Source organism: Acipenser ruthenus, chromosome 14 (genome assembly GCF_902713425.1).
Source record: "Acipenser ruthenus chromosome 14, fAciRut3.2 maternal haplotype, whole genome shotgun sequence".
Lineage (NCBI taxonomy): Eukaryota > Metazoa > Chordata > Actinopteri > Acipenseriformes > Acipenseridae > Acipenser > Acipenser ruthenus.
The window spans coordinates 31,399,552-31,517,723 of record NC_081202.1 but is presented as its reverse complement, the minus strand read 5'-3'; the positions used below and the strand labels follow the sequence as shown (position 1 = coordinate 31,517,723).

General features: G+C 41.7%; 6 protein-coding genes across 10 annotated transcripts; 3 read left to right on the top strand and 3 right to left on the bottom strand.

Annotated features, from left to right (window-relative positions):
* The first annotated feature begins 10,151 nt into the window (after positions 1 to 10,151).
* Positions 10,152 to 16,085, top strand: rergla (RERG/RAS-like a). The gene is made up of 5 exons (XM_034032600.3): positions 10,152 to 10,461; positions 11,389 to 11,445; positions 12,227 to 12,300; positions 13,032 to 13,180; positions 13,801 to 16,085. The coding sequence occupies exons 1-5, from the start codon at positions 10,410 to 10,412 to the stop codon at positions 14,081 to 14,083; spliced, it is 615 nt and encodes a 204-aa protein (XP_033888491.1). The 5' UTR covers positions 10,152 to 10,409; the 3' UTR covers positions 14,084 to 16,085.
* An 18,055-nt stretch (positions 16,086 to 34,140) lies between these two features.
* LOC117420047 (interleukin-17 receptor A-like) lies at positions 34,141 to 50,334 on the top strand. Its single transcript, XM_058985437.1, has 13 exons — positions 34,141 to 34,216; positions 34,348 to 34,418; positions 36,450 to 36,474; positions 37,525 to 37,674; positions 39,794 to 39,918; positions 41,372 to 41,498; positions 42,821 to 42,868; positions 43,016 to 43,170; positions 43,656 to 43,730; positions 44,545 to 44,614; positions 45,559 to 45,678; positions 46,801 to 46,833; positions 48,878 to 50,334. The coding sequence occupies exons 1-13, from the start codon at positions 34,141 to 34,143 to the stop codon at positions 50,332 to 50,334; spliced, it is 2,532 nt and encodes an 843-aa protein (XP_058841420.1).
* A 2,239-nt stretch (positions 50,335 to 52,573) lies between these two features.
* tmem121b (transmembrane protein 121B) lies at positions 52,574 to 56,792 on the bottom strand. Its single transcript, XM_034032054.3, has one exon. The coding sequence runs from the start codon at positions 56,685 to 56,687 to the stop codon at positions 55,461 to 55,463; it is 1,227 nt and encodes a 408-aa protein (XP_033887945.3). The 5' UTR covers positions 56,688 to 56,792; the 3' UTR covers positions 52,574 to 55,460.
* An 8,329-nt stretch (positions 56,793 to 65,121) lies between these two features.
* On the bottom strand, positions 65,122 to 83,386 carry mkrn1 (makorin, ring finger protein, 1). Of its 2 annotated transcripts, none has more exons than XM_034033257.3 (8): positions 83,245 to 83,386; positions 79,577 to 79,705; positions 75,800 to 75,993; positions 72,290 to 72,525; positions 71,363 to 71,577; positions 69,077 to 69,187; positions 67,379 to 67,523; positions 65,122 to 66,663 (listed from the first exon to the last, which is right to left on the bottom strand). In XM_034033257.3, the coding sequence occupies exons 1-8, from the start codon at positions 83,310 to 83,312 to the stop codon at positions 66,451 to 66,453; spliced, it is 1,311 nt and encodes a 436-aa protein (XP_033889148.3). In that variant the 5' UTR covers positions 83,313 to 83,386; the 3' UTR covers positions 65,122 to 66,450. The 2 variants fall into 2 exon arrangements, with proteins under 2 accessions (XP_033889148.3, XP_033889149.3); XM_034033258.3 differs by having other exon boundaries at positions 67,379 to 67,520.
* Positions 83,387 to 85,847: 2,461 nt separating this feature from the next.
* Positions 85,848 to 112,708, top strand: zgc:136858 (uncharacterized protein LOC678543 homolog). Of its 3 annotated transcripts, XM_034033307.3 has the most exons (19): positions 85,855 to 85,973; positions 86,757 to 86,854; positions 87,761 to 87,875; positions 89,736 to 89,910; positions 90,658 to 90,769; positions 92,906 to 93,012; positions 95,817 to 95,943; positions 96,997 to 97,117; positions 97,983 to 98,068; positions 98,217 to 98,341; positions 98,673 to 98,732; positions 101,211 to 101,274; positions 101,627 to 101,721; positions 102,576 to 102,704; positions 105,736 to 105,850; positions 106,294 to 106,431; positions 108,280 to 108,452; positions 109,495 to 109,577; positions 112,061 to 112,708. In XM_034033307.3, exons 2-19 carry the CDS (start codon positions 86,770 to 86,772, stop codon positions 112,254 to 112,256), a joined length of 2,106 nt encoding a protein of 701 aa, XP_033889198.3. In that variant the 5' UTR covers positions 85,855 to 85,973; positions 86,757 to 86,769; the 3' UTR covers positions 112,257 to 112,708. The 3 variants fall into 3 exon arrangements, with proteins under 3 accessions (XP_058842340.1, XP_058842341.1, XP_033889198.3); XM_058986357.1 differs by lacking the exon at positions 87,761 to 87,875 and having other exon boundaries at positions 85,848 to 85,973; XM_058986358.1 differs by lacking the exon at positions 106,294 to 106,431 and having other exon boundaries at positions 85,852 to 85,973.
* Positions 112,704 to 116,510, bottom strand: LOC117419919 (toll-like receptor 1). Of its 2 annotated transcripts, none has more exons than XM_034033304.2 (2): positions 116,255 to 116,510; positions 112,704 to 115,846 (listed from the first exon to the last, which is right to left on the bottom strand). In XM_034033304.2, exon 2 carries the CDS (start codon positions 115,840 to 115,842, stop codon positions 113,374 to 113,376), a length of 2,469 nt encoding a protein of 822 aa, XP_033889195.2. In that variant the 5' UTR covers positions 115,843 to 115,846; positions 116,255 to 116,510; the 3' UTR covers positions 112,704 to 113,373. The 2 variants fall into 2 exon arrangements, with proteins under 2 accessions (XP_033889195.2, XP_033889197.2); XM_034033306.2 differs by having other exon boundaries at positions 112,704 to 115,843.
* Positions 116,511 to 118,172: the final 1,662 nt, after the last annotated feature.

Here is a 118,172-nt window from a genome sequence, read left to right as displayed (position 1 = left end):
TTAAAAAACAACCACTTGGTGAAAAACTAGAGGTGACACTTTGCATGAAGCATCTCTAATCCTATGTATTTACATAGTAGTGACATAGTAAATGTATGTGACCTTACACATCATCTACAGATTGATTATTTTTTTTTATTTTTTTATTTTTTTGGAAACTTCATTTTTTCATTAACTGAAGTTCCTTGTGAAAGCGGTGCTGTAACAGACTCCTTGCCAGGAAATACCTTCGAACGTGGATTGCCATCACTTAGTAGGGCTGGCGTTTGTAACAGTTGTGTCTGGTTCTACAAAAACACCCACGTTTACTGAAAACACAGAACGTTGCATAAATGAGGCACATTGCTAAAACAAAACAAAAAAATATACATTTTTGTCATTGCAAAACTACCATTCTTAGATCAGTTTTATCAGATTTGTCATGATTTGGGAAGCAAAGGTGGTTGTTGAGGTCTGATTTCTCTCCCAGCACCTCAGTTCAGAGTGATTTGGCTCTTTTCACTGATATGATTGATTCAGGAGAGGAGAGCCATGCATTACTGCTACCACTGAAGAGAACAAAACAGCTCTATTCTACCCGATGTGCTGGGATTGTCCATGAAGATAAAGGTGCTCATTGAGCTGCTGGGACTGAACTCAGAGAACTCAGAGCACAGAACACATAGAACACAGAACTCAGAACACACAATACTCAGAACGGAGAACTCAGAATACATAGAACATAACTTAGAACATAGAACATACACCCAAGAGGAGAGAGAACACAGGACACGGGCACAGAGACTAGGAACACCTTGTGAGAGATCAGAGCAGAAAGCAGGGAAGGCTCTGGAGGGATCAATGACTGAGCAAGTAACTGTATATTGACTTTGTGTTTGGAAACCACAAGAAGTCTGGGTGCTGTGATCGCTAGTTATTTGGTGCATTAATTAATGCATGTCATAATTAGGTCCTTATTTTAATATTAGTCAGTAAGGGGTACAGTCCACATCTAAATCAAATTAAATAATGTAGTCTTTAATGTAAAAAGTTCCAGCTTCTCGAAATGTATATTTGCTGCCTGCCACTGCCCTCTCATTCCACTCACTGCTTGTCCATCCATTACTTTAATGACTCTAATACCAGCGCTGCTCGCCTCCTGTTAACATCTCTCTCTCTCTCTCTCTCTCTCTCTCTCTATCTCTCTCTCTCTCTCTCTCTCTCTCTCTCTCACGGCTGATATTTTTTATTGTCCCATGCAGTCGAATAATTCATTCCTCGGTCTTAACTCTCACAGTCCATCTTCCTCTAGTCAGAAGTTCAGCTTCTCTCCAGGACTACGTGACCACAGTAATTACATTTAAAACAAATTATTTTAATACAGGGCAATTTCTTGCCTGCTTTTGTGAAACTGCTCGCTCCTAACAGACCGTATCCCAGTTGTCCTTTTAATAAAAAAAAATAAAAAAAACAGTTTTGAAATAAGAATATTTCTTAATAAGAAAAGCGTTGTTGGCCGTGCAAATTGGTTGTATGCTTTAGTAATCCAAAGTGCTTTGTGCTGATATAAAAATTGCACTTGAAACTTTATTTTTCTGACCTCTCCTCCAGAACACTCCGAGCATCAGGTCACTTGGAAGGCTCTTAGGAATGGAAAGTTCTTGTGTGATTCACAGGTAGCATCGCTCCACGCTGTGCAGGGGCTGTGTTTTATAGCTCAGAAATTAGAAGACAGAGTGCGGACTGCAACATGTCCAGCCAAGCCTGTCTTAGAATCAGCACTCAGAGAAAAAACGAGAGACCGAAAGGAGCACATTTACCAAGCGTTTGAAGTGCAGTTTGTAAAAAGCTGTTAAAGCTTCAGTAATAACATCAGTAGCCTAATAAATAACGCTGGATTTCAGGGATGCCACGTAATCCCTGTAAAAACGAAGAGAAAGAGAACATTATGTTTACAGCGTATTGCAGTGCAAAGAACTGATTACAAAATGAGTTACAAAATTAAATGAAACCAGAAAACTGGGCTAACGTTGGTAACGTGGCCCCCTTCTCATTCATAACCCAACACCCAAGCTTGTATGAAAGCACTTTTATTAATAATAACAATTATTATTATTATTATTATTATTATTATTATTATTATTATTATTATGTGTTGTCAATTAATTTGCCTTATTAAATGTATTACATGATATATTTTTAAATACAAAAGATGGTAACTTTACAAATAAAGTTGTGGGGCTTGCTTTATTGGGAAAGTGGTCAAAGTAGCTGATTTGTGTCAAAAGTCACATTGTTTATTAATTGTCTCATGCTTAGAATGTGCTAGAATTTGATATTTCTCAAAGTTCTATGACAGTTAATTCAACAGTGGGAAGTAGCCTACTGAAAGAAGTTGATGCGGTTACTAAAACAGCTGTACCTCTTGATTGGTAAAAGTTATTTCTGTTTTGATTTCATATTTGAATAGCAGAAAAGTAGAAGAAGATTTCATATGCTCTAACTTTTTGTCTTACTTGTTGGGAAAGTGGTCAAAATAGCTGATTTGTGTCAAAAGTTACATCGTTTACAGTAAATAAAATGTTGGAAGTCTGGGAGTTTTTAAACAATGCGGAGCATTAGAATGTTGAAAAAAGTCCCATTAAAGTGAATGAAGATGGACAAAAAAAGGACACAAAGCTTAATAGTTTAAAATATATCAAAAAGTTGTATACAAGCACACTATTCCAGACCGGTCTACACGTTTTAAAGTTTGAGCGGCGTTTGTAGCTTTAACGGTGTAAGAGGAGTAGTGTGCCAAAGAAGAAGAAGAAGAAGAAGATTTAAAGTGGGGACTCTTGCTTCGCAAGCCCCACTAATTATTAACCACTCTCTAAACAGTAAATCCTCAGATAACATTCTGGGTTTATCTCCCCATAAATATACCGATCCCATCCAACACTACCAGTGAGAAACACTGAGATGACTATAAAGATTTCTATCTTCAGGTCTTCTCAATTCATCTCTGCTCCCGTTAGATATAGCTAACATAGCCTACAGTATATGTTTCACTTTTTGAAATGCATGTGGCTCTGATCTCTTCTTGAAGCACAGTTTCTTCTTCCACTCATGTGGTCCCTGTATTTACCCTCCTTGTATCTCACCACATGTAGCGTATTCCTGAGTCTCTCCCTTCAAACATCCCATTGCATTGTCTCATGATGGCTCATAAATATACAAGCGCTCTTGTGGTCTTGGCAGAGTTTAGTGTGTTTAAGCATGTAACCCATTCTATTGTATGAATAATGTAGATTCCATTCTGCATTCCCCATAGACCAATCGATGGTGGTTCAAAACTACCTTAGACAAACCCTCACACACACACACAAATCCAGTAACCCTTTGTATAGTGAACTAACTGAACTGTTCTTATGAATACAATCCAGTTGATATTCCTGATATGTCTAACCCAAGAGCTGTTTCATGAATCTCAAACTGTACGCAGGATTTTATTTCATAAGAAAAACACTTCCAATAAGCTTTGTGGTGGGTTTCTGTTATTGGAATACAAAGAGTTGGTCAAACAGCGTTCCTGCTCCTACACGTTTCTGTATTAATCACATGTTCAGTGCATGTGTGTCTGGTGGTTTTTGCATATTCTCAACTTCCCCCACAGACACCACCCTTACATAACCAGCACTGATATGATTCAAGGCCTGGGAGGGTCAGAAAAAAAAAATACAATTCTACCCTCCTACAGAGAACTTTTAAATCACAAATGAAATAACTACTGTCAGGGTTGGGGCAAATTCCTGTTTTTCAGTTCCAATTCCCATCTTTGATCAAAATTGCAATTAGCAGCATTCTGTTAAAATGAGCTTCTTACAGATGCAAAAAATGACTACAATTAAAGTCAGTTTGCTAGTCAATTAAAATGGCTTCAAACGAAAGCAGTTGAAAAATCACAATTATTATGTCTCTAAAACATTGATTCTAATTTCAAGTCCTTCGAAGGAATTGGACATGGAGTTTGGAATTGATTTTTAAAAGGTATTGGGATTGAAAAACAGGAATTTACCCATCTTGGTAAACACTGCAGCTGGAACCAGATCCTACTGCACAGCCACAATTACAGGATTTATTTTTCAGATTTCAGTGGCCAGTTTGTAGCTTTGTGATGTCACAACATCCAATCTCATTTAAAAGCACAGAATCTTTTTATCTTGCTCCTAAGTGTATTATTACTTGTACTGTGATTCTTGAAATGTATTTTTGTTTACGACTATAAGTCGCCCTGGATAAGGGTGTCTGCTAATAAATAAATAATAATAATAATAATAATCTAGTCTTTTTTAAATGTTCTCAGTGTTTTAGATCCTACTACTTCACCTGGTAGGCTATTCCATGCATTTATAATTCTCTGTGTAAAAAAGTGCTTCCTACCACATATTAAAACATGGAATGGGTGAAACTATACAGTAGGAGTCTTATTTCCATCTGTACTGTATAGCGTGTTAAACATAACTGGTCCCATGTATGGATTATAGCCAATTCCATATTGGATATGGTGTTATTAAAACCTGGAAGCACAATGACATTACAGAGTTATTTAATTTGTGCTGTTATTTGAGTAGAACACGAGAGCAGTAATCCAATAACCTGGCTTTTATCTTGGCAGATTTTGCTTTTATATATTGTTACAATAGCGTGTAAATTCGAAATGAAACAAAACCGTGGGGGGATCTATTTCTGCTGGCAGCACTAGAAAATGACACGAAAGACAAACAAAAGGAGAGATAAAAGCGGAGAGGTGACCTTCTGTGAAACGTTTTCAACTCCCCTGAGGAGCATCATCACAAGAAAGTTACAAGAACCTCCTGATCTCCAGGGTGCTTCAGTGCATTCTGATACTGCCCCACTGCTACAGCATGCAGAGCAGACTGTGCATCCCTATACCGCGCCACTGCAACAGCATGCAGAACAGACTGTGCATCCCTATACTGCTCCACTGCAACAGCATGCAGAGCAGACTGTGCATCCCCATACCGCCCCACTGCAACAGCATGCAGAGCAGACTGTGCATCCCCATACCGCCCCACTGCAACAGCATGCAGAGCAGACTGTGCATCCCCATACCGCCCCACTGCAACAGCATGCAGAGCAGACTGTGCATCCCCATACCTCTCCACTGCAACAGCATGCAGAGCAGACTGTGCATCCTTATACCGCGCCACTGCAACAGCATGCAGAACAGACTGTGCATCCCTATACTGCTCCACTGCAACAGCATGCAGAGCAGACTGTGCATCCTTATACCGCGCCACTGCAACAGCATGCAGAACAGACTGTGCATTCCTATACCTCTCCACTTCAACAGCATGCAGAGCAGACTGTGCATTCCTATACCTCTCCACTGCAACAGCATGCAGAGCACAGCAAAGGCAATAGAGAACACTGTGGGAAAGAAGAGCCGTTTATCAAGGGAAAATGTGTTTGAAAACAAACAGTGGAGGTACTTATAGGCTTTTGATGCCATGGTAACTACATTACCTTATTTCTATTTAAATCTATTAATGTGTTTGTGATGTCATTTACTACATAGTTAATAATGTAACAATCTACTATTCCTTTCTATTTAAACCTTCAGGCATCATGATATTGAGTCTATTTATCCATTTATTATCCTTTATTCTTCTGTATTGTACATTATCTAATTTTATGTATTTTAAAACTGCAAACATAATTATTGTAAATGTCATAACTATTATTATTATTTGTTTATTTAGCAGACGCCTTTATCCAAGGCGACTTACAGAGACTAGGGTGTGTGAACTATGCATCAGCTGCAGAGTCACTTACAATTACGTCTCACCCGAAAGACAGAGCACAAGGAGGTTAAGTGACTTGCTCAGGGTCACACAATGAGTCAGTGGCTGAGGTAGGATTTGAACCTCCTGGTTACAAGTCCTTTTCTTTAACCACTGGACCACACAGCCTAATTATGATTAGACATTCTTCATTTTAACCCAGATCAATTTCAGTATGTGAGCAAGCCGCTTGGACCCTTATATGTGAACAAGGACTCTTTGTACCGTTGCAATGCAATGGTGAGTTATGAATGTTAAATATTAATATTTCACAGGTTAAACAGCAGCAATGTACCAAAACAAACACTTTCTCTAGCTTTTTATTCCTGCTGCTCACATAACTATCCAATTAGTCACACATATGTCCATCTACCTTTGGAACAATTGTGTCTGTGTGTTGCAATTCAGTCTTGATATCGGCCTGTGTCAATGCCGAGCCAGAAGTAGGTCAAACGGCATGTTTATATGATGTTAACTAAGCGTGTTTTCCCAGTGCAAATGGACAGGGCAATACAAGATAAAGCCACGTGTTTGGGAATAGCCCTGAAGTACACACATTCAGTCTGACATAAGAAAGCAATAATCCCATTTGGGGAACATATCTCTTCCTTGGATGACCTATAGCACAGGAAGTAATGAGATGCTGGGGAAACAGCGGCTTGCACCTATTGTATACTATATATTGAGGTATAGTTTAAAAGTTCCACTTCACATTAAGTGTCTCTAATTACTGAGTAGTTACTTAGCAAATACATGTGTACTTGGTATTACTACTTACCCATAATTACAATGTTATTATGCATAGTTACAATGTACTCAATGTGCTATTGTTTTGCACGATATAACCCAAACCCTATCTGTTTCTGTGCATATGTGTCAGTGTCATATGACATCAGTTGGATGTCATATGACAGGAAAGGCAGACAGTTGTGCTGATCAAAGCAGCTGGTAGCAAGTGGAGAGTTTGAACAGGGAACACCCAACACACCCACACAGAGTGTCCATGCCACATGCCAGGCATTAGGAACAGAAACAGTGTGGCAGAGCTTCTTGATACCATTCTGACCAATTCTATTTGACTATACCACAAATGTACTCGTATTCCCATGGTTATACTGTGCATTACTGTATCATACATAGTTCACCCTGGTGTACAATGTTTATGACTATGCTTTACCATACCTCACTGTTCTTTACAATGCTTCCCGATGCTTTACCATGCTTTCACTGTGCTGTATTACACTTTGCCATGCTTTTAATATGGAATACTTATATATTACATGGATCTTGACAGGATACTGTACATGTACATCTCTACGTTTTCTGATTTACACATTTTATTTATTTTTATATTTGAATGCTTTATGACAAAAAAAGAAAAAATACAAAAATAAAAAATACAGATCAGCACTAAATTGTACCAAGCTGTACAGTTCTAACAACATACATGATCATTAGGCAATGCACAGAAAATGAGAGCATGTCCTGCTCTTTTCTGATTGGATATTAAGATTAGGTTTCTGCACTGCTCCGAAAGTTTCGTTTTTGATGAGTTCTGAATTCAGTGCTCATGCAGACTGCTCTACCATGAATCTGAATTCAGTGTTCATGCAGTCTGCTCTACCATGAATCTGAATTCAGTGTTCATGCAGTCTGCTCTACCATGAATCTGAATTCAGTGTTCATGCAGTCTGCTCTACCATGAATCTGAATTCAGTGTTCATGCAGTCTGCTCTACCATGAATCTGAATTCAGTGTTCATGCAGTCTGCTCTACCATGAATCTGAATTCAGTGTTCATGCAGTCTGTTCTACCATGAATCTATTCAGAATGAATCACAACTGCTGCATTGACAACGTTACTACATGTCTTTCTGACATCAACTAGCTGGCTTCCCAGGAATGCATTGAAAGTCACAGCAGTTTGTACTGAATTCACTGCAACCTGTCACACAATTCACAGGCTTCACGAAGCGTCAATGAAGTTACTCTGAAAGGTTGTATTACAGTTAACAACATGAGCGATAGATACTAGAGTTGTAAAATGTTAACACTACAGCAAACATTCAGCCATTGCACAGACTGAAGATGTCATTCATACTCTCCACTGGTGCAGCTAGTAGCAGGATCATGCCTCGTAGTTATACAGCGTTCCAGAGTGACACGCAGATTCTTGAGGAAATACAAGCAAGCAGACTTTGCCTGAGTGACTCATTTGGGTGATGCTACTCCATAACATCTGTAGTGGCCCCAGTGGTAACTAAAAAATCAGTTAAAATTCAGTTTGATCTGTGCAAGTCGGCCGAGTTTCATGAAGATCCCACCTCATTTACCATACAAGTTGTTTCTTTATAATGCATTCAAAGAACTGGAAATTCAAAGAGCAAACCCTAGCTCTCCAATGTTGTTCGGTAGCTGCTGACTGACTGACTAAAACTAGAATTATATTTACAAACTCTGGGTCCATGAATCCATTACCAGTGGCAGCCGTGCATCAGAGATGTGTGTGTGCGATACTTAAATGATGTCAGGGCAGCCCTTATTCATGCTCTAGTGTTCACTGCTTTTTCCTGTGTGGCACGGTGGACTTTGCTCGTGGTATCTAGTTATACAAATGACAGACATCAGGAAGTGAAGCAGGCAAACAGATAGCACTGTACTGTAAAACAGACTGCCATTGCAGAGCAGTTTGAGCCATTCCTGGTTTTACTACGAGTCTAATAAGACACACCTGAGATTGTTCCCCCTACACACTGTGGCTAATCAAGCTCATAGTAAAACCTGGATTGAGTGAAACTGCTATGCAATAGGAGTCTCCACTGTGGGCAAGAAAACACCAAGAAATGTAGACTTTTTAGGCTTCAGTGTCTTATTTTATATTGAGGCGTCATAAAAGCACCTGAAGGGCTATATTTCATAATTGACAGTTATGTTTAGATTTACCATTGCAGTAACAAAATTAGAGTAACAGGTAGATGCCAGTTAAAAATGCTCCAAAGAATGTAAGTAGCCTGGTCTAAGTTGGTATTTGAACAACAAAAGCAATCTTATTTTAATTAAAAACAGCAATAAACACAAATATTCATAGAAACAACTGAAATCCAGCCAAGAAAAATAAACTAAAAAGCTTTTTCTGATACTCATCCCTCTAGAAGTGTTCCAATCCCAGGGGACATGTCTCTTCCTGTGTTTTGATCACAACACCTCAGCTGGGGAATCAATATTCCCGCTATTTCTGATCCAGTTCATCTCCCAATCGATCGTCCCTTTTGACTGAGGCTTCAAGGCTTGAAATGCTTTTCATGGTTTACACAGAGCGTCCATACTCTTAACAGATTCTCTCTCAATCTGTCTCACTAACACACACACACACACACACACACACACACACACACACACATGTTTGCATTCCTATACTTGTGGGGACTTCTCATTGACTCTCACTATATTTGTATTTACTATTTCTAACTCCAGTCTGACAAAACACCACAGAGGGTGAAAGTTGACAACAAACTAAATATTTTGGCACTTTTTAATTTTTTTTGAAGGCATATTTAGTTCTTAAAACGGTGTTTTACAAAGTGGGGATGTTCCCACAATATCGTTTTTTCATTTTCTGAAATTCTGTCCTCACATTAATAGTAATACCTCATATTCAATTGAAAGGAGAAAAGCAACTATTAATATTACAGAACTAGAACTGAAACAACTAAACGATGCAGTGCAGGGTCTATGAAGCACTGGCTAGCTGTATTCTTCCAAGAAAATATTGATGTAAATTGGAAAAATAAACTATGATTGGTTTCTTAGGGTGAAGCAATAATGACCATGACAGGAAGATGAAGCTACAGAGCATTGGAAATATAGGATCATAAGACCATGTGAAAATATACATTCCTTAGCATATAAGATCCTCTATAGAACCTCCTATAGTGCTGTCTATAGCATATAGTCCTATTCTGGGGAGAAAGCTTATGTCACTAGCTTTGGGGAATGTAAAACAAACTGGACTATCAACAAAGCGTGTGCTTTTTATATAAAGTAGTGTGCACAGCTGCATTTTTTTCTTCATTTGTGTCTGGTAAGCACGACATTTGTTTTAAACTTGCCTGTGCAAAATACAACATATACTCATGTTTCATATTAAAACAAAAGGGACCGGAATAGAACATAGAACATAGAAATTACAGTATTCGACTTGAACTGGTTTCTCCCTCTCCCTCTCCTCTCATTCCACCAGTCTAGAATACAGCGCGTCACGAAGCAGCTGTTTGGAGGCTGCCGCAGACAGAAACATAAACCTGAGTGACTTGATATATTTTTTACAGACGAGCGGAGCGCAGTTGAGAGGCAACGGGAGCACGCGTGTGCGATTTGACTGAGCAGAACCGCAACAGGACAGGGACCGGCAGCAGGCAGGCTTCATTTGAACTCAAGTTGCAAGATAACAGTAAAAGCGCAGGTATTAGCGGGGTGTTAGGAGCCGAGGTTTCTTTAGCGGACTTTTGAGGTTAGTGTATTTAAGACTTGAGAAAGAAGACAGCCGCATAAAAAGAGTTGGATCGTGAGAAGAGGAGAGGGGAATATGAACGACGTCAAAATCGCAGTGCTAGGCAGTGATGGAGTTGGGAAGTCGGGTGCGTTTAACATTTATTATTAATTATTACCATTATTAATATTATTGTCATCATTACTATTATTATCATTATTATTGCTATTGCTATTATTATCATTATTAATATTATTATTATTATTATTATTATTATTATTATTATTATTATTATTATTATTATTATTATTATTCTACATGTATACTTTATATAACAAAGTAGGCTTAATGGAATACAAAAATAAACGCACAAAAAATAAATAAATTGCATGCAGTCTACACTCCAAGTATAAATACACACACACATACTATACAAATGCATATTAGTTATACTAACACATCGAACCTGAACACTCATGTCTCGATAATAGGGCACCGCTGCCGTCTGGTATTCCCTGTGAATTCCCTGTGCTGTTTGAATTGAATTGACACTTCCCATGTTTGAATTGAATTGACACCGCCCGTGTTTGAATTGAATTGAATTGACACGTCCCGTGTTTGAAATGATTTGACAGGTCCCGTGTTTGAATTGAATTGACACGACCCATGTTTGAATTGAATTGACACGGCCCGTGTTTGAATTGATGACACGGCCCATGCTTGAATTGAATTGACATGTCCCGTGTTTGAATTGAATTGAATTGACACGGCCCGTGTTTAAATTGAATTGAATTGACAGGTCCCGTGCTTGAATTGAATTGAGACAGCCCATGTTTAAACTGAACTGAATTGAATTGACACGGCCCGTGTTTGAATTGAATTGACACGGCCCGTGTTTAAATTGAATTGATACGTCCCATGTTTGAACTGAATTGACACGTCCCGTGTTTGAATTGAAATGACACGGCGCATGTTTGAACTGAATTGAATTGACACGTCCCGTGTTTGAATTGAATTGACACCGCCCGTGTTTAAATTGAGTTGAATTGACGTGGCCGTTTTTGTTTGTGTGCAGCCCTGATTGTGAGGTTCCTGACACGGCGGTTCATCGGTGAATACGCATCTGCTTCTGGTAAGTTTCTGTTCAGAGATTGCTCTTTTGGCACGAAAGTCTGTTCAATTCACAATTAGCACTTGTGGAATGCATGTAACATATGTTCTTAATGTAACATACAGCAAACTAGGTGAAGCAATAGTGAAGCCGATAGAACACACACACACACAGCATATAGTAAAGTGCATGTAAATACATAGCACATGTAGCACAGTGGATATATGTATAGAGCACACTACTGTAGATATATCATGCAGTGAAACTGATAGAACATGGAGCAAGATGGACAGAACATGTGTGTACTACAGAGTAAAATAGATAGTTCTTATAGCAGAATGAATGTAAAATATATTACCAAGAACAATTCACATTCTAAAGAATCAAATGGTTCAATCTAAAATGCACTGTATATTCAGTATACAGTAAATGGTTCTATATAGAGGGAACACAAAGCCGCTTGGAACTTGGTTTCAGGAGACTAGGTTTTTAGGCCACTGCGGCACACCATGGGAGACTGGGTTTGATACAGTAACCTCAAACTAGGTCTCCCGGTCTCCTGGAACCAGGTTTCAAGCCACTGCTCCTGAAAAACTGGCTTTGTGTTTCCTCAGCTTAACCGATGGCACCTGTTGACTTGAGATTAACAGAGAGAGAGAGAGAGTGTGCAAGAGTGCCTGGAATAGTGTGCAAGAGTGCCTGGAATAGTGTGCAAGAGTGCCTGGAATAGTGTGTAAGAGTGCCTGGAATAGTGTGTAATAGCGTGGTACAGTGCCCTCAATGTGCTTCTCTTTGGTTACAGAGTGTATCTACAGAAAGCGCTTGTCCATCGATGGGAAGCACATGAATCTTGAAATCTACGACCCCTGTTCACAAGTAGGTATACAGTCCACTCTTTCTCTGTTGCCACACATCAAACCACCAGAATACACAGCCCGCCAATAGCAGAGAAGGGATTGACCACCATGCAAAAGAGCCAGGCTTGTCTGCAGGAGTGGTTATAGAGGTGTTAACTTCATCTCGCTACCAGGGGTCAGAATCCGAAACGGCAGTGGAATCCTATGGGAAACAGTTTTAATAAAGCAGACTGGGTTCAGTACTGTACTGTAGTGTAATGTGTGCAGGGCAGCATTGCACTATCTATGCTATTGCTGTTATACGTCTTTATTTGGCAGACTATAAACTGGTCTTCTTACTGCGTTATTTTCTAAAATAGGTTGTTAAGGGGTGTGGGTGACTTTATACTGCAGAAGCAGAGAGATACCAAAGTACAAGGTTCCTGGTGCATTTGTAGCAGCTGTTCTCTGTGTTTCTGCAGTAAGCATTGGGAATGTTTTATTCATTCGTGTATACCAGGCACAGGATACTAAATATACTCCCCAGTGGCAGCGTGGGCTACAATTCTGCAGGCAGCAGGGATTATAAGCAGCTACAGTGTGAGCAATGTTGTTATGCTTTGCCAAAAACCATAGCGTGAACTTGACCAGTCTCAAAATACTTTATTGTGGCAGTATTGTTCTGGTCCTAGGTGCTTTCTCTCTTTCTGTATCTCTGTCTAGCTAACTCTTCTATCTTTATTATTATTATTATTATTATTATTATTATAGCCCTGTGATGGAAGATCATCGCTGAATGATCAAGTGCACTGGGCGGATGTCTTTGTGGTGGTATATGACATTAGTGACAGGTCCTCCTTCACAACTGCAAAGGCCATCGTACAGCTCATACGAGACCTGCATCTGGGAGCTGCAAAAAGGTATTACAGTTATTACAATTAATATGCTCTCCTGCTTTGGCTAAACAAATAATGCATGTAATATAGAACATACATATTTGAAGTTTTATGTTGAGAAAGAAACTTTTGGGGGGATCCTGAAGGTCTCCCCTGATAATGCCACGGCTGCGTGGTGTGCAGGGCGAGTCATACAGTGAGGGGAGTGCAGGGGTCCCCGAGAGTCTCCCCTGATAATGCCACGGCCGCGTGGTGTGCAGGGGGAGTCATACAGTGAGGGGAGTGCAGGGGTCCCCAAGAGTCTCCCCTGATAATGCCACGGCCGCATGGTGTGCAGGGGCGAGTCATACAGTGAGGGGAGTGCAGGGGTCCCCGAGAGTCTCCCCTGATAATGCCACGGCCACATGGTGTGCAGGGCGAGTCATACAGTGAGGGGAGTGCAGGGGTCCCCAAGAGTCTCCCCTGATAATGCCATGGCCGCATGGTGTGCAGGGGGAGTCATACAGTCAGGGGAGCGCAGGTTCGTGTCCTGGCTGTGCAAATTCAATATTTAGCGCGCTCTCCGTCACACTTAGTGCTTGACTTCAGATACAGCCCAGTGTGACTACTGCTGCTGAAGGGGGTGTCTGCCTGTGTTCTTTCAGAGATGGCGAGTCTGTGGTGTTCTTGGTTGGCAACAAGCAGGATCTGTGCCACGTGAGGGAAGTAGATCGAGAGGAGGGGCAGAGGCTGGCAGCCGAGGCCAAGTGCCAGTTCTACGAGCTGTCAGCGGCGGAGCACTACCAGGAGGTGGCGCTCATGTTCTCGAAGGTGGTGAGGAATGCCAGCCTCAGCGTCAAAGCCAAGGACAAGAGGAGGCCCAGCAGCACCAAATCCATGGCCAAGCTCATCAACAACGTCTTTGGGAAAAGGAGGAAATCTGTGTAGTATGGCCTGGACCACTGCAAAACACACACAAGGACTGCACTAGAACCGCATGCTGGCCAATATGGGCTGGGAGGAAGCACAAGGGTGTGCATCCACTGAATGTATGTTATTTTCTTGTAAGTTATTTTGTGCAGTTTGAGTATCGTATCGCATTGTCCTATGGAGGCCTGGTCTCAAGTGAAAGGATGTCTGGTCAGTGGGCTCAGTTCGGACATCAGAGTATCTCCCAACCCGTAGCCATGGAGATGAATGGGTCAGGAGGAAGGTGCACTCTCTTGCTTGCACCTTTTATTGTGATAGTGGTCAAATAGGTAACTGGGTATAGTGCATCATTACTATAGTGTAGGTTCTGTACTAGAAAAGGAAGCAAGCACCGAATTCATAGCATGTTACTTCAGGGATGGGAATAAGACTCCCATTTCATAGCTTTTGATCCATTCCTGGTTTAATAAGACACACATGAGCTTGTTGCCTATACGGTGTGGCTAATCAAGCTCATAGTAAAACATGGAATGGGCGAAACTGCTCTGCAATAGGAGTCTTCTTCCCAGCCCTGTATTTGCGGAGTGCTAGTAGGCTGGTGGTCTTGGGTCCCCCACACTGCCATCCATGACAAACACACAGCAAGTGGCTACTCATAAACTGGCCTGTTCTCTCCTTGAAAACACCACTTTTAATTCCACTAAGGCTGACCCAGAATAGCTCCTAAATATCCAAATAGAACCAAAACACAGCTCTATCTAGTGAATCTATAGTGTTCTACTGCCAAAATCCTTATCAAAACAACACCCGCCCACACCCTACTTCAGGCAAATGACCCCAATGCAAATGTTGAAAGGGTTTATTCTAGCTACTGTATTATAAATAAGCTTTTTAATAAAGCTTTGTCCAAATCCTTGTTCATCTATAGATGTGCCGATGTCATCCCTGTGCGCAGAACATATGACACAATTCCAAAGTTAAACTAAAAAAAACATTTTTTATGTTTGGATTACAAGACTTGCTATTGTGATTTATAATAATTATGTTGTGCATAAGAGAGATTATTTCATATCTTATATCATTTAAAAAAGTCTTAACTGGCCGTGCACTACTTCCACCTGCGAAGTTGATTTCCAGTTATATGCTTGCTTGCTAAATATCTTGGTGTCCCTGAATAGATAATCTTCTCTAAGATGGCACCACTGCTTTATTAAGAAAGCTTTCTGTTATGTTGCAGTGGTGACTGGTTAAGAACAAACACAGTCATTCTGCATTGTTAGGAGAAGGAGAACATTGTGGGGCTTGCTGCACTAACAACCATGCACTTGAAGAGAGGAAAATAATCGTATAATATAAAAAGTATGAGAAAGTGTACTCTGATGAAGGCAGTATGGAACACGTTTGTCTACCTGAGCTGGGATTTACTGAAGATTTTTCACAGCTGTGTTAGTTGATTCATGTATCCATGTAATTCTCCTGGCTGCAGTGACTTGTGTAAATGTACCAGGCAGGCATTGCAAGTTAAACACACTGTGGGTATCAATCCCTTTAGTTTAGTGTTTGTATACCCACCTGATGCAATAGTAGATTAAAGCATTAGTGTTATCTATCACCTTTAAGTGCACTCCAAACAAAACTGATTCATTCAAACTAGCAGTGATGTAAAGTTTCTGTTTTGATTGCAGATTGAATGTGGAATGATATATATCTCTGTTTGTGTGCAAGTAAATATTTAAACTCTGCCGTCACTAATGTAAATAGTTCAGTACAAATTACCGAAACTTAAAATGAATGCTTTCATTGGGAATGGTTGGTTTTTATATATTGCTTTAAATATGTACAGCTGCTGCTGCTGCACAGCTACATACAGAGGGGTGGGGCGCAGGGATCGTGCATTGATTGTATAGTATGCAGAATCTGGGGTCGCACATGGAATGAAAAAGAAAATGCTTGCCAACTGCTGCAATCAACCTGTGCTTTCATGTTACTGTAATGTAATAAATGAGAATGCATCCTGCTATTTAAAGATCATGGCTTCTGAATTTGTGTACGGCTGCGGCCGAACCTTGTGATTAAAAACACATTTGTTTCTTGATAAATGTGCCATCTCTTTACATCTCTGAAGCAGGGCTGTCAGATCCGGATCGATCGGAAATAAACGGGATGTAATAATGAATTCCATTGTACTGAGGAATATTTTAACAGATGTTTGACGGTAAGCATCACCATTTTAAATGCCTCCAGAAATAAAGCTCCCCAATCTAAAGCATTCAGCCAGTGGTGTCGTGGAGCCAGTGTTATGGTGGTTTCTGTATCCCTGTGATAATCTGCATCCACTGGATAGCACCTAGATTTCGCGCCTGTGCAGATTCGCCTCCAATGATTTCGTGCCTATGCACATTATTTTATCTACAAGACCGAGACCCACTGCACCATGCATGCACAGCCTGTCACCGCTACCGCTGTGCTCAACGAAAACAGATATTATTATTATTATTATTATCATTATTATTATTATTATATATTGTAGCGTTTTGCAGGTGGCAGAAAACAGAGACGCTGGTTCCTTGTTCAAATCCTTTGTCTTTATTTCTTTCCCTGGATGCTGTCTCAGCACCCAGACTAGAGACCACAGCTCTGACGGCAACACATGATTCACACACAGGAACACAGCAACCATGGCAACCAGCACAACAACAACACCCAGACTGGCGCTGAGCGCCTTCTTATAGGCTTAGCTCGCCCCCTTATGCAAATAGATTACCAGATTACCAGGCTCCAGACACAACCTGTTTCCTCTGATGTCCGGTTTCCTCCCTCCAGATCCTGGCGGGTATGTTGGCAGCTGGTGTTGTAATGTAGATGGTCTCCTCTCCTTCTGTCAGGGTGATCCTGGGTCTTCCAGGGGTGCCCATTTAACCGCTCAGATGACTCCTGGGCTTCTGTAAGGGGGTGCCCTTACAGAGCCAGCCCTTTCACCTCCCTTGTACAAGGGGGTGCCCTTACAGAGGGTGAAAATGCTTTCGGTGGCGTGGTGCACTCCAGCATTGGCGTTGCTGGCAGTAGCAAAGCAGGCAGTGGGCTGTCAAGCGGTGGTACTGGCAGCGGCAAGGCTGCCCTCAGCGTGGGGCACTCCTGTGCTTGAGGTGGGCCATCAGGTGGTGGCGCTCAGGCCGTGGAGGTGGTGGCGCTCTCTGGGGTTTGGAGGGTTGTACTGACGGCAGTTGCTGCTCCCGCTCTCCTTGAAAGGGCTGGCGCTTGTAGTGGCAGCTCCTCTCTCTCTGGCAGTCAGGCAGACAGCACCTTCTTCTCCAGGGGTTGTACTGCCGGCTGTCGCTGCTCCCGCTCTGCATCGATGCTCCGCTCACCGGCTCGCGCCCTTTGCAGGAGTCCTTGAAAGGGCTGGCGCTTGCATCTTGCGACTAGTGCTGATCACGGGTCGAGGATCTCCAGCAGCTGCTCCTCTGTCAGGCAGGGGCAGTGCACCACGAAGTGCCCATACTTCATGCAGGCACAGCACCCCTGTGGGGCGTCCCAAATATTTCACATCCAATTGTATTGGTCAGGGGCAAAACCTAAAATTGGGGTAAGTAAATTATTGCCATACCACAGGGATCGACATTAAGCTTGTTGCTCTTCCTAATTTACATTAATGATCTAAACTCTGGTATATTTAGTACACTTGTTACATTTGCAGATACCAAAATATCAAATACTGTAACAACAACACAGGAAATAAATAATTTAGACACCATTCAGAACTGGCCAGACATCTGAAAAATTCAGTCCTCCACAAGACGCACTGTCCTGCTGTTGAGGATGGGAGACAGTGGAAAATGACCATCTTGATATCAAGCAGCCTTTTTTTCTCAGAAAAGCCCTGCAAGTAAAAGTTACACCTGTTAGATTGTTATGCAAGTGCAATATGTCATACTGACAAGCAGAACAAATGACTCTGAATTACTAACAATTACTTCTTATTGTATTATTGTATACTGATGCTTACCTCCATACCATACAAACAAACACAAAGTAACGTTTGCTAACTTTAGCATTGCTGTCTGTAAATATTAGCTTAAATTCTAGTGCAGAGGTCCCTTTGTTTTTTGTGTGTAAGTTCACATTTAATACTATCAATGTAATAAGCTTGATTGAAATTTTGAAAGTACACTAAAATTACTTTGGCAATTAAATAAATTCTCCATTCTAATTTTTTCAATATAAAAAAGTAGAAAGAAGCCAGGACTCCTTATAGAATAACTAAATTAAAGAAAAACAAGTTTGTAAGGTATTTCTTTGATTACATTATTCATTTATATAAATATATATAATGCATGCAGTAAAAATGGTTGTTTATTTGGAAAATTTTAGGCTGAACACTTAAATTCTGGATACATTTTTTAACAGATGGACATTCCAGAATCACTGGATTCTTGTGGTATGTGATAATTAAATATAAAAAAAAATTCTTAAATGTATTATGTTCTATACTGCTAACAGTCATCATAGCTCATTATTATAGGTCTTTTCTGTCTGACAGAATGAGCTACCTAATATTTTTCAATCAGGGTAGCTCATTCTGAGGGGTAGCGCAGGGTAGCTCAGATTGTCAGAACACCGGCCAGAGACCCACGCTTACAATTGCATTGTCATATTTTCTAAATTTTCTTTAAATTCTCAAATGTCACATTTTAAAATTTTTGTCGGTTTCTCGTTAAGTATATGGAAAACTACAAATCGCTATGTAATTCAATATGTTAACTTCACGTTATTCAGCAGGTTTCATTTGACTTTATGAAGCAAAATGTGTTAATTCTATAGGGTGATAAAGACTCGTCGCCCCCTGTCCCTCTGCAGGAACAGCTCACCAGAACCCCTGCTCTGTTCAGCAGACTCACACCTTGGGGCCTCAGCCTCAACTCGACACACCAGCGATTTCAGTCCACTCTGCTGTGGGACAGGGGTAGGGGTCCTGTCAAGAGAGCACAGCACGACTAACCGCAAGCTGTTCCCAAGAACTGAGCGTACCTGATGAAAGCCAGGTACCGTGCCAGGAAGGGGCTCCTCCCTAAGGTGTTTACACGTCAGCTCTAACTACAGCAGGCACTCACAAGGGTCATGGTTTTCCTGGCTGGCAGATGTAGGGGAGTCAGTAGTGGGTGCCCTGCCATGTAATCAGTACCCAGGGCAGGTTCCCTTGGGTTGCTGTTCTTAGGCAGAGCTTGGAGGAAGAGTAGCACAGCACTTGCAGGACTGGGTTGGGTTTATAATTAAGTTATTAGGAGGTTGTGTATTGTACAAATGCTGTATGGGTTAGTAAAAGCGAGATAGGCTGCCCCCTCTTAAGTGGCACAGCCTAGCGAGTGAAAACCAGGATCGGAAGATAAGAGTGTAACATGTGCAGACAGCAGTCAGTGAGATACTGAGAATTATCACACTGATGAGCCAAAGGTTATTAACCCATTAAGTACCATTTTCTTCATTTGAGGACAGGCTACTTTGTAATTTTTGGAGCGTTTTTAACTGGCATCTACCTGTTATTTTATGTTCTCTTTGGCGATATTGTTCTGATAACGTACTCTAATTTTGTTAACTGCAAAAGTTAAGTCTAAATGGCATGCATTAAATTACATAAATGCAGCTTGTGTTGTGATTTTTCTGAAGAACGTTTTATTTAGTACTTAATGGGTTAATGAATTCCCTTTGCAACGGATCGATGTGCATTATGGTCGCCTCCTGGCTCCTGATACAGAAGGACAAAGCCAAGTGAGGCTGGTTCATGCATCTGTCTCGTGGTCCTGGACAGCTACAATCCTGCAGTTTTTCTGGGTATCTTTTAATCATAAATGGCTAAAAACCTGAAAAGAATGTTAGTGTTGACCAATTAAGAAATGAATTGGTTCAGTTAAATAATTGAAAACTCATGTGAACAAAAACCAGAAGACCCTGCGGCTCTCCAGGACCAGAGTTGGCAGCCCCTGTTATATACTGTATCAAACCATAATTGTAGTTCAGAGTAAGTCAAGCTAGAATATTGTTATTCTTGTATGCATTCTTGTATCAATAACAAAGTAAATAAAAGGATGCTGTACACGTTCGCTGAGATCACGATGTTTTATTTGTGAGGTCGGGTCCCTGGCTGAGTGGCTCCATTAAAAATCTTGAGCCGCATTAGATCCCTGCACAGCTGCACTGGATGGGGGCTGGATGGTCACAGCGCTGCTCGAAACCCACTCTGCTTATCAAAACACCGGCAGCTTTGTTGTTTCAGTCATTGTTCACAAGGAAAGCAAGCATTCCCAAACCTCTCCACAGCACTTTCATTAGCCAGAGTGCATGGATATCAGATCCACTGCTGTACTACCTTCTAAATATACACTCATGAGATGTACTTATTTTTGCAGTAAGTGCTCTCATTGCTGTAATGAAGTCTATTCTGAATCAATTACTCAGTCTGGTGGATGGCATTTACATTGCTAATAACACTGCAGAGTAGGACAGGTTTTTTTCAACTTGTTTAAAAAGGGGTTTGCTGTGAAGTTGGTCTGTGTTGAAAGCATGGTTATGAGAGAAAGAGCCGGGCTGTACTGCTGAAAGCAATGAAGGGACAGTCACAGATGTGTCCTGTACTGTATACTGAGCCTGTGTAAACGAACATGCAGCCACACATTCATTCACACTTTCTGAAACTGCTCACGCTATACTTTATACACGCTGAATTTCAATCAGACATTTATTAACTGTTTCCTATCCAGACCACCGAAGTGACCCACATTTCACAGGTCAGACCCACAAATTGACATTAAAATCTGCAGACCCGCGACAGTCATTGTACAACCTGCAAGATAAAACTTCTGTGTAAGATCGGTGTTTAGGTAATGTAAAAAAACTGAAGCTTCTCATTATCAGCATATGATTGTATGTACACTCCATTCATTGATGGGTTCTTAATTCAAGTTGCAAATGAAATAAATTTTAAATGAACCAATGTTGTTGTTTTCTTTTTCTTTTGTTGATTCGAATTGTCATTTTAATAATTTAAGTCAGCATGTCCAAAATGTTCTCGACGAAGGGGAAAGTGAAATTACACGTTGTGCAGGCTTGCTCAAAGCGCAAATATTCTGGAGACTTTATTATATATGCCAAATACCCATGAGTGCAGGAACAGTAATACCTGATCATAAACAGATACTTTAGATATGAGGCTAAATCAAGGGGTAGAAAGCATTCATTTAATGGTGTCACGTTAATGGCTGATTATTAAGTCTGTGCACTGAAGTCAGCATACGCCCATGAGTCTCAATATATGTGTGGCAGTCTGGGAGTCTGGGTTAAAAATTCAAACTCTGCTTTTGCCAAGTTTGCATCTGTACTTTTCCACTGTGATTGCCTGGGCCACGAAACTGGCTCAATACATGTCTGCATTCTGCAGACAGGGCTACAAATTATCTCCATTTTTAATCCCTTCTAAAAGCACTTCAGACGCATTGTAAATTGTACTTGATATAATCACTTTAAAATACACGTTCCAGGGACAGTTAAATAAAAAAAGGCACCCAGCTGTCCAGCAATTGAATAACAGTCTGAAGTTATGAGATATTCTGCAAAAAAGCGTTCGACTGAATTCAGTTTAATAAACTATAATCCCTGTGTGGGTCACAACAGCACAATAAATCTAGTTTACATTGTGTGAAAAACAAAAAGTCTTCCCAGCATAGCTTGCATTAAAGAGGAAGTAGTGGGGTTCCGAAAAATTGTGTTACACGTCCCCGCGTATAAGGATTATTGACCACATTGTCAAACAGGTTACACAGCAATACAGATCCATGATGTGGTACGGAACAGAAAAGCCAGAGCGCTTGTTATGTAATTTTTTTTTTTTTTAATCACTCTTCCTGCAGTGATTTAGAGGACAGATCTCAAATCCCAGTGCACTACAGTGGCCATTTTAAAAAGAGCTTTGAATCCCATTAATGCAAATGGAATAAGTAACTGGGGTATTTCAGGGGTTAAATCGCTTTGGGCCACTTATTTCAAAAGTAGATTCGCACAGAGGGGGAACCCCTCTACGTCGCTCATATGTATTTATCCCAGCCCAAAACAGATTTTCATACAAAAACAGGAAAAATAATATAAAAATCCAGGATGTCATAATTTGCAGACTAACTCAGTAAGAGTTTCTACGCTCATCCAGTCTGCAGTAACGAGGTATGAACTCAGTATAGTAAGAAAGCCAAACCAAACCGTTGAGGACAGTGACCAAGAATTAGTAATAACATATTCAGGAGCCTTTATCCATGGAGACTAACAGTGAAGTTCAGAAAAGTAATAGCTGCAATGCATAACTGTATGACATCCAGTATCTATATCAATGTTAGTAGTATACTTTGGATCTAAAACTTTAAAGTAGATATTTTTAATTATCGTACATCGTACACGTCTTTATTTAAATTAGTGTTTAAGCAATTATAATTTGCACAGAATTATTCACATTGCTTCAAGAGTAGGTTGCCTTCCAACTGTTTTGATTGTTTATCCACTGCTACTATGATAATATTGATACAAAAACAGATATGTTGCTGTTTGTCTCCTTAAAAAACATCACATATCTGCAATCTTAGCATCTCTTCATTGGTTGCCAGTAAAATTTAGAATCAATTACAAGATCTTGCTGCTGACTTTTAAAACCTTACACGGGCCTTGGTCCAATCTATCTTAAGGACATGCTCTGTCATTATGTGCAGCAGCAGAGTCTGCAGTCTGCTGGTAGTGCCCAGCTGCTTGTGCCTAGGACAAGGCTGCGTAATATGGGCGATCAAGTCTTTTGTTCTGTGGCCCTGCATCTCTGGAATAACCTTCCTGGACATTTGAAGGACTGTGAAACTATTGAGGCTTTTAAATCTGGACTAAAGACATATTTTTATCAACTGGTGTTTTTGTAATGTGTTTATTGTTTTTAGGTTTGTTTTAATCTTTCTGTAAAGTGCTTTGAGAGTTCTATAATGAAATGTGCTATATAGAATAAATCTATTATTATTATTATTATTATTATTATTATTATTATTATTATTATTATTATTATTATTATTATTCTTCATTTTAGTCTTCCAGTGATTTGGATGCAGATGAGCAGGTTGATGCAAGGTGGAAGAGAAGTTTAGTGAAGGAAGTTGAAAAGCTTAAAATTGAGAATAAAAGACTGAAGGAAGAAAGGGTAGCCCAAGATTTCAAGAACTACCAGGGAATTTTACATGCTCTTAAAGGTGAACTGTTTAGAAATTTGTGTTGCAGGGTGATTTATATTTATTTAAGCAACCAACTGTTTGAAACATAAATGCTGTGAAACTTACAGGCTGCAATACAAACTCAACGATCACAAGTTACGGTCCCGTAACTTAAAACATGTAAATTACTTCTTCTTTTTTAAGACCTCCCATTGATAGTACATTTCTTCAAAGACTTACTTGGACAACACCCGTCAGCAAGGTCCATGCCCAGTGATTTCTCACATTGCTGGTCTTCTCCTTCCCGTACATCAGATTCTGCTCAACAGCCTTTTTCATCTCACAAAGTCATGTGGTCTTCAACTGGTTCTACAGTGAACTTGAAGAGCAGATAAGAGCCCAGATTGCAAACCTCCCTGGCTTTCAAGGTTATAGCCTTATAGCCTAAAAGAAGGCTTTTCAGCATTGCTGAAAGTCTTATTTATAATGGTATAATATACATTGTATGTTACTCTTTGTTGGAGAATAAACAATTAAGGGACAGTCTGAGGAACAATGTGTAAATTCATAAAAACATGGTGCAATGGTGTATGTTGATGGACAATCTTTTTTTTTATTGCTGGTGTGTTTAAATTTGATTAGTTATTCCAGTATTAGGGACCAGTTACAGATTTTAAAATGTCCTACCAAAATATTTACATTGTTTTTTCGATTCACATTTCTACGAGTGACTCATTAATTCATTGAACGGAGGAAAGCAAATTTTCCATTTTACTTCTTAGGTGCCTTTGCAACAAGGCTCCAAAATATGTGTCCCAGCACATAAACTGAAGTGCTTGAAAAGCACAAGCCTCTCAATGTACACTGTGATGTGGCTGTCCTGGTGATTGAGAAGGAAATATTAGCCAAATCAAAATATTTTAGTTTTTTTGGGTCACAAAAATATAGTATCACAAAAAAAAACTCATCAATACCTGGAGGATGATCGGCAAAGAAAAAAAAAGTAGTACGGAGACTCCCCTGATACAATACTGTGTGTGCGTGCGTGTGCGTGTGTGCGTGTGTGCGTGTGTGTGTGTGTGTGTGTGTGTGTGTGACAGAAACTCTCCTGATACAATAAGAACATAAGAACATAAGAAAGTTTACAAACAAGAGGAGGCCATTCGGCCCACCTTGCTCGTTTGGTTGTTAGTAGCTTATTGGTCCCAGAATCTCGTCAAGCAGCTTCTTGAAGGATCCCAGGGTGTCAGCTTCAACAACATTACTGGGGAGTTGGTTCCAGACCCTCACAATTCTCTGTGTAAAAAAGTGCCTCCTATTTTCTGATCTGAACGCCCCTTTATCTAATCTCCATTTTTTTCAGGTCGAAAAAGTCCCTTGGGTCGACATTGTCAATACCTTTTAGAATTCTGAATGCTTGAATCAGATCACAGCGTACTCTTCTTTGTTCAAGACTGAACAGATTCAATTCTTTTAGCCTGTCTGCATACAACATGCCTTTTAAACCCAGGATAATTCTGGTCGCTCTTCTTTGCACTCTTTCTACAGCAGCAAGATCCAGACTTTGATTCAATTGTACTTTTAGTCTTTGAGAAGTATACTTTAAGTTTAATGATCGGCAAGGAAGGGATTTATATCTTACCTCAATCCATTATGTCCCTGCTGAGCACCAGAGTTCACCTCCTCCTCCCCAGCCTACCTGCTTTTTGGCTTTGTCTAATGGGATGGACAGCTACCCTGCCCCCCTGCCCATGGCTTCCCTATGGTCAGCCTCTCCACTTATCTGAGCTAATTTATGGGCAGCGGTACCATCAGAATGGTTTTTATATTCTTTTGATACAAAAGACAGGCGTTCAAGTTCAAACGGCAGCGCAAAGCTTTTACACAGCTGGAGAAAAACAAACCTTGCATGAATTATTGAGGCCATGCTGCTAAACTTCAAAACCTTGCCTGGAATCAATTTGAATGGAAGCTCATATACGGAACAGGGTGCTGGCAGTGCATGTGGGAATGATCAGGAGAGAGGCTTGATGCAATCACCCTGCTAATGTGACCATGTCATTACTGCTCTCCGTCATCAAGAGAAAGGCTTGATGCAATCACTGCTAATGTGACCATGTCATTACTCCTCTCCATTATCAAGAGAGAGGCTTGATGCAATCACTCTGCTAATATGACCATGTCATTACTGCTCTTCATTATCAAGAGAGAGGCTTGATGCAATCACTGCTAATGTAACCATGTTATTACTGCTCTCCGTCATCAAGAGAGAGTTTGAAGTTCTGCATGCCTTAGATCATATGTAAGATCTGGACAGAAAATGAGAAATACATGCAATATGTAGCACATACTTGTGTAAAGGCCTGTCATTGGCATTAGTATGTAGATTAAAACAGCATTTGAATATTTTTTTTCCTTCTCCTTGGCTTCTTATGATGTTTGCTTCTGGTTCTAGTGTCCATTGCTCCAATATAGAGTTCTTGTCATTTTTCTCTAAATCAGGGGTGGCCAAAGTTCCACTCCTAGTCTTTGTTCCAACCCTGTTCTAAAATGTTTAATTGAACCAATTAAAGCTCCACCTGAAGTAGTTCATCATCTCATTTTACCTGTCAAACCTGGAATAGAATGGCCCTCCAGGACCTGGATTTGACATCCCTGCTCTAAATCTTCCTTTACCTGGCTTTGAGCTGCTTTCAGCTTCCCTGGAGAATCCTAACTGCCAGGACTGATCAGGGTTCCTCTTCCCTTGTTCACTGTTTACGGCTATCCCTGTCAGTAAAATAACCTCAGCACTCTGGACATTCATGGAGTATTCTGTTTATATAACAAGGATAACTATGGAAAAGAACATATTTTAAGCCTGTATTAGACAGCTGATATAGGAGAATTCCATTCTGTTATCACCTGACCAGGTGAAGCCTTGTATATACAATCTGGGATGAGAGTCAGATTTATTTTCTTATTAAATTAATATAATATGTTCCCTACTGCTTTAGATTGAAATGTATGTATTATACTGGGTGCCGTATTATCACGAACAGTAAAGTGCCAATGCACACGGTGGATATGCAGCATTAACAACAACACCACAAAGCTAATGTAATATGACATTTAAAGGGTTAAATTCCTTTGCGAAGTTGAAAGCTCCTGTTTGGTTTCACATTCCAGATTGCCAGTCAGACAGACTGCAGGACTTTCTCCTTCTCTGATAAGGCAGGCTGTATCTTGTGTTTGTTTTTTTATAGCACACACATTTTCATATCTATAATGCTTGAAGACATTTCAAGAATTAATTGTGATGTTTAAAATTCAGATGGGTAAACTTTCAAAATACCTGAAGGCATAGCGTCATATTTCATCTCAGATAATCAAGCCATTTATTACGCTGTCCTGCACTGCATTAGTTCAAAAACAAACCCTTTAAAATGTCTTAACAAATATGTATATGTATATATATATATATATATATATATATATATATATATATATATATATATATATATATATATATATATATATATATTAGTTCTGAAGGAAGAAACTCCCATTGCAATTCTAAAATGACTAACTGTACAAGCGCCTTGATTAAATGTCTGTGTTGTTTTTATTTCTAGTTTGATAACTTTTTCCTTTCTGAAAAAAATGCAATAACGACAATTTGGATTAAAAAGATTTGAAAGTCTAGCCAGGTGTCCAGAGACTTTACTGAAACAGCCCCTTGTTAACTTGTCTGGTGGTGTGCTGCTCTTCTGTCTGGTTGTGTGCTGCTCTTCTGTCTTGTTGTGTGCTGCTCTTCTGTCTGGTTGTGTGCTGCTCTTCTGTCTGGTTGTGTGCTGCTCTTCTGTCTTGTTGTGTGCTGCTCTTCTGTCTGGTTGTGTGCTGCTCTTGTCTGGTTGTGTGCTGCTCTTCTGTCTTGTTGTGTGCTGCTCTTCTGTCTGGTTGTGTGCTGCTCTTCTGTCTGGTTGTGTGCTGCTCTTCTGTCTGGTGGTGTGCTGCTCTTCTGTCTGGTTGTGTGCTGCTCTTCTGTCTGGTTGTGTGCTGCTCTTCTGTCTGGTTGTGTGCTGCTCTTCTGTCTGGTTGTGTGCTGCTCTTCTGTCTTGTTGTGTGCTGCTCTTCTGTCTGGTTGTGTGCTGCTCTTCTGTCTGGTTGTGTGCTGTGCTGCTCTTGTGTCTTGCTGTGTACTGTGATCTAATTAGCCCTCAAACTGCTATTTACAGAACAGTGCAGTGCTGCATGTTTATATGTAAAGGGGTTGTTTCATATAATTTCTTAGGAGGTTTCTTGATTGGGTAAAGTCATATAAACAATGTCTCAGTTGTAATTTGATTATCTGAACAGTTTGATTATTGGAACACCCGCTGGTCCTAATTAGTTTGGAGGTTTTACTGTCATTTTTAATTTGGTGAAGCAATTCAGCCAAAATCGGCTGATCCAGTACACATGGTTTATTGTGGTGAATAAATTAAACACCTTTGACACGTAAAAACATTTGATATAAAGACTTTCGGTTGAAACATTTACCTGAGATTATGCACAGTTCATTTATAGCACAGGACTTCTATAGTATTAATCAACCACAGTGCCTACGAGCTGTCGCTGGCTATTGTGCCACAATGTATAGTTTGTTACAACTTACCTTAATAAAGCCAGTAGTTTATTTTTTAAATGTCTGTAGAGCACTGCTATGCAGGAGCCCAACAGATCAATGCACAGCCAGTCACAGTGCTTATTGAGGGGCTAGGACTGAATAAATAAATCAAAGCTCTCTTTGTTGTCAGAGGGTGGTGGGAAAACACCAAGGGGAAAGGCTGGAGATAACATTCAGGGTCACCTTTCTAAAAGTAACCAGCAAGTCTGCAAGCCTGATCTAACCTTAACATCAAACCCAGTCTTGCAGTCTTACTTGACTCTGCACCCCCATGCGGTAGGATTTCATTGAAAGCCCTTAACCCATTATGTGCCATTGTCCTCATTTGAGGACAGGCTACTTTTGTAATTTTTGGCATCTACCTGTTATTTAAATTTGCTATAATTTGTTAGCCACAAGTCTAAATGTAACTACAAATATAGCCCTTCAGATGCTTTTTTATGATGCCTCAAATAAGAAATTGAAGCCTAAAAATGATAACTTTGTGGTGTTGTGATGATAAAGCTCAATTTTCTATGTGTTGAGCTTCCTAGCGGGTGTGAAATCTCACTGCTCTGATTACGGGCACGTTTCACTGGACTGCCCTCAAAACAGGATGGAGCAGTTTGTAGCCAAAACTAAGGATTTAAAAAAACTAAATTCTCTTTAGAAATATTGATTTTTAATGTATCAAATCACATAAATAGAGCAAAATGTATTTGGTTCTTAATGGGTTAAGATTAAATCGGTTCTAAGTCATTTGTGGCAAAACTAGTCATTTCCTCTGTCTAAAAGGGCATTTATTGATGATTATTAATTGAGTATAAACTGATGACCAGCATGTAGAGATTCAACTTTGCTGATTCTATTAGTGCAAAATGTTTTACCATTTTCATATCACAGAACGCATTTGAAGTTTCTTATGAACAGAGCCTAGCAGCACAGTTGTGTAAATCACTTTGCTTAGTGTGCTGGGGAGGGTTATCACAGGTAATAAAACCACACAGGCTGTTAGGAGCTGAGTCCGATCTGGACAGACTCCAAGCAATACATTCCCAGAGACACTGGCCAGATCGATCTGTAAGCCCTCATTTCCACTCCTCGCCATGGCAACCAGCCCTTCACATTCTGTAGCTTTCCAGTATAACAGCAGGACAGTGTTTCCTCGTTGCAGGTTTGACAAGTGGTACAAATTGGTGCCGTTGGGCCAGGTGCCTCCAAACTCTTAATGAACAATTTTGCTAAGGACTGGTTTGCTAAAACCCCATTCAAATGAAATTCATTCTCTAACTGTTTTAGAGCAAGTTACAACTTCATTCCCAGTTTTCAAAATACTGATTAACCTACAAGAAGGTTTGTAAACACTCTTCAAATAATGTATAAAGAATAAAAGATAGAAAGACAGAGGATTTGAGCTGTGAGTTTCACAGAGCAGGGGGTGGTTCTGTAACCCTGGTTACGGATGAGCCCAGGAGACTAGAAATCTAGGCTTCAGCTCATTGCTTTGGGTTTATATCATCCAGGATACAAATATGGAAACCTTCACCATTACAAATGCAATAAGCAAGGCTCCCTACCTTCATTAGCATATCACCATTCCTCGCTAGCCCCTTATTGGCTTGCTGTTGATTTTGTTCTTTTCCAGATTCTTTATGTTCACTCTGACTTGAATGAAGCCTGTTTTTTCTCCTGCTACAACACTATAAGTTCACTTCCTTCTTCACCTGTGCCCTGGTGTTTACAGACCCACAGGAAGCTAGGTGAGGCCCTGTTACTTGTAATACAGGAAGATAATGGATAAAGAAGATCAAGTTCTGCACCAAACTTACAGGTGTTGTGGCACCATAAAGCAATGGTTGACCATGAGACACGAGAAGCAAATCAGGGCTTAGCATGTTTGTAGTTCATTGCTTTAACATGCATGAATAAGGCATAGTCAAACATGGGTCACCCGTGATCCAAAGAGTACTGGGGAAACTGTGGAAAAAGTCAGTGGTGAAGTGCTAAAAAATAAAAAGTGGGTAAACTAACCATGGCTTTAACCCTTCATAGAGCCAGGATAAGCTTATCACAGGAGAGTAGGAGTGGGTAAACTCCATATTCCTCAAATGAGAAGTGGGTAAGCTAAGTTTCCCCACGTTTCCCCTCAACAGCACTGCTGGTAAGAGCTGCAGCACGGATCTGTTCTGCGAGTGTTATTTCAACACATCTGGAATGCACCACCTCTTTGTAACAGGTATGTGGGCTCGGCAAGGCTGGAAATAGTTATTTTTTGGATTTCCTTCCCAGATCTCTGCTCCCTGTTTTTTATGTTTTATGAGAAGCTATAATTGCATTGTTGCACTGTAGAAAATCAAAGTGAACAAAAGTCAAAGTACTCATCGCTGCTGTACAAACCAAGGCTTTGTACTGCACATTAGTATAACAGAGGGAGGTTGGGCGTGAACCGGCGACCCCACACACCACAAGTGAGTGTCTAACCGCTGTGCAAAAGAGCCGGCTTGTCTGCATTCGTGGTTTTAGAGCTTTTAACCTCATCTCACCGATAGGGAACACAATCCGTAATGGCAGGTCATCACACAACACTGCCTGTTGTATTAGTTTACAGTAAGCCTCTTCTCCTTCTTCTGTTTAGTTTGGTAGTTTATATCACTCAGAGGTGAGGTCTCTTTAATCTGCCACCACACTATAGAATGACTTCCTGTGCAACAGGTATTAGAGCCCCACCTGACACGTGAAGCTGCCCCTGCAGCACCTAGGATCTTATCCGCATGTGGGATCCTGATTCCTGCTGCACAGGGAGGGAAGATATAGTGTGGTGGCAGAATTAAAGAGCTCCACACAGTTTGAAGTGAAAATAAAGTCTGACAAAGTAAAACGATCAACAGACTTTTAAGCAAATGATTATACAGCTAATCAAAACATGAAACTAGTGTTCCTTAGCACTTAAAGATAGCACCCAAACTACAAAACAGCTTTAAGCTGGAAGTGATTTTGACTTGGATTAAGTTTAATAGAATACATGGAATTTGTATGAGACGCCCGCATGAGACTCATAGAACCCTGACACCAAAGCTCCAGCTATTCATCGCCTCATTGAAGATAACGAGGCACGACAGGGATGGAAATAAGACTGCCATTGCAAAGCAGTGTGATCCATTCCTGGTTTCACTAAGAGTTTAATAAGACACACCTGAGCGTGTTACCTATACACACTGTGGCTAATCAAGCTGGTAGTAAAACCTGGCATGGGTGACACTGCTGTGCATGCGGAGCCTTATTCTTATTGTTTTGTTTTTAAACTTCAGGTTGTGTTCCAGCTTACTGGGTATATTGAATATTTAAAATGAAACTATATCTGGAAAACGTAAGTTCAGAATAATACAGTACCATCCAGTACAACCTAAACCACATTTAAACACTGTATTCACACACACACACAGTACACAGCATTACTGGCCTTGGCAAGATCTCGACATCAATTTCCCAGGCCCTGTAAACATTCCCCTAAATAGCTTCTAAAAAGTGGATCTGACAGGCAGCTTAACGTACGTGTTTTCTTTCATTCCTCATTCACTTATGTAATCACATTCAACTGTGCAATGCACAAAGTATGTTTAGAAGAAAACATTGCCACCTAGTGGTTAGTTCAGACATCACCCCAAACCGTGAGACAATCAGAACACTGCACAGCATTAGCATTGCAGCACACTGTAATACAGATACTGTACAACCAAATGTGTTGCAGGTAGTGAATACCTCCCTCTAGTGGGCACTAAGTATAATGACAGGTTTAGCCTGTGAAAGTTTGGGAATGGTTTATTTTGCGTGGTATAAACAGGTTGTAGCGATCTTGATTCCCGCAGGCAGGTGCATCACAGAGGGCGAGGCAAGCCACACACAGGCGGAGGGCGGGCGCGAACCCAAGACCTCTCACACTGAAGCATAGCGCCGATACCGCTGTACAAAAGAGCCGGCTCCTTTGCAAGGAGCGTATATCGGGCTTATGTCTCTGTGTGTGATTACGTCACCTACCAGCCCTCCTGTTGCCTTCCCCCGTGCACGCTACAAGGTATTTGAGTGATATGAAAACTCAGCAGCTGAACAGCAAAGGTAGATTGACTTTCTCCACCCTTATACATAAATAGATAGGATTCTGAACATACTGAGAGAAATACACTTAATGGAAAAGACAACAAAGTAGGGGTTCCATTACCTGTAACAGAGGAAGTTAATTTATAGCGTTGTAGCAGTAAGACAAGGGCGCCACCTAAATCAATGTGTTAACAAAGTCTGGAAAACAAAACGAACTTCAGCAAGACTAGAAATCCATATTATTCTCTTTGATTTGCAAACTGCTCTGCTGTTTTGAGTGGAGTTACCTTTCCAGCTCTACTCGAGCGTCCTACCAGGGAGGGAAACAAGTAAACAAGAAAAAAAACAGGTATTTGATACTGAAAACATTGTACAAAAAACAGCTTAGAGCAAACACAAGCATGATGTAATTAGCAGTATGTAATTATAAGGCCATATACAGTGCCTTGCGAAAGTATTCGGCCCCCTTGAACTTTGCGACCTTTTGCCACATTTCAGGCTTCAAACATAAAGATATGAAACTGTAATTTTTTGTGAAGAATCAACAACAAGTGGGACACAATCATGAAGTGGAACGAAATTTATTGGATATTTCAAACTTTTTTAACAAATAAAAAACTGAAAAATTGGGCGTGCAAAATTATTCAGCCCCCTTAAGTTAATACTTTGTAGCGCCACCTTTTGCTGCGATTACAGCTGTAAGTCGCTTGGGGTATGTCTCTATCAGTTTTGCACATCGAGAGACTGAAATTTTTGCCCATTCCTCCTTGCAAAACAGCTCGAGCTCAGTGAGGTTGGATGGAGAGCATTTGTGAACAGCAGTTTTCAGTTCTTTCCACAGATTCTCGATTGGATTCAGGTCTGGACTTTGACTTGGCCATTCTAACACCTGGATATGTTTATTTGTGAACCATTCCATTGTAGATTTTGCTTTATGTTTTGGATCATTGTCTTGTTGGAAGACAAATCTCTGTCCCAGTCTCAGGTCTTTTGCAGACTCCATCAGGTTTTCTTCCAGAATGGTCCTGTATTTGGCTCCATCCATCTTCCCATCAATTTTAACCATCTTCCCTGTCCCTGCTGAAGAAAAGCAGGCCCAAACCATGATGCTGCCACCACCATGTTTGACAGTGGGGATGGTGTGTTCAGGGTGATGAGCTGTGTTGCTTTTACGCCAAACATAACGTTTTGCATTGTTGCCAAAAAGTTCGATTTTAGTTTCATCTGACCAGAGCACCTTCTTCCACATGTTTGGTGTGTCTCCCAGGTGGCTTGTGGCAAACTGTAAACGACACTTTTTATGGATATCTTTAAGAAATGGCTTTCTTCTTGCCACTCTTCCATAAAGGCCAGATTTGTGCAGTATACGACTGATTGTTGTCCTATGGACAGAGTCTCCCACCTCAGCTGTAGATCTCTGCAGTTCATCCAGAGTGATCATGGGCCTCTTGGCTGCATCTCTGATCAGTCTTCTCCTTGTATGAGCTGAAAGTTTAGAGGGACGGCCAGGTCTTGGTAGATTTGCAGTGGTCTGATACTCCTTCCATTTCAATATTATCGCTTGCACAGTGCTCCTTGGGATGTTTAAAGCTTGGGAAATCTTTTTGTATCCAAATCCGGCTTTAAACTTCTCCACAACAGTATCTCGGACCTGCCTGGTGTGTTCCTTGTTCTTCATGATGCTCTCTGCGCTTTAAACGGACCTCTGAGACTATCACAGTGCAGGTGCATTTATACGGAGACTTGATTACACACAGGTGGATTCTATTTATCATCATTAGTCATTTAGGTCAACATTGGATCATTCAGAGATCCTCACTGAACTTCTGGAGAGAGTTTGCTGCACTGAAAGTAAAGGGGCTGAATAATTTTGCACGCCCAATTTTTCAGTTTTTTATTTGTTAAAAAAGTTTGAAATATCCAATAAATTTCGTTCCACTTCATGATTGTGTCCCACTTGTTGTTGATTCTTCACAAAAAATTACAGTTTCATATCTTTATGTTTGAAGCCTGAAATGTGGCAAAAGGTCGCAAAGTTCAAGGGGGCCGAATACTTTCGCAAGGCACTGTATGTTTGTAGAACACAACGTCAACATGTATTTTCCCGATTTGAATATAGGCTACAAGGTATGACAGAACGTGATAGGAACGCCAGCCAGGAAACACCGAGAAATCTAATGAAACAAAGCGAGAATCAGTCTGGAGGTAGCATCTTCAACACTTTAACATTAAGACGCTGCCATCTCTGGTAATTGGGTCTATTTCTTGTATTATTGTGGCGTTCTCTTAAACAAAAATGTCTAAATTATTCATTGATCATTTTGTGTGGGTTTCAGTCTTCGGATTTGTTGCCCTGTCCTCGTGTATTCGGATTATTGAATCGCCACCAATGAACTGTACTCAAAAGGTAAGGCGAATTAATCTATTCCAGTAGACCACTACTACTTATGTCACACCGATACGAGTCGTCATCAGTGTTGCACAACTAAATCAAACGTTTAAAAGGTAAACAGTTGGTGCTCTCTTTTTTTTCATTAATCCACCGAATCACCAATGGAATTATTCAGTCTCTCTCTCTCCTGTAATCGTATACATACATATGTTAGTAGGTATGTTATAGCCTTGTGAAAGTGTGAAATCCAGTGATTGTATAGATTTCTAGTTTAGTGATGTATGAAATTGAACCCTGTTGTACACAATCACTAGTGATTCTATAAAATCACTAGTGATTGTACATATTCAACATCACGTTAGTGAAAGTATGAGAAATGTATAAAATCATACAAAGTAACACAAGTAAAATGAAAATAGATTTGTATTAATAAAGGAGCTGCTGTAATGTATTTACATTAGCACTCATAATTTAGTCCAAACCAATGATATTGTTGTTTTTAAAATGAGTCTTATAAGCTAGTACAGTCAGAATATAGGCAAAATACAAGAAACACATAGACTTGTAGTATTCAATTATTTATTAAACAAAATAACCAAAAAATATGGGGAACAACTTAATCTTCAAACCAATTATAATGCAATAAACGATAGATGCATGTAAAAATGTCCATCGAATAGAAACGAAAAGAAAAAAACAAAAATTGATGTATAGTTCCAAAAATGAGTATGCAGTTTAAACTATAAATGTATGTAAAATGTTCATAGAATTTATAAAGGTAAACCAAAAAAGACATCTACGCATGCGCTACCAGTGATTCAATACAATCCCTAGTATAATTATAGTATATATATATATATATATATATATATATATATATATATATATATATATATATAGTATGTGCGTGTGTGTATAACGTGACACACAAACATACAGTACTGGTCAAAGTTAATGTTTTTTCAAAGACCACAAGCATTCCAAATATATGTCTGAATTTTTTCATTTTTATTTGCATCATTCAAAACTAAGGTATTGGTAAGAAATTAATTTTTCTTGGTTTTACTACTGTATGTGTGTATGCATGTAAATGTGTGCAGGTGTGTTTTATTGTGGCTCCATCTTCAGCCACAATGAAACACACCAAAGGCTGGTTTCACAGATGAAGCTCGAATTTCGGACTGCCTTCCGTAACAGATAGTCCAAGATTAGTGTTATCCAGGGCCCACGAAACCAACAGCAAAACTGAATGCAAGCTCAGGATTCTGCGTCATTTTACAAGCAAACCGTTTTTTTCTTGTTTTGCTGATTCAACGCTCTGAAAACTGCGCAAACAGTGACTGAGGGAGCGCTCTTAACCGATAAACATGTTGATTATTAATTGTGATTGATCTCGTTGCTAGTCAGTGTCGCAGGGCTCTTAATGAGAGCTGGCTCATCGCTATTCGGTTCAGGTCACGATAACATGAATTTTGAAAGCGGCAAGTCTTTTTAAACCGTTTTTAAACACTTGCGTAGCGATATACAATACAATACAATACAGTACAATTCACAATCAAAGAGAGCATCACAAGGATCCCAAAGCGCTTCAACCACATAAAAAGTAAACTAAATAATTAATTAAAACATTAAATTAAAAACAGTCCGATACAAAATTAAATAAAACAGATTTTTAAAAAGATTAAAAAAAAGATGTCTTAATTGTAAAATGTGAAAAACAGGCGAAAATCCCGTTTATAAAAATAGAACAATTAAAAAGTCTAATAAAAAAAATGGAATTTAAAAAAGGATAATAATAATAAGTGCAGTTTTGATTGTAAAAATTGGAAAGCTAAGATTTTTTTTTTTTTAAAAAGTTATTTTTGTAAAAAAAAAAAAAAAAAAAACGTTTTCAGTCATGATTTTAAAACAATAAGTCCCAGCTTCCCTGACAGGAGATTCTATTGAGAGCCTTAAGACTCTAAAGTCAAAAGTTTCTAAATTAAAACAAAAAAATAAAACAACCTGCAAATAACATTTAATTCTTTCCTTCCTTCTTTTCTGCAGGAACTCAACTGTACTGCCAAGATAAGTAAGTACCACTTGTGGCATGCAGTGTATGTATAGTGTGTGTGTGTGTGTGTGTGTGTGTGTGTGTGTGTGTGTGTGTGCAGGTGTCTGTCCTCCACAGTGCATGTATAACGTGTGTGTGTGTGTGTGTGTGTGTGTGTGTGCAGGTCTCTGTCTTGCACAGTGCATGTATAATGTGTGTGTGTGTGTGCAGGTGTCTGTCTTCCACAGTGCATGTATAATGTGTGTGTGTGTGTGTGTGTGTGTGTGTGTGTGTGTGTGTGCAGGTGTCTGTCTTGCACAGTGCATGTATAATGTGTGTGTCTGTGTGTGTGTGTGTGTGTGTGTTTGCAGGTGTCTGTCTTGCACAGTGCATGTATAATGTGTATGTGTGTGTGTGTGTGTTTGCAGGTGTCTGTCTTGCACAGTGCATGTATAATGTGTGTGTGTGTGCAGGTATCTATCTTGCACAGTGCATGTATAATGTGTGTGTGTGTGTGCACATGTCTGTCTTGCACAGTGCATGTATAATGTGTGTGTGTGTGTGCAGGTGTCTGTCTTGCACAGTGCATGTATAATGTGTGTGTGTGTGTGCACATGTCTGTCTTGCACAGTGCATGTATAATGTGTGTGTGTGTGCAGGTGTCTGTCTTGCACAGTGCATGTATAATGTGTGTGTGTGTGTGTGTGTGTGTGTGCCCAGTGACTGTCTTGCACAGTGCATGTATAATGTGTGTGTGTGTGTGTGTGCAGGTGTCTGTCTTGCACAGTGCATGTATAATGTTTGTGTGTGTGTGTGTGTGTGTGTGTGTGCAGGTGTCTGTCTTGCACAGTGCATGTATAATGTGTGTGTGTGTGTGTGTGTGTGTGTGTGTGTGTGCAGGTGTCTGTCTTGCACAGTGCATGTATAATGTGTGTGTGTGTGTGCACATGTCTGTCTTGCACAGTGCATGTATAATGTGTGTGTGTGTGTGCAGGTATCTATCTTGCACAGTGCATGTATAATGTGTGTGTGTGTGTGCCCAGTGACTGTCTTGCACAGTGCATGTATAATGTGTTTCTGCCTGTGCAGGTGACTGTCTGGATGAGAGCTGGATCAGGGAGCAGAGATGGACCCCGTCGGCTCCCTTTGGGGGGGTCGAGGTAACGGGGGAGGTGAGGGAGGATGAGCACGGAGACCAGGTGCCAGTCATGCTAATCAAGTGGAGAGCAGCTCAAGATGGTAATAGAGTCGTGATTCAAGTATCTGTTTTGCAGCATGTCAGTACTGATTTGAACCCATTCAATGCCAGTGTCCTCATTTCAGGACAGGCTACTTTGTAATTTTTTAGAGCATTTTTAACTGGCATCATCTACCTGTTATTTAAATTTTCTCTTTAACTATATTTTTATGAGAACTTAATGTAACTGTCTAATATAACTATTTTGTCTATAAATATATCCCTTTAGTGACGCATCAATATAAAACAAGAAAGCCTAAAAATTATACATTTCTTGGTGTTTTCCTCCCCACAGTGATGATAAAGATTCATTTTCTATGCGTTGAGCTTCATAGCCGGTGTGAAATTTCACAGCTCTGATTACAGGCACGACTAACTGGACTGCCCTCAAAACAGGACGCAGCAGTTTGTAGACAAAAAAAAAGGATTTACATTTTTTCCTGTTAAGAAATATTGATTTAGAAATGTTGGCTGGTATTAAATTCGGCAGATTTGCTACCTTGATAGATTTTGACGGTTTTTGAATTGGCGTTTTTCACTCTTAGCACGTTCACAAAGAAAAATGCCACAGTTTTGTATTTCTACTTTTAATTTCAAAAACATTGAAGTACATGTTTACTTAATGAAACGTGTCTGCTAAAACAGTATCTCATTTACAGTAACTAGTTACAGCATCTACAATGTAACTGCAGCAACTTGGAGAACAACAAAGAAGGCCTTCTAAAAAAGAGTTACAATAAGTATCGTTGTTATATGGCCCTTGATTGTAAGATACTAGTAATTGGAAAGGATTACTAACTGCAGTACACTTTGATAGGCATTTGCTAACTCTCAGTGTTAAAGCTATGGTCCACTAACATAACACAGTGAAATAACCACAACATCATTTCAGAATTGTAGGACAGTATTGCCACGTATGAAAACTTTAACAATAAAGCTGAAACGAAAATGCTTTAAATTTTTAAAAAAATTGTTTAGGGACTTTGCGATACCTGCACGGTGGGTGTCTTAATAGTAGCATCTACAGCGTATCGACAATAACAAATCCGAAGCAAATTTGCATGATTTTCGTACAGACTTTCTAACAAGTCTGGCATAAACTATTTTGGTTGTTACAGTACTTAATTATTCCCTTTAAAAAAAAAGTAACACAAAACTTATTAACATAATAAAGAACAGTCATACAGGTACCACAGGAGCAGGCGCAGTTTACACTGCTCGGAGTTTCTGATCGGAAAATGCAGATTTTCTAAATCTATTGATGGAAATGTCCGGTCTGCTTTTCATTTTTTCATGCAAATTGGTTTCATCACTCACTGCCATTCTCATATTCACTTTGACATCCGACACATTCTTTCCCTTGTTCAGCGCTTCTTTAACCTGCGCTGCAGGATCGCTCACTGTTTACCACATTCTGATTGGTGGAAGGATCATTGGCGATCCAATCAAAACCGGCAAAAAAGCCAAAATAAATTCCTCGCCAAAATTTCCTGTTATATGGTAATTATTTGTTTTAGGTAATCACAGACAGGAAAAGCAGCTTGGGTATTCTCTCAAATCTGGAGCATTTCAGTGGTTTTCTGGAGTATAGTAGTTCATATTGCCAGAACATGCAGTATACATCTATAATATAGCATCAGTGGAACAGTTCATAGCGGTCAAATAAACTGTAATTGAAATATTCGGTGTCAAACATCCTGTGTTTGTATTCGTTCATATAACAGAGCTGCATCAAAAAGACATGCAAAGGAAAGCAGTGCATGCATGGCGTTTTACACCCATCCTGGTGAGCAGCAGAGTCTCTCTCCTTTCTTTAATAGGGAACTACATGTTGTACAAGGCTTATTTTACCCTGATAAGTGTCCCACAGTAAAAGCACAGCAACGTGTAATAAAGCATGGTAAACACAGGTAAGCATTGTAAAGAACAGCAAGGTATGGTAAAGCATATTAATAAACACGGTAGAATATTTTTAATGCGTAGTATAACCAAGGGAAAAGTATAAAAATACTGCAATAAACTTGTATAAGGGTAGTCCCGAGAGATTTTCTTTTAACGTGTGTTACGTTTTATTCTTCGATTTATACACACGTTATTTTCTTTGCTTTTTTTTTTTTAAAGCGAGCATCCAGTATCTGAAAGGAACAGTCGTCCATGTGCTGAAACTGTCCAACAACGAAAAACTGTGCGTCCAGTACGAGTTCCAAAACAAAATCAAGAAACAGAACAACGTGTACGGGGCACCGGTAAGAGTCATGCTGCTGTCCCCCCTACCCCAGTCAAATATATATATATATATATATATATATATATATATATATATATATATATATATATATATATATATATATATACAGTGCCTTGCAAAAGTATTCAGACCCCTGACCAATTCTCTCATATTACTGAATTACAAATGGTACATTGAAATTTCGTTCTGTTTGATATTTTAAAACACCGAAACCCAAAATCAATTATTGTAAGGTGACATTGGTTTTATGTTGGGAAATATTTTTCAGAAAAATAAAAAACTGAAATATCTTGCTTGCATAAGTATTCAACCCCCACACATTAATATTTGGTAGAACCACCTTTCGCTGCAATAACAGCTTTAAGTCTTTTGGGGTAAGTATGTACCAGCTTTGCACACAGTGTCGGAGTGATTTTGGCCCATTCTTCTTGGCAGATTTGCTCCAGGTTGTTCAGGTTGGTTGGACGACGCTTTTCAAATTGTGCCACAGATTCTCAATGGGATTGAGATCAGGACTTTGACTGGGCCACTGTAGGACATTCACCTTTTTGTTCTTGAGCCACTCCAATGTTGCTTTGGCCTTGTGCTTGGGATCATTGTCCTGCTGAAAGGTGAATTTCCTCCCAAGCTTCAGTTTTTTAGCGGACTGAAGCAGGTTCTCTTGCAGTATTTCCCTGTATTTTGCTCTATCCATTCTTCCTTCAATTTTAACAAGATGCCCAGTCCCTGCTGATGAGAAGCATCCCCACAGATGATGCTGCCACCACCATACTTCACTGTAGGGATGGTGTGTCTTGAGGCCTGGGTGGTGTGATGCAGCTTCCACTTCCTGATTATTGATCCAACTGTGCTCACTGGGATATCCAAACACTTTGGATATTATTTTGTACCCTTTCCCTAATCTATGCATTTATATTACTTTGTCTCTAACTTCTGTAGAATGCTCTTTGGTCTTCATTTTCCTTCAGATTCACAGCCTGACCAATGATCCTTCAACAGTGGGGTTTTTATCCAGAAAATGTGACAGCAACTTTAATGGTTCACAGGTGGAGGCCAATGGTAAGGTAATTGTGTCCTCGTTAGGGCAATTTCTTTCATCGGTGTAAACTGGGAGCTTCCACAGCACAGGGGTTGAATACTTATGCAAGCAAGATATTTCAGTTTTTTATTTTTCTTAAAAATATTTCCCAACATAAAACCAATGTCACCTTACAATAATTGATTTTGAGTTTCAGTGTTTTAAAATAAAATATCAAACAGAACGAAATTTCAATGTACCATTTGTAATTCAGTAATATGAGAGAATTGGTCAGGGGTCTGAATACTTATGCAAGGCACTGTATATATATATATATATTTTTTAATTCATTATTAATTCCTTGTCCGTTTTTACACTCAGCATTGCAGAGTCAATGTCATAACGTATGACTTTATCTGTTTGGTTGTTCCAGTGGTCGTTCTCTTTGGATAGATTTGTGGCGGAGCCGGGAGTGAAGTACGAGGTTTCAGTGTACAACCTGCCCAGACCCAGCCAACAGGGAGACCACTACTACAAATCCAGGAATTTCTCTATGCCAGGTAAGAGACCAACATACAGGGAGACCAGGACTACAAATCCAGGAATATCTCTATGCTAGGTAAGAGACAACATACAGGGAGACCAGGACTACAAATCCAGGAATTTCTCTATGCCAGGTAAGAGACCAACATACAGGGAGATCAGCGCTACAAATCCAGGAATTCCTCTATGCCAGGTTATAAAATAGAACAATTCCAATTGACATGATCCTGGTCATAGGCAATATTTACAGGATTTGTAAATATTTACAGATTTCAAATACATATTTCTGAGTGATTGAAAAAGGTATTGTGAAGAGGCTGTTTTTACATTCAAAGGTTTTGAGTTCCAAAGATGAGATGCCTGCTCTACAAAGGCATGTTGGCCCATATTAAATCTCAATGTAAATCTCAATGTTAAAATTAGGCACATCATTTGATCTAATCTGAATCTCTTCTTTGAATTAATGGCTTTTCAGACCTCTTTAAGCACGGCCTGCCTCCTAGTCGGTGTCTGAAAGCAACCAACCGCTTACCTTCTAGTTCAAACTCACTGCAGCTGTGCAGCTGCAATCAAACCATGCAAGCAACAGAAAAGGGGGCTCCAGTCTATCTGTAGTGTTGAAATGTATTCATGAAGCTAATAAGGACAATATATTGAAGCAGGGCTGTCCAATCACAGTCCTGGAGCGCCATTCCAATCCACTCCTGGGTCCGGATGGAGGTTTCATTTGTTCAATCAAACAATTTAGAACAGGGTTGGAACAAAGACCAGGAGTGGGAGGGCCAGCTTTGGCCACCCCTGTTAAAGCAATGGTTGGTGACAGGGATGTAGTGGAGGGATCTGTACCTACTGTACAAACACATATATTTAGAGAACCGCATAGCCAGTTGTGATAAAAGTTGGTAACAACGTTCTTCACCTTCAAAGATTGAGTGTCGGAGTCCTGGGTATGGAGGTGCCTGGTGCACGCATGCTTGTCGTTATAAAGTAAGACATGGAAGTAAGAGGAGGCTGTGTGGTCCAGTGGTTAAAGAAAAGGGCTTCTAACCACGAGGTCCCCGGTTCAAATCCCACCTCAGCCACTGACTCATTGTGTGACCCTGAGCAAGTCACTTAACCTCCTTGTGCTCCGTCTTTCGGGTGAGATGTAATTGTAAGTGACATTGCAACTGATGCATAGTTCACACACCCTAGTCTCTGTAAGTCGCCTTGGATAAAGGCGTCTGCTAAATAAACAAATAATAATAAAATAAAGATGAATGGCCTGCTCTCTCATGTTACTGATCCAGCTGTGGTGAGTGCAGTATATTAATCATTCTGCTTCACTTCTCTTGAGCAGAATGCAGAGACGTCCGCATCAAAAGGACCAAATTGTGCCAGCTGAGAGGTGAGTCCAGCATTCAGGCAACAGTCCAGCATTCAGGCTTGAGAACAATGGAATAGCATTTCTGAAACACTACAGAGCTGAATAGAGGTCTATAGGAAACTCAACACTGCAGAACTAATCTGATATGCTGCTACTTTGTATATTCAGGAAGCCTGTGGGAGCCCAACATTGCGTTCTTCACCTACGGGTTGGAAGCCACAGTGCAGTTGGACACTGGCGATCACTCGGAGCGATACAAGGTGGTCCTGGAGAGCTGCTATGAGTCAACCATCTGCAACACGAAGAGTCAGGAGATTACCAAGGTGCTATTTGAGTCTTCCCTGGTACCAGAATTCATTGAAAGCTTTGTTTCTGCACTTTGACCCTCTATCCTCTCCTGCAGAGAATGGTTCCTGCCAGCAGCAGACAGACAGACACAGTCCCAATTCAGACCACTTTGATCTGTCTGTCTGCTGCAGGTGGAAATGGACAGGGCTGGTTTCAGACCAGGATTTGAACCTCATTCCCAGTGGGAGGTGGAAACGTGGCACGGCCCAGGTCAAATTCACATTCACTATACATTGTATAAAAAAGTAATGGGGGGGGTTCCTATGAAGTCTGTCAGATAAAAGCAAGCTTTAATTTGTCACCCGATTTAATAGCAAAAGATCACAAGTGTGTGTAGCGCTTACAACCCCCTGTGGCATTGTGATCACCCGAATATTGACTAGTTACAATGCATCCCTTTGTAGATATGACAACAAGCAACTCACATGACATCAATCACTTTTTTTCTGTACTGTTACAGGAGGGTAAACAAACCATAAACGCAACATTCTCACTTAAGGACTGGAAAGCGACGTCTTGTCAATTTAATGTGGTGGTAAGTTCAGTCATTATCTCTCTGGAAGAGGTTACAGCTATACACTGTGTGTTTCTAAGTGTGGGGTGGCTGCCTCTAATCACGTTCAGAGTGTATTTCATTGAAGAGAGACCACTTAGAAACATATTACAAGTCATTAAATTTAAATGAAAAACAAAAAAGCTGCTATTAACATATTTCATATTTCATCTAGATTCTGTTGCGGTTTAAACGTTTGTCATTGCCTTTGAGTGCAAGCGCTACACTCTCAGTGATACTGTAAGTGTCATTGCTGCTAATAGGGTCCATTGGGGACGTGGTAATAATGTCCCTGAAAGACACTGAGCTCTAGACATCAATCTATATTTTATTATACTGGTAAACTGCTGCATCCTGATACATGTGCAGTAGGTCACATGGTCTGATTGCAGATAGACCATTGGAGAGAGTTTGAACTACCACACATGAAGTGGTTAGGTACCAGGAAGCAGCAGATGCTTCTCATCTATCTTCTGCACCTTCCAAATTGAAGAAGAGAACCAACTAGATCTTCAGTGGTATGAAAGTGGGAGCAGTGGTACAAGTTAAGAAAACGGATCTGAAGAGCTGGGTTACAAACCTGTGAGGAGGCTAAATTAAAAATAAACTTGGTTCATGTAATGGTGAATACAGAAAAAAAGGAAATTAACTTATTATAGCAAACAAACCCAGTTGCTTTATTCTCCGTTTATTAGTATGTGCGTTCACCTTCTCTCATGTGCTTGTGCAGTGTGTGTGTTTATTCACAGATGATTTATAAATGACTGATGTATTCTTTCACTTTCGTTCCCAATAGATTCAGCCTTACTTCGTGGCATGCAGCAATGACTGCGTTCGACAGAAGAAAGTGTTCAATACCTGTAAAGGTAAGGCAGTCCTTCACTTGATCACATGGAAGTTTTACAAAGGCGTTGAATTAAAGGACCAGAATCCACCGGAAAACAAAATTACAAACAGCAAAACAATCAGGGTCTTGAGAGAATGTTATGGTAATGTAAATCAGAGAGACTGGGCCGCTTATCTCTTGTGTTAAATGAGTGTAGCAGGAAGGAGAGATCATGCATTTGCAAATCTGCAGTCGTCGCATTCTCAGTCGAGATACTGACTTGATATTTTCAGTGTTACGGAAACTTCTCAAGGAGAATACTGCGGCACACTTGGCTTTGTCCTGGGACCTGGTTTTGTGATCCATTCTGAACCTGTCCCTCCAGACTGTTTTTTATTGTGTGTGCTGATGCGTCAGGGATTCTGCGAATAGGCGGATCCCTGGAGCCAGCATTACACTTCAGCCATCAACACCGGGTCATAAGAAATCCACATACCTGGAGGAAAAGCTCTGGAGGCTCATATATGACACCCCACCACTACTATCTCATTATCATCTCATGTAATACAAACTGAGGACATTTAGCAGCAAATGATTTCAGGTCATTACTAAACTAATATGCTTTAAATAATATGTGCAGTAAAACCTGTCTAATCCGGCACTAAAATGAAGGTATACAACTGTTTGCTTTCCTGCTTTCTGCATTTAAAAAATTATAATAATAATAATTTATAAATAAATAATAATCTTCCACAATTAAAGATGGAAAATAAACCTTAAAACTATACTCACCCAGTTCACAGCTAATCGTTCTCCTAGATTACTTTCGACCCAACGCAGAAAAGATGTCCCCAAACATATATTCCCCAGAGACAAAAGACAGCTGCATTTTCCAGTCTTGAGCTGGATTGATTTCATTGTATTGTATTGTATTGTGTATAAAGCTGTATATTTACACAGTAATCCTCTCTGCACTGGAACCAGGTTCCCCAGACCCATCAGACCCCCCGCAGAAGCTGTACTACCTCATTCCTCTACTGGGATTACTGGGAGCTGGCTTTGTGGGCTGCTGTGTCATTACCTGGAAGAGGAACAAGACTACAGGTACGGAAGGGGTTATTTAATATTGTTAAAACAACTGCTCTGTCACAACTCACAAACGCACTAACACAGACACACACTCAGTCGCCCTTGGCACTGTCCAGAATATAACAGGGGCTCTTGGTGCTTGGAAACTGAACTCCTGCCTGCAGCCCTCCTGCACTCCTTTATAAAAGTTTACCCTGGTAATTGTGCACAGTATTTTTGCAGATGTCCCCCATGCTATTCCCATGGTTATACTATGCATGTACCATAGTCTACCATGTTTTAAAATATGCGTTATCAAACATCTCTGTGCTTTACAATGCTTACCTATGCTTTGCCATACATATGTGCATCATAGGAGGCTGCATGGTCTAGTGGTTAAAGAAAAGGGTTTGTAACCAGGAGGTCCCTGGTTCAAATCCCGGCTCACTCACTGTGTGACCCTGAGCAAGTCACTTAACCTCCTTGTGCTCCGTCGTTCGGGTGAGACGTTGTTGTAAGTGACTCTGCAGCTGATGCATAGTTCACACACCCTAGTCTCTGTAAGTCGCCTTGGATAAAGGCTTCTGCTAAATAAACAAATAATTATACTTTGCTGTGCTTTTACTAGGGGGGGTATTTATAAGGGTTAGTTTACTATTGTTTGTTTTTTAATATGCTTTACCATACCTCTCTGCTTTACAATGCTTGCCTGTGCTTTACCATATCTCTCTGTGCTTAACAATGCTTGCCTGTGCTTTACCATACCTCTCTGTTTTATTACACTGTCCTGTGCTTTACCATACCTCTCTGTGTTTTATTACACTGTCCTGTGCTTTACCATACCTCTCTGTGTTTTATTACACTGTCCTGTGCTTTACCATACCTCTCTGTGTTTTATTACACTGTGCTGTGCTTTTACTAGGAGGAACTTTTATAAGGGGTCTGATTTGCTTTCTTGACTATAATGACTGAAACTGATTTGCAACAGGGATAAGCAGCTATTATATATTCCACAACATGATACCAGTAAATATAATATTATTATTATTATTATTATTATTATTATTATTATTATTATTATTATTATTATTATTATTATTAATAAAGAGGGTGCACTGCTGTTGCAGGTGTTTCAATGTTTTTGTCTTCGTGTTTCAGAACCGGAAACTGGGGATTCTGAAGCTGACACCAGTGAGTCACACACTTACTTTATTTTGTGTCAAGTCCTCTTGTCAAGCTTTGTTTCAGTTAATATCCTGTAATATATTAAAAAATAAAAAATAAAAAAATCCACAAATTTGCAACAGGGATGTATCCTGAGCCAGTGCTCTTGCTGTATATCAGTAATTTCATTTGTAAAGAGATTTCTGTCCAGCATGAGCTCAGTTGCACAATGTTAGTGTTCTTGTTTCTGGCTGGTAATTACTATAGGCAGGGTCATCATTTCTCAGCTTCATTTTCCAAGCAGGGTTTGTTTTTTATATACTTTACAGATGGGTTGTCTAACCCATTATCTAGAGGAATAAAATGAAAGGTAAATACAGCTCTGGGTTTCTGTGACTTTTGGTCTCGCTTTTCATCATCTCTCTCTGTTAATAAGTGCAGTGAACCTCCAGGGGCAGTGGAGTGCACCAGGAGCGAGGGAATACAGTCTGAAACACAGTTCAGGGACACTGCTGTCTAAAATTACATTGGAAGTCATACCCCCATTGGATCCTATTAGCAGCAACTCCACTTATAATAACACAGAGAGTGTATCTCACACTCAGAATGTCACTGACAAAGCATTCGGAACGTTTAAACCACAATAGGCTCTATAGAAACAGATCTAGGCATTTATATCAGGTTTCGTCTGTTTTTTTATTTAGATTGAATGACTTCTGATATGTTTCTAAGTGTTCGGTGGCTGCCTCTAATCAAGTTGAGAGTATATCTCACACATTCATTGCTGTGTCTGTCATACAAAGAGTGCGAGAGAAGGTATACTCTGCTTGATTAGAGGCAGCCACTGAACACTTAGAAACATATTAGAAGTCATTCAATCTAAATAAAAACCCAGACCAAACCCAGGTATTAACATGATTCTGTTGTGGTTTAAACAATTTGAATGCTTTGTCATTGACATTCTGAGCGCAAGATCTACACTCTCAGTGACATTATAAGAGCATAAGAAAACGAGAAAAGGCCATTCGGCACATCAAGGCTTGTCCCTTGTTAGCACATCATTCTCCCCTAGTGGGGGGAATCTAATATAATCTAGTCTTTTTTTTAATGTTTCCAGTGTTTTAGATCCTACTACCTCACCTGGTAGGCTATTCCATTAATTTCTAAACTCAGCTTTCATTCATGTCTTCTTGTTCTCCTCTCTGTGCTAAGTTTGAAGTAGTGTCTTGGGTTAACTTTATCAATGCCATTTATGATTTTAAAGACTTCAGTCAAGTCCCTTCTGTTGCTTATTTTTTCTCAGCTGAAGAGATGTAATTATTTGAACCTGTCCTCGTAGCTCATGTCATTTAGTCCTGGGATCAGCTTAGTTGCAGTAAGTGTAGTTGCTGTTAATAGGTTTCAGTGGGGACACTCTTTGTATGACTGACTGAGACTGTTCCAGTAGCTCAGGACCCTGCTGTCTCTCAGTCCACTCAGCGATGCTCCCGGTAGTTAATGCTCTCTGAATCATTAGATCAGCTTGCAGACAGGCTGCTGTTGCTGTGCTGTCAGTGGACTCTTTGTGATGTGTGTTTATCCAAGCTGTGCTGTGCTGTTTGATTGCAGGACAGCTGCATCCTAGTGAGTGTGAATGGCAGAGACATTCCGCTTATCACAGGAGATCTGGCATGGACGTGCTTGGCTTGGGTTATATTTTACATTCTGATGACAGAGTCCAGCTCCTGCAGGAGATCTGGCATGGTTATATTGTACATGATCCACACGTGCTGTGGCACACCTAACTAGCCCTGCTGTGCAGAGTGCTGAATTTACTGTTGGCAGAGAGCATGTCATGGGGGGTGAACACAGTGAGGAAGCCTGTATTACAGGACTTGTTAACCAGCAGTGTTCACCAGCGCCAAACAGGGTCGTGTCAGTAACCATTTTTCAATTCCAATTCCCATTCCCATTCTCTTTTAACCAATTCCAACACATCACAATTGCAATTAGCAGGATTCTGTATAATGTATTCCAGCTTTGATTTCTCCTTATGGGCTACTTAACTTGTTTTTTTTTCTTCTCCCCTCAGATCCCTCGACAGCCCCCCTCCTAGACAGCAGGGAGAGCCCCCAGAAGAGGAAGGTGCTGATTCTCTACTCCCTGGACCACCCGCTCTACAGGGATGTGGTACTGAAGTTCAGCGCCTTCCTGCAGGCTGAGTGCGGCGCTGATGTGCTGCTCGACCTGCTGGACACGCAGCGCATGGGGGAACTGGGGCACCTGGCCTGGCTGGCAGGGAGGAAGCAGGAGATCGAGGAGGACTCCTCCAACAAGATCCTGCTCCTCTGCTCGCGGGGCGTCCGTGCCAAGTGGCAGGCCATGCTGGGGGGGGCGGGGGTGCTGCTCAAGCAGGACGTGCTCTCGCCCATGGGGGACATGTTCACCCCCGCCCTGAACCTCCTTCTCCCGGACTTCAAGCTGCCTGCCTCCTTTGGGAAGTACGTGGTGGCATATTTTGAGGGGGTGAGCGGCGAGCAGGATGTGCCCGAGCCCTTCCACATCGCCGTCACGTACAAGCTGATGAAGCACTTCGAGGAGATCTACTTCCGGCTTCGCGGTGAGGAGAAGCACAAGCCGGGCCGGGTCAAGCGGGTCCCAGGGATCTCGGAGGACGAGTACTTCCACAAGCCCAGCGGCCGGGCGTTGCGCCACGCCATCGAGGCCTTCCAGGTGCACCAGGCTGCACACCCAGACTGGTTTCAACAGGAGTGCCTGCAGAGCGAGGAGGAGGCCTTCGGGGGTGTGGTGGAGGAGGAGAGCATCCCGGGGCAGCTCCATGAGACCTGCATGCACCAGGTCATGCTGCAATATGAGAAAACGGCTCCACCCTGCGTCCTCAACGAGGTCCTCTCCTCCCAGCCTACAGCTGGGGTCCTGGCTCTGAGCCACATGCCGAGGGAGGTCAAGCATGGAGTCCTGTCCCAGGCGGTTCTCCACCACGCTGGCCCAGAGCTCTGCCAGATCTTTACTTCGCAGCCGGTCCTCCGGGACGACAGGGGGAGCTCCTGCACCCAGGTGCTGGTTTGTCCTTCTGCTTTGGAGGAGGGCAGCTGTCTGAGAGCCGAGCTATCGGTGCAGACGCCAGCATTGCTGGAGAGAAACGAGCCGAGTGTGCTTGGGGAGGAGGGGGAGGAGCTTGGGGGTGAGGAGGGAGGGGGGCATGGGGAGGAGCTTGGGGAAGTCCCGCTCCGGTCTCCCAGCCACCTCTCCCCCGAGATGTGGCACAGCCTCCTGGCTCTTCAGCAGTCCCACAGTGCCCTCCCGGGCCCTTCTCTGCTCTCCGAGCCAGACCAGCGGGGGCACAGCGACAAGAGGTGGTCGGGCGAGTCAGACCAGGGCTACATCTCGAGGAGCTCCCTGGGGCCAGACCCCCAGAATGACCCCCAGAGTGATCCCATGGCCGAAGTGAGGAAGCTGCAGCAGGAGTGTTTCATGGACAGTCTGCGGTCACCAGGGCTGGCAGCCTTGGCACTGCCAGCGAGCTGAACACAGTGACACTGGCCTCCTACCAAGTGCTTCAGTTATACATACAAAGCCTAGGGGCTTGAATCGCTTCTAGGAAAACCAGATCATTTTCATGGATGACCACTGGGGTCAGTGTAAACTGTGTTAATACGGTAAAGGGATTTTGTGTTGAAATGCTTGCTTTTGAAGCACAGGTTTCTGTAACTCATTTTTTTGCAATTCATATTTTATTAGGATTTTTCTTTTTTAAGACTCAATGCATTAAAATGCTCTAGTTTATGTGGAAAGTTTCAGCTTCATTTTTAAATAAAGCAGCTCCGGGACTGGGTTATTGGGTTAACTGCTCCTTCATATCAGTCTGCACAAAAACTTACAGCCTAACAGAACTAATGATGTTATTGCATTATCTATCCCATACAATGTAAACACACAAAAGTGTCCTCCTAGAAAACCAGTATTATGCTTTGTCTCCTTTTGAAGATCCACACACACATATATTTATGCAGTAGGCTTGACTCTTCAAAAGCCAGTTAGTGTTGCTGTGAGCAATATGGAGTGCGTGCATGCATTTTCACTTCTATTGAGGGCCTGGGGGAAAAAAAAAAGTGGTGTGTGTGTGTGTGTGTGTGTGTGTGTCGACCTCTCCTTTGTTAATACGTCCACACCCAGCTCCTGAACGCAGACTAAAGCTCCAGAACACAGACTTTATCAAAGAGTGATTGTAAGCAGGACCCCTGAGAACATTTCAAATGTCCTAACAGTGGAAGAGGAGTGCAGTGCCCGCTGTGTCTACTTTCCAGTGTTCACATGTCTGGGAAAGTATTGCATTTTCTTTCTTCATTTCAAATCCATTTCATGATTACACACGGGGCCTGTTCCGCTTGCCAGGCTGCAATAAATTCAAGGGCAATCTACGTGATTTGCTTCATCAGCTCTTAATCACAGTGATTAGCTGCCAGGGATTCTCAAGCTGTGTCGTGATTATTAAATACGCTGTTTCTCTGCTGACAGCCCCAGTTTATCTAGGGTAATCGATGCAATAAACCTGGTTCAGTTTATAAAATTGACCTGTGCACCTGTGTACAAGAAACAAGTTTAAATCCAGTTAAATGTCCCCCTCAAGTGTCCCTTGGTTTTAAGGGTGCTGCACAAAGCAGTTAATTTGATACCGTAGATAAGGGAAAAGTTATCCTGAATAGTTCAATTTCAATTTAATAGTGAAGGTGTTTTAGACACCCAGGCCCTGGTTTGGCACAAGGCTCTGCCTGCTCAATGCAGTAATTAGAGACAGGATTGGAACAAGATCCTGCACTGGAATAGACTGAGAGAGTCCCAATGAATACGCGTTTTTAACCAGATCCATTCCCTTTTATTTATAGAACAGTCCCATATTGTTCTGTAGTTTCTTAATACAGAATTTGATCGTGTTTATTAGGTGCAGGGGTTAATTTGTGCCGCAGATCCCGGATCCGGTACCTTTTTGTCTGACAGATGAGAATTATATACAGATTGCAAATAATAAATCATATTAACATACATACATAAATAAATAAATAAATAAATAAATAAATAAATAAATAAATAATAAACTGATTTTTTGTTTGTTTAAAAAAATAACTATTACATAACATGTATACTAAAAAAAATGAATGTTCCATGGATTGAACGACAAGTGTACTGTAACGATATATTTTAGGATGCAACGTCTAAGTAAGAAAATTACTTTTTTTTTTTTTTTTTTTACACACCAAACATCATTCCTGTTCATCAGATTAGTCGCCCCGCCGCTGGTATTGTTCAAACCTGAAGATTATGTTAAAACACGGCTAGGCAAAGGCTGGCATGCAGCTACTGACCCTGATCCACAAGCAGATGAGAACTTGAAGCATATAGCTGCTGTAAATCAAGGGCAGTACATTAGGTCTGGAAATAAAAATGCTGTCCCTCTTCATTAATTATGATCTGTTATGTTTTTGTTTTTTTTTATAAATGAACCCCAATTAGGTTGAATGATATAAAATCACTTTTTAAAATATATGATTGCAACCCATACAGCTCATTATGAAATTATTTAGTAAAACTTACTTTAAAATGCCCCTCCCCATCCTCCTCCCCCCCCCCCCCCCCCCCTCGACTGCATTGAAACAGACTTGTCTCAAGCTCAGGCTTGCTGTACATTCACAAGTGCGTCAGGTTCTGGAAATCTCAGCATAGCACCTGCAATGTTGAACAATGTTAACTAAAGCAGCCCAGCCAGTAGTCATAACTCGACACTTTATTGTAAAACAGTGAACCCTCCAAACAGGTGGCAGGATTGAGGTTGCAATAAAACCACGATACAAACATCTGACAGAGAGAAACTCTGCTTTTAAAACACATTTACAGAAAAAAATACAACCATGCACAAAAAAAGTAATAAATAAATAAATAACGAGAATAATGAGAATAAAAAGATTTGGACAGCAATTTCATTCGACTTCAAAAGGAAACTAAGGCTCCTGTCTTGACCCCCCTTAGGAAGTGCCACCTCTTCCTCTTCTACACTATTTACAGGATAAAGGAGGAGATGAGCATCAGGGTTAGAAACTCAAACTAGTCCTGCTCCCAGTACTCTTAATGAAGTGCATTGTTTTCATGATCGAGAGCCAGGAGTGTGAGCTGTTAAATAAACCCTACAGCTCCTGTAGATCCTTCATAGAGGGGAGTTCTGAAACCCAGGACTGATGCAGCAGGGCTAGTGTGAGTTTCTAACCCTGCTAAGTTCTATCTAGTTTATATCAGAACAGGTCTGTGAGCACCTGGCTGGTTTGAGACAGCTGTACAATATGTGTTGAAATGATTGTTTGAATTATTATGACATCCGACTTTTAAAAAAGCTGTTCTTACCTGACCAAATACTGTTTTTTATTTATTTATTTGTGCTATTGCTGTGAACAGTAATTCTTAAAAAAAAAAAATCACAGTGGAACAGAAGGTAGTACCATCAGTCATATTGCCTTTCTGCAGTGAAAGACACTGCTGCACCAACCAAGATGGGATTGTGATGAACTGGGGGTCTCCTTTAGAGCAAGGTTAACAATCTGAATTGAAGGGCCAGGTTAACAATTTGTGGTAAAACAAAAGTGAGTTGTTCTTCACTGTTTATTCTGTTTAGCCATATTTTTGTTGACTGAGACACAGCATGAGCCAGATTGCAGCAGGGATGAAGAAACATTTGCTCTAATTAACATTTGAGCCGACGGTTCAATCCAGAGAAGCTTGGATGGAAGCGTCTGTAACAAGTTGCTTCCAGGGCATTGATACGCGCATTGTGTACTTGCGTCTGTCATCCAGGTCAACCCTGCTTTATCAAAAGCAGTGTGAAATTGCGTGGCCGACCCGCATGACACCTGGGTAGGTTATGACCCAGGTAGAGCATGCCAGTGTGAAAGAGGCTTTATATGCACAGAGTCCTTAAACGCTGCACGCCACTCTGCTATTAGTGTAGAATTAGCTGTCTGATTTTCCAGGTTCCAAAATACATTTTGGAGAGAAACCTGGAGAAGTCTGCCCCCTAGTGTGCATTAATGGAACTTACACCTAACCCGACTGTGCATTACTTCGTGGAACACACACACACACACACACACACACAGACCGAGGGCAAAGGCATTGCACGTTATTAGTGAGGAATAAAACACTCGTGGTATAACAAGCAAGAAACTACTCTGAGCAATAATTAAAAAACGAATGCCCCAGGTGCTTCCTGCAACCAGGTCTCCAAGGCTACGTTCATACTGATACAACTGTCATATTGCTTTTGTCTAGGATTTGAATTGCTGTTCTTTTACCATATTTTCAAAAATATTAAACAGCATAAATTATGATCCCTAGTGAATTCTAGTGCTGCATAACATACCAGATACCAGCATCACTGATCTTCATCTCGGCTATTCTGTAGTCTGGGAATGTGATACTTTTTAAAAAGCTACTCCAAGGATCCAAGGATAGCTGTGCCATATTTAAAATGGATTTTTTTTTTTTTTCAGTGAGGATACATTTTTTAAAAATCGTAGACTACATTGGATCACACAAGCTAGGTCTTCAGAATAAACATAGCAAATACAAAACGAAAAGGTGTGTGTTACATACGTAGTGTACTTTAATTAGCTATTGAGTGACCAATGCCCTAAAAAAAACGAATGGAATGTACTGCATTTAGCCAAGCTCCTGTGACGATCAGCAGGGTTGACTTAAGCTGGTTAATATCCCCTCTCTCCTTCTGACACTGGTGCAATGAACAAACCGAATAAATAAAAATAATAAAAAGTTTCATATATTTGTGTAACTCTGCCTTAAAACTCTCTTAAGCACTTAACAGCACTTATTGGTGATATATTATATATTTAGTTAATTTTTTATATTACAAAACTACTGCATCTCATTATCTTTATTTTAAACGTGTAGGGGCTGGGGGTGGGGGTCGCGTGTTGTACCTCTTAGGTATAAAAAAACATACTTAAAAACAAGGTGTACTTGTGTGTTGTATAGAGAGAATACGGTGCTGCTTTATTTCATTGCTGTATTTCCAATTACCTGCAGGCAGGAGAGGTAGCACAGTCTCCAACACGCACACGCACACGCACACTCACACGCACACTCACACGCACACGCACACGCTTGAATTCAATGTATCAAAAATGTATCATTTACTACGTTTTTAAACATTACATTTCGTGCATGGACTACTGGTATAAATAACGGTGAAATGGCAAAACCACACCAATGTTATTGTGCAAATTCACAACTGAACGGGCGTGGGGTGGGGTGGGGTGTGGTGGGGTAGGGTGGGGTGGGGTGGGGGGAGCAAACAAACACAATGAATACATACATACATACCAATCGTACCAACTTCCAACTTCATACAGTAGCAAATACAAAACAGGACATGTGATCCCACTCGTCCTGCTACTAAGCGCTTTGGTCAGGACTGACTGCTAGTTTAATGCCACCAGCAACTGTGCTGCCTGGCTGTCCTGTTCTAGCACCTGTTCAGTTTGAGGACTTGATAGAAATGGTCCGAGACTGTGAGGAAACCAGTGTGGCCCCCCGACTATAAAACAAACAAACAAAAAAAAAAACGATGCTCCCAAAATACAAAGTTGCTGTTAATTCTGAGTAGTGAGGGCGAGCGTGTTGGCATATCCGTGTGGGCACATCATGTCGTTCTCCGAGACGCAGTGGGTAAAGGCTCCGGGGTTGGCGTTCGTGTACTTCCGAGCTCCCTTCACCGTGGCGCACTGCTCCGCCAGCTCCAAGAAGCGGCACACCAGGAAGAACATGTTCTTGAACATAAAGACGGACACCGGGAGCTGGTAGACGTACACGAGGAAACAGCGCACCATGAGGAGGGGCGCGTTGACCAGCACCCCGGAGAAGAAGCGCGCCCAGATCCACTTGCACTCCAGCTGCGCCGAGTTGAGCTCGTACAGCCACAGGACAGGCACGCTCAGCGCCAGGAAATAGACTGCGATCACGGTGTACTTGAGGTAGACGGTCGGGATCTCGTTCGTCAGCAGCAGCTCGATCAAGGTGAAGCTGTCCAGCAGATCGAGGCAGGTGCTCACGTAGCAGCTCTGGGAGTGGTAGCGTGTGGCGCCGGTCGAGTCCTCTGTGATGGCATTGATCAGGCAGTAGAGCAGAGGCGCGGAGAGCGTCATGGTGATTTTAAAGCCGGTGATCCCCAGGGGAACCTTGAGCTCGATCAGGTCCAGAATGGACGTCTCCAGGATCAGCACCACTTTGGGGGTGCAGGCGATCACGTAGATGAGCCAGGCCAGGTAGGCGAAGGTGAACTCGCCGAGGTTGAACCCGTTGAACAGGGCGCCCTTCTGCGGGTGCTGCTGATGGTGGAGGCTACAGGCTCGCTCCCGCTTGCTCCTGGCGTTCTTCAGGAAGAAGATCCCCCAGCCCGTCATGACCACCAGGTCCGTTGCGATCCACGAGCACCAGTAGAGATCCGTAAAGACGATCAGGTAGAAATCCAGAACGCCGCCCTGGAGGGTCAGGATGAGAAAGCACAGGAGCTTGTAGAACAGGCTGAGCGCAGAGCGGCGAGCGTACAGCGGGGCGGCCGGCAGAAACTCGCCCGCAGTCATGATATGTGTGGCGGCGCCGGCTGAGGTGGGGACGAGGGGCTTGATGCTGCTGTCCTCCGGGTTGCCGCTGCCGGTGGACGTGTGCGAATTCCTCCTGAACGAGATGTTCCTGATAAAGAGGGGTTCGTTTTCCGCGGGGGAAGGGGAGGAGAGTGCTCCCTCCGGGTGGATCACCGTGTTCGGGTTCGGTTGAGGGTAGCTGGATTCGGGGTGTTCATTTCCAAAAGCTGCGATCATGGTCTATACGCTTTCTCCCCTTTATGTTGTGTTTTTTTCTCCCTATGTAGAGGTAGCAGCTCAAAGAGGGGGGTGCGAGCGCAAAAACCCGGAGTGGAATCCAGGAGGAACGGACCGTGTTTTCATAGAGCTATAGGTTGCTGTATATTGCATTTTTGGCATTTGCTGTTTGAAAAATAAAATGATTTAGTCAAGGGTTACATGTTGAAACGAAAACCGCCTTTTAGAGACACAAAATACAGCTATTCAACGTGTACCCTTTCAAACACCACAGTGCGTACACATAGGGGTATATTTAAATATACCCCATCCACCGCAAGTGATCAAAAAATTAAAATAAAAAATAAAGCCTTATGCAAAATCTATGTTTATAATTGGTGAAGTGTACAATTTTAATACTGTGTAGGCTATATATATACTTTCCATGGTTATTGTTTTTTTTTTATAAACATGGTTAATTGCTGTTGCCCTTCTAAACAAACAACAACAAAAAGCTCGTTTGCACAGAGCATTTGTTTGTTGAGTTTTTAAATAGACCACGACATGTTCATTCAAACAGCGTGACTACCCTACAGAAATAGGATACCGATTGTGGCAAGCCGTTTAAACATTTAATCTGGAATTTTGTATATATCCGTAATTCTATTTTTGATGTCAAAATTGCTGTATTTGATATCAACAAAACATATCAGTAATAATTGCTAATATTAGAAATGGAGGATTACATGTTAAAAGGGCTTGCCATAACCGACGCACAAAACGTAGGCTGAGGGAACACAAAGCCACTTTGCGGCTTAGAGCTTGGGGTCAGGAACCAGGTTTCAAGGCCAGTGTTACTGAAAAAATGGCTTTCATGTTCCCTCAGTTTAATAATATCCTATAATCCTGTATGATACACAAAGCACGGCTGACAACCAAGACGTTGTGATGCATCGCATGTCCACGCAAGTGATCTTTAGCAATGAATCGATCGGAGCTTAAACCGTTACTCGTTCTGACAGGTTCGTCTTGAGTGTGATAATAATAATAATAATAATAATAATAATAATAATAATAATAACTCCTCATCTGCCTGTTAAAATGGTATTACTGTGGATTAAAAAGCGAGCGCACAGTCGGTGCTGTGAACGGATTACGCAACCAGTCAAAGCATTTTGAAGCGTGATCCCATTCTAATGGCAGCAGAATGAGTGGTGAGAGAGAAGCGGACATTTAAGAGGTTTTTATAATAATAATAATAATAATAATAATAATAATAATAATAATAATAATAATAATAATAATAATAATAATAATAAAGCTCTTCAGTCCGTTCAATTCACAGACACAGCAGAAGGCTTGGTTAGGAGAGAGATTGTAGGATGGATTTATTTATTTATTTATTTATCCAGGGTGACTTACAATTGTTACAAAATATCACAGTACAAAGTATCGCGTTGTAAAATATAACTTTACAGGCTATCACATTATAAAATATCACATTACAGAATATCATACTACAGGTAAGAGCAGTTATGAAGGTACAATAAGATCAAATTCAAGTAAGAGCAAAATAAAGAATACGGTAAATTATCAGTAAGTGAGAGTTTGACTAAGAGCAGCTAAAACTTATAGTAAATATTTGCTTATATGAGTGAAGTCCAGTAAGAACAGGTATTAAGTATGATAAATGGATGAGAATTACTTCAAATAAGAGCAAATACAAACTTAATGTTAAATAACATGAACCTGTTGAAAATTGATTAAAAAACCTTAATAAAAAGTCAGTAGTTACCTATAAGAGTAAAATCAAATACAATACAAGATACAGGAAGTAGTTATATGTAGGAGCAGTAGTTGAATGCAGCAAGGTATGGAGCAGTTCAGTGCAAGTACAAGCTAATGCAAGAACTGGTACAACTGGGTGCCATATAGTCCAGTGTAGTCGAGAGTTGTGATGTTTACAGATGCTGTCTGAACAGGTGTGTCTTGAGGAGGCGCCGGAAGGTAGTCAGGGACTGAGCAGTCCTGATATCCATGGGTAGGTCGTTCCACCACTGAGGGGCAAGGGTGGAAAAAGAGCAGGCTCTGGAGGTGGAGGAGCGGAGGGCAGGTACAGCTAGTCTGCCAGAGGTGGAGGAGCGGAGGGGATGAGAGGGGGTGTAGGGAAAAATGATAGTCTGGAGATAGGAGAGAGCAGAAAGGTCAAGACAGCGATAGGCGAGTACAAGAGTTTTGAATTGGATGTGAGCACCAATAAGGAGCCAGTGCAGACAGCAGAGCAGCAGTGTAGTGTGGGAGAAATGAGGAAGGGAAAAGACAAGATGAGCAGCATAGTTTTGGATGAACTGGAGCGGATAGGTAGCAGAGGCAGGGAGGCCGGCCAGGAGGGAGTTGCAGTAGTCAAGGCGGGACAGTACCAGGGCCTGAACTAGGAGCTGCGTGGAGTAGTCAGTGAGGAAGGGGCTAATTCTGCGTATGTTGCTGAGGAAGAAGCGACAGGAGTGTGCCGGAGTAGAAATGTGCTGAGAGGGAGGGGTCAAGGGTGACACAAATGTTCTTTGTGGATGCGGAGGGAGAGAGGGTGGTGGATTCAAGAGGAATAGAGATAGAGAGATCACCGGTGTGGGGGATAAAGAGGGAGGAAGAAAAGGTGGTCTGATTTGGAGAGGTTGAGTTTGAGATGATGCGAGTGCATCCAGGAGGAGATGGCTGAGAGACAGCTAGAGATACGGAAGAAAATCTCAGAGTCAGAGGTGGGAAAGGAGAGGAAGATCTGGGCATCATCACAATCAAAGTGATACGAGAAGCCATGGGAGGAGATGAGGGGACCCAGGGAGCGGGTGTAAAGAGAAAAAAAGGAGGGGTCCCAGGACTGAGCCTTGGGGGACTCCTGTCCCCCAAGAGAGGGTGAGCCATGCAAGGACACCCGGTACATGTGATCGGAGAGGTAGGAGGAGAACCAGGCAAGAGCAGTGCCCAGGTCAGCAAGGGAGGACAGGAGAATAGAATGGTCGACTATGTCAAAGGCAGCAGAGAGGTTGAGAAAAATTAGGACAGAGGAGAGGGAGGCGGCATGAGCAGAGAGTTTGTGACGGAGAGAAGAGCAGTTTCAGTGGAGTGTACCAGGCAAAAACCAGATTGGAGGGGGTCGAGCAGAGAATGTGTTGCCAGAAAAGCAGACAGCTGGCAGTGTACCATGCGTTCGAAGGTTTTAGAGAGGAACGGGAGGAAGGAGACAGGAAAGTAGTTCTGGAGGGATGAGGGATCCAGTGAGGGTTTTTTAAGATGGGGGTGTCAAATCAACAGTACGAAGGTCATTCTTGAAATCAGGACTTAAAGGATGTGTTGCAGTAAGAATACCTCTGTTAAGAAAGGGGAACAAGAACTAAAAGGCTAAACTATGCACAAGAACACAGAAATTGGACTGTGGAACAATGGCCAAAGGTGCTTTGGACTGTTGATGGATGGACGACACCTGTGCCTTCTGCCAGTTCCGTTGTCAATTCAACGCTTATCTTCTTTCTATTCCTTAAGGATATTATCTTCAAGTATTGCTCATCCTTGTTAGACAGCAGGCTTAACTGTAATTATGTGCCCGGATGATAAATTAAAATCATATCTGGGATGTGAATACAAGGATGATACTCAAACTAATTCTGAGTGCCTTTATTCAATTGAGCCAGTAAAACATGGCTATAATGATATGTTTTATTGGAAGTAATACTTACTGTATGAAATCTATGTATAGAAGTGGAAAAATGCTTACATAAACTGTGGTTAGCTGGTGTATCAAAATGTTCTTGGCGTTAACCCAGATATGCAGGCATATAGATAAGAATGGCCTTGCTCACATATAAGAAAACACTTGCAAGATGATGGAACGCGTTGTATAGTTCTGTTGCAGGAAATGTGGAGGGTGTATTAACTGTGGTAGCTTGTAAGTTCTGTATATGGAACAGCAAAAGGGAAGAATGCATGTGAAAATGTATTGATATCTTGGGTAAAAAATTCCATGGACAGTTGAAATATACTCTGTTGAGTATATCAGCTGCTTGCAGCAGAGTGTTCTTGAACATTCTGTTGGGTACATCCCATGTTAACCATTGTAGGAGCCCGAGGAGCAGGCTGTGTGATAGTGGCTATAAATATTAAATGAAAAGGTGACTCCTTTGTTGTTCTCTGTACTGTGGGGAGCTATCCAATCCACTGAATGCAACAGTATTATAATGCTATGAAGATTTATGCTTGAATAAAAACTACTGTGCTGTGACACAATTGACAATAGACTGTGCAGTGTAACTACACATACAGTTACATCATTAACTATGTAGTAAATGACATCACAAACATAAAAGTGAGTGTAGTTACCATGACATCAAAAGCCTACAAGTACCTCCACTGTTTGTTTTCAAACACTTTCCCTTGACATACATTTGTTAAACACACCGAGACATTATCTAAGTAAATATCTAATAATGAAAAAAACTATTTTAACCACTTAAGGTACACAAGGAATTGAGTGCTTGTTGTTCAAACGGTTTCTTCTTAAAATAAATTTGAGAGCGACTCATGTATCACGAGGAGGAAACTGATAATTTGGATGAGCAGATCCAATATATTTTAAACCCTGTTTTGTGCACCTCATTGCAAAAGTAAGAAGGTTAGCATCATTTTATTTATTTATTTTGTGGGACACATGTCCTTTGTACTAAAGGGTTAATTGACTTTTTTTTCTTCATAAAGCATTTCTAGTGAGTGATCAGTATTCTGTTGTATCCAGATTCTCTTTGAATTATGTTAATATAACATACATACAAGTAAATGCCCCAGGAAAGTTCCATCTTGAGTCGTTTGATGAATTATTATTATTGAAATTAAAACACAGCTGGAGCGGACATGACTAAAGGGTTTTTGAGTGGCAAGTTAGAACTAAACACATCGCCCTTCACAGAACCGGCTAGTGCTCATACATCACATTGAACTATTTATGGGTCTCACAGCAGAAAGCAAATAAATTGAAAAAAAAGAGAGAGAAGGAATTGAAATTGATTTCAGCCGGCACCAGAGGTTTTTGTAGATTGCATTGGCATAAGCAATTTATCTTTATGAATAATTACTAACAATTGTTCAGTAGGCCATTTGGGTAATTTAAACTATAGGCTTTTAAAAATGTTACCTTCCACCTGTTTTGTTTAAAGGCAGTTTTTACTGTGTTTTGTGATTCTAGGAAAGTCGAGAGGACGTGGCGCAAAGCAACTGTGTGGGAGTTCTATTAGAGATTTCTGTCTATACATGCCAACTAATGGATTTTTTTTTTGGGGGGGAGGGGGGGTTTATATTTTCACTCTCTAACAATCAGAGATTGTCAGGAAAAAACTAACTTTTAACTGCTGCTCACATCAGCAACATTAAGTTACACGAGTATAGCACATTTCACAAAGTTATTGAAAATTAAAATTTAAATGAAAATATGTATCAACTGTACTTACAGAAAGTGTGATTGTTGCATTACAGCCTACTTTGACCACACTAAATTATATTTTTAAAAACCTTACCATTACAGGACATATTAAAAGAACATAAAAAATGTTCTGAATGGGGAGGTCATTTGTCCCGCCAGCCCTCCTCCGGATCTCATAGCTGACTCATCCCAGAACATCCACTAGTCGGTTCTTAAAAGGATTGCAATGATAGAGTGAAAAGAACTTGGCTTGGTACCTCGTTCCATACTCTTATCCCTCTCTGTGTAATAAAGCATATCCAGCCTTCTGATCCGTCTCCATTTCCAACTGAGTTCTCTGTTCCTGGTCTCTGTGCTGCAATTGAAATAGTGACGGTTGTTGATTCCCTGTATGATTTTAAGGGAGACCTAATCAAAGTCTTTAACTAACCCTTCTTTGTTTTAAGGTTCAGTTCACCTCAGCCATTACCTTATACCTTAGTGTCAGCTGAAACATACCACACATGTAGTGGCTTAAATATTTTAAATATAGCTGGAATGTACGAAATATATTACAGGTGACACACTGTATTTTGAAATACATTCATTACACACACACACACACAATACAGGCATTTCCTGTGATACTGATTTTGTTTTTAATCAAAACTAGTACTTTAAAGAAATGCTGTAAAGCAAGTTATATAACAAAGTATAAATATGCAATTTAAAAGCTCTTATGCTACAGCTGCAAGCGTAGCACCATCCTGCCTGTTTTGACTCGCTGTGTAATTTAGTGGCAAGCAGTTTCTAAAGAGGGAGAAAGCTTGTGTCCGTCCCTTCATATGAACCAACACTGGTTAATGTAAACAAACTGGGCTATCAACAAGGTACTCTTGCTTTGTCTCTCTCTCTGTATCTTTCTTTGAATGTGCAGAAGTCTAAACTGGGGAAGAATGCAGCAAACAGACAGCAAGGAGCTGGATCCATATGGGATACTGCATGCATCTGTGACCTGCTGGATCTGATCCCCACGTTCCCCTCAAAGCCCCCAGGATAGAGGCACATAGCTGCATTCCCAGGTCAGGTCGCCCGCTTTCTGTTGTTCCAGAGATCCTGCCTTGGGTTAGCGCACGAACACTGCTGGTAAAAAGGACAGCAGCGTGTCTAACAACATGATGTACGGGGTGAGGCTGCTGTAATCAGGTCATGCCGACACATTACTGTGGTTTAGCCCCGAGCAGAGATTGCTTTGGAGAGCACAACATCTCAGAAACTCTATACTGAGGCTCACTGATCCAGAATGTCTTCTGCTATTAAATATGTTATGAAGGGAACCCGTGATGTTAAAAGACCAGGCTCACAATATTTAAAAACTAACCAGTAAAATAGAGGATTGTATTACCATACCATAACCTTCTAGAGCACCCTTCTCATACGAGGCATCCCGGGCTGCTAGCGGGCGAATGCTAAATCAAATGCCTCTTTTCCTCTGTAAAACCGAGCCGCATCGGGTCTGTACCGAGCCCTCACTGTGTGGTTAAGGGGAGCCTGGGTTGTTTTTCCACTGCAGAGCCGAGCCGTGCGGACATCACAAGCAATGAAAGACAGGTGTTATTAATTAACTCAGGTTTACCAAAAGATGCGCCAAAAATGCGTGTCCAAAAATTAATAGACCAACGGTACAGCTGTATCTTGTATTGTTACTTTGTAAATATATTTAGGAATGTCTATATAATCAACAGTCAACAAATTTTACTGATTATATCGATTTACTAAAGTTAAATTAGTTCTGTTGAAGGGGAAAAAAGGTTTTCCTTTTTTATTATATTATATATTATATATATATATATATATATATATATATATATATATATATATATATATATAGGAAGGAAGAGTGGATCGTTACATTATTAGCAATATAGTGAATTACATCACAGAGACATTAAAGAGAAATATATGTGTGGTTCTTTGAGCAAAAACGTACATTTATTTTTTGGTATTAACATCTTCTTTGATTTATATAGCGCCTTTGTGCAGACCTGCACATCAAGGAGCTTTACACAATTTAAAAAAATACAATACAAGCACAGGGCTTGGCAAAGAAGGGAAATGTTCCCATGACTTCACCACTGCTGGGTAGGTAATTAATTCAATTTCAATTTATTTTATTTATATAGCACCTTTCATTAAAGATGCTTTCAGCTCAGCTACAGTTTGTATATTACTACGACACACTTTAGGCCCCGGAACAATACCAATAAGATGTATGGCTGGTTTCGCAACACTAATAGTGGACTACTTATTGTTAAGGCTATATTTTTTTCAGTTATTATGGATGTCGCCCATTGCTGTGTAATATGTAGTTCCCTGTGAAAGTTCTCCATTTTGAATACTGTAAATATACTCCCCTCCCTTAAAAATAAATACAGCAAACATTTGCCTTATTGACGCTCTACCTGTTACACTGCATTTAGGAACCCGACAGCCAGTTAAGTTTGCCTCCAGTAAATGATTGAACACACACACATAGAACTGCACGATTTCTTTATGTCTTCAATAAAAAAAAAGACAGACACCAGCTGCATCAAAGATCACTCTGTCCAGTACACGGGACATTTCTCATCTGTTGTTATTTTTACATTTATTTGTATTTTGTTTGATAATTTACTGAAGGTCAAACTAGAATGTGTTTAAAAAGGTGGACAAACACATTATTCTACAATTAAGCAATTACTGTTTTTCAGGTAAGCATTTAAATATTAAAAGGAACATTTGTTGTATAATAACGAGTAAATAATCAATTTTGAATGTGACAACGCTATGCTTCACGAAATTGTTTAAAATCATGAAATACCTTTTTTTTTTGCAGTCAATAAAAAAAAAAAAAAAAAAAAAAAACAGTCCTACTTATTGTTCCCTTAGGAAGTCCAAGATTAGTGCTAATCAGTGTTAGTGCATTGCATTAAATACATGTGGTGTTGGAGAGAAAGAAAAGGGAGACTCACCTCCAGCCTGCTTATGCCTTTATTTAGTAACAATGAGGCAACTGTAGAGAATATTGTTATTTAACATCCATGTAATGATGTCACCAGAAATGCACCCAACACGTCAGACTGTAAAAAGACATCCCAGAATAATCACCAGCACACCTGGCAGACACAAGCCAGAAAAAGCACAAAAAATTACAAGTCGCGCTCAGTGAAACCTGGGGACCCTTGATGAATAAACCTGAAATGGTCAGATTTTTTTTTTTTCTTTTTTCTTTTTAATGGTTTAGTAGTAAAAACCTGCACATACTGTATAAATACATCCATATTTCATAACATAGCTTGCACACAAATAAAGTAACATTGGGGAAGTCGCAGTGCCTTGGCTATACAAGGCTAGCCTTCGTAGTGGTAGCTAGTTTAAAAGAACCTCGCCTTTTTATAACATACTGGAGTTTAACCCTTTCAGTCCTGAATTATTTGTGTCGAGCTGAAGAATAAACTCCTTTGTTGAGTATCCAGGAGAACAGGACACTTGTTTTTTTTAGATATACTTATACACTACCTCAGACAGACCTAGGAGTCCCGTGAGGTTCCAACACGATTTATGATGGCACCTGTTAACATACGGCGCTAAGATAAGGCAGGACCTTGAAGTCCCTCCAGGACTGAAAGGGTCCAAGTAAGAAGCTTCCAATTCCTTGGTGTGGGTCTGAGATGCACCACTACAAAGTAATTAAAGTGATGGATTCAGTGCTGGAGCAGAGACTTGTTATCTACCACAGGTGTGCTGCATTGAACGCTTTCACAGCTCAGAATTATACTTGACTTAACATACGCACAGAATTAAAAACAGAATACAAAGAAATGTGCTCTAAGACCCGCTTAAAAACATGTGATACAGTGTGCATGAAAACTTACCCAGGTAAGTTTTAAGTGTCTGTGTGTTTAAATTGGTATTTGAACCACGTATTTGCTCATGTGTCCTCAGTGTTATTTTCATGCAACTGTGCCTAAAATTGTGCTGAACCGTGTCTTCAGAACATCCACAGGACACCTGGGTAGACGATACACAAGCCACCTCCACACCCATTACATTTACTATAATATATCATTATTTAATCAAACTGGACATAGACAGACTCGCAAAATAGACACAATTATTCTAGGAAGAAAGGTTTGAGCACAAGTGCACGCTGACCCCTTTCTTTCTTTTTACCTGGCTTATTTATTTATGTATTTATTTCCAATGGCCTGCCCGGAAAGGCACTGCCACACACAGGGATGAAGCTACTGTGCAGCACGCACACACACAGAGGCCGAGACAGACTCGGCACCACGGGGAGGGCTATAGGTACACTTCATAGTAATCATCCAACTCTTCATGAAACAGATCCCACTCATCCTCCGAGTCGCTCAGCTCATCATCAGTGCCGGAGGCCAGCAGCATCAGCAGCATCTCCCCCAGTTCAAAGGTCACGACCTCCTCCTCCTCGTCATTATCGAACGAGTCGTTGCTTTCTCCCTCGAACAAATCCCACAGGGGCGTCCGTCTCGGAGTCTGCAAGAGGAGAGGCTGGTCACTGCTGTGATAAGACATTGTGAAGTGCGAGGCTACTGCTAATGCTACTGCTGAACTGAGAATATTTCTATGTCTTTTCATGTTGTCTTTTTAGTACTGTGGAAGGCTGGAGCTCCTCAAATCTTCCACTTTTAACAGAACTGAAGTAAGTATTCAAAGATTCAATATATCAACACCACAAGAATACTTACGCACAGCAATCATTAACGTTAACTTGCACCGACCATGTGTAATCACTCCCATGGTTACCAGGGGCTGCCACCTGACCATTTCATTTAAGCAATGCTTTGGAAGCAAAACACAGCCCTCTGCCATTTACTGGCTGTAATATTAAGGATGATAGTTCCTTCTTTTTGTGTGGTTATCAAAATCAGAATTGTTTTGAGCTGTGTTGTATTGTAGCTGGTCTTTCTAAAAATTAGAGAGCAAGTAAAATTAGTTAGCAATATATTAAAACGCATGTATTGAGGGGATCCACTAGACCTGTAGAACCTGTCAGAGTTGTGTGTGCAACTATTCAGGAACAATCATGAGAAATCAGTAGGATCTCAGTGACTTCAACTATTTGGAAACAACCTTGAGTATTTGATAAAACAAAAATGAAAGAAAGAAATGAGACAAAACCTTCAAGGGGTGCAAGAAAAGGCTTTAAACTGGGGTGAGATGCCTATGTCTCCCCTCCCCCCTCTCGTACCCGGTGCCTGCCCGCGGATCCCTGCTGCCGTCTCTGAGACTGCGGCTCCTCCAGGTGCCCATCAGGGAAAGCGTGTTTGTAGAAACAGTTCCCTCCGAAGGGGCAGGTCCCACGGCCCGCGTCGAAATAGCGGCAGGGCTTGCTGCTGCGAAGACAAGGCGTGCAGCAGCTCAGCAGAAACACAGGTACTCAGCTTAATGGCAGCAGAGTAACCATACGAGCAGCATCAAGACAGATATTTATATTAGAGCTGCACAAACTGATGATTTCGCATAATTGGTTTTGATCGGGCTAATTTACCATTCAGTAGTGGTGCAATCTGCAACCTAATTTCTTATTCGATAATTGATGCATTGACGTTTTTTTTCAAAATAAAGAACAAACATTAGTTTGTTTTTTTAACAGAAAATCCAGTAACTAAAAACAAAGTTGTGCATAATAGTTAAACAAAAAGGCACAACTTACATTCAAATTAGAACACTTATAACAAAGAAATACAAAGGACGAGTTAACAGAAAAGAATATGCGTGTGTCTGCATCAGATGCCCCTTTAATATTGTAATAATAAAAAATACTGTATTCAGAAGTATTCAGCTTCTTTTTATACAATATTGGCATATAATTCAAACAACATACTTTGAAACAAAAGGTAAAATTGGTAGATTTAATATTGGCATTCTTTTGAAACAATTATACATAAGATAAAAGGTATATGCTGTGTTCTTGTCACTTTAGTGCGAAAAAAATAGACCCACCAGTGAAGCAAATCACTCATTTTACACAGGGTATATCCAACACGAATGGAGAGGCCTAAAGTGTGTATCCTAGCAACGCGCTGACATTGTTTACCTACTGTACTAGCACTAAAAGCAGCGCACTCTCAAACACTCAAGGTTTTAATGCAAACCAGCAACAGGAGACTTCAAACTGGGTTCTAATTTGATGCATCGATTCACCAATATGTAATCGAAGCTCAGGAAATTTAAGGACAGTGCATCGATTAATTGTTGCACCACTACCCTTCAGAGTTAACTCTTTAGGGTCTGCCCCATGTTAAGTGGATTGCTGTTCTCCAGTGTCTAAGAAAAGCAGCAATCATCACAAATCCAAGCAGGTGTTTCTTCACTTGTTTTATTTTGAATGGTAAATCAGCCCCTCCTGATTGTCAGCACCTGATTTCAGTGGAAAGCTCAATCTGAATTATCAAATTTTTTTGTGCAGCACTAATGTATACGCTACACAACTGGAAAATGCAACATTCAATACAAAAAACACTCAAAATAATGTTCATGGTACTCAAACATTGGAAGGGCATCCTTCTCAATTACTTCTTTACTGAATTGTATCAATAATCTGATACTTCCTTGTGTAAGTAACAGACACGGCTCCAGGGGTTTCCCAGCTCTGAATTCTTTTGGGTATACAATTTCAAATCAGCCTTTCAGCTCTGTTATTAACATCTTGATTTCTTGATTAATGCATACTTGTTTTTTTTGCAGGCATGCACAGTAATTATGTTTGCCTTTATTCATTAAGGAACAATTAGGTTGGGAGCTACAATCATCACAATACGATATATACACAGGTGAATCCACCTCACTATTTTATTGCTTCTTTAATGAACCCAGCCTCTGCTCCAAAGCCAGGCTGATTAACAGATAGCTAATTGCATCCAGAGCCAGGCTGATTAACAGATACCTCATTGCATCCTTGTACTTCTGGATCAGCTTCTGTTTCTCCTCTTTGTCCTCCACCCAATACTCGCTCGGGATGACAAAATTAGATGTGATGCGGCACTCGGGACAGGACCTATCCGGAAAGCGAAACAAAACAAAGAAGGACGTCTAACAATAATCCACCTGCCGCGACTGGAGACTCAAAACAGGATTAGAAACGCACACTAACCCTGCAGCACCCAGTCCTGGGGTTCAGAACTATCCTTAATGAAGTTTATTATTATTATTATTATTATTACTACTACTACTACTAATAATAATAATAATATCGAGATGATCAGGAGCCAGGAGTTTGAGAAGGGTTAGAAACTCACACTAACCTTGCAGCACCCAGTTCTGGGGTTCAGAACTCACCTTGCTTAGGTACATTATTGAAATCAGCAGGTACCAAGTTTGAACAATCAGGCCCCTGCTAAATCTGCTCTGAACTGATCACACTGGAATAAGTTTCATCGACGTCTGTAGGTTGACTGTTAGGAGTTGTTCATGCAGCTATAAGGGAAGGAACAATCTCCTGCCTACTATTTGCAACCTTATTGCATGGTTATATATTTCTCAATAACATTACACAAGAAAATACCTCAATGTATTTTGAAACAGGAATTTATACTTGGCTTCAGAATTACAAATAGTTTTTAACACAAGTGTGATTGAAAATACTATTTGTTGAGGAGATTTAATGTGTAGTACACAAAAACATTGGTGGAATAACCAGCATTAAAGAGAGTCCTTACCAAGTTCATTACAATCAGATCAGCAGCTCTCAAGATACAGGACATCTGCGCAAGTGCAGACAAAGAGAGTCATGGATGCTCTACACTCAAGGTAAAACGAATGGAAACCATAATATTTAACAGCATCGAACAGCTTTTAATTTGTCAGTAGTGCAGATCTGCAGCCTTTTAAATTCCTTGATGATATTTTCAACAAGCCATTGTGAGCACACAAGCATTGGTTTTCTTGTACTGCAGTCGTACATAGCGTGGAAGTTACTCTTACACATCAGAGGGAGACTTGCTGTGTAAGCTGCGACTAGTCCAGCACTCATTCCCTTCTCAAGTTTTATATTCAGAACACATGAAAACGTACGAACAAGGAGGCCATTAAGCCCATCAGTGCACTTCTGCTTCCCAGTAGCTGACTGATGTAAAAACTGTCAAGTCAGGTTTCAATAGGACTCCATAAGGTTCTCTTAACCTCTGTCCTAACTATCTCCACTTAATTTCCGACTGTGTCAGGTGGTCCTGGTTTCTGTGCTGTTCTGTTAAAAGTACTGGTTAGGGTTAACTCTTCAAACTCCTTTTAAGATTTTAAAGACTTCAAATTAGACAATAAACTCAAGGTAGCTGTATTTACTGCACACCCTCATACAAAGGTTCACACTACAAAAAGTAGTCCACCCGACACACGTAGAACAGCACATGCTACAAAAAACTACATGCATTTTCACTGAATTCAGGCAATCGGGCCTCAACACAATGAAGCTTCATTCATTATCTGAATAGTTGTGAAAAAGTAGGTCACCCTGACCTAGACTCAGTAAGTGTTAATAAAGGTTTGCTATAATCATGGTGATCAAATCCAGCATTCCATTTTTTCCCCTTAATTTTAAGGTTTTACTCATACAATATACAAGTGATAGTCTTTCTTTAAAAACTGATTAGTTCTGGGGTGTTGAAGAAAAATTTGCACAAGTAGCCTCTATCCGTATGTGCAAAACACTCCAGTACCTTGAAATGACTTGGCATCTCCACTGAATTGAATGGAATGGAAAGGCAAAGGCTGGATGCGAACGGCAAACTATATGGTTCAAAGACTAACGTCTCACCATTTAACTAAAGAGCACGCTGTGTAGTCGAGAGGGTCTTCTGCTGATGTCAGCGTTATTAACTGATCAGCCGCGAGAAGGAGATCCATTGCAACCTGTGGAAGTCAGGTAAACACCACAGCTGTGTGTATCAGGACAGTACCGATACACAAGCATTCCAGGGCACTTCACAGGACTGACCAAACTCGCAAATAAAAGGTCACATTCTTTAAGCCTAGATTTACACAGATCAGTTTTCTCTTCATTCCGTATAGAGCCCGGGATTTAATTTCTGATCATAGCAAAGTGGAAAGCACAGTGAAAGCATTGTAAAGACCATCAAGGTATGGTAAGATATATTAAAAAAAGAGCAAACCAGGGTAAACCATGATAAATACAGTATAACTATGGGAAAAGCTGCGGTAAACTCCAGGCCCTCACTTGATGATCTTGCTCTCGAAGTGCTTGGCACTCCTCCACTTGCGGATGCACTTGAGGCAGTAGCAGTGGCTGCAGTTGGACAGGATGCCAAAGCGCCGCTCGCAGGGGTTGGCCTTCTCATACACCACCTCCATGCAGATCCCACACAGCATGTCCTTACTGCGCTGGATCGCAAACGACAGCTCCATGTCCTTCTCATGAGCCTCGATGCATGCCTGCCAAGAAAAGAGCAAGATCAGCTAGCACCAGAGATACAGGTCAGAACAGTACAGTACAGGGGGCGTGTCCTGACAAAAGCATGGTAAAGCACATACCAGCATTGTAAAGAATAGAGAAATATGGTAAAGCATAGGGACGCATTGTGAAGCACAGAGAGGTATGGTAAAGCATATTAAAAGACAAACCTTGGTAAACTAACCCATATAAAAAAAGTGTCCCTTAGTAAAAGCTTTGCAAAGTGTAATAAAGCATACTTAAAGCCTACAGCGATATGGTAAAACATAGTAATAAACATGGCAAACTATTGTAAAAGGCAGTTATCAAAGGGAAAAGCAAAGTAAAACAGCAAAAATAGCAAACCTTTAGAAGGAATTGCACTTCAGTATGAGACGGGGTCTTGTCTACTTAATGATCTAATTGACAAAAGCAGGGTTATTGATAAATCCCAATTCAGATTAGTATTCACAAGCTTTGGATTTGATAAAGTCAACCTACCCTAACTAATTCTCCAATACCTCCATTGCATGGAGAGCTTGTTATATATACACAAGCGATACACACTGTGGCTAAATCAAGCTGCTATTAAAACCTGGAATGGGTGAAACTTATGCTTTAAGAGTTATGTTCATCCCTGGACCCTGTCTCTTGTGGTGTGTGGAGGACCACAGAGAAGCTCCACTGTGCAGCTTGGCACTGCGCTGGGCTCACCTTGATGTGCTGGGATCGCTGTGTGGTGTCGGAGGGGTGGAGCACCTGCAAGCCACACATGTCACACACGTCGCCGTGGAGATAGGCGCAGTTGAGCCCGTAGCGACACTCTCCGAGCGCTGCGTACGGGCACAGCTGCTTCTTCAGCTCCTTGTCTGCCAGCTGCTGCAGCTGCTGCTTGTCATACTCCTCCTCGATCAGCAGCCCTGGAGAAGATTCTGCACACATAGGAGCCCCTGCACACAGGGCCAGAACTCAGAGTCACCACCACCACACAGTTACAACAACACTAGACAGCTATGGACAAAAGTTTTTTATCACCTACATTTTTAGGATTGAGACATCTCTCTTTTTGTTGTTGCTAAACTATATGAATACAATTTAGATATTTTATTAAACATCAAGTAATCAAAAGAAACTACAAAATTATAAATTGCAAAAGTCTACCGGAGTAAGTTATTTCAAAATGTCACATTTTTCAATCCTAAAATTATAGGCGATCCAAAACTTTTTGGCCATAACTGTAGAACAGTGTAAAGAAAAAAAAAAAGTAGCATTAAATGGAAAAAGTGCATATTGTCCAAAATTACTACATCGACTTCTATGGATATCTATACATTACATACCTGTAATTGCCATTTACCATAAAACAAACATTTGATACATTGTTTTCTAATTTTGCCAAAATGTAAATGTCTCCATTTAGATTTATTTTTCAAGTTTAAAAACTACAGGAAGCCACCCTTTCAGTGACTGTGCAGATACTGTATATTCCAGGACCCTCTCTAGATGTACTGAAGTATAACTTAATGAATAGACCAGGATCAAGCACTCTGAAATACGCTCTGCACTATCTGCAGCTGCCTTCATATTATTTATTGAGCTGTACTGAAAAAACACAGCACTGAGACAGGAGATGGTTTATTGGCTATATAAAAATAAAATGTGCAATAAAATTAAAATGCCTATCCATATTGCTACCGACTTCAAATGCATCTGCTACTAAATCAAAATGCTTGACACGCGTGTTCACGGACACTCAGTCATGCAGCTGTCAATGTATTAACTTTCAACGACAACACATATACCGTATTCCTTCGAATTTAAGACGCAGCCCAAATGTACCACCCTCAATTTGAGGAAAAAATTTACAAAGATATAACCTAAGGGCAGCAGTGTGAAGTAGTGGTTAGGGCTCTGGACTCTTGACTGGAGGGTTGTGGGTTCAATCCCAGGTGGAGGACACTGCTGCTGTACCCTTGAGCAAGGTACTTTACCTAGATTGCTCCAGTAAAAACCCAACTGTATAAATGGGTCACTGTATGTAAAAATGTGTAAAAAATAATGTAATTGTATGTAAAAATAATGTGATATCTTGTAACAATTGTAAGTCGCCCTGGATAAGGGCGTCTGCTAAGAAATAAATAAATTATTATCGTACAAAACTGACACGAAACAGTGTTGTTGTAGATTAACCAAAGAGCTTATTTATTGTGCTGCGCACTGTACTTGAGATGGCATCTCTGTGGTACACATATCACTTACGGCATCACAGATCCTGGCAACAGCAAGCATGACACAACACTGCACGGCGTCAGGCAACATGTAACCCACAACAGCATTGAACTGTGGTATTGCTGAAATTGTAAACGTTTCTCTTGGAATTCCTCAGGAAGCTTGGTTTGTCTTTTCTCAGAAGTCAGTCACGTTGCTGCTTGTGTACTCGGATAGTCACGTCTTTTGTTGGCAATTTGAATACATGCATCACTACACTGTACTCGAATTTAAGATGCAGGCTATTTGAGAAGCAAAAAATGGTTTTAAAAAAGTGCGTCTTAAATACAAAGGAAATACGGTTTCTTGTTTTTATAATTAGATTTCCATCCCCTTTTAGTGCACATCTTTATTACAATTTGGTTTGACTTTTGGATTTCTCACAGCTTCTAGACCACTTGCACAGGTATAAGGTAAATGGGACGGCGTTCGTTCTAAACAAATCAATTTCAACTGCTCAGTATTTGCAGGCTGCCTTCTCACTGCTCCTGATCTAGCTGTGCTCAATTATATTCAGAGCTGGAGACAGTCTGGGCTTTGGAACAAGAACCTTGATGCCTCACTCTCCACCCCAGTGACTGAGGATGTCAACACTTCTGAGCTGCACTGAATGTAGTACATTGCGATTGCCATCTCAACAGCAGGAGATAGCGGTCTGTGGTATAACACATCTGAGAGTCCCAGACTGCCTCTCTGTAGCAGCAGGGCTAATGCTGCAGACACAGGGAACAGGAAAGTACTTTGCATCCACACTGCTGCTTCTGATCCAGACTATTGACTAGCACTGTGCAAGGAAATCCTATTTCACACAGCTCACAAAAAAACACAACACTTGAAAATACTGGCAGAGTTCCATACTGGAAATCCGCACAGGGAGGTACAGATCTCTTCTACTGTACGATCAAGTCAAGGCCCATTCGAAGAAGAGCAGCTCGCTATACTGTGCAGGTTCAGCAGAAGCTAGCTACGTGTGTCAGTCTGGAGTTTGCATATTCATTTAAAAACAGGTCCTCCTTTAAAGGCATACTGATCCAAGCTTTAAAAATCAATTTTCTTACCTCTCAACATTACCAGTGGTCCTCCTTTAAAAGGAGTGCTACCCAAGCCTGTAAAATCATCTTGTTCATGTCTCACAGGGAGATTGTAAAACCACAAGCAACATCAAGCACTCATCATCCAATCAAAACTATCAATAAAACTACCATTGCAATGAGGCATTTGAAGCAAATGGAGATAGGCATCTGCCAAGCCTTGAATACGATTACCTGAAGTGGAAGCAGGGGGGGGGGATTGGAATGAAATTGAAGCCTGTGGTAAATTCTCCTGCTTTCAGGACTTTTTAGTCACGGCCTAACAATCTGCATTGAACTACTGTAGAGAATATCCAATGACAGCAATGATGTTTAAGTAGCTGCTTTACCATACTGTGTTGTATACAAGGCATGCAACATGGTATGGTACAGCACCAGAGGAGAGCAGTTCTGTGAAAAAAAAAAAACACAGAACAATGAAACTTGTCAGACGAGGGCACCAAGTGACAGAACACAAGATTCTCAGACCATCAGCACAGTACCTTGCAGGTCTTGATGTGCAATAGACACAAAACACCTTTCCCACGCAGTTCAAAGTGGCATGCTGGCTTTATACAGTCCTTCACATGCACGCTTTCCAAGGCAAAACATGGGTTTCTATGTTTTGCCCGAAATATTAAAAGCAGTTTCTCCCAGTAATTGCACAGTGCTCAATACATGAATCAGAAACCAGGGAGTATTAATGTAGTTACAGCAAGTCTGCACAATGTACCGTAGTAAAATATCCCTATGTTTCTGTAGGCAGACAAGAAGTTTGCCGTGCCTTTTGAAACAGCGCTTTTGCATGGTGGAGTTGCCAGCATTTAATGGCTAAAGCCGACTGCAAGCTAACCTTCCCGGACCCCCACGGCTGCAGTGAACTCACCTCGCCCGCAGTATGGCTGGCCTGGCACGAACTCCACCGCGTTGACCCAGTCAACAGAGCGCGAGGAGTGCGGCCCCTCCTTCCCACTGAGTTTGAGATCCGGAGTGCAGTCCGGGGTAAGGCTGCACTCCGCTGGCATCATCGGCTTGGGACCGCTCAGGACATCCTGCTTGGGTGGTTTGGTGTGGTCATACCTGTGCAGCAAAGGTAACACACACCTCTAATAAGCAAGACATCTGCTTCTGGTTTAAAACCCACTGTCTAACCTCTCACTAGCAACATTATCACAGCACCCCCATTTAAAGTGCTAATCCAGGCTTTAAAATCCATTTCTTCTCTTGAATGAGCGCTAGCAACATTATCTCTAGCTCCCCTTTAAACCGAGTATTAAACCAGGACTCTAAACAAGTGTAACTTCTCACTAGCAACATTGTCTTTTAAAGGAGTGCTATTTAGTGTTTTAAAACCAACATATTACCTCTTAGACAAGCAACATCATCACCAGCCCGCTTTTAAAAGGGGCATTCAAATTCTTTCTTACCTCTTACTAAAATTTTGGGAATTCAAAATTATGCAGGAACATTCAAAATTCAGGAGACTAAAGCCCCTTGTGTAAATCTCACACATGGAAAAGTGAAATTATGAAAACTGTGTTTGTTGCATCATAAAACAGGGAGGTGTATAAGCAGATGGGCTTGAATTATGCAAGAGAAAACAATGGAGTTAGAAATGTGTCTGGCTGAATGCCCACCAATTCAACTCCATCATGAATTCACTGGTGCACAACTTTACTGTAACTAATATAACCATTAATCCAAACATATTAAAATATACCTGCAGTACAATGTGCCCTGGGTTACAACACTATAGCTAATATTATTATTTACTTTATTATTTTTGTTTATTTAGCAGACGCCTTTATCCAAGGCGACTTACAGAGACTAGGGTGTGTGAACTATGCATCAGCAGCAGAGTCACTTACAACTACGTCTCACCCGAAAGACAGAGCACAAGGAGGTTAAGTGACTTGCTCAGGGTCACACAGTGAGTCAGTGGCTGAGGTGGGATTTGAACCAGGGACCTCCTGGTTACAAGCCCTTTTCTTTAACCACGGGAACTAGCTGAAACCCAAGGCAGGCAAGACAGCAATTTGGATTCCTGAGATTGTAGGTGCTGCTGTACAGCATAGCCAAGTGTGAGATCATCCTGAACCCTAGTACATGTAACACAATAAGACTGTACATGCCTCAAGCAAAACAAACAAATGGCACACAACTGAACCTGGCAATATAAAACACAAACCAGCCACAATACAGTTTCCTATCTCATATCAGCACATGCAATACCACTGTTAAGTATTTTTTCATTTTCTTGCCTTAGGTCAAGCAGACAAAATATTTGGCTTGTGCCTCCATGTATTTTGCAGCCAGAACGTTTGTCTGCTTGTTTAGTTTACAGCATTACTGGTGTGTTCTTCCTATCACAAAAACACTGCAAACTGCACCCTGCATGGAGGAACCAGCTGTGAAAAACAGGAGCCATATGATACAGCTGCTTCTGCCAATTATAGTGCAGTTTCCCAATCTCTTCCAAATCCACACTTACACCTTGAAGAGTAGGTAGCTTCACACTACATTGTCACAGTACGTTTTCTTCCCTTTTATACAATTCAGGTTGAGAGGTTGTTATTATTATTATTGCAATTACTCAAACACAACTATATGTTTTTTTTGGTTGTTTGTTTCATTTTTCGATATTGTCTTTATTTAAGGTGCTTTCACCCAAGTACAGAAGCTGATCTTCAGAAGTAACAGTGTTAGAAACTAACAATGTTGTGCTACTAGTCCAAAGGACCAGTACCTTTTAAAACTTGCTAGTCCTGATGTAAACTTGCTAGTCCTTACGTGGAGTGCCTAAGTTGGAATCAACAACAGTTGGGGTCCGTAAAAATAGGCTTAGATTTTATTTTGCTAAAAAATAAACAGCGTTATAAATTTATATTTACGTTTTTTTAACAAAGCACCTCGCAAACGCTCACACAGATCGAGCAATCACCTGTTTGCACCTCATTACTGAGCGACTAATTGTACTGTGTGCTGAGAAACTGACACTGACAGCACCAGACGTGAGGACAGAGGAAAACATTTTCAGCTGACCATGAAGCGCCACCTGAAAAGTGACACCGATGACACAAATAAAATGTTTATTTTATTGTACATTACGTGTTGCTATTTACAAAAATGCTGGCTGGCTATGAATTACTATCGTGTACTCACGTACACATGCAGTCTTCACTAAAGTCCCAATTTAAAGACAGTAAGTTTCACTGTAGCCCTCAGGATTAAATTGTTAGCTAGGTGGCTATTTATTTTTATTTGTTTTAAATTAGCAGTGAGAGAAAACCGCTTCAGCAAGTACAACAGAATCTGCCAGATTCAATTGTTTGTTTATTAGTTTTAAAATGTTTAGTAAAACGTGGCCTATTGTTTGACCTCGTTAGTACAACCGGCCCCCTTTACTAATTATATTTTCAGTCAGTGTCGTAACCCAGTATAAATCTCCACATTTTTGTAAAATGACTTTTCACTTACTTCAAAAGATGCAACGTGTTTCAGTAAATTCAAATGATAAACTTCACATCCCGTGCAGAGAGAGAACACAAATGTAAAACACCATTTAGTGGGGTTGGCATTGCAGGGGAGATGAAGGGATGTTTCAGTTCCGAGTGACTGTTTTCTAAGCATTATTTGTGAATGCTTATTCACCATTGCTACACCCCGTTAGAAAATTGACTTCCCTGCATTTTTTTTTTTTTAAACGCAAGACTGAACATGAGAGTATATGTGTACATTTGTTTTAAGTACTCGCCCAGAGGACTACTGAGACACAGATTTAATTTGCCTCGGGTGAGCGGGAGTTTCTAACCCTGAAGTAACACAGGCTATATCAGTGAAAGCCTAGAGACTAGGTTTCAGGCCACTGCATGGCACACCAGAGGAGACTTGGTGTTTGACACAGCAAGGTTGCCTCAAACTAGGTCTCCCGGTCTCCTGGAACCAGGTTTCAAGCCAGTGTTTCTGAGAAAGTGGCTTTCTGTTCCCTCAGCTTTAGCTACAAACACCTTAACAGATCCATAAACCAAAAAAATAAATACAACATATTTGCCACAAGAGATTGAGCCAATTAAATTAATTTCAGAATCCACCCACCCGATTTAAACTCCAGAAGGTAAAAAATCATTTGCGTTTTACAGTCATCATCTGTCTCAAGGAGGAAGGAATGGCCAAAAGAACCTCCCACCGCACCTCTGAGCATAATTGTTTTCAAATCGCACATTGGTATGATGTGCCAATTTTTGGGAGTGTTCACCTGCTTTTATTTGAAGCCAATTTAATTGACTACCAAACAGTGACTTCAGTTGAAGTAATCTGTTGCCACTGTGGAAGCTTGTTTTAACAGAATCCTGCTAATTGCAATTTTGATCAATGATGTGTTGGAATTGATTAAAAGGGACTGGGAGCTGGAATTGATTTTTAAAATAAATTGTAATTGAAAAACAGGAATTGACCCAAACCCTGACTGAGCCACTAGGATCTTTTAGTACCAGCTGACTGGACAAAATTCTGGGACCAATAAGCAGATAAGAACCGGATGAGCAATAATGGGTCACACTTATTTTTCTCAAACTGTTTTTAATGGCTTTATGAATGAAGCCCCTAATACAAGACACAAGTCCGTCCACCCTGGAGCTGTGGAGACAGCACCTCCTTACTGTACCTGCAGCAGTCCCCATAAGCACAGCATCCTTTCTGGAAGTATTTGCAGATCATGGCTGGTTTGCTGGTGGTAAGGTCATGGGAATAGCGGCAGTTGTTCCCTTCTTTGCAAACCCCATGCATGTAATACCTTGAGAGAAATAAACAGGCAAGTGTGTTAGAAACACTAGCAGAGTGCTCAATATCATGGAAAAGACAGCAGAATACATAGCGAAAAGATTGCGCGCCACAATTTGAAAACAGATTCCACATTAAAGGCGATTTTATATTGCAATCCTTTGTTCATGTTTAAACGTCTCTTGTTTTGTCAAACCAGTTATGACACCAGTGCATTGCCCGGCCTGGCTGTAGAGACAGGGTTATAGAACCCCTCGCAGCACCATTTAAAAATTCAGGGATAGAAACAAGACTCCCACTGCATAGCAGTTTGCTTCACTCCTAGTTTAATACGACTCACTTGAGCTTGTTACTGTACCTATACACCATGGCTAATCAAGCTCATATTAAAACCTGGAACGGGGGAATTTGTTGAGCATTTGGAGTCTTATTTCCTTCCCTGGTTACAGTGTAGAACTACAATCCACTAGCCCTGCTCTGAACACCTGGTAATAGTTTAGGATTCAGAAATGAATTCTCTGGAAAGACTGAAATACTGTACCACACACCTACTTCCAGAGCCCATTATCCAAGACTCACACACTTGAATTCAATCCAAGTTTATGGCGCTGCCATAGATATATTTTACAATGGATATGGCAGCACTATAATTTTGATTGAATCTAGGCCCAAGGGTTAAAAGTAGAGATGCAACAATGTATTGATTAATTTATTATTGATCTACTATTGTGTGAGCCTCCAAACTCTCAATGGATCGATTATTGTTGATTGGTACCGGTCTGGTATTTGATTGGCAAATTGGTTTCCGATTGCACCTCCAGTAAACAGATGGTGTGCAGGACTCTCTGGATAGTTCCCTTTAACTTGCGTATTAATTTAAACAGAAAGATATCTCACATTGAGAAAGAATGTCAATTTGTATTATGGAAAGAGAATTGCTGTGCAAGGTGTCTATCCGTGATGAAACACTGCAAACACACTGGCCTAAGAGAATACCCTAAGAGAAAGAGACCAGTTGGCAAACAAACCTCAGAGCATTTGATTCCTTAATTGCATGTCCTGAGAAGAGGACTGCCAGTGACTGGTACATAACAATGGAGTAGATGAGGGGAACTGGGGGAAAGAATCTTCTCATGTGGGGTGATAAACAAGTTAGCAGATTTCACTGAGTTTTCTGTAATAATGCTCACCGCTAATAGAAATGTTAACACATTAACTGAAACAGGTCAGGTAGATCAGAGATGTACTTATTTAACTGAATGATTTGGGGTTAACATGATTGCTGTACTGTCTGGAAGGACAACCAATAAGTTTCCACACTTTCTCTGCCATAAAGTGTGAGTTTAATATACAAAATAAGTCAAGTATAGGTTTTTGCACATTTCCTATCATCCAGCAATTACAAGAAATGTTTTACACATTAAACTTTTCAGGAATGGCAATAAGGCTCCCATTGCATAGCAGTTTCACCCACTCCAGGTTTTAATAGAAGCTGGATTAGCCACAGTGTGGAGATATTATTATTATTATTATTATTAATAATATTTTTATATAGCGCCTTTCATAGCTGACCACCATCACAAAGCACTTTACAGAGGTAGGCTGTAAACTGTGCATTACATGCAGATTCACTTGCAATAGGACATTGATTTAACATCTTATCCACAGGATGGAGCACAAGGAGGTTAAGTGACTTGCTCAGGGTCACACAGTGAGTCAGTCAGTGGCAGAGGTGGGATTTGAACCAGTGACCTGGTTACAAGCCCTGGACTTTAACCACTGGACCACACTACCTCCAACAAGCTTGGTGTGTCTTATTAAACTCAGTGAAACCAGGAATGGTCAAACTGCTATGCAATGGAAGTCTTATTTCCATCCATGCTTTTATATATATGGTTCCTCTCGTCATATTCAAGTGAGATTTGAGTGGGCTCATTTGATGATTGTTGTCCCACCATTTATTATAGGAAACCCCCCTTACAACACTCAGTATGCCTGGCCAAATATTTTAACTAAAACATGATCTAATAATGAATGACTCCGTTTTTGCACATTACAAATGAGCAGTGTGTAGCCTGTGCATTACTGTATGTTACATAAGTTTTTTGTTTTTTTTTCGCAATTAAGTATATGACTCTCCTCCTACCCCGCCCCCCCCCCCCCCCCCAAAAAAAAAAAAAAAAAAAAAAAAAAAAAAGAAAAAAAAGCAACGCGCACAATGTGAAGAGAATGCCATGGCAACCCTAGGTACATCACAGCAGATTCTTGCCATTTTTCAGAATCTGCAAAAAATGGAGTTTATCTGATTCTAGTCAAATGTAATCCAAATCGTCTAGAGTAGGCTGGGAGTGATTGATAACAAGTTTGGTGCAGAATCAGCTCTGTTTACCATGTAGTGTGACAGAGAGGCGCATTTAACACAGGCAGGAAAGGTCCCCATTTTAAACAGGGATAACAGTGCAACGCATGGGGCCTGGAGACAATTAGCAGCGAATTTCCCTCTCAAACAAAACTTTGTTCACACAGTATAAAAATTATAAGAGACACTGCTGAACAAGAAGACATGATGAATCCACCACCTTTCACATCAACACAATCTGTGACACCAGACACTAGTTTCAAAAAAGGTATTACAATGTATGGGGTTATTGTGAAAATACGTATTTTATAAGGCAGGCCATCAAATGAGGCTCAATCATATTTTCCTGTTTTATAATACCCATGAGTGTATTTTGCTACTTGTTTTGACACTGGTTCATTTTAGCCAGAAATGTTTTTGTTTTTTTTCTTGAATCATACGTAACATTTCTTTGTACACGTTCTTTGTTTGTATTTATGGCAGTAATCAACATGGATTTCAAAGCAATCGATAAGGTAATAATTCTGTATACTTTTCTCTGTTCCAATAATACTGATCAGTTGGGTTTAGGCTGATAAAATAATCAATTAAAATAAGAGGGCAGTAAGCGTTATGAAAACAACAAAAAATATACCACTACAGCCAACAATACTCCATCCATGCACATATGTGACTGTTGCAATTGTGTGTGCAGTGGCAGTATTGTGCAACAATCCACAAGCTTTCCAATGAACAAAGACATGCAAAGCGTCTAAAAACGGTATGTTTGTTTCTGGTCATCACATTTTGTACAGTATAGTCTCCCGGCTTGAGTGCCGAGTCCAGGTAGAATGTATTTGTCAAAATGTCTGATAAAATACACCGTTCTAACTACAGTCACCGTTTAAGTCGCTTTGGATAAAAACGTCTGATAATAAATTAAATAATAACAATAATACTGCAATAATAATCTGCGTTGACAACATTATAAAATAACAATGCTTACACGCATTACTCAAACAGGCTCTCAACACGGTTCACTCGCCTGTGTGTGTATTGCTACTGGCAGTACTAACACAACACACACAAGCCCAGCTATTCAAACGATAATACTGTCAACCACGCTAAACCCGTACATTTTGTATCCCTGTCTCGTGTTTTGAAAAGCAGAACCAAACGCTCCCTTGCACTCTTGTTATTTAGTGTTGTTTTACCTGCAGGTGACGTGTTTAGTCCAACCTCCTCCGGACACTGTAGATGCCGTTGCTGCTGCCTCCGCCATTACTGTTTATCTTGAAGCTGAAGCTCCGGGCCGGGGCCGGGGCCGGATCTTCCGGCAGGCAGCGGTCTCGCACTCGGCAATCTCCGGAACGCCGACCTGTTCGGAACTCCGCCTCCAAGAGGCTTCGGAATCTCGGCGATCTCCAATTGTTCGGTGATTTTCGGAGCTTCAAAGGGAGTTTGGAGATTAAAGAGAATAAACAATCCATAGGTCTGCGCTTCAGAGAAAACGGGACTGCATCTTTTCACAGTGGTCTCTTTCGCTATAACGCGTGTCTCGGGGGATACACAACATGAGCGTTATAACCGAAGAGCGTTATAAACGGGGTAGGGGGTGGGGGGCGCCGCGGGACAAATACACATAACAACACACATCTGGGGGGGATTTCCCTGGGTGTGCTTTATAACGTAAAATTACAGCTTAATATGTTTTATAACACATACTACTATAAATAAATAAATAAAAGATGATGATCTTTGTAATTAAACTATAATACTTCTTTATATAGAGGTTTTATTATTATTATTATTATTATTATTATTATTATTATTATTATTTCTTTAAATAGGAACATTGCATTTTGTCAAATTAAAAAAAGAATCAACATGACAGAAAACCTATCCTGGCGTTCTCAGAAAAAAAATATCACAATTGTCATTTTTTATTTGAGGAAGGCTATCTCGTCAAGACAACACATTTTTATAACCCTACATTGACGAGACACACACAGTGTTCGGTGTCTTGTGTTTTTATGTTAAACTGAACGTACCACGGTCACCACCAATCAGCAATGTGCAAATACAAGCCAACAATGGCAATGCATGAGTTACGACAAATGAATGATTGTGCCGTTTCCCAAAACGAGACGACACCTTTACGTCAGAATTTAAACCAGATCAAAATTAGAAATTCTGAAAACCTCATTTTTTTCTAAGGTTTTTTCTATTGTTGTTATTCAGGTTTCGTTAGATTCTGCACAAGTGTAATATTATTTCAGAAACCCTTACCTTTGTTTTGCTTTATTTCTAGTAATTGTAATATTCCCAATAAGCCATTCAATATAGGTATGCATAGTATTAACACACCATGACACGACAATGTACGCGCTACAGTCACGTTGGAAATTGGTTATAATATAGTTAGGTATTTCTGTTATTTTATTTAGCATTACCGTTTGCGCTTGTCGTGATCCACCTCACTCAGACCCCCACTCTCACAAATATCTAACATACACATGAGCGGTCCGGCAAGTGCGATCGTATTAAACACTCAGCAAAATAAAAGGCTGTTGTTCATTTTGCAGTTCTGAAATGACTGCCGACCGAAAACATTTTGTTTACTGGCTGCCTCCTGTTACCAACCGAATAGGCCCCACTTCTGATAAATGGAGTGTTTACCCCAAAATACTTTTCAGTGGTAATAATAAGTAACGCGAATCTGAAATGAGTGTTTTTTTTTTCCCGCTACATCCCGCATATTATAATTTACACCGCTGCTGCAGTTATGGAAATAAGACTCGTATTGCATAGCAGTTTAATTAATTCCAGGTTTTAATACCAGCTTGATTAGCTACATTGTATAGGTAACAAGCTCAGGTGTGTCTTATAAAGCATAGTAAAACCAGGAATGGATCAAACTGATATGCAATTGGAGTCTTATTTCCATCTCTATGCAGTGTACAGTCACGTTATTTAGACAACAGCAGTGTAAATAATGCCTGCTCCCTCCCTATTTACACACGGATGCGGTATATAATAGCAGCTCCCGATCGACACCAGCTTTCTTTCTGATACGTTTGTCTTTTTATTTCTTCAAAGTGTTTCTTCTCGCTGTTAATCAGATGCGCTATTATTACTCTTCAGGGAGATTTGATTCATCCTTCCTCGTTGCAGGATACCGCGCTCTGACTTTGAAGTGAAGCGTTTCTTCATTTTGCCTATATAATAGAGCTGCACAGTAACGATGTCTGTCATGCATGCGATTTAAAACGTGTTTAATCACATAGCTTAGTTCTTCGTGATCTCTGTTGTGCATGTTGTTGTTCGGTGGTACAAACTGTCCAAAATGAATTACTGCACTGATTAAAGTCGGTGTAGTATTATAAACTGGCACGTTGTCACAATGTGGTACGCGTACCAAAACTTGACCCGTGTAATGTTAGAAAGTGGTACGATGTGAGATTTTGGTACAGGTGCAATCAATTGCGATGTGATGCGTTTTCCTGTTGTCAAACAGAAGAGGTACATTTACCATTAATTATACTTTTTTTTTTGCAAACCATTAATTACACATACGTTTTTTGCAAACTTAAACTGGAAACAGACAATCAATTTCTCTAAAAAGAAAAAAAATCTCCACGAACAAGAAAAAATTAGAAGTTCACCGCAAAGTTGCAAAAGGGAAAAAAAGTACAAGACCCAATGCATTGCATATGAAAAACATTTGTATAACTTTCAGTTGTGTAGCCTGTAGTTAACCAGAACACCAGTGCCTTAACCTAACGCGCAAACTTCGTAAAACTTCGTAAAAGTACGAACGCCCAGGTTTAAACTGGTTTTAATCCGCGGGGTGAATACCCCTCGGAGTCCAGTCCAATGTTATTCTACTGCAAACATTGCCATGGGGCTAAAGTTCATTCCTCTCGAGACGCGTCCAGAGCAGGTAAGCAATGCAGCAGCCTTCCCAAATTATTATTTTAGAAAACGAAACAATTAAACGAAGCCGGCAGTGACTAATGCATGGTGATAAGCGGACTGGCACGTCGTATTTAAGCACTCGCTGGTTCTTTTTTTAATTGCGCATAATTAAAACCAAGCAACTTTGCTCTACTTTTCTTTCTGAAAACGCTGTGTGTGATGTTTGTGTTTTGCATGTAACTTTGTGCAGTTTACTTTTTAGTTTTGATGAGATGTAGCCTAGACTAAACTTCAAAAACGGTCAGCAATGTAATCTTTTAAAAATATAATTCAGGTTTTTATTTTATACTATTTTACAAATTAAATGGGATACAATACAGTATTTATTTATATAGCGCCTTTCATCAAAGGACCTCAAAGCGCTTCAACACAGATAACACAATAAAACACCAGTGAAAATAAATAAATAAAAACAAATATTAAAAGCTTAACTAAAAAAAAATAATTTATGAAGATGATCTTTTAATCAAGATTTAAAAACAGTTAAAGTCCCGGCTTCTCTTACAAAAATGGGCAAATCATTACATAATTTCGGAGCTTTATAACAAAAAAAGCCTTCCTCCCGTTTTCATTTTATTAACCTTGGAAATAACCAACAATCCTGCATTTTGTGATCTAAGAACCCAGTTAGGAATGTTTGGAGTCAGCACCTGCAAATAAGGCCTTGTAAATTAAAAGCTTAATCTTTAACTGCACTTCCTTATCATATCGATCTATATATCTATTTATTTATTTATTTATTTATCAGGTCTCACTGAAGAATGCTGGGAAAAGTGGCATCCCTCCTTCAAAGAGTTGGACCTTCAGCATCCCACAATGCATTTCTAACACGGTGTTTTCTGCATGGTAACGGATGATCCATTGTGGTGGCCACTTTTCTAAGTATCTGAATTCAATTCAATCTGCCCTGAGTGGCAATTGGTTTACACAAAGCATGTGTTGCATGTTACACATTTCATTATTTTTGTCCAAACCCTGTAGGTTTTATACTTCAAACACAGATTTAAATTGTTTAAAATAAGAAAGGCACAATGTACCATGTTTTTATCACAATAAAACCCTGTTCTGACATGGTAGTTGATCTTGCCAGCAGCCCAGGCTTCTGATGCGGTCAATTACCAGACGTTACTGCCCTCTAATCAGGATCTATTGCTAAATGCAGGGGTGTCCAAAGGTGTCCCTTCCATTCCTGGCCTTTGTTCCAACCCTTTTCTAAATTATTTAATTGAACCAGTAAAACCTCTGTCATTCCAGACCCTGAAGTAGTTCATCATATCATATTACTGGCCCTCCTGGACCGTGATTGTAAACCCCTGGCTTTAGTAGGTGCGTTAAGTAACTGAGCGGCTTGGAGCAAGAATTTTTTCGCTCACTCAGATCACCGATGAAATCTGGATGAGCTGCTCAGAGGAAGCAGAACTGAACATGCTGTTAAGTAGGTTCTTTCACTGAGCTGCTCTCTTACTTAACCCTCCCAATGCCTCCCCTGTAATTCAGTTTGTCACAATGAGAAATTGATCAGATAGACTCTGACCAGCAGGTGAGCAGGTTCTTCTGTATCCAATATAACAGGGAAGAGTATCTTTAACAGTGATGTCATGAGGATCTCACAGTAGATTAGCACCCCCAGATTCTACTGGTGAACAGTAGAAAGTGAAATTGAAGCCCTCATCTGTGGTGTAAGTGGCACAGAGCTCTTCGTCCCTGTACAGTGCAGTCAGATACCAGCCTGTCTCACTCGTCTGCTTGCAGGCAGCCTCCTCAGGATTCACCCTTCAGTCTCGGAGGCCCTTGCCAGTCAGGAGCCTGTGGTTGCTTTAGAAAGCACCATCATCACTCATGGCATGCCGTACCCTCACAACCTCAGGTACGTAACACTGGTCACCCTCCTTCTCTGATAAAGGTGAACACAAACAAGCCTGTTAAAGATCATTTAGACAGGGGTCAGTAAGCCACCCAAATGTGTACTGTTCTGTGTTGTTTTATTTTTTTGAAGCCCTGACCACTGCTCAAGTGAAGGTGTTTTTTGTGGTCACCCTGTGAAAAATGCCAGCAGTGGTTTGTCCTGGTCATGCTGGTGAGGTTGTGTGAATTTCAGCTGGTCGGAGCTGGTGAGGTTGTGTGAATTTCAGCTGGTCAGAGCTGGTGAGGTTGTGTGAATTTCAGCTGGTCAGAGCTGGTGAGGTTGTGTGAATTTCAAATGGTCATGCTGATGAGGTTGTGTGAATTTCAGCTGGTCAGAGCTGGTGAGGTTGTGTGAATTTCAACTGGTCAGAGCTGGTGAGGTTGTGTGAATTTCAGCTGGTCAGAGCTGGTGAGGTTGCGTGAATTTTAGCTGGTCAGAATAATTAAGAGGCTCTCAAAGGATGTGAATGTTGTCAATTAATTCAGCTGCAGAACATGTGGTGTTTTATATCTGGGTGGGTTATGTCCAGTAAGAAACCAATTAATGCATTGCCTTCAGTAAGCGCGTGTCCTTGCAGTACACTGTATGTGTGTCCTAGCTATGGGTGTAACGATTCACTGTGTATCGATGAATCGTGATGCTTTCTTTAAATGATACATCCTATCGTAGTAGAGGCATGTATTGTTTGTATCGTGATACAAGACCAAAAGCACAACACAGCTCATTGTAGATCACCAAGTGGTTCTTGAATAAAAAAATATGTGCGCTCTATAGTTGGTACTATGAAAATATACATGCTTTCCCAAACTCATATCATTTTTGTCTTTTAACAAAACAGTTATAAAGTGATCATTTGATTGTGCATCATATAAGTAGCCCATCAAGACCATCTCATGTATCGTGGTACTTACCATGTCGTGACCTGCATATCGTGATACGTATCTGTGGAAGGGTGGGGGTATTCACTGACAGGGGAGACAGAAGATTTTATTTGCAAACACTGCACAGGTGTCCAGTTTTATTTATTTTCTTTTTTTAAATTTATTTTAGCCCGCAGAGGGCGCTGTTGTCCGTGGTCTGTATACTGTCGGCAGTAAAACAGGACCACAGGGTTACCAATACAGGTATACTGTTCTGTGCACATACAAGTGCTCGAAAATAATAATGAAAACAGAAGGCAAAAGAAAAAGGGAAAATAAAACACAGTAATAAAACTACAAACAAAAGTGCTGCTTACGCAGTGCCCCCACTGTCGCTAAGCCGGTCAGAACGGGTCTCCGTCCTACACTCAGTTGTTCCTATACACTGGGGTTGGCCAGGGTTCCCCGTACATCTACACACGTCCCCTCGGGTACGTATTTATTTATATTGCTTTGTGAAATTAGTTTTTATGCAAGGCTGTCCCCTCAGCCGGGCTCGCCTGCTCCTTGTTTCACTCTGGCCTCTTCTGCCAGTGACACTGTATTTCCCCAAACACGGCCACCCGAGTGCAAAACCAAGCCAGATCTTATGGGACGAGCAGTCTCCCAAGACCCGCCCCTCAGCCACTCAGAGAGAGGGAAAGCACACACACCCTCTTCCCCACCTCTCCGTGTCATCGCCATGACCGACAGGCGGATCCCATGAGACTGCTGCCCTCTACCTGCAGTAATACGGATGTGCCAAATAGTCAGTCCAGATCTCCCCTGTTACAGTATCGTATAGTGACATTAGTGTACTGTTACACTCCTTGTCCTTGCAGTAAGTGTGTGTCCTTGCAGTAAATGTGTGTCCTTGCAGTAATCGTGTGCTTCTGCTTAACTAAACCCCCCTCTCCTCCAGGACCGCTCAAGAGGTTGAGGGCATCGTGAGGGCCAGTGGAGCCACGCCAGCAACCGTGGGGGTCCTGGGGGGGCGGGTGCACGTGGGCCTGTCTGAGGAGGAGCTTTGCTTCCTGGCCCGCAGCGAGGCCCCCCTCAAAGTGTCTCGCAGGGACCTGCCCTACGCGCTGAGCCAGGTAACACACCTGAGAAACACAACTCACCTGTAAAAGAGAGCTTGCCTGTAAGAGAGCTTGTCTGTAAAAGAGAGCTCGCCTGTAAAAGAGCTCGCCTATAAGAGAGCTTGCCTGTACAAGGGAAGTATTGTGCAATGAATTAATACAAAGCCAGTGTTAATTATACAATAACTGCAGGGTGCACTGAGTGTGCGAGGGAGTAGCAGTTCCATTAGTGGATAAACTCTGAGGAGGCCTCAAGGCTTGTTTTTATTCTAGCGTGGGAGACTGTTTTACACTCTGTGTCTTCCAGTATTTTGGATTTTCCTTTTCTAAGCTCCTGGATTTCAATAAAATCAAGTTCACTTAATTAAGTCAGGGTCAGTCGTTAAGATGCAGGTTATCAATTTCTTCTTCACTAAAATCTCTGTCCGATACCTATAATGTTTTGTAATCGTTAAAAATAATGTGATACATTTTTTGAGTTGCAAAGTTCCATTATTTGAGTCTAACATCTTCGGTCCACCCTGCAGTAATACAGTTTGGATAAACAAACGTCACAAAGGCTCCCATTGATTCACAACACAACCAGCCACTTAATGCAAACATATGGGACTCCATTAAGTGGCAGGTTGTGTTGTGAATCAATGTGACGTTAGCATATCCTGACTGTTTTTATTATTGCAGGATTGCCTGTCTCGTGCAGTGTTTGTGATGTTAGCTTATTCACAGTATGTTATTGCTGTGTTTGTGACTTTTTCTCTGCAGGGTCTCTCCGGCGGCACCACGGTCTCTGCCACGATGACGGCAGCTCATCGAGCTGGGATCCCCGTGTTTGTGACGGGAGGGGTGGGAGGAGTCCATCGAGGAGGAGAGAGCAGTGAGGAGGGATCCCCGTGTTTATGACAGGAGGGGTGGGAGGGGTCCATCGAGGAGGAGGGAGCCCCGTGTTTGTGACAGGAGGGGTGGGAGGGGTCCATCGAGGAGGAGGGAGCCCCGTGTTTGTGACAGGAGGGGTGGGAGGGGTACATCGAGGAGGAGGGAGCCCTGTGTTTGTGACAGGAGGGGTGGGAGGGGTACACCGAGGAGGAGGGAGCCCCATGTGTGACAGGAGGGGTGGGATGAGTCCATCGAGGAGGAGGGAGCCCCATGTGTGACAGGAGGGGTGGGAGGGGTCCATCGAGGAGGAGAGAGCAGTGAGGAGGGATCCCTGTGTGTGTGACAGGAGGGGTGGGAGGGGTACATCGAGGAGGAGGGAGCCCCGTGTGTGACAGGAGGGGTGGGAGGGGTCCATCGAGGAGGAGAGAGCAGTGAGGAGGGATCCCCGTGTTTGTGACAGGAGGGGTGGGAGGGGTCCATCAAGGAGGAGGGAGCCCCATGTGTAACAGGAGGGGTGGGAGGCGTCCATCGAGGAGGAGAGAGCAGTGAGGAGGGATCCCCGTGTTTGCGACAGGACGGGTGGGAGGGGGTCCATCGAGGAGGAGAGAGCAGTGAGGAGGGAGCCCGTGTTTGTGACAGGAGGGGTCCATCGAGGAGGAGGGAGCCCCATGTGTGACGGGAGGGGTCCATCGAGGAGGAGAGAGCAGTGAGGAGGGAGCCCCATGTGTGACAGGAGGGGTGGGAGGGGTCCATCGAGGAGGAGGGAGCCCCGTGTTTGTGACAGGAGGGGTGGGAGGGGTCCATCGAGGAGGAGAGAGCAGTGAGGAGGGAGCCCCATGTTTGTGACAGGAGGGGTGGGAGGGGTACATCGAGGAGGAGGGAGCCCCGTGTTTGTGACAGGAGGGGTGGGAGGGGTACACCGAGGAGGAGGGAGCCCCATGTGTGACAGGAGGGGTGGGAGGGGTCCATCGAGGAGGAGAGAGCAGTGAGGAGGGATCCCTGTGTTTGTGACAGGAGGGGTGGGAGGGGTCCATCGAGGAGGAGGGAGCCCCGTGTTTGTGACAGGAGGGGTGGGAGGGGTACATCGAGGAGGAGGGATCCCCGTGTTTGTGACAGGAGGGGTGGGGGGGGTCCATCGAGGAGGAGGGATCCCCGTGTTTGTGACAGGAGGGGTGGGAGGGGTCCATCGAGGAGGAGGGAGCCCCGTGTTTGTGACAGGAGGGGTGGGAGGGGTACACCGAGGAGGAGGGAGCCCCATGTGTGACAGGAGGGGTGGGAGGAGTCCATCGAGGAGGAGGGAGCCCCATGTGTGACAGGAGGGGTGGGAGGGGTCCATCGAGGAGGAGAGAGCAGTGAGGAGGGATCCCTGTGTGTGTGACAGGAGGGGTGGGAGGGGTACATCATTGAGGAGGGATCCCCGTGTTTGTGACAGGAGGGGTGGGAGGCGTCCATCGAGGAGGAGAGAGCAGTGAGGAGGGATCCCTGTGATATGATTGAATCCAGGGATGGAAAAGTCTCCTATTGCATAGCAGTTTCACCACAGTGTATAGGTAACAAGCTCAGCTGTGTGTTATTGAACATGTATTAAAACCAGGAATGGATCAAACCGCTATGCAATGGGAGTCATATTTCCATTCCTGGAGTCCTTTTAATTTGTACTGTGGAAGGAAGGCTGCTTCAGATTATAAATAATTTATTGCTGGTACAGTATAAGAAGCACCCATTATGGTAAAAGTGTATTTGTTTTTTAATGATATTTTTCACAGTTATTATTGATGGACGTTTTTCATTGTCTACAAAAACAAATCATTCTGCGCTGTTTCTCCATTGCAACTCTTTACTGCTCTGGGTCTCGTCAGTAGCCAATCACAACTTTTCAGTGTCTCTGTGTTCTGTCATGTGACCTCTAGGACTGAAATATATACAGGAGCACTCAGACTGCTATTTCCTTGACAAACTGCTACTTAATATAAAAAATACAAAATACACATTTAACATTTTCTACCCAGGAAAATACCTACTATGTGATGGTTGTACACATTATATAGGAATTACAGGGATTACTTCTATACGTACAATCAAAAACCCATATGATATGCAATCTGTCACTAAATCACCCCCACCTTCTCCCCCCCAGCGATGGATGTCAGTGCTGACCTGACGGAGCTGGGGCGCACGCCTGTGGCCGTGGTGTCAGCTGGGGTCAAATCCATACTGGACATCGGCCGGACACTGGAGTATCTGGTATGTAAGAGGGTATAAGAGATGAGGGACACCCTGGAGTATCTGGTAGGTAAGAGAGTATCAGAGATGAGGGACGCCCTGGAGTATCTGGTAGGTAAGAGAGTATCAGAGATGAGGGACGCCCTGGAGTATCTGGTAGGTAAGAGAGTATCAGAGATGAGGGACGCCCTGGAGTATCTGGTAGGTAAGAGAGTATCAGAGATGAGGGACGCCCTGGAGTATCTGGTAGGTAAGAGAGTATCAGAGATGAGGGACGCCCTGGAGTATCTGGTAGGTAAGAGTATCAGAGATGAGGGACACCCTGGAGTATCTGGTAGGTAAGAGAGTATCAGAGATGAGGGACGCCCTGGAGTATCTGGTAGGTAAGAGAGTATCAGAGATGAGGGACGCCCTGGAGTATCTGGTAGGTAAGAGAGTATCAGAGATGAGGGACGCCCTGGAGTATCTGGTAGGAAAGAGGATATAAGAGATGAGGGACACCCTGGAGTATCTGGTAGGTAAGAGGATATAAGAGATGAGGGACGCCCTGGAGTATCTGGTAGGAAAGAGGATATAAGAGATGAGGGACACCCTGGAGTATCTGGTAGGTAAGAGGGTATCAGAGATGAGGGATGCCCTGGAGTATCTGGTAGGTAAGAGTATCGATGAGGGCACTTTGAGAGTGTCAACAAGGCAGAGAGCAATACGTTCAGCTCAACCCCCATTAGCAATCAAACAGCTTATCTATGAGTTTGTGTGGCACTACAGGAATGGCAATAAGACCCCCATTGCATAGCAGTTTAATCCTTTCCTGGTTTCACTGTGACATCTTTAATAAGACACACTTGAGCTTGTTAACGATACACACTAATCAAGATTGTATTAAAACCTGGAATGGGTAAAACTGCTATGCAATAGGATTCTTATTCCCATGGTTGATATTGATGGTGTGCTGTGTGGTACAGTGTGTCCCTGTGTTTGTGTTCCTGTAGGAGACTCTGGGTTTGTGTGATACAGTGTGTCCCTGTGTTTGTGTTCCTGTAAGAGACTCGGGGTTTGTGTGATACAGTGTGTCCCTGTGTTTGTGTTCCTGTAGGAGACTCAGGGGGTTTGTGTGATACAGTGTGTCCCTGTGTTTGTGTTCCTGTAGGAGACTCAGGGGGTTTGTGTGATACAGTGTGTCCCTGTGTTTGTGTTCCTGTAGGAGACTCAGGGGGTTTGTGTGATACAGTGTGTCCCTGTGTTTGTGTTCCTGTAGGAGACTCAGGGGGTTTGTGTGATACAGTGTGTCCCTGTGTTTGTGTTCCTGTAGGAGACTCAGGGGGTTTGTGTGATACAGTGTGTCCCTGTGTTTGTGTTCCTGTAAGAGACTCAGGGGGTTTGTGTGATACAGTGTGTCCCTGTGTTTGTGTTCCTGTAGGAGACTCAGGGGGTTTGTGTGATATAGTGTGTCCCTGTGTTTGTGTTCCCGTAGGAGACTCAGGGGGTTTGTGTGATACAGTGTGTCCCTGTGTTTGTGTTCCTGTAGGAGACTCAGGGGGTTTGTGTGATACGGTGTGTCCCTGTGTTTGTGTTCCTGTAGGAGACTCAGGGGGTTTGTGTGATACGGTGTGTCCCTGTGTTTGTGTTCCTGTAGGAGACTCAGGGGGTTTGTGTGATACGGTGTGTCCCTGTGTTTGTGTTCCTGTAGGAGACTCAGGGGGTTTGTGTGATACAGTGTGTCCCTGTGTTTGTGTTCCTGTAGGAGACTCGGGGGGTTTGTGTGATACAGTGTGTCCCTGTGTTTGTGTTCCTGTAGGAGACTCGGGGGGTTTGTGTGATACAGTGTGTCCCTGTGTTTGTGTTCCTGTAGGAGACTCGGGGGGGTTTGTGTGATACAGTGTGTCCCTGTGTTTGTGTTCCTGTAGGAGACTCAGGGGGTTTGTGTGATACAGTGTGTCCCTGTGTTTGTGTTCCTGTAGGAGACTCAGGGGGTTTGTGTGATACAGTGTGTCCCTGTGTTTGTGTTCCTGTAGGAGACTCAGGGGGTTTGTGTGATACAGTGTGTCCCTGTGTTTGTGTTCCTGTAGGAGACTCAGGGGGTTTGTGTGATACAGTGTGTCCCTGTGTTTGTGTTCCTGTAGGAGACTCAGGGGGTTTGTGTGATACAGTGTGTCCCTGTGTTTGTGTTCCTGTAGGAGACTCAGGGGGTTTGTGTGATACAGTGTGTCCCTGTGTTTGTGTTCCTGTAGGAGACTCAGGGGGTTTGTGTGATACAGTGTGTCCCTGTGTTTGTGTTCCTGTAGGAGACTCAGGGGGTTTGTGTGGTACAGTGTGTCCCTGTGTTTGTGTTCCTGTAGGAGACTCAGGGGGTTTGTGTGATACAGTGTGTCCCTGTGTTTGTGTTCCTGTAGGAGACTCAGGGGGTTTGTGTGATACAGTGTGTCCCTGTGTTTGTGTTCCTGTAGGAGACTCAGGGGGTTTGTGTGATACAGTGTGTCCCTGTGTTTGTGTTCCTGTAGGAGACTCAGGGGGTTTGTGTGATACAGTGTGTCCCTGTGTTTGTGTTCCTGTAGGAGACTCAGGGGGTTTGTGTGATACAGTGTGTCCCTGTGTTTGTGTTCCTGTAGGAGACTCAGGGGGTTTGTGTGATACAGTGTGTCTCTGTGTTTGTGTTCCTGTAGGAGACTCAGGGGGTTTGTGTGATACAGTGTGTCTCTGTGTTTGTGTTCCTGTAGGAGACTCAGGGGGTTTGTGTGGTACAGTGTGTCCCTGTGTTTGTGTTCCTGTAGGAGACTCAGGGGGTTTGTGTGATACAGTGTGTCCCTGTGTTTGTGTTCCTGTAGGAGACTCAGGGGGTTTGTGTTGCCACGTTCGGCAGCTCCCGGGATTTCCCAGCATTTTTTGCGCCCCGGAGTGGCTTCGTCTCGCCGTACAACGTGAAGGACGAGCGAGAGGCTGCCGCACTGATTGGTGAGGCAGGACTGGGGGCTAGGGGCACGTTGAAGGGGCTTCTAGTGTTAATTGGTGAACTAGGACTTCTGGCATTAAAGGGTTTCTAGCTGATGAAATCATTCCATACATTTTCCATTCACTGAGTCTCACAAGTGCAAACATATACAGTGCTTTCATTTTTAATAGGTATCTGGGATCTTTGTGGGTAAAAAAAAAAAAGCTCCAGGTTTGCAAGCTGTACTTTCAGGTAGACCGAGATTGTTTCACATCCTACAGTAGGACATTTCACCTCAGCAGTGTCTTCAGGGTCAAAGCATTAGGCTGGCAGCTAATTGGGTAATGACTGAAAAGATTGAACAGATGGAGAAAGTTGTCTTTAACCTAGAACAGCTTCTATTCATGATAGTACAGTATCATGAGTGAATTTATTAATTTAACCATGAGATTTATCCGCTTAGACCGAGGCCTCACTTACAAGGGGGTCCCGGAAAACAATAAAAAGTCAATCACAATGTACAACAACACAATAAAAAAAACATGTGCGGATCAAACTTCAACCCAAGGCCAGAATAAATAAGATTGACCTGTATCGATCTGTTAATGTGGGCTGTAGGAGAAGCATTGGCAGGAGGTTCGAAGCAATTCCCAAATACAATCTTTAAAACGAGAGAAAGAATGATGATCAAACTCCATCTTTATACTATGATGGAAACAGTTCCACGTCTTGCGGGAATTGATGTGCAAAAGATAATTTTCACATGTTTGAACCCTTGGAACAGCCAGATTAACAGAATCCTGAGAGAGTAATTCTCCACTGACTGCACACCTGAAGGATAGGCTGTTCAGCTGAGGGAAAACAGAGCCACTTTTTCAGGAACAGTGGCTTGAAAACCTGGTTCCAGGAGACATAGTTTGAGGCAACTTTGCTCTATCAAACCCCAAGGCTCCCCTGGTGTGCCATGCAGTGACCTGAAACCTAGTCTCCTGAAACCAAGTTCCAAGCCACAAAGTGGTTTTGTGTTGCCTCAGCTTCAGGTGTTGAAACCTGTGTGTGCTCCTCTCCTCTTGCAGCCAGCGCTCTGGCTCTAGGGCTGGGCAGTGGGGTGCTGATCGCAGTGCCAATCCCAGAAGAACAGGCTGCTGTGGGACAGGAGATTGAAGAGGCCATCCAGAGAGCCCTGACAGAGAGCAGGTAGAGACACCACGAGCCCTGACAGAGCAGGTAGAGACACCATGAGCCCTGACAGAGCAGGTAGAGACGCCACAAGCCCTGACAGAGCAGGTAGAGACGCCATGAGCCCTGACAGAGCAGGTAGAGACGCCACAAGCCCTGACAGAGCAGGTAGAGACGCCATGAGCCCTGACAGAGCAGGTAGAGACGCCACATGCCTTGACAGAGCAGGTAGAGACGCTACGAGTCCTGACAGAGCAGATAGAGACATCACGAGCCCTGACAGAGAGCCGGTAGAGACACCATGAGCCCTGACAGAGCAGGTAGAGACACCACAAGCCCTGACAGAGAGCCGGTAGAGACACCATGAGCCCTGACAGAGAGCCGGTAGAAAAACCTGCGGAATTATAATTGTAATTATACCATATAATTGATCGATTAGCATTTATTTGTCATTTGATCATTATTTGTGTATTTTCAACCACTTTCTGTGACCCCATTTGTTTGAAAGAAATAAGTTGTATAATATGTTTCTGTATTTGTACCTGTGATTATTGCTTGGTTTATTTAGAAAAATAGAATAAACATGTTCATGTGTGTAGTTGTTTATGTGTATTTTTAGTGGAATTGGAATTACTGCAGCATAATTGTACATGTAATTGGAATTGAACAAAATAGCACTGGAATTGGAATTGGAATTTCAGGCAAACAATTCTGCTGTGATTTTGATTATAATTGACCCCAGGTTACAGTGATGTTTTTCATATCTGAAAATGTACCTCATAAGTTTGATATGAGTGCCGGTCGTGAAGTAATTGCTGTGGCTTGTTACAGCTGCTCTCCCTATCCCTCTCTCTCCCTCTCCCTGTCCCTCTCCTCCCCTCAGAGAGAAAGGGATTACAGGAAGAGAAGTCACTCCATTTGTTCTGAAGAGGGTCAGTGAGCTGACCCAGGGGAAGTCTCTGGAAGCCAGTATCCTTTTACACACACGCTCCATTTCCAAGCGCATTACAATGGTCAAAATATACAACTTGTTACGACTCAAGCTGTTTTGCTGCTTGTCAATGCTCCCTCCTCATACTAGACGATGCATTAAGTTTCCTTGAGTCTGCTGCCTGAGACATGGCGCTGATTCGTAACAATGCAGTGGTGGGCAGTGGGATAGCCCGGGCCCTGGTCACACTGCGACAGGAGGGACAGACCCCCAGCATGAGGAGGGAGAGACAGACGGACCAGGCCAGCGCAGTGAGTACAGATACACTGCACCACATACCAGACCACGCTGCGACAGTGGATTGCCCTGCGGGCTAAACAAAGATAATCAAGCTCAATTCACCCGTGGGACAGGACGCAGGGACTCTCTCTCTCTCTAATGAATTATTTCTTGAAAACTTTGAATCCGTCAAGCTGGCGATTGCCTGAACCTCTGTTTGACAGAAATTGATTCTCTTTGGTTAGTTTATTTTTATTCAGTAACAGTGCAACTAGTAATAAACCCCACTAGCCCTGGTTTTCCAGGGTCCCAGGGATCTCTTAAACCTGGCTGAGTGTTCAGTGTGCTTCTCTCTGCTCTCAGGTGGTGATCGGAGGGATCAATGTGGACTTCATAGCGAAGGTCAAACAGGAAAAGCTGGTGGTGAGTTCAAATTGAAATGTTGTTATTTAACCAGGATAGAACCCTGGAGATATACATGTCATTGTCAAGGGGTCCTGACAAGAGAAGACTGAAAGAAATAACATTATGTGCAAAAAGAAACAAAGCATTCAAACAGGACAAAAGTAGTTTAAACAGTCATAGGGCAGCAGTGTGGAGTAGTGGTTAGGGCTCTGGACTCTTGACCGGAAGGTCGTGGGTTCAATCCCAGGTGGGGGACACTGCTGCTGTACCCTTGAGCAAGGTACTTTACCTAGATTGCTCCAGTAAAAACCCAACTGTATAAATGGGTAATTGTATGTAAAAAATAAAAAGTGGTATCGTGTAACAATTGTAAGTCGCCCTGGATAAGGGTGTCTGCTAAGAAATAAATAATAATAATAATAATAATCATAGAAACTGTAATACAAAATAAAACATTTCTAATCGACATGGTCTGGATTTGCAACCCTGGTCAGATTTAAAATAAATATTTCTGAGTGATTTAAAAAGGTTTTGTGAAGAGGCTGTTTTTATGTTCCAAAGATGAGATGCTTGACATACAAATAAATCAGTTTTATTTGTATATAGCGCCTTTCTTGTAGAACATCTCAAAGCGCTGTTGGCACGTATTAGATCTCAGTGTGGGGATTTTAAAATATGTCTCTAACAGAGGTAATGTGGAGCATTTTCAGTGTACACCTTGTAAACTAAACACTGAAAAAGAACAACTCCATTGAATTCATCTGACACTAGAATTAAAGACTGCACACATTTCATTGTTTAAACAGTAAGCGACTATGCAATCTCTAAACTGCAAGGTATGTTACTGCTGGCTTAACCGAAAATGTACAGGCAAACTAAACTATATGTTTAAGTAAACTTGTAATACAGGGATGGAAATAGCATTTTCACCCATTCCAGGTTTTACTACGAGCTTGATTAGCCACAGTGTGTAGGTAACAAGCTCAGGAGTGTCTGATAGAAATCATAGTAAAACAAGGAATGTATCAGACTGCTATGCAATGGGAGTCTTATCTCCATCCCTGTGATAACTTTTGGTTATTTGAACATCATCATTCAGGCTGCTTCTTTCTGGAAATTGGAACCCGGTGAAAGAGCTGTATGTTTCTTTTATTCTTCATTTAAAACACTTTGACAATTTTCACCATCAGCACGCGGCTTTCCTCCGGGAGACTGAATGAAGATAATATTGTAAATAGTGAGTTCTGAAATAATCGGACAGCGTCGTGGAACTTCATAATTCATTACAAAGTGTCCTCCAGAGGCCGGTAGCTCGCTGACACCCGCTCTCGAGTTCCTGGGTGTAAAAGAGGAAGCTGGCTCGGTCGTGAGATTGGAGGACACCCACTGAACCTTCAGTTCTCCTGAGCCGTGTGGGGAATTGCTGAGGGAACATGATTGGACATTGGGAAGAAAATCGGGGGTAAAATGATTGGGCACTCTAAATAAAATAAATCAATTAATTATAATTATAATAATAATAATAATAATAATAATAATAATAATAATAATAATACTAATAATAATAATAATAATAACGTTTCAGTAAATTCTGAATTTATTCAGGAGAAAACTTCTGAACAAAATGTATTTACCATAAACCTTATTTGTATCTGTTGCATTAGAATTGGCTATACCCATAATGTCCAATAGATGGCACCCTACCCCTTGACTCCCCACAGGGCCCATACTAAGATTCCCAGGTAGTGCAAAGCTTGCACCATGGTTTTCTAAAACGAATAGTTACCACTAAAAATAATCTTTCTCATTGCTGTGCCAACCAAGATTTTAAAATCTATTTTTCTTATCGCTACCTGTAGGGGTTCATTTGTAAACACATAGGCACCGGATCTTATCATTAAGGAAGAGGGACAGAATTTTTGTTTCCAGACCTAACGTACTGGCCTTGATTTACAACAGCTCCCATATATGCTTCAAGTTCTCATCTGCCTGTTGATTTGGGGGGGGGGGGGGGGTGTTGGTAACTGCATACCCACCTTTGTCCCTTTATCCTCGGCGCCCCTTTCTTCTGAAGGTTTCCTTCTTCTTGGCTTGTATTTTGTGCTTCAGTTTTGATGCAGAGTTGCTGCTGTTTGTTCCTGGCACCAAATCACTTCATGTGTTTCTGGTCCAACTCACTCTAGAGTTCTGACTGCAATCAGATCAGGTGACCTACAGCTTTGTTACCACTGCATAGTCTGTCCCTTATAAAACTTTCTCATAGTAAAAGCACAGCACAGTGGCAGCATAGGCAAGCATTGTAAAGAATAGTGAGGCATGGTAATTAATAAACATGGCAAACTAGGGTAAACTATGGTAAATGCATAGTATAAGCTAAAAAGCATAGGAAAACTGAAAATAGCATGCAAAAATATAGTGGCAAACTTTTGTAAGGGGTAGCTCGGTGGGCAATGAATGATTAAAATGCTGCACCCTAATTTAAACGTGTTCTTGCAGATGGGACAGACGAATCCAGGAAGTGTCGGTCAGTCGTTTGGGGGCGTGGGTAGAAACCTGGCAGGTAAGAAAAATTAGACAGACAGACAGACATGCAGGCAGGAAGACAGACAGACAGGTTCAGAACTCCCTTTGTTTAGGTATATTATTGAAATTAGCAGGTGCCAGGAGTTTGAACAATCAGCCCCCTGCTGAATCTGTTCTGAACTGATCACACTGGAATAAGTCTCACTTGCATCTGTAAGTTGTGTTCTTGAATGGGGGGGGGAAACCTGCACAGTGCAATTAAGAGGCACATGCAAAACTACTAGACTACTAAACTCCTGGAGTGCTTTGTGAAGCGAGTTTACCCCAGCATGGGTATGACAGTACTGCACTGTGTATCAGACTGAGGTGTGTTTGTCTTTCTCTTCCAGACTGTTTAACTCGTCTCGGGGTGCAGCCTCTCTTTATCTCTGCTCTTGGAGTCGATGCGCTCTCAGAGTCTGCACTCAGTTACTGCACACACATGGTAGGTGTCTCCATGGTTACAGACCATGAGAGTGAGGGTGACCTACAGCTGAGGAAGTGCTAAGGGTACCAAGAAGCAGCAGTTTAAACTTTGAAATATGTTATATTAAATATAATTAATTTTTTTGCTCAAAAAAGCCAACTTCCTAATGTTTTGGTATGTTTAACAAACCTTTGTCAAGGGAAAGTGTGTTTGGAAACAAACAGTGGAGGTACTTGGAGGCTTGTGATGCCACTATGCCATGGTAACTACACTCACTTATTACTACTGAAATCTATACATGTGTTTGTGATGTAATTTACTACATAGTTAATGATGTAAAAATCTACTATTCCTTTCTATTTAAACCTTCAGGCATCATGGTATGGTATCACATGGTAGAAGTGATTTGGTATCATGGTATTGAGTCTATTTATCCATTTATTATCCTTTATTCTTCTCTATCGTACGTTATCTAATTTTATTTCTTCTAAAACTATAAATTGTAGGTCATTCAGGTTCTGTTCATTTTTTGTAAATTTGAACTATTGGTTCATTTACTTTTTAATTTCTTATGTTTGATAGGTGATTCTGCATTCTTTTATATAATGACCGGTTATTATTAGTATAATAATAATAATAATAATAATAGTAGTAGTCCAATTAGATTCTTAGATAACTGAATCTGTCATTGAAAATGCTTGAACAATTGATAGCTGATAAGCCATTTAGATTCTAGACAGCCTGATTTAACTCAGTTTGGCTAATTTAATTTTCCCAAAAAATACAGCATTTTTTTTTTTTTTTTACAAAAAAAAAAAAACCCAGTAAAGACCTTTCCTCATGCTCTCTAGTCCTTTGTTGTTCTTTTGTAGAACACGAGTGGGGTTGCTAGGCTACAGGACCACAGCACGGCGACGTACTGCGCTGTCATCACAGAGAAAGGAGAGCTGGGCGTGGGGGTGGGAGATATGGACATCCACCAGCGAATCACAGAGCAGTATGTGAGTGTCACAATGACTGAGCTGACCCCTCACTGGGATCTCTCTCTCTCTCTCTCTCTCCTCTCTCTCTCTCTCTCTCTCTCTCTCTCTCTCTCTCTCTCTCTCTCTCTCTCTCTCTCATATATATATATATACTGTATATATGAATTACTGATGCACAAAAGAAACGCAACTCAGGTCTAATGGATTTAATCAAATATTTTAAACATAGATAGAAACTGTGAACAAAAATACAGATCAAAGAATCATGATAAGTTTTCAGTATGAAACGTGACACACTGTCAAAATGAAAATATTACAAAGTGAGCACAATCCTGGCAGCGTTGACACATAGACCTGATCAGCCTCTGGATAGACTGCTGTTGTTCTGCCACTCTTCCTGTGCAGCTGCAGCCAGCTGGCGAAGGTTGGCTGGTCGCGGTTGTCTCCTGTGGATGGCACTGGCGATTTGGTCCCACAGATGTTCTATTGGACTCAGGTCAGGAGAAAAAGCTGGCCACGGCAATACCTCGACATTGTTTTCTTGAAGTCGTGCAATTGTAATCTCAGCACTGTGTGGTCTTGCATTGTCCTGCTGGAAAATCGACACTTCCGGATTGGCTTGCAGGAATGGAAAAACTGTTGCCTCAAGGACTTCATCAATGTATCGCTGAGCAGTAAGGCTGCCCTCAATCTGCACCAAAGGCGTTCTTCTCTTAAAGGAGATTCCTCCCCACATCATCACACTTCCACTGCCCCACGGGTTGGCTTGAACAACACAACAGTCAGCATAACGCTCACCACGACGTCTTCCTGGGTCATTTTGCCTCAGCAGTGTCTTCTGGGTAATGTTGCTGGCTGAAAGCATGCCAGTCAATCGGGAAGCAACTGGTTGGATAATGACAAGAAAGAAGGCCAGGAAGTCTCAAGAGAGTGCTGTGGCATTATGATTCGCAGGGAAGACATTGTGAAGTCACAAACTTGATCAGTACTGATGTTCAAGTATCCACAGGGGAAGTTTTGGCCGTTCAGGGGAATTAAAAAGACTGACTTTGCACGTGTGTCATTCCAGATTCAATATAATACAATACAATACAATTCTATAGCACCTTTAATCACACAGATCCCAAAGCACTTCACACCCACACACAATAAAAATGAACAATTATACAAAGCTAGTTTGTAAAAATTGAACAATTAAATTAGCCTAAAACCAAAATTGGAATAATTCAAAGCAGTGGAGCATGACTCCTCCAGTTGTGCTTGATGTTGGTACATAAACCACATGAGACTGAGAACATGGTGCCAGGAGAGGTGTGGTAGACATACAGCTGTCCAACAAAAAACTATTCAGTCACGCAAGTCATTGACTTAGACAGTAGGGCTGTGCTGATGCCCATACTTTCTGAGTAATTGCCTTGAAGTATTTGTCAGCTGGGGTTAAATAGATCAAAACAACCCTGTTTATTAATGTGTTGATTTCAGAACAAGAAGCTGTCCTCCCCTCATCTTTACAATATCAATCAATGACAATTAACTTCCACACTGAGTGTTTTAAAAGACGATTGGAAGCAAATTTTCCTTTCATCCGGGGAGCTGACATTTCGACTGCCGTACCGAGGTAAACTGACATTGAAAATATGTTGCAGAACTAACAAATGTAACTGATTCGTCATGTAAACCTGACCTTTCCTTAACCCTAACTCGAGCTACCGCTGTGGGAATTGGGATCAGGATTTCTTTGTGGAGTTTAATCAGAGATAACGCCCTGCCCAGGACTACAATCCCACAATGCAATTCTTAGGACACTAAGGAAAGTGAAAGAAAAAATATTTCATCTCAAAAGGATAGAAGAAAAGTTAGACAAATAGTCACTTATGAAATATAAATTAGTTTTAGATAGTTTGATCACAACAGGATCTATATTAAATAACACTCAGATTGTTATTGATTGATACTCAATAATTGTGCAAGCAAGGGAATCCGAGGGGCCGCATTGTTCTGTGTCATGGAATTAACTTTAATGTTTTTTCCATTAAATTTAATAACTTAAAACTTAACATTTTTTAAAGGCAATTACTTGGCAATCCAGGTATGGGCACAGCCCTAGTGCCCAGTCTTTGAGGTTGAGTAGCCCCTGATAGTCCATTTGGGCTGGTACCACCCACATGGAGGTGAGTGGAGAGTCCAATACAATTCTAATCGTGGTCCAGTGAGTGTATAATAGCAAACTACGTGGGGAACGTAGTTAATCTCACAATCTTGTGTTCGGGTGAATGGGTTTCAAACGCAAAGTAAAGTAAAATTCTGTAAAACAAAAATCCTGTAAACTGTAAGCACAACAGAGAGAGCGCTGTCTCGCTCAGAAGCCGCTGACTCTCACCCTTGGCACTAACTGAAGGTTCCACAGTAACCCGAGCAATGGCGACTCCCAGCGCTCTCAGTGCCAAGGAATAGAGAAGAGGAGTGGGACTCCCATCGCTTCATCCCAGAGGAGAGTCTGTGTCTCTCCCGAAGGACGCTGGGAATGAGGAGTCTTCGTTTGTTGGATTAACAGCGATTATGTGTAACCGCCTTTAATCGGCACACCCGTTTGTTCACAAACTGCTTTTCCTGGACAGTAGACAATCGTAAAAGATGATAGTAATTAACCCTAAGGCTGAGTTATCTAACAGAGAGCCATGAAATTAAACAATCTCCGAAAAAACAAACCAAAAAGCCAATGGTTTAAATTTCCATTCCTGACAGTTTTGCAATGAATCTGCTGTTCATCAAGGTCATGCTTCAACACCAGTCCTCTAGACTCAGACTATACTGCATGCACACTGCAAGAAAAATAAAAAGCAAACACATTGCCCAAAACTACAATACTGTATGCTTTTGAATATTTTAGAGCAGAAAGCCCATTGTCTTTCTGTCTCTTTCCATCACACACAGTTTTCCATCACACACTCTTCTGGCATTAATTAATTTGTTATGCAAAATTGCGCCCCTGACCTGCTTGCTGTAATATATTAAAGCTGGTGTTTCTAACTGTGTGTTTCTATGTCAGGTCTCCAGGTTTGAAGAGCGCTTGGCGACGGCCTCGCTGGTGTGTCTGGACGGCAACATCCCTGTTTCAACCATAGACTACGTGTGTGGGATTGCCAGCAAGCACCGGGTCCCAGGTAATGGAGACTTCATTCAACTCCATGCAACAAAACCCCTTTGATCAAACTGCCCTTCAATAAAGGTCTACTGACCTCTGGAGGACAAAGGCCAGCCCTGCAGGTGTGCACTCTAGGGTCCACTGTAGCGCGATGAAGAGAAACAGTCCCTTGAAGACATGTGTAAAAAATCTTTGAATCAGTTTGCTTGTTATTAACTTGTACAGGGCATTGAGGTGGTTTCCACTAAAGAGTTATCAAAGTGTATTGTGTTAAAGGGCCTATTTGTCATGTGTTCTACTTCCTGTACCAATCAGAACCCCTGAGCCAAAACTGTCATCTAAGCATTTATAGGTAACAAGCTCAGGCGTGTCTTATTAAACTCGTAGTAAAAGCAGGACTGGATGAGACTGCTATGCAATGGGAGTCTGATTTCCATCCCTGCACTGTGCTTGTTTGTGCAGTGTGGTTTGAGCCGACCAACGTGGACAAGGCCTGCAAGCCATTCCTGTCTGACAGCTGGAAGGCTCTTTCTTTCTTCTCTCCCAACCTGGCGGAGCTGCGTGCGGTGAACCAGGCCCTGGGGCTCCCTGTCCCCGCAGGTACACACACTGCAGGGGCTCCTCTGTGAACTAGACCCTGGGGCTCCCTGTCCCACAGACCATTACTCACCTGGAAGACTAGCCCCTTATAAAAGTTTATCACAGCATTTTCGCACTGTTTTTGCAGTTACCCCCATGCTTTTGCCCTATGGCTATACTATGCATTTACCATAGTTAACCCTGGTTTACCATGTTTTTTAATATGCTTTACCATACCTTGCTATTCTTTACAATGCTTGCATATGCTTTACCATGCTTTCACTGTGCTTCATTAAGCTGTGCTATGCTTTTACTATGGGAAACTTTTATAAAGGGTGACACTTTATTTCGCTGTGGGGCCATTCCCCATTTATTGAAGTTCAGTTCCATGTTAAACTGTCTGTGCATATGCAACAGGGAGCTTATGTGTATCCACAGTCAGACTGCCATTGCAATGCTGTGCTCATATCTCCACTGAGAGACTGCCATTGCAATGCTGTGCTCATATCTCCACAGTCAGACTGCCATTGCAGGGCAGAGCTCATATTAATATGTATGTTGACGATGATGTTTATATAAGTCATAAAATGCAGCTGTGTAATATAGTGGATATTTAGTTTATATACTTTGTCATTTGAATGTGCCTTCATTTCCCTATTGCGTATAGATGGGCTGTTTAATTACATGGAACTGAACTTCTAAAACTGAGCAATTGCAAGCAAAATAATACAGCTGCACGAACCCATTATTCCATTGCACAGATTGAGCTCCACAGTTTAGGTGCGTTGGTGTTGACTGGGCTGAATCCAAGTGAAACAAGTGAACAAACAGCTGCTTGGGTTTGTGTGGATTGCTGTTCACCACAGTCTTAAGAAAAGCAGCAATCATCACAAATCCAGGCAGCTGTTTCTTCACTTGTTTCACTCTGAATGGTAAATCAGCCCGATCAACACCAGTGACCCTCACCTGATTGTCAGCACCTGATTTCTGTGGAGAGCTCAATCTGAATAATCGGTTTGTGCAGCTCTACAAAATAGTGTTCCCAACTTTGTAAAACTGCAGTAAACAAAGTAGAAGAAGCAAAATTTAGTATCCTGTAGTCTTCACTGAGACATTTCCTCTGTTTCTCTTTGTTACCTTGTTGTGTTCCTAAGAGTGCAGTACCACCTGCGACCACTAGCAGTGCAATGAGTGTCCTGGGGGCATCAGATGATTTTTCATGTTTAGTTTTGAGGTTAGGGTTAGGTTTTAGGGCTGGGGTTGCTTAAGGTTAGGGTCAGGATGGGTTGATTTCGTAGAGTTGCCGAGCTCTGGAAGTGAAAGGTGGGAGTGCTTGGCAAATGCTCTAGAATCACCTGATGCCCTCAGGACACTTTCTAGTGGATATTCCTTTACGCTGCAGCCAGGTTTACAGGCAACATGAGAGTTTCTCAGGACATTATCAAGCTCTGATGACAATGTTATGAGCATTCATCATGGCAAGGCATTTTCACCATAGAGTATTTTCATGCTAGGAAGGGGCTTGGCAAATCCTTTTCATGATACAATGTCATGTGGAATTTGCATGCTTTGCACAGAAAAAGCGAAATATCCTAAAGGTAAAGTATTCTTAGTGCCCCTTGGAAAAGGTCCCTACACTTTATGCCATGTGCTCATAATGATTTGTAATGCTTGCCTCTGCTTTCACTCTGTGTTCATGACACTTTGCTTTTACCAGATACAGCGCAGTACACCTCTCACAAGCTGCAGTTATTTAAAGAACGTGTTTATTTAACACCTGCTCTTGTGAATTAAACATACCCAGACTACTGCGTAAGAAGCCAGTGGCAGTTCTGTTGTAACTCTGGGTCTTTGTCTCTGTCCGTCTAGTGGTGCCGTCCTCGCTGGACGATGTCCTGGGCAGCGCGCTGGCTCTCTCTCGCCCCCTGCTGGAGCACCTGCGCTGTGTGGTGGTGACGCTCGGGCCCCACGGAGTCCTGCTTTGTGGAGATGCTGAGGGGGGGGCAGTGAGCCTTCAGGGAGCAGAATACAAACACCAGCCGGTATCAATCCCCACAGTGCACTGCAAACACCACAAGCAGGGAGGCTAATCAACTCACTTTCATACTCAAAATGGGGATCCAGTATAAAAAAGTACTACAGTACTGTCCAAATACACTGTAGTTTTAATAGTACCTGACAGTACTTGTATAGGGTTCTGTATGATACAAGCTGATAACCACTCCACCAGAGGTCAGAGTGGGTACTCACCAGTGCTTTGCCGTGAGTGGACTTACTGGCTGCCCTGACCTTGAGTGGGTGAAAATCAGCTTGTATTTACTGGGTGAAACTGGATGTACATTTTAGTTTGAACTCAAGAAGTGTTTGACAACTAGAGCTGCACAAACCGTTATTCGGATCAAGATCTCCACAGGGGAAGGTCACTGGTGTTGATGGGGATAATTTACCATATGTAGCAGGGTCGCAGCAAGAAAGACACTCGGAGGCAAGGGAAGTGCAGTTTATTAAGCACTAAAGCACACTTTAATAAACAAAATAACAAACAAAGGGCACGAGGGCCAAAAGAAAAAGTTCAAACAAAACACAGCAAAAACTGTTGCAAATAAACCACAGCAACACATAGATCACAGATCACAGATCACAGATCACAGATCACATCCCCCTACTACCTCACCACAACCACAGGCTTTCTGCCTGCTTTTATGCAGGTGGCCACTCCCCAGTTAGCACCAATCTGCACTAACTGGAGAGTGGCCACATCTGTGGTTGCTGGCAGAGACATTAACCCTGTCTCTACCACACCATTCATAGTGACACAATTGAAGAAACAGCTGCTTGGGTTTGTGATGATTTCTGATTTTTCTTAGACTGTGGAGAACAGCGATCCACACAAACCCAAGCAGCTGTTTCTTCACTTGCTTCACTGTGAATGGTAAATTAGCCTGATCAACACCACTGATCCTCGCTGTGGAGAACTTGATCTGAAATGGATACTGCTTTGTGCAGCTCTAGTTGTCAAACATGTTTCTTGAGTTTGTTGGTGGTGTGCTGCTCAATGAGGCTGATCTCTGTTCTTCTCCTCAGGGGGGGAGGCTGTGTGGAGTTCACTACCCAGCGATCCCCATCTCCGCGGGGGACATTGTGAATGTCTCGGGGGCCGGAGACAGGTAGGATCATGTCTTTAAAGCAGAGACTGCAGAAAGAATTGCTATAATCTGTGTTGTGTTTGGTTTTTCCATCTGGAACAAGCTATCCATATCCAAGCTCATTTCTGCTATGATTTTTTTTATATTCAAAACACACGGGGAGGGAAAACTTCTGAATTAGTTGGAATGAATTTAGCTGTAATTAATGCTTAATAAATGCATTTAATTAGAATGAATGCTTAATGAATGCATTTTTAATACAAATTGATTCATCAGTTTCAGCTTGATAAAAAAGGATGCTCAGGGAAAATATTTTTACTAAACAAATTCCTTTTCTAAAAGAAATCCATAGACTAGCTATGGGACAACCATATATGCTGCACTCAAACCTGTAGCACAGAGTCATGTAGCCAAAGCATGCAAAATGCAATGTTCCCCGCAGTTGAATGGGACCCCCGCCCCCCCAGTTCCTACCCACCCCTCCTCTGTGAAGCAGGCGGCATCCTTCATCCTGTTTATTCTCTCGTGCTGATTAATGAGAGGATTCCTCTCTTTATTTTCTCAAGCCTTGTTTTTTCGCCTTGTGTTTCATTTCTGTTTTGATGCCTCTGTTGTAGCATCGCCATGGCGACAGAATGTGGCCCGGGTGGAGCTCAGAAGCTTTCGCGTGCCGCACGAAGCCCCCGCATGTGTCCCGGTCTCCTCTCTAACCCTCGCTGCCGTCCAGTCACATCCGACGAATCAGATAGCTGTGGACAGCAGCCCCCTCATTCCCTGCCAAACCAGGAGCTGCTTTACAATGGCTCTGTCAGGTTTACCTTTTGAAAACATCACCAGATAGTGAAGCCCAGTGAATGCAGGTCATTCTACAGGCAAGGACAGAGAGCTCTGCCTTGTGGAAAGTTTGTTTGAATGTTTACAGTGGCTGGAGAACAGGGACGTCATGTGGGGGGGTCGTTATCATTTATTACCCCCTCAATGGACATGACATTTTGATGTTGAAATAAGTTTGGTCAGTCTCTAACACAGGTTTTACATGTATATCACAGATGGTATGTTAATCCAGGCATTCAGGGCAATGGGAGGGAGGCAGTGTGGTCTACTGGTTAGAACTGAGAAACTGGGAGGGAGGCAGTGTGGTCTAGTGGTTAGAGCTGAGGAACTGGGAGGCAGTGTGGTCTAGTGGTTAGAGCTGAGGGACTGGGAGGGAGGCAGTGTGATCTAGTGATTAGAGCTGAGGGACTGGTCTAGTGGAGTGGTTGTAGTTTTACTTAATTCTGTTGGGAGGCAGCTGTAAAACTGGTATGGACAGGAGCCGTAGATGGAACATAACAGTTTGACTGTGCTGGGCTGATGATCTGTTGGTATTAGAGTATATGCTTTCGCCAAAGACAAAGAGAAGACCGTTGCATAGGAAAGAAATTCAGTCTGGGCTTATCGAAAGCTTATCAAAGCTTAGGATGAACTGCTGTAAGCCACAAAATATGCTGGGCATTTAGGAACGACAAGGTTTTAACAAATGATAATCCTGGTCATTCAAGCAGAGAGAGGTTGGCTTGTTCGAGGATGGCTGTTTAAAGAAACCACTACAATGGATAACGTTTCTGAAAAATAAAGTGCACGATCTGAAACAAAAACTGTGAGGAATTTACTGCTCTTGTCCATGTCTCATACCTACCCTGGACTGGAGGGAGCACCCTTTTTCTTCGGGGGTGAGGGAGGGAGCAGTTTAGTCTCCATGCCTCAAGTCTGCCCTGGACTGGAGGGAGCACCCTTTCTCTTAGGGTTGAGGGAGCAGTTCAGTCTCCATGCCTCAAGCCTGCCCTGGATTGGAGGGAGTCCCCTTTCTCATTTTGAGAGCCTGCAAAGATACACAGGCTCACTTATGCCAAATGGTGTGCTGGCTGAGTGATCTGGGTTTCGCATTCAGAACCACTTTTTAATGAATTGATTTGGGTTATCTGTGGGATGTCTTGCTTATTCAAATCTGTTGCCTGATTTAGAAGAGGCTCTCAGTCTGTTTGCCTGTGTAACTTGACTGCTGCTTCAAAGAGATTTCCAAAGAGTTTGTAATGTTGTTTTTTTTTTTCATTTCCCATTCATTATAATGTCAACCTATTGCCTCAAAGCAAGTGGTAATGTCTTGTAACAGTGCCACTGAAGAGCTCCACCCTCATACCACTGAACAAACAAGACATGGCCCTGCCCTCACTACCACGTTCATCTCTACACACCCTCTCAATCAAGGAGACACGCTTAATGGGGGTGGTTACTCCCAGACATTCACCGCTGTGAATAATGGCAAGCACCTAGATCCCAAATACAAACCTGCAGCCCTAGAGAGAGGAGAGGGGAGTGAGTGAGCGCTTCGCAGATAACATTGCTGTAATAAACCTTCCCTATTGCAATCACAGGACAGGGCATTACAGTGTGTTACAGGCCCCTCACACAGTGTTAGTCTGCAGTGGTCCCTGTCCACTGACCGGGTCTGTGTTTCTCCTCAGCTTGGCGGCTGGACTGATGGCAGGGATGCTTCAGGGCCAGGACTCGGACACCTGTGTGAAGATGGGGCTCCTGGCCGCCGACATGTCTCTTAGGTCACATGACCCTGTCTCTCCCGCGCTCAGCAGCACCACCGTCAGCCCGGAGCAGGTCAGAGCGCGACGCTGGCCCCCAGTCACCTGGCAGTGGCCAGGCTGAACCAGCACCGCAGCGGCAAGCTTGCCTTCGCTCACGCCTCAGCTGCATGTTTCCTTCATTGAAGACTATGTATTGTTACTGTGAGAAATGGACCCCTGTAGAGAGCAGACTTGCACATCGTTATCCTTTATAGAAATCAGCCAACAGTAAAGATAATTAGCAAAAATTCTGACAAATGTTTAGATCAGAAAGTCTTTTTCAATGTTGTTTAGTAACAATTGAGATAGAAGCTAAAGAATGAGCATTTTAGATTGCATACCCAAGCTGGTGATGAATGACACGTTGCGCTAATTTAACAAATTGGTGTTGATTGAATAATCTGTAATTAAGAAACTAATACCTAGTCTGCCTAGTATAAAGTGCAAAATACATTAATTTTTATTTCATGCAAAATTATTTGTAAACTCTTTTTTTCATATCTGGTCTTGGTCAATAAAGCAATGAAAATCCCTTTGTGTCTGGTGTTTGCTGGACATTGTGCACCTTACACATTTCAAGGTTTGGGGATAGTATTGCTGTTTTGTTTTTAGAATTATAATTATATAATACTTTCTGGAAAAAAAGTGATAATAACAAATTGTCCCACTTATTTAAATTATTTTAAAACCTTCTGTTTTATGTCAAACCAATTTGACAAAGTGATGAGACTAATGTGTTCATTTTGGCGTCCAATATCTTTAATAAATATTGATGCAAAGATCTTAACAAAAATGTACATTTAAATCTATTGGGTACAGTAACTCAGACCACTTAAAAGGCAAAAATAATAATAATCATACAAAAATAAAGTGCTATTTTGAAGTCGTTTTATCAACATTTCAGTGCCTTGTGTTTGTTTTCAAATGTAATAAAAGACTTACTTAAATGCGTTAAGAAATTATCAGAAAACAGCACCAGGGAATCGAAAATAAAAAGCTAGATTCTAAAAGCTTTTTACAAGTTTTCATTTGAAAGATGTTTTCAAAAAGGTGAAACACACCCAGTCGCTTATGTTTTTCAATAACAATCTGAAGTTAAGATCTCTGAGATTTTAGCCCATATTGACCCATTTATTTAAATTCTTCCACTTTGTCAAGTCACTTAGCAACTCGGAGTAAAGTGCTGAGTCTCTGAAGCTTTAATCAATTACAAGATCGGACATCAAGTCAGCTATCCCCACTGCTGCCTGCTTCATTACCATGTACTTATTGCCCTCCTGCAGCATTCTCTTCAGGCTGGCCCAGAAGACCAGCTGTTTCCTCTCCTCCTTAGGCCACTCCAGGTAGGTCTGCTGCCTGAGCAGGGTCCGCAGCTTCATGAACTTCCTGGGCAGGGAGTCTGCAGGAATGGGCTCCAGCAGGATGAAGACTAGGGAGTCCTGCTGGATACTGAGCGCCCGGTGCTGGGCGAAGAAGAGCTCGTAGTTACACCACTCGCTCTGGATGAAGCTCCGCGAGAGCACAAACAGGGTCTTGTAGCTGCTCTCCACACAGTTGATGATGTTGTCGATGATCCAGTCTCCGGGCACAAAGTCACGCTCGTGGATGCAAAGTCTGAAGCCTGCCTTCTCCATGTTGGGCGCAAGCTGCTTGTCCACCCAGTTGGAATCATGCTGACTGTAGGAGATGAAGGCATGGTAATGGAAAGATGCATTCGCCAGCCTCTCTGTTTCCTGGCTGCTCCTCCTTTTGACCCTGATCCACACCCAGAGCATCTTGAGGTACCAGGCTCCATCACAGGCATAGAAAGTGAGGCTCAAAACCAGAAGAACAACAAGCGTGACAAGGACTGCAATGGCAGCTTGGATCCACAGCTCACAGGTTATTCTGCCTGGCTGGTACTCTTCTAGTAACATCCCATACAGTTCAGGCGGGTAGCTGCAGGTGTACTGCAATGGCCAATCGGGCAGAAGCCTCTTATCAAGAGTGGTCACAAACCAATAGGAGTCACACTTGCAGCTGAATGGCTCGTGTCCTGCTTTTAGTTCCTTGAGCCCAGGCAGCCCTTTTAAGGAATCTTGGCTGATGACACTTATGGCATTGCGATCCACATGCAGCACCTCTACACTGGGTGCCCAGAGATCAGCAGGCAAGACCTGGAGGCTATTGGAGCTCAAGAAGAGATGTGTCAAGTTGGGCAGCCTGGTGAGCATGTCCTTCGTCAAGGCTGAAATGCCTGTCTTGGAGAGGTCCAGACTTCTGAAGTGTGGAGAGAGGTAGTTGAAGACAGAGTTGCCCAGGTTATTGTTACTCAAGATGAGGTTGGTCAGGTGAGAAGGCCAGGAGCACTGGCCTTCAAGCTCAATGGAGTTGGAGCTCAGGTCCAGAGTTTCCAGGGATCTCATCTGCTGGGTTTTCTGGGAGATGAAGCTCAGCTTTATGAACCTGTTCATGCTCAAGTTAAGCTGCTTTAAAGCTGGGAAGACTTTAGTGTAGGAGCACCCCTGCCACCAGAAGCCATTATCTGTTAAGAGGTTGTTGGACACATCTAGGACCTCTAGAGAGGGCAGAGAGGACATCAAGTTGCAGGGTGAGATGTTCATCCCTGAGCCAGAGAACTTCAGGTAGGTCATCTGGGAGTAACAAGTCACATTGATTCTGATCTTTGGATATCTCATCTGGTAGTGCAAGATACCATCAAAAATGATTGTTTTTAGGTTAACTGCATGTTTTCCTGTATCACAGTCCAGATAAAACTCTTCAATATCTTCATTAAAAGTGATGTTAAGTAAAGCAATAACTTGGAATGGAGATCTGTAGACATTCTGGAGAAATGTATGTAAGACTGAGCTATTGAACCAGGTGTCTGTGAAAGTGATGTTCTTCAAGGATCTCAGATCTCTGAGACCCTCAAATGGGTCACTGGAGATGTTGCAATATCTGGGGAGAAACTTGACCAGCTCTAAACTCTCCACTTGTGTTCTTTGAAGGTCTTTGAGCATGTCCTGGAACATCAGGAAACGTTCACAGAATGTCATGATGAGTGTCAGTTTGCGTAGAGACAGAATTTGGGTGAAGGAACCAGACTCATAACTTTCCAAGCCCTCCCCGTACCCAAGACTCAGATGTCTTAAAGGTATATTCCGCACAGCGGCAAAATCAGTGTAGTTAATGGATGTGGCGTATGGGCTACCCAGAGCAAGAGAAAAGAGGTGCTCCATATTCTTAAATGAGCTTCCCAGGGCATAACTTCCATAGAGGTTGCTGGAAAGATCAAGGACCTGAAGAGTGGGGATCAGCAGATCTGGGATGGCCTTCAGGGAGCTGTAGGAGATGTTGAGGACCTCCAGCTTAGAGTTGTTCAGGAAGGCTGTGGGGGAGATGTACTCCAGGGGGTTGTGGTGGAGCTTCAGGATGCAGAGGTCGGGCAGGGCTGCCAGGTCTTTATCGTCGACCCTGGTGATGTTGTTATGGGACAAGTCCAGGTACTGGGTGCTGGGAGACAGGTCTGGTGGGATTCTGGTGAGCTGCTGGTTCGAGAGGTCCTGCCTGTGCTGCTCTGTGATGGAGCATGTCAGGAATCTTTCATTTTCCTCTTCTTTATTAATCCCGTTGACTCCCCAAACCACAGAAGACAAGAGAGTGGCAAAGCAAATGATTGGGCTCATCCTGCTGGAAAGCAGATAAATAATCTGGTAAAGAAAATATGTTATTCCGAAATACCATAAGAGGTTTTACTGTAATGATCAAGGAATCAGCAATAGTATAATCTTCAGAAAAATCCAAAGGAATAAATTCAGCACACAACATTTTCAGTAAACAAACAATCAAGTGTATTGTACCAGACCAACACAGGCATCAACACCAATATATTGCAAATATAAATCACATCACCAGCAGACAGCACAAAAGAGAACTAATAAATGTTGACTTTTTCCTTATGTAACTGAATAACAGCAAACTCAGTTTAGATAAAGAAACAACAAATCATATATACCATATATACAAGGAAGTTCATTAGCGAATAGTCCAAGTTGCATTGAGACCCCTCCAAATTGGAATGTTTTAGGCAGAACTTACCCCAAGGATGAAATATGGTATGGCTGAGATACTTCCTCTGTGAATTGCCCAAAAAAAGTTGTCAATAAAAAAAACAGAAGTCCACAAAAGTAAAAAATATATTCCACAGGAAAGTGTAAACAGTAATCCAAATCAGGCTCAGTAAACTATTTAGCTAAATAGTTCAAGTTTTAGTTTTTTACATAAACAGCTTTTAATTAACATTTTTAAGACAGGAACAGAGAGGCCAGTCACCCCCACTTTGTGTTAGATTAAAAGCTAGCCTCTTTACACAGACTTTTAACAGGGTGAAAACTGGAAAAACAAGTTCTTCCCCCTAATCACCACACCTGCTGTGAGACAAGAACAGAATGCGGAAAAGTACTAGAAATCAATGGCCTCTCTCATAGGAACATTTCTCTTTTGTTTCATCTTCTTGTTTTTTTCTTTTTAAATACATTCATGTAACGGTGTTACAATGGAAATCATTGATTACAAATTACATCACCTATCACTATGGAAAGCAGATAAATATAAAAGCTGATACCTGAAATATGTTTTTTCTTCATTTGTCGCAGTACTTCCAATGAAGTATAGTATAATTAACCCTCATCAGCCATAAATTTTGTGCTGCCATTTTTTTAATTTATAATAATTTACTCCTAGGACTTAAAAATAAATGTTCTTACAGAAAGTTTTGATTGTGGATCAAAATTCAATCTTTTTATAAATTAATTTTTATTGGGTCAAAGATTTTCTGCTTTCTCCACCATGTATTTTGCAGACACATAGTTCATTCTTCTTAGCTATTGACCAAAATACTGACAAAGGTAGTTTTCCAAAAACTAAAACAAATTAAAAAGGCATTTCTCCCCAAAACTGAAAGTGAAACCGCAAAGGTGATTTCCTGAAAATCTGTTGGGTTTCTATAAAAACAAGCATGATTCATGAGGATCACCTGTCAGGTACAGACTCTAAACCTGATGAGCAAGAGGCCAGTGGTAACCATAGTGATGAGGGAGTAAGAAATAACTACACACTATACAAATGGAACATGTAGGCCTTTTACAATAAACACACACCCTGTGTGAGGACGGTCTACACATTGTTCTGTTCCAGTTAGCTCTCATTGTTTCATCAGCCGTTTGTTCCTTTCCATTACGCAACCCTTGCTTATGTGTCCCTTGAAATGGTAAAGATGTGAGAAACTGTCTGTAAACATTGTGTGATTTTCCTGTGTTTAATGTAAGCTCTGAATCAAAGCAGGGTCAATGAACTCCTAAAATCAAGTTGTACATAGCTGGTGCATGCGAGCAAGTTGCAATTACCAGCCTTGTTGTTCGACCTTGCGATGCGTAGCTGTAGCGCTTTGCTGCCTGTGAGAATTTAGCAAAACTTATATCATATTAAGTTGTTCTTAACCACTTCAGCTCCAGGCCATATGCATGTTAAATGAAAGAGCACTTGGAGTACAATGCCCTGTGTACGTCAAGCTTTGCCGTCTATTCTATATATATATATTTTTCCATCTGAACTCTTTGTATACATGCCTGTCAGGAGGTGAGTGGCGTGGGTGACAAAGTGAATGTCCAAACAAAATAGTTGTTATTTTGTGAAACCTTTTTTAATGGGGACTGCAAAACTGCCGTTTTACCTCCATACCACTGCTGAAGTGAAGAAATGCAGATGATAACTGTTAATGTGCTTTGTCTCACACCATGTATCACGCTAGGGAAATAAGACAAAATTTGGTCACGGAAATTACGTTAGCTAGCTGTATATCTGTGCTGTACGAAGTAATTTCTTTGCTCAGAAAAACCAGATCTACACTGACGCCAGCTCAGACCTGCCATCTCTGTACCAGGACAGCTCAGAATACCAGCAGCTGATGCCTTGTGTATGTATTGCATGTGATTTGCTTTGTTCCTCAATAAACTCT

What these genes read in the sequence shown, in the direction of transcription:
- rergla (XM_034032600.3), top strand. Translation starts at nt 10,410, where the DNA reads ATGAACGACGTCAAAATCGCAGTGCTAGGCAGTGATGGAGTTGGGAAG. An exon ending in TGATGGAGTTGGGAAGTCGG is followed by an intron (nt 10,462 to 11,388) that starts GTGCGTTTAACA and finishes GTTTGTGTGCAG; the next exon opens with CCCTGATTGTGAGGTTCCTG. An exon ending in TGAATACGCATCTGCTTCTG is followed by an intron (nt 11,446 to 12,226) that starts GTAAGTTTCTGT and finishes CTTTGGTTACAG; the next exon opens with AGTGTATCTACAGAAAGCGC.
- LOC117420047 (XM_058985437.1), top strand. Translation starts at nt 34,141, where the DNA reads ATGACAGAACGTGATAGGAACGCCAGCCAGGAAACACCGAGAAATCTA. An exon ending in AGTGTTCAATACCTGTAAAG is followed by an intron (nt 44,615 to 45,558) that starts GTAAGGCAGTCC and finishes CACTGGAACCAG; the next exon opens with GTTCCCCAGACCCATCAGAC. An exon ending in GAAGAGGAACAAGACTACAG is followed by an intron (nt 45,679 to 46,800) that starts GTACGGAAGGGG and finishes TTCGTGTTTCAG; the next exon opens with AACCGGAAACTGGGGATTCT.
- tmem121b (XM_034032054.3), bottom strand. Translation starts at nt 56,687, where the DNA reads ATGATCGCAGCTTTTGGAAATGAACACCCCGAATCCAGCTACCCTCAA.
- mkrn1 (XM_034033257.3), bottom strand. Translation starts at nt 83,312, where the DNA reads ATGGCGGAGGCAGCAGCAACGGCATCTACAGTGTCCGGAGGAGGTTGG. An exon ending in CCAGCCATACTGCGGGCGAG is followed by an intron (nt 72,526 to 75,799) that starts GTGAGTTCACTG and finishes CCCTGTGTGCAG; the next exon opens with GGGCTCCTATGTGTGCAGAA. An exon ending in TTCGAGAGCAAGATCATCAA is followed by an intron (nt 69,188 to 71,362) that starts GTGAGGGCCTGG and finishes CTTTCCGGATAG; the next exon opens with GTCCTGTCCCGAGTGCCGCA.
- zgc:136858 (XM_034033307.3), top strand. Translation starts at nt 86,770, where the DNA reads ATGCTGGGAAAAGTGGCATCCCTCCTTCAAAGAGTTGGACCTTCAGCA. An exon ending in CGTGGGTAGAAACCTGGCAG is followed by an intron (nt 101,275 to 101,626) that starts GTAAGAAAAATT and finishes TTTCTCTTCCAG; the next exon opens with ACTGTTTAACTCGTCTCGGG. An exon ending in AGCGAATCACAGAGCAGTAT is followed by an intron (nt 102,705 to 105,735) that starts GTGAGTGTCACA and finishes TTTCTATGTCAG; the next exon opens with GTCTCCAGGTTTGAAGAGCG.
- LOC117419919 (XM_034033304.2), bottom strand. Translation starts at nt 115,842, where the DNA reads ATGAGCCCAATCATTTGCTTTGCCACTCTCTTGTCTTCTGTGGTTTGG.